At 37.1% G+C, this 120,485-nt stretch overlaps 2 long non-coding RNA genes across 4 annotated transcripts; one reads left to right on the plus strand and one right to left on the minus strand.

Annotated features, from left to right (window-relative positions):
* The first annotated feature begins 49,404 nt into the window (after positions 1-49,404).
* Gm35335 lies at positions 49,405-83,868 on the plus strand. 2 transcript variants are annotated; one of them, XR_869139.1, is made up of 6 exons: positions 49,405-49,463; positions 53,291-53,425; positions 54,640-54,741; positions 66,947-67,154; positions 72,180-72,355; positions 82,336-83,868. It is a non-coding gene; the product is annotated as a predicted gene, 35335 (long non-coding RNA). The 2 variants fall into 2 exon arrangements; XR_377725.2 differs by lacking the exon at positions 49,405-49,463 and having other exon boundaries at positions 51,887-53,425.
* Positions 83,869-106,765: 22,897 nt separating this feature from the next.
* A530053G22Rik (RIKEN cDNA A530053G22 gene) lies at positions 106,766-113,307 on the minus strand. Of its 2 annotated transcripts, NR_160794.1 has the most exons (5): positions 113,148-113,307; positions 111,638-111,777; positions 111,216-111,286; positions 107,159-107,260; positions 106,766-107,010 (listed from the first exon to the last, which is right to left on the minus strand). It is a non-coding gene; the product is annotated as an RIKEN cDNA A530053G22 gene (long non-coding RNA). The 2 variants fall into 2 exon arrangements; NR_160795.1 differs by lacking the exon at positions 111,638-111,777.
* Positions 113,308-120,485: the final 7,178 nt, after the last annotated feature.

The following is a 120,485-nucleotide window of genomic DNA, read 5'->3' on the forward strand; positions in this document are numbered from 1 at the left end:
TTATTTATCTGTTCATTTCCTTGTGTTTGTGCCATCTAGAAATATTCATTCACAAGTGCATTTTCTAACGTACAGGTAGAGAACCAATAGTGAAGATTTTATTTACATGTCTATTTGTCCCTCAGGAAAACACATCTTGTTGACAGTGAGACATTTTCCTGGCTTTGATCCTTTTTGCTATAATGCTATTTTTTCTGGTTTATAAATACCTTCATTAATCATCCTCACTGTCTATTATCCTGTCAGGAATGGACCAACTTCCTGTGGGCATCAAGATTGTGGATGGAAATGGGGCCCAGATCCTTAATGGATAACAAGCAATTACCTCATTGATGCAATGCTAGGTACCTAATTATCATGTTCATTTTCACAAATAGGATCGTTCTTTACAGTGAGGTTATAAACATTGTTTTGTTATATTTAATATCAGATTTTCCTTTACTTGTATTCACATGTATTAATATTTTACCTTTAGCAAACAGATTTCATAACATGAAGTAATTTTTACTGTGTTGGTATTTTCATGATTTTAGTATAAAGAAAGATTAAAACATCAAGATGTGAACACCCAGGTTTAACATATTTTAGATGCAGTCACTCCCAATTTCAGCTTTCCTCAAATTACTATTAAATCCCAATCATCTTAATTTCCAGAAACATATTGCAATGCCCTGATCCACATTTCAATAACTTTCTAAATAATTTTCTTATCTTACATCGAACATCATGTCCATGTCTCTGTATTGGTTAAAATAATTAAGCTCACACATCATCATAATTGCTTGATGATTTTCTGCCATTATAAACACATACTGCTAGGTAGATGGTATCAAATATCCCTATAAACTAAATATTAATATTAATTGAATACATTATCCAGAGCATATGAGTTTGTGTCCCCACATCCACGTGTTTGAACATATTCTTTTGTAACTTCATTTCTGAGGAATATCTTATGGCTTTTCTGGGTATTATATAAACATAGTGCACCATGCAGACTAATCACCCAAAAATACAATGATAAAATGAAAATAGTGAAAAGTTATGGTAAAATGAGTTTTAGATAAAGCAAGTTACAGATTTTCTTTTTTTTAAAGATTTATTTATTATTCTACACTGTACACTGTAGCTGTCTTCATATGCACTAGAAGAGGGCATCAGATCTCATTATGGGTAGTTGTGAGCCACCATGTGGTTGCTGGGAATTGAACTCAGGACCTTTGGAAGAGCAGTCAGTGCTCTTACCCGCTGAGCCATCTCACCAGCCCACAGATTTTCAAGGAAAGAAATCTAAAGTGATTTTATTGTGATATGAAAATTTATCAAACAGCATTACTGTGTATTTTCATTTCTCTTATAATTGTTAGCAAAAGATAACAAACAATCTTATTTGAAAACACACACAAACATATATATATATATATATGATAATGGTTTATATCATGCAAAATATGATTAAGAAAAGTTATTAAATCTAATTATAGGTTCATATGAAGCTATAAACAGCATCAACATGCAAAATTAATCTTTAAAAATGTAATAAAAATCCAAAAACAAGGTTTGCAACTTTGACTGGGAGTAGACCCTGTGATCTGGCTCTCCACTTACTCTTCCCTCACCAAGAGACAGCTTGCTTCCTAAGAGCTCTCTCCACATATTGCAGGGAACCCAATTCTTCATTACAATGTTTGTTTGAGATTCAAGTAGAACCTGCTCTCCTTGTGTTTTTATTTTCAAATGCTAGCATTTCTGTATAAAAGGCAAGCAGATAGAGAATTTAAATCTAAAGAGTGGTGATACATTCTTTCAGATTGCCCAGATTAGAGACTGTCTAGTTCCTTCTTTCTTAAACTTGATCAACTAAGTATTTCTGCTCATTGAAGAAAGGTCTGATTATGCTTATTCACACAGTGGTTACAGTCTACTAATGTGTAAAAGGAATATTGTTGACTGTCACCCTAGTCAGGCTCAACTGATAGCATGTTAAAGACCCAATTCAAGCAGTTCTTTCAAGCTCTGAATCCAACCACAGCCTTGCTCCCACATCATCAAAACCCTGTCTGTATTCATGTCCTCCATTGATTTCTCAGGCTTCTCTTGCAGTTCTACTTGGAGAGAATGGGCAATATCAGATTAACATATCAAACACTGTAATACATTCACATTTTCACCCCTAGTAAAGGGTATGAGATGGTACTTAGCAGGGACTTTTGTCTATAATTTACCTGTGAATTTCATTTCTTAGCACAGATTTAATAAGCATATACCACAAGTCTCAATTTTGGGACATATTAATTTGACCCAGTGCCTGTTTCTATAAAGAGGAATCACCTCTTGTCCTCTCAACAGGACACACTTGGGCTTCTGTTTGGTAAATGCTCAGATATTTGTGCCCATTGGGGCATCCTTACTTGTCTTCACACCTTAAATAGCTGAGGTAGGAAAATGTAAACTGAGGTGGCTCCAGAATGCAAATAGGTTATCATAGACTACTGACAGAACTCTCATGTGAAAAACAACTAGCTCATAAGGTAACAGTGGGCAGGGGATTGTCTTCTTCAATTTTTTAAACACATACTATCTTTAAAAAATAAATAAATAAAATAAAATAAAATAAAATAAAATAAAATAAAATAAAATAAAATAAAAAGTCTACCTAGAGAAAAGACAATACATTTCCAATTAAGAAAAACAATTTGGAAATGTATACAACCTGTGTATCACAGTAAACATGATTCATAATAATAGCCAATAATTAGGTGCAATTCCTCATGTTGAAAGTAGTAAATATCAACAGTTAAATATCTACAACTACTTCTACACAATCACAGAGATTGCTGAGGCCTCGAATGTATCATATAGCAGGGGAAAGTGATTTGCTTAAATAAAACAGAGATAAGTACAGACAAAAAGCTTATTCTGTTGATAGAGAGTGTGCTATCGTAGAAAGTATGGTAAAGTGAATCATTCGATGTTCAGTAACGTAAGATTAAAAGAGAAACTGACATGCACGTGAATGAGGCACAGTCTTAGAAAGAGTGAAGGATTGAAATTGCTATGTAGTCTAGAATATGTGATATTTGTAAACATTTGCACACCAAGGCATTAATGATGTGAAATAGATACTATAGCACATACAGGCATGAAGAAATTTGCCTAAGTGATATATGTAGTCCAATGAACATTTTGGTAGAATGTGGGTTTGGCATAATTCAGGATGGTGATCTGATTTATACATAAACATTTAATATAAAGCAACTTCTTTGTTTTAATATTGTTGATGGTTTATTTCTCAAAAAAAAAAAAAAAAAAAAGACCTGGTGGTCACAATGGACACACAAAAACATACTCAGAGCATTTCTGTAGAAATCCAAAATCACATTCAATTATTTGCTTTGTCATTTATAAAATAACATTTAAGACATGAATATGATAAAAAAAATTGTATTTATTATTTTTAAACACAAAGTTTAATTTTATTTTTCATTGTTGGTAGATGAAGGTAAACACATGCCAGCTATTAGGTAGAGGCCATTTGCATTGGTAAATAGTCAAGAAGCTTAATTTTCTTTTCTTTATTGATTTATTAGCACTTATTTTATTGTTTCTTTTGTCTTCTGTCATGCATTTCTAACATTTACATGTTTCCTGTTTTCCAGATATGTTACTGTTGTATTTGGCAGAGATGATCCATTCATGTTAATCTATCTGAGCACCACTGAATAATTTTTACATATCTCTAAAAGAGTTACCTCAAGATCAAGCTATTCTACTCCTGGGCATATACCCAAACGATGTTCCAACATATAACATGGACACAGGATCCTCTATGTTCATAGCATATTGTGCTTACTTATGACAGCCAGAAGCTGGAAAGATTGCAGATGTGCTTCAACAAAGGAATAGATACAGAAAACGTGGTACATTTACACAATGGTGTACTTCTAAGCTATTAAAAGGCAATGTCATCATGAAATTCAGAGGCAAATGGATGGAACTAGAAAATATCATCCTGAGTGAGGTAACCCAATCACAAAAAGAACACATCGGGTGTGTCCTCACTGATAAGTAGATATTAACCCCAAAGCTCGGAATACCCAAGATAAAAATTCACAGAACACATAAAGCTCAAGAGAAGAATGTCCAGTGTGGATAATTCAGTCGTTATTAGAAGGGGAAACAAAATAACCAGGGAATTAGATGCAAAGACAATATGTGGAGTAAAGACTAAAGGAAAGGCCAATCAGAGACGGCCCCACCTGGGCATCCATCCCATATACAGTTACCTTGACACTATTTAGGTTGTCAAGAAGTGTCAAGAACTGAATATATATGTAAAGACCAATAACATTAGTTGATAAGCTTATAGTTTGGCCCATACAGCTATATTATATTATATTGTGTTATGTTGTATTGTATTATATTATATTATACTATATTATACTATACTATATTATATTATTTTATATTATATTATATTGTACATATATTAATAATCGCAAACAGTTTAAGGAATTTCCCAATATATCAATTGAGATATATCTACCAAATGATCCCATCAGGTTGTATATAAACATATACAAGAAACATTATTCTCAAAATACTGTATTATATTTGTTTATCAAAAATGGAAAAATCATCTTGGAAGATGAAATTACTGTTACTCATTAAAAATCAATGGTCCTGTGACCTATCACAGTGTTCAGTCTTGACATAACCAGCTGTCTGTAGGGGCCCTGGAAGGTATCATAGAAATTATATTGCTTCATTCATGGAATGCTGATAAATCTGGTTTCAGTGTACTGCCAGAAATTTCTATAATGGCTGCCAGAAATATACAAAATTCTGCTAGAAATATAGGAAATGGTATGCATGACTACTGCAAAATGATGAAAACAGTGTGCTTCTCTAAGACACCAGCATGCTTCCTCTGAAGTTCCCTATTCCTTATGTGCTTAACTTTCTATATTAAAGTTTTATTGTTGTTGTTGTTGTTTGTTTGTTTTTGTTTTGTTTTTTTTTAAATAAACTCTATCTCACATCCTGGATCATCAAGAAACTCCTGGCAAGATGAATTCAAAGAACTGGGTTTAACAGATTGTGTGTCAAGAAGAGATTAGGGATACTGGAAGTTTCTGTTGAACACATTAGCTTCACTAATTAATTGAAATTTATTTGAAGAATTTTAAGTGTGATTTTTTCTCTGCCTTCTCATTTGTCTCAGCATTGTGTTGCATGATTCCTATTTGCTTTGTGTCTTGATCCTGGAATATTTTTAAATGGATTATTATACTTGAATTAATTAGGTAAGTAATTTATTTTATGTTTATGGATGTATGCTCAGATATATAAACATATTGACAATGTGTATGTTCTTGAGCCCTTACAAGACAGAAGAGCACTTTGAAGATCCTGGAACCAGATTCCTAGGTAGTTATTTATTGTCATTTTTGTGCTGTGAATTAAACTCAGATCACAGTGTCATTTTGAAAGCTGGCTTTTTGGACCTCAAATTTTGGACTGGTGAGGACCTGATTCCTGTTTTGAAACTGGATACTTAAAGTAGAGTGATGAACTGCAAAAGCTAACAAACAATAAACAACCACAAAAACCCCAATCAAACAAAGAAAAAATTCCATAACAAATCTATGGTGGTAAAAATGGAAATGGCCTCCATAAGCTTATATATATATATATATATATATATATATATATATATATATATATATATATATATATATATATATATATATATGAATGCTTACGTATTAAGGAAAGGCACTATTTGAGAAGAGTTAGTAAGTGTGACCTTATTAAAGGAGGTGTGTCCTTGATTTAGAAAATGTTTAATTGGAGGGTGGATTTTGGGGTTTCAGAAGCCGAAATCAGGCCCAGCAGCTATCTCTTCCTATCATTTTTGTTGTGAAAGTTAAACATTTATCTACCTATTCAGCACCGTGTCTTACTGTATGCCACCCTGTTTCCTGCCAAGATGATCAGGGATTAAAGACCTAAAGTCATAAACAAGCTCCTGGTTAATTGTTTACTACCATAAGAGTTGCAGTAGTCATGTCTCTTCATAGTAATAGAACAGTGACTAAGACACATTCTCAGTGTATGTGAACAAATTTATACTCCTGGTATTTCAGTTTTCTTTTCTTTTTTTGGTTTTTTGAGACAGGGTTTCTCTGTATAGCCCTGGCTGAACTGGAACTCACTTTGTAGACCAGGCTGGCCTTGAACTCAGACTCCCGAGTCTGCCTGCCTCTGCCTCCCGAGTGCTGGGATTAAAGGCATGTGCCTCCAAGCCTGGCAGTATTTCTGTTTCCAAGGGCACTAAATACTAAGTAAATATCTTACATGCACAGGTATGTCTACTTTGGGAATTTACTCTTAGACTCTTAAGAGAAATGGTTCTCAGACATCCTAATATTGTGACCCTTCATGATAGTTCCTCATGTTGTGGAAGATTACAATCATAAAATTACTTTAATTGCTACTTCATAACTGTAAATTTGCTACTCTTACAAATCATAATATATAATTTTTTTGGAGACAGAAGTTTTCTAAATAGGTCACAACCTATAGGTTTGAATCCGTGGTTTAAGAATGACGAGATCACTGTGGATATTCACAAACTGGAGGCTAAATGCAGACTCTACTGTATTTCTTTTCATGAATCAAGTATAAGCACAGTCTGTTCCAGTGAAGGATTTAAGAAAGATTTGCTGAGAACACTCTGCTGTTCACTCTCTATTTCACTAATTGGGGTAGAAGTTTAAAAAAATATTCTTCAGACACATCATGGAATTTTGCCACTTACACTGACTATAATAAGTCAATTTTCAGTTGAGATTGTCTTCCAACTGACTTCATCTGTTAATGTCACATATCTAACCTCAGCACTTCATTGCCAACAAGGATATCCTATGTAGACAATGTACTAGCTAGTTGATACAGTGTGCAATTGCTTTTTTTTTAATGACAAGTGATAGCAAAATAAAAAATATAGTAACGAAAGATTTACCCATCTGGAATGGTTCCTTGATATGACCTATTCTCACCCTCAAGTAAGTAGGAAACACCAGGAAGATGGAAGTACTGTGAGTGGTGTAATGTTTAAGAGAAGTGGAAAGCACGGAGTGTTGTCTCTGTGGGGAAGATTTCACAGAGTTGAGTGCACTGTGGAGTTCAAGGGAACAACACTAAGGGCCAAAAAATCTTGAAAATCCCACAATCACTACTTTAGGTCCATTAAAATTTACACATTGTTACAAAAGGGGAATGAGGTTATGGGGTTACTGAAATGTTCTCTGGTTGTTGCTGATGCATGTTCCAAAATAATAATTTAAACCTGGTTCTCTAAACATACTAAAATTCCATGCTCAAGAAAATCTTAGATCTCAATGAGAAATGTGTTTAAGGAAACTGATATAGCACCAACCTGTCTTCTAAACAGTTATGTTAAAAGCACTTCACAAATGATGCTGTAAGTCTCATGCATAGCTGTCCACCATAATGAGAATAAGTGACAGAAGTTCTGAATCAGAACAGAGCATGAGAGTTCTGCATCACTTTGCAAGATATATGATGATGGGAATGTGAGTGTTCCTACAGAATCTGATAGTCACATGGTCCAAAGTATCTGGCCCTTTTGGGAATAGGTAAAGCTCAATTCCAGGAACTCTTTGGAAATGCCAATAAATGCCATGTAAATTGTTTTAGGGTTATAACGTGTCTTATTCTTGAGGGAGTAAAGCAATGAATGTGAGTTTTGGGGCTCACACTTTGCCCATCACCAAAGATATTTCAGCTGGGTTCCAAGCTATTCCGTAATATGGTCATCAGAGGATGTGGTCAGGATAATTTCTGAACATATGTTCAGAAGTTTTTTTGTTTGGTTGGTTTTCTTTTTTGTTTTTGTCTTTCTCTGCTATCTCAGTGACACTTAAGTTCACCAAAAGGGTGAATGATAGTGATGCTGACAGAGATCTCATGCTTAACCTGCCCCACTGAAAATTTTATAACACAAAACATAGCTATTGAGCAGAGATCTTTAAACCAGTGTTCACAGGAAAACCCAGCTCCTACACTAAATATTATACAAAAGATGACTGAATGTTTGTTGCAGGTTTAAAGTTGCCCAATTATTTTGGGCTACATTTGGCCCACATTGTAGCCATTTTTTATCAGTGGATTTCTTTCGAATTTATGAAGAGAACTTTACCTTGATCTTCCAAAGGATAACTAAAATATATGCATGTCTCACATAGAAAAATAACAACTAAAATACATTAAATTTCACTTAGATAAATTTAAAACTTTACCTAAATTTTATATGTATTTTCTTTCAATGAAATCTTATAGATTTATTAGTGAAAGAACTGATAGAATAAATAAAGGACAAGGGAAAACAATAAAGAGAAAGTGGAAACAATTAAACAAACACCAAAACAAGCAAACAAACAAACAAACAAAACTAATGGACACATGTGCTTGCCTGAATGGGCTTGGCTCCCTAAATTCCTGTTTCAATACTTGAATCAGAGAGACAGTGGCGCTATGTGTAGATGTGGCCCTGTTAAATCATATGAGTCCTTATTCAAACATGTATGTCCTTGTTGAGGTAGACTTTGAGGTCTCCTATATGCACTCAAGCTTCTCACAGTACAGGAGATACTCTTCACTGGCTACCTTCAAATCAAGATGTGGCAATCTCATCTCCTTTTCAAACACAATGTCTGACTGCATGCTGCCATGCGGTACATAGGGAAGCAGGCTACCCGGGCCTGATCTGGGGCACAAGTCCCTTCCGCTCGACTCGAGACTCGAGCCCCGGGCTACCTTGCCAGCAGAGTCTTGCCCAACACCCGCAAGGGCCCACACGGGACTCCCCACGGGACCCTAAGACCTCTGGTGAGTGGAACACAGCGCCTACCCCAATCCAATCGCGTGGAACTTGAGACTGCGGTACATAGGGAAGCAGGCTACCCGGGCTTGATCTGGGGCACAAACCCCTTCCACTCCACTCGAGCCCCGGCTACCTTGCCAGCTGAGTCGCCTGACACCCGCAAGGGCCCACACAGGATTCCACACGTGATCCTAAGACCTCTAGTGAGTGGAACACAACTTCTGCCAGGAGTCTGGTTCGAACACCAGATATCTGGGTACCTGCCTTGCAAGAAGAGAGCTTGCCTGCAGAGAATACTCTGCCCACTGAAACTAAGGAGAGTGCAACCCTCCAGGTCTGCTCATAGAGGCTAACAGAGTCACCTGAAGAACAAGCTCTTAACAGTGACAACTAAAACAGCTAGCTTCAGAGATTACCAGATGGCGAAAGGCAAACGTAAGAATCCTACTAACAGAAATCAAGACCACTCACCATCATCAGAACGCAGCACTCCCACCCCACCTAGTCCTGGGCACCCCAACACAACCGAAAATCTAGACCCAGATTTAAAAACATTTCTCATGATGATGATAGAGGACATCAAGAAGGACTTTCATAAGTCACTTAAAGATTTACAGGAGAGCACTGCTAAAGAGTTACAGGCTCTTAAAGAAAAGCAGGAAAACACAGCCAAACAGGTGATGGAAATGAACAAAACCATACTAGAACTAAAAGGGGAAGTAGACACAATAAAGAAAACCCAAAGCGAGGCAACGCTGGAGATAGAAACCCTAGGAAAGAGATCTGGAACCATAGATGCGAGCATCAGCAACAGAATACAAGAAATGGAAGAGAGAATCTCAGGTGCAGAAGATTCCATAGAGAACATCGACACAACAGTCAAAGAAAATACAAAATGCAAAAGGATCCTAACTCAAAACATCCAGGTAATCCAGGACACAATGAGAAGACCAAACCTACGGATAATAGGAATTGATGAGAATGAAGATTTTCAACTTAAAGGGCCAGCTAATATCTTCAACAAAATAATAGAAGAAAACTTCCCAAACATAAAAAAAGAGATGCCCATGATCATACAAGAAGCATACAGAACTCCAAATAGACTGGACCAGAAAAGAAATTCCTCCCGACACATAATAATCAGAACAACAAATGCACTAAATAAAGATAGAATATTAAAAGCAGTAAGGGAGAAAGGCCAAGTAACATATAAAGGAAGGCCTATCAGAATTACACCAGACTTTTCACCAGAGACTATGAAAGCCAGAAGAGCCTGGACAGATGTTATACAGACACTAAGAGAACACAAATGCCAGCCCAGGCTACTATACCCGGCCAAACTCTCAATTACCATAGATGGAGAAACCAAAGTATTCCACGACAAAACCAAGTTCACACAATATCTTTCCACGAATCCAGCCCTTCAAAGGATAATAACAGAAAAGAAGCAATACAAGGACGGAAATCACGCCCTAGAACAACCAAGAAAGTAATCATTCAACAAACCAAAAAGAAGACAGCCACAAGAACAGAATGCCAACTCTAACAACAAAAATAAAAGGGAGCAACAATTACTTTTCCTTAATATCTCTTAATATCAATGGACTCAATTCCCCAATAAAAAGACATAGACTAACAGACTGGCTACACAAACAGGACCCAACATTCTGCTGCTTACAGGAAACCCATCTCAGGGAAAAAGACAGACACTACCTCAGAGTGAAAGGCTGGAAAACAATTTTCCAAGCAAATGGACTGAAGAAACAAGCTGGAGTAGCCATTTTAATATCGGATAAAATCGACTTCCAACCCAAAGTTATCAAAAAAGACAAGGAGGGACACTTCATACTCATCAAAGGTAAAATCCTCCAAGAGGAACTCTCAATTCTGAATATCTACGCACCAAATGCAAGGGCAGCCACATTCATTAGAGACACTTTAGTAAAGCTCAAAGCATACATTGCACCTCACACAATAATAGTGGGAGACTTCAACACACCACTTTCTTCAAAGGACAGATCGTGGAAACAGAAACTAAACAGGGACACAGTGAAACTAACAGAAGTTATGAAACAAATGGACCTGACAGATATCTACAGAACATTTTATCCTAAAACAAAAGGATATACCTTCTTCTCAGCACCTCACGGGACCTTCTCCAAAATTGACCATATAATTGGTCACAAAACAGGCCTCAATAGATACAAAAATATTGAAATTGTCCCATGTATCCTATCAGACCACCATGGCCTAAGACTGATCTTCAATAACAACATAAATAATGGAAAGCCAACATTCACGTGGAAACTGAATAACACTCTTCTCAATGATACCTTGGTCAAGGAAGGAATAAAGAAAGAAATTAAAGACTTTTTAGAGTTTAATGAAAATGAAGCCACAACGTACCCAAACCTATGGGACACAATGAAAGCATTTCTAAGAGGGAAACTCATAGCGCTGAGTGCCTCCAAGAAGAAACGGGAGACAGCACATACTAGCAGCTTGACAACACATCTAAAAGCCCTAGAAAAAAAGGAAGCAAATTCACCCAAGAGGAGTAGACGGCAGGAAATAATCAAACTCAGGGGTGAAATCAACCAAGTGGAAACAAGAAGAACTATTCAAAGAATTAACCAAACGAGGAGTTGGTTCTTTGAGAAAATCAACAAGATAGATAAACCCTTAGCTACACTCACTAAAGGGCACAGGGACAAAATCCTAATTAACAAAATCAGAAATGAAAAGGGAGACATAACAACAGATCCTGAAGAAATCCAAAACACCATCAGATCCTTCTACAAAAGGCTATACTCAACAAAACTGGAAAACCTGGACGAAATGGACAAATTTCTGGACAGATACCAGGTACCAAAGTTGAATCAGGATCAAGTTGACCATCTAAACAGTCCCATATCACCTAAAGAAATAGAAGCAGTTATTAATAGTCTCCCAACCAAAAAAAGCCCAGGACCAGATGGGTTTAGTGCAGAGTTCTATCAGACCTTCAAAGAAGATCTAATTCCAATTCTGCACAAACTATTTCACAAAATAGAAGTAGAAGGTACTCTACCCAACTCATTTTATGAAGCCACTATTACTCTGATACCTAAACCACAGAAAGATCCAACAAAGATAGAGAACTTCAGACCAATTTCTCTTATGAATATCGATGCAAAAATCCTCAATAAAATTCTCGCTAACCGAATCCAAGAACACATTAAAGCAATCATCCATCCTGACCAAGTAGGTTTTATTCCAGGGATGCAGGGATGGTTTAATATACGAAAATCCATCAATGTAATCCATTATATAAACAAACTCAAAGACAAAAACCACATGATCATCTCGTTAGATGCAGAAAAAGCATTTGACAAGATCCAACACCCATTCATGATAAAAGTTTTGGAAAGATCAGGAATTCAAGGCCCATACCTAAACATGATAAAAGCAATCTACAGCAAACCAGTAGCCAACATCAAAGTAAATGGAGAGAAGCTGGAAGCAATCCCACTAAAATCAGGGACTAGACAAGGCTGCCCACTTTCTCCCTACCTTTTCAACATAGTACTTGAAGTATTAGCCAGAGCAATTCGACAACAAAAGGAGATCAAGGGGATACAAATTGGAAAAGAGGAAGTCAAAATATCACTTTTTGCAGATGATATGATAGTATATATAAGTGACCCTAAAAATTCTACCAGAGAACTCCTAAACCTGATAAACAGCTTCGGTGAAGTAGCTGGATATAAAATAAACTCAAACAAGTCAATGGCCTTTCTCTATACAAAGAATAAACAGGCTGAGAAAGAAATTAGGGAAACAACACCCTTCTCAATAGTCACAAATAATATAAAATATCTTGGCGTGACTCTAACTAAGGAGGTGAAAGATCTGTATGATAAAAACTTCAAATCTCTGAAGAAAGAAATTAAAGAAGATCTCAGAAGATGGAAAGATCTCCCATGCTCATGGATTGGCAGGATCAACATTGTAAAAATGGCTATCTTGCCAAAAGCAATCTACAGATTCAATGCAATCCCCATCAAAATTCCAACTCAATTCTTCAACGAATTGGAAGGAGCAATTTGCAAATTTGTCTGGAATAACAAAAAACCTAGGATAGCAAAAAGTCTTCTCAAGGATAAAAGAACTTCTGGCGGAATCACCATGCCAGACCTAAAGCTTTACTACAGAGCAATTGTGATAAAAACTGCATGGTACTGGTATAGAGACAGACAAGTAGACCAATGGAATAGAATTGAAGATCCAGAAATGAACCCACACACCTATGGTCACTTGATCTTCGACAAGGGAGCTAAAACCATCCAGTGGAAGAAAGACAGCATTTTCAACAATTGGTGCTGGCACAACTGGTTGTTATCATGTAGAAGAATGCGAATCGATCCATACTTATCTCCTTGTACTAAGGTCAAATCTAAGTGGATCAAGGAACTTCACATAAAACCAGAGACACTGAAACTTATAGAGGAGAAAGTGGGGAAAAGCCTTGAAGATATGGGCACAGGGGAAAAATTCCTGAACAGAACAGCAATGGCTTGTGCTGTAAGATCGAGAATCGACAAATGGGACCTAATGAAACTCCAAAGTTTCTGTAAGGCAAAAGACACCGTCAATAAGACAAAAAGACCACCAACAGATTGGGAAAGGATCTTTACCTATCCTAAATCAGATAGGGGACTAATATCCAACATATATAAAGAACTCAAGAAGGTGGACTTCAGAAAATCAAATAACCCCATTAAAAAATGGGGCTCAGAACTGAACAAAGAATTCTCACCTGAGGAATACCGAATGGCAGAGAAGCACTTGAAAAAATGTTCAACATCCTTAATCATCAGGGAAATGCAAATCAAAACAACCCTGAGATTCCACCTCACACCAGTCAGAATGGCTAAGATCAAAAATTCAGGTGACAGCAGATGCTGGCGAGGATGTGGAGAAAGAGGAACACTCCTCCATTGTTGGTGGGAGTGCAGGCTTGTACAACCACTCTGGAAATCAGTCTGGCGGTTCCTCAGAAAACTGGACATAGTACTACCGGAGGATCCAGCAATACCTCTCCTGGGCATATATCCAGAAGATGCCCCAACAGGTAAGAAGGACACATGCTCTACTATGTTCATAGCAGCCTTATTTATAATAGCCAGAAGCTGGAAAGAACCTAGATGCCCCTCAACAGAGGAATGGATACAGAAAATGTGGTACATCTACACAATGGAGTACTACTCAGCTATTAAAAAGAATGAATTTATGAAATTCCTAGCCAAATGGATGGACCTGGAGGGCATCATCCTGAGTGAGGTAACACATTCACAAAGAAACTCACACAATATGTATTCACTGATAAGTGGATATTAGCCCCAAACCTAGGATACCCAAGATATAAGATATAATTTGCTAAACACATGAAACTCAAGGAGAATGAAGACTGAAGTGTGGACACTATGCCCCTCCTTAGATTTGGGAACAAAACACCCATGGAAGGAGTTACAGAGACGGAGTTTGGAGCTGAGATGAAAGGATGGACCATGTAGAGACTGCCATAGCCAGGGATCCACCCCATAATCAGCATCCAAACGCTGACACCATTGCATACACTAGCAAGATTTTATTGAAAGGACGCAGATGTAGCTGACCCTTGTGAGACTATGCCGGGGCCCAGCAAACACAGAAGTGGATGCTCACAGTCAGCTAATGGATGGATCATAGGGCTCCCAATGGAGGAGCTAGAGAAAGTAGCCAAGGAGCTAAAGGGATCTGCAACCCTATAGGTGGAACAACATTATGAGCTAACCAGTACCCCGGAGCTCTTGACTCTAGCTGCATATATATCAAAAGATGGCCTAGTCGGCCATCACTGGAAAGAGAGGCCCATTGGACTTGCAAACTTTATATGCCCCAGTACAGGGGAATACCAGGGCCAAAAAGGGGGAGTGGGTGGGCAGGGGAGTGGGGGTGGGTGGATATGGGGGACTTTTGGTATAGCATTGGAAATGTAAATGAGTTAAATACCTAATAAAAAATGGAAAAAAAAAATGTGGCAATCTCCTCTCCTTTTCAAACACGGTGTCTGACTGCATGCTGCCATGCTTCCTGACATGACAATAATGGAGTTAATCTCTAAAACTGTAAGATAGCCAAATTAAATGTTAGCATTTAAACATTTTTATCAATGAAAACCCCAACTAAGATAGAAGTTGGTAGCAGTGACTGGAGTGTTGCTTTGATAGGCTTGGAAGTTTTATTCGAAGGAATGTGAGATTGAGTATTTTTGATGATGAAGGCAGTAGAATGCTTTAAGTATAGATTAATGGGCCATAGAAATAGAAGCATGGAGGACAGCATTCCTGAGGGTGATTTGAATTGGGGGGGGGGGGCACTGGTTAAAGAGTTCTTAGAGGGAAAATATTTTAATCTATTTCCTAGTGATCAGTCTTGTAATATTTTGGTGAAGAATATGGCTGCTTTTTGCCATTATTTGAGGAGTCTCCCAGATGCTAAGGTGAAGAAATTTAGACTAACTGCATTGTCAAAGGAAATCTAAAAACAACATATTTTAGATTCTGTCCTGCAGTTCACATTTATGAAGAACATTTTGAGCAAGAGTAGCAAACTTTTGGAGGAATAATGCAAATTTTGTGGTTCATATATGAAAGGGGCATCAGAAATCAGAATGGAGTGAAATCTGTGTTTAAGGATACTAAATAGAATTATCAGAGTAAGGATATCAAGACAAGATCCCACCCAGGTATCATCACTGTTTTTGCTTAGGCAGTTTTACAAGGTAAGGCTATATCATGTTGTCATGATCATGACCTGGTTATTGTTTTCATTTGGACATAAAGTGATATTAGTTTGTGTCAAATTGATAAAGGATGGATTGTTTACCAAGTCTTGGTTGTCAGATTGACTCTTATCCAGAATGAACTACATTAGCAAACATAAGGTCCAGGTGTGGTGGAACATGCCTTTAATCCCAGAAGACAGAGGCGTGCAGATCTGTGAGTTAAAGGCCAGCTGAATATTCATCAAGTTACCAGAAAGCTAGACTTAAAGAGTTAAAAAAAGCATTGAAAACCAAATGCTGGAGAGTATGTAATAGAACAAGTGGGCCATGTTATAGGCATAGCAAGCAATAAAACTTGAGAGCCTCTGGCATATAGCTCTGGATTTTGAGACAAGAATAAAAGGATACAATCATGTTTGTTAGCTGAAACTAAGAAATTAGCCATGATTAAGAAGAGTCCATCATAACTGAAGTGAAAACTTGGAAGTGGTTTCTGAGAGCATAAGGCTGTGTTCTAGAGCTAGACCTATGTTGGCAGGTAGAGTTTATAGTGTGTATGTATCAACCATTGGACTCAGCACAGGGTCCCCAAAGGAGGAACTAGAGAAAGGACTCAAGGAGCTGAAGGGTTTTGCAGCCCCATAAGAGGAACAACAATATGGCCAACCAGTAATCCAAAAGCCCCCAGGCTAAACCACCAACCAAAGATTACACATGGAAGGACCCATGGATCCAGCCACATATATAGCCTTGTTGGTCATCAATGGAAAGAGAGGCCCTTGGTTCTGTGAATGCTCGATGCCCCAGTGTAGTAGAATTCCAGGGACAAGAAGCAGTAGTGGGTGGGTTGGTAAGCAGGGTGAGGGAAGGTGTGATACAGAGTATTTAGAGGGAAACAAGGTAAGAAGATAACATGAAATGTAAATAAAGAAAATATCCAATAAAAAAGAAACAAAAAAAAGAAAGAAAAGAAAAAAAGAAGTCATCCCATGCCTCTCTCAATGAAGAGAAGATGAGTGAAGATTGAAGTCCAAGAACAATGAATCATTGCAAAGCTAGCTATGCTAGCTCATAATCATTGTGTATTGAGACATATTTATATTCTTTTCAAACACTATATGACTTATCTTAGGAAAACTCACGTGAGTCTGTTGGCAAAACAAGACCTGAGTGGGCATCACCTGACATATCCAGAAATTGCCCTTTCATATTCCCTGTTTTGTTTAAAAATTCTCATTTTCCCTAACATTAACAATTAACATATAGTAAAAATAATTATAAGAATCTAAAATTAGAACTTTGTATCATATGTTAAATGTACAGCCTAGGAACAATATGATCAAACAAAACAACCTTAAATTTTTTTTTAGTATACAATAAGTTTAATAAAACAATCTTCAATTCTCTTTTTTTTTAAATATTTATTTATTTATATATTTATTTATTATATGTAAGTACACTGTAGCTGTCTTCAGACGCACCAGAAGAGGGCATCAGATCTCATTACAGGTGGTTGTGAGCCACCATGTGGTTGCTGGGATTTGAACTTCGGACCTTCGGAAGAGCAGTCGGGTGCTCTTACCCACTGAGCCATCTCACCAGCCCCAATCTTCAATTCTTATAAGTAAACTACAATTCAGACACAACAACCTTAAATTTCTTTTGTTCTTTTATTAATATTAATCATTCCATTTTTTACATCGCAAATGATATCCCTCTTCCTTCCAGTTACCCCCTCCTCAGACCCTCCATCCATTTCTCTACTATTGTGCATATCTGATAAGGTCATCCTCATTGAGTCCTGGGAGCTTCTTATATCCCAGGTGTCTGGTACTATCTAGAGGTTCCTATTATCCCCATTCCAGAGCACCTTCACATTTTTATTCAACCACCTGGCCCACTGGGATTCTCTCCTGACCTCCATAAGTGATTCTGTCACCATATTCTCCTCCTCATACTCTTCACAACACAAGTCCCTCCATACCTCTGCCTACCATGATTATTTTCTTCCCCTTCTAAGTGGCACTGAAGTATCCAAACTTGGTGTGGTGCTGTGGGTGTGTGGGAAGAGGGGGAAGGGAGAGAACACCGGTGTCCCATCAGAGTTCCTATGTTCTGGGGAGGTAGATGTGGGAGGACTGCTGGACACTTTGGACAAAGCCCTGGGTGGGCATATGGCTGTGTGAAGCCACTGACCCCACATGGCAGGGGATGGACAGCAGGCAGCCCCAGGTACTAGGTTTTCAGTCTCTGGCATCCCATGTTGAATATGGCAGAGGAGCTGAGAGCAGAATAACTACTCAGGGTGACACTCTCTGTCCCAGAGATAGGAGAAGAGGGCAGAGGAAGAGAGATTCCCATGTAGGTGAGTGTGGCCTTCCTTTGGAGGTTAGAAGTGGTTCTTTACAAGAAAGCCTATACCATCTTCCAAGCACACTGGGCCTTGATGAACAGAGACAGTCTATGGTTTTAGCGTTTTATTGTAGAAATGCAGCGGGAATTAGAGAAGATAAAATGAGAGAGAGAGAGAGAGAGAGAGAGAGAGAGAGAGAGAGAGAGAGAGAGAGAGAGAGAGACCATGGCCAGGAGGAGAGAAGGGGGAAGGAAAAGAGAGAAAGAGAGTTAGAGAGTAAGAAAGGTGAAGGCTTAGAGAGAGAGGGGTAAAAGCTTAGAGAGAGAGTAAGGAAAGTAAAAGCTTAAGAGAGTGAGGGCTTAGAGAGTGATGAAGGGCCAGACAGTCCCTCTTATAGTGGGTTTGTTATCATGCTGTTGCTAGATAACTGTGGAGGACTCTAGCCTGAAGCCCGCCAGCTTGGGACATTGTCAACATGACTGAAAGCCACATGCCTCTCTTGTGGGGCCTGTGGGGGCAGTAACTTCGACAGGAGCCAGGGGTCCAGGAGACATGAGTGAACACCTTCCATCTCATGTAGTTGGAAATTGCCATCACTGGGTTTCACTGGGGTTCAAGACCTCAACTCAACTGGAAACTAGGCTGTCTGTGCATAGCCCATTGCCCCACAACTTGGGCCTTCCTTCCTGCTAAGTTTCATACACTCTGTGAATTGTATCATGGATATTTTGTATGCTTTTGGCTAATATACACTAATCAGTTAATATATACCATGCATGTACTTTTGTGTCTGGGTTACCTTGCTCATAATGATATTTTGTAGTTCCATTCCATTCATTTCGTTTCAGAATTCATGATGTTCTTGTGTATAATATCTGAATACTATTGCATTGTGTAAATGAGATACATTTTCTGTATCCATTCTTTGGTTGAGGGACATCTGGATTGCTTCCAGCTACTGGCTATCAAAAATAAATGTACTATGAACATAAACGAGAATATATTGTTGTGGTATGGTTGTACACTTTTTGGTTATATGTCCAGAAAGCACATAGTTGGGTTTCATGTAGGAATTTTTCAAATTTTCTGAGGATTTCCCCCATGACTAAGAATTTGAACATTTTGGTAAGTTCTTCTGGGCCATTTGAGATTCCTCTGTTGAGAATCCTTCATTTTGCTCTGCACCCCATTTTTAATATGGTTATTTGGTGTTTTAGAGTCTAACTTCTTGAGCTCTTCATATATTTTGGTTATTAGCCCTCTATGGGATGTAGTGTTAGTAAATTCCTTTTCCCAGTCTGTAGGTTGCCAATTCTTCCTATTGACAGTGTTTTTTGTTTTGTTTTGTTTTGTTTTTTTGTTGTTGTTGTTGTTTTAAGTGTGCCCTTTCAGTTTCAATTGGTCCAATTTCTCAATTGTTGATCTTAGAGGCTGAGCCATTGGTGTTCTCTGTTCAAATTTCCCCTGTGCCAATGTGTTCAAGGTTCTTTCCAACTTTCTTTTCTATTAGATTCAGTATATCTGGATTTATGTGGAGGTCCTTAATCCACTTTGACTTTAGCTTTGTGTAAGGTGATAAATATGGATCCATTTGCATTTTACTACATGCAGACCACAAGTTAGACCAGCACCATTTGTTGAAGATGCTTTGTTTTTTCCACTGTGTCATTTTTGCTCTTTGTCAAAGAAGAAGTGTCCATAGGTGTGCTGTTTTGTCTCTTGGTCTTCAATTCTATCCCATTGATCAACCTGGCTGTCAATGCACCAAAGCCATGTGGCCTTCATCATTTTTGTTCTGTAGTATATTTTGAGGTGAGGGATGGTAACTCCTTCAGATTTTCCTTTATTGAAAGAAAACATATGAGAGAGAGAGAAAGAGAGAGAGAGAGAGAGAGAGAGAGAGAGAGAGAGAGAGAGAGAGAGAGAGAGAGAGAGAGAATGGAGACTGGTATGGCTCTCAAAGGTGGTGATTGTAAGTTTACTGGAACAAAATAACAAAATGAGATTGTACACATGGAAGTTTAGAAAGTAGAATTCATGGATCTGAGGATCACTTATATTCAAATTGTAGAATTTATGATTTCTCAAGGATTAAATAAATTATCTCCATATCTGAGTGTTTTAGTGCTCAGAGTTAAATGAATATAAACTTGGGAATTATTTTAACTTGAAGCTGTGCTATAGATACATAGTTTATACATTGGATAACTAAGAAATTACTTTGTCTGACTTGGGATATCTTAATGTGATCCATGTATAGATTTTACATAGAAAGCTGAGAATGATCGATAGCACTTACATCTTGGTCATATGTGAACCTGAAAAATAATACCAGTCCACATTAATATTCTCAACCATTTTCATGACATCTATGCTCTTTTGCATGTACTATGTCAATAAGTAAGCTTGATCTTCTTGATCTTGTTCATGAATGTCAACAATCCAGGAATATTTTTAATTATACTCAAATGTAGGCTAATCCCATGGGTTAAAATAAAACAATGGCAGACATTTACAAATACTGCCGCCAAGTCTGCCATACTGTTATGAATTTGTTTTTTTTAAGTGAATTAACAGTTTCATTGTAAATTATGCAAACTGAGATGCTTTGTGAGCCTCTTAATTTCATCATTTCACCAGCAGTTGAACAATTCTACTCTTCTGTTTCAAAAAAAGGAGAAGATTCTGGAAGATGAAAGTTCTTCTACTTACTCTAGTCTGTTTGGTTTCTGCTACTGAGAAACACTTACTGGTGTAAGGATGGATTCTCAGGGAGTTATGCAGGAAGAAATACGGCTGTAATGAATTCATTATGGTTTTACATAACAATCAGTGTGATTCAATGACTGTATTGGTTCCTTTTTGGTTTTTATACTTGTAATATGTCCCATGTGAGAAAAATTATGTATTTTAGTGTAAGGTTATAATTTTCTCATTTCAGCTTCTTATATTGCCCAATTTTATTTTAACTACATGAAGGGTATGAAAATGAACCTCTAGTTATTGCCATTTTTTAGCTTTTGCATAGTTAACTTTATTTTTTTATTTAAAATTCAATACACATTTGCATTAACTGTTTCACCATTCCACACAAATTCAGGGATGACTCTTGATCAGTATAATAGAAAGTTAAAATCAATATGGTATCTACAGGACAAACACATTGTATATTGTATACTAGAGGAATAGATTTCTCTCTTTTAGAGTCATTGTACTATAGTCAATATGATAGAACATATTGATATTAATTATAATCCAGTAATACCTGAAAAACATGGTCTATTTTTTTGAAGTTTGATTTTGCATGTTTGTGTGGGTGTGTTTGTCTGTGTAGCTGTGTGCCTGTGACTACAGGTTTTGAATGGAATGTTACAGCAAAATTGTAGAAATCAGAGACAAAGCCATACAATGTGTACAATTGTGACTCTTTCCATTTCTTATATGAGTGATTTCTAAAAGGAAAATTGGTTCTAATACCTTGTCAAGCTATGATTGCTTCTTTTTTATTTGCTTTGAATGCATTTAGTATACAGATTTTTATTACATGTTTTTATTATTTCTTTTTATATTGATGCAGCTTCCAAACAGGAATGAACACTCTATATTTTGCACCTTTTTCTTAATCATATTTTGAATGATATAAAACTATTATACAGAGGCGCTGAGGCAGCACCCTTTGTGGGCCGGGGACAGCCAGCCACCGTCCGGACCGGAGGACAGGTGCCCGCCCGGCTGGGGAGGCGACCTAAGCCACAGCAGCAGCGGTCGCCATCTTGGTCCGGGACCCGCCGAACTTAGGAAATTAGTCTGAACAGGTGAGAGGGTGCGCCAGAGAACCTGACAGCCTCTGGAACAGGCAGAAGCACAGAGGGGCTGAGGCAGCACCCTGTGTGGGCCAGGGACAGCCGGCCACCTTCCGGACCGGAGGACAGGTGCCCGCCCGGCTGGGGAGGCGACCTAAGCCACAGCAGCAGCGGTCGCCATCTTGGTCCGGGACCTGCCGAACTTAGGAAATTAGTCTGAACAGGTGAGAGGGTGCGCCAGAGAACCTGACAGCTTCTGGAACAGGCGGAAGCACAGAGGCGCTGAGGCAGCACCCTGTGTGGGCCGGGGACAGCCGGCCACCTTCCGGACCAGAGGACAGGTGCCCGCCCGGCTGGGGAGGCGACCTAAGCCACAGCAGCAGCGGTCGCCATCTTGGTCCGGGACCCGCCGAACTTAGGAAATTAGTCTGAACAGGTGAGAGGGTGCGCCAGAGAACCTGAGAGCCTCTGGAACAGGCGGAAGCACAGAGGGGCTGAGGCAGCACCCTGTGTGGGCCGGGGACAGCCGGCCACCTTCCGGACCGGAGGACAGGTGCCCGCCCGGCTGGGGAGGCGACCTAAGCCACAGCAGCAGCGGTCGCCATCTTGGTCCGGGACCTGCCGAACTTAGGAAATTAGTCTGAACAGGTGAGAGGGTGCGCCAGAGAACCTGACAGCCTCTGGAACAGGCAGAAGCACAGAGGGGCTGAGGCAGCACCCTGTGTGGGCCGGGGACAGCCGGCCACCTTCCGGACCGGAGGACAGGTGCCCGCCCGGCTGGGGAGGCGACCTAAGCCACAGCAGCAGCGGTCGCCATCTTGGTCCGGGACCCGCCGAACTTAGGAAATTAGTCTGAACAGGTGAGAGGGTGCGCCAGAGAACCTGAGAGCCTCTGGAACAGGCGGAAGCACAGAGGGGCTGAGGCAGCACCCTGTGTGGGCCGGGGACAGCCGGCCACCTTCCGGACCGGAGGACAGGTGCCCGCCCGGCTGGGGAGGCGACCTAAGCCACAGCAGCAGCGGTCGCCATCTTGGTCCGGGACCTGCCGAACTTAGGAAATTAGTCTGAACAGGTGAGAGGGTGCGCCAGAGAACCTGACAGCCTCTGGAACAGGCAGAAGCACAGAGGGGCTGAGGCAGCACCCTGTGTGGGCCGGGGACAGCCGGCCACCTTCCGGACCGGAGGACAGGTGCCCGCCCGGCTGGGGAGGCGACCTAAGCCACAGCAGCAGCGGTCGCCATCTTGGTCCGGGACCCGCCGAACTTAGGAAATTAGTCTGAACAGGTGAGAGGGTGCGCCAGAGAACCTGACAGCTTCTGGAACAGGCGGAAGCACAGAGGCGCTGAGGCAGCACCCTGCGTGGGCCGGGGAGAGCCGGCCACCTTCCGGACCAGAGGACAGGTGCCCGCCCGGCTGGGGAGGCGACCTAAGCCACAGCAGCAGCGGTCGCCATCTTGGTCCCGGGACTCCAAGGAACTTAGGAATTTAGTCTGCTTAGGTGAGAGTCTGTACCACCTGGGAACTGCCAAAGCAACACAGTGTCTGAGAAAGGTCCTGTTTTGGGCCTTCTTCTTCGGCCAGGAGGAGGTCCAAATACAAGATATCTGCGCACCTTCCCTGTAAGAGAGCTTGCCAGCAGAGAGTGCTCTGAGCACTGAAACTCAGAGGAGAGAATCTGTCTCCCAGGTCTGCTGATAGACGGTAACAGAATCACCAGAAGAACAATCTCTAAACAGAGTCAACTATAACTACTAACTCCAGAGATTACCAGATGGCGAAAGGTAAACGGAGGAATCTTACTAACAGGAACCAAGACCACTCACCATCACCAGACCCCAGCACACCCACTTCGCCCAGTCCAGGGAACCCCAACACACCTGAGAACCTAGACCTAGATTTAAAAGCATATCTCATGATGATGGTAGAGGACATCAAGAAGGACTTTAATAAATCACTTAAAGAAATACAGGAGAACACTGCTAAAGAGTTACAAGTCCTTAAAGAAAAACAGGAAAACACAATCAAACAGGTAGAAGTCCTTACAGAAAAAGAGGAAAAAACATACAAACAGGTGATGGAAATGAACAAAACCATACTAGACCTAAAAAGGGAAGTAGACACAATAAAGAAAACTCAAAGCGAGGCAACACTAGAGATAGAAACCCTAGGAAAGAAATCTGGAACCATAGATTTGAGCATCAGCAACAGAATACAAGAGATGGAAGAGAGAATCTCAGGTGCAGAAGATTCCATAGAGAACATCGGCACAACAATCAAAGAAAATGGAAAATGCAAAAAGATCCTAACTCAAAATATCCAGGAAATCCAGGACACAATAAGAAGACCAAACGTACGGATAATAGGAGTGGATGAGAATGAAGATTTTCAACTCAAAGGTCCAGCAAACATCTTCAACAAAATTATTGAAGAAAACTTCCCAAATCTAAAGAATGAGATGCATATGAACATACAAGAAGCCTACAGAACTCCAAATAGACTGGACCAGAAAAGAAATTCCTCCCGACACATAATAATCAGAACATCAAATGCACTAAATAAAGATAGAATACTAAAAGCAGTAAGGGAAAAAGGTCAAGTAACATATAAAGGCAAGCCTATCAGAATTACACCAGATTTTTCACCAGAGACTATGAAAGCCAGAAGAGCCTGGACAGATGTTATACAGACACTAAGAGAACACAAACTGCAGCCCAGGCTACTATACCCAGCCAAACTCTCAATTATCATAGAGGGAGAAACCAAAGTATTCCACGACAAAACCAAATTCACACATTATCTCTCCACGAATCCAGCCCTTCAAAGGATAATAACAGAAAAAAACCAATACAAGAACGGGAACAACGCCCTAGAAAAAACAAGAAGGTAATCCCTCAACAAACCTAAAAGAAGACAGCCACAAGAACAGAATGCCACCTTTAACAACTAAAATAACAGGAAGCAACAATTACTTTTCCTTAATATCTCTTAACATCAATGGTCTCAACTCACCAATAAAAAGACATAGACTAACAAACTGGCTACACAAACAAGACCCAACATTTTGCTGCTTACAGGAAACTCATCTCAGAGAAAAAGATAGACACTACCTCAGAATGAAAGGCTGGAAAACAATTTTCCAAGCAAATGGTATGAAGAAACAAGCAGGAGTAGCCATCCTAATATCTGATAAGATTGACTTCCAACCCAAAGTCATCAAAAAAGACAAGGAGGGACACTTCATTCTCATCAAAGGTAAAATCCTCCAAGAGGAACTCTCAATTCTGAATATCTATGCTCCAAATACAAGAGCAGCCACATTCACTAAAGAAACTTTAGTAAAGCTCAAAGCACACATTGCGCCTCACACAATAATAGTGGGAGACTTCAACACACCACTTTCACCAATGGACAGATCATGGAAACAGAAACTAAACAGGGACACACTGAAACTAACAGAAGTGATGAAACAAATGGATCTGACAGATATCTACAGAACATTTTACCCTAAAACAAAAGGATATACCTACTTCTCAGCACCTCATGGTACCTTCTCCAAAATTGACCACATAATAGGTCACAAATCAGGCCTCAACAGATTCAAAAATATTGAAATTGTCCCATGTATCCTATCAGATCACCATGCACTAAGGCTGATCTTCAATAACAAAATAAATAACAGAAAGCCAACATTCACATGGAAACTGAACAACACTCTTCTCAATGATACCTTGGTCAAGGAAGGAATAAAGAAAGAAATTAAAGACTTTTTAGAGTTTAATGAAAATGAAGCCACAACGTACCCAAACCTTTGGGACACAATGAAAGCATTTCTAAGAGGGAAACTCATAGCTATGAGTGCCTTCAAGAAAAAACGGGAGAGAGCACATACTAGCAGCTTGACAACACATCTAAAAGCTCTAGAAAAAAAGGAAGCAAATTCACCCAAGAGGAGTAGACGGCAGGAAATAATCAAACTCAGGGGTGAAATCAACCAAGTGGAAACAAGAAGAACTATTCAAAGAATTAACCAAACGAGGAGTTGGTTCTTTGAGAAAATCAACAAGATAGATAAACCCTTAGCTACACTCACTAAAGGGCACAGGGACAAAATCCTAATTAACAAAATCAGAAATGAAAAGGGAGACATAACAACAGATCCTGAAGAAATCCAAAACACCATCAGATCCTTCTACAAAAGGCTATACTCAACAAAACTGGAAAACCTGGACGAAATGGACAAATTTCTGGACAGATACCAGGTACCAAAGTTGAATCAGGATCAAGTTGACCTTCTAAACAGTCCCATATCCCCTAAAGAAATAGAAGCAGTTATTAATAGTCTCCCAGCCAAAAAAAGCCCAGGACCAGACGGGTTTAGTGCAGAGTTCTATCAGACCTTCAAAGAAGATCTAACTCCACTTCTGCACAAACTTTTTCACAAGATAGAAGTAGAAGGTATTCTACCCAACTCATTTTATGAAGCCACTATTACTCTGATACCTAAACCACAGAAAGATCCAACAAAGATAGAGAACTTCAGACCAATTTCTCTTATGAACATCGATGCAAAAATCCTTAATAAAATTCTCGCTAACCGAATCCAAGAACACATTAAAGCAATCATCCATCCTGACCAAGTAGGTTTTATTCCAGGGATGCAGGGATGGTTTAATATACGAAAATCCATCAATGTAATCCATTATATAAACAAACTCAAAGACAAAAACCACATGATCATCTCGTTAGATGCAGAAAAAGCATTTGACAAGATCCAACACCCATTCATGATAAAAGTTCTGGAAAGATCAGGAATTCAAGGCCAATACCTAAACATGATAAAAGCAATCTACAGCAAACCAGTAGCCAACATCAAAGTAAATGGAGAGAAGCTGGAAGCAATCCCACTAAAATCAGGGACTAGACAAGGCTGCCCACTTTCTCCCTACCTTTTCAACATAGTACTTGAAGTATTAGCCAGAGCAATTCGACAACAAAAGGAGATCAAGGGGATACAAATTGGAAAAGAGGAAGTCAAAATATCACTTTTTGCAGATGATATGATAGTATATATAAGTGACCCTAAAAATTCCAACAGAGAACACCTAAACCTGATAAACAGCTTCGGTGAAGTAGCTGGATATAAAATTAACTCAAACAAGTCAATGGTCTTTCTCTACACAAAGAATAAACAGGCTGAGAAAGAAATTAGGGAAACAACACCCTTCTCAATAGCCACAAATAATATAAAATATCTCGGCGTGACTCTAACGAAGGAAGTGAAAGATCTGTATGATAAAAACTTCAAGTCCCTGAAGAAAGAAATTAAAGAAGATCTCAGAAGATGGAAAGATCTCCCATGCTCATGGATTGGCAGGACCAACATTGTAAAAATGGCTATCTTGCCAAAAGCAATCTACAGATTCAATGCAATCCCCATTAAAATTCCAACTCAATTCTTCAACGAATTAGAAGGAGCAATTTGCAAATTCATCTGGAATAACAAAAAACCGAGGATAGCAAAAACTCTTCTCAAGGATAAAAGAACCTCTGGTGGAATCACCATGCCTGACCTAAAGCTTTACTACAGAGCAATTGTGATAAAAACTGCATGGTACTGGTATAGAGACAGACAAGTGGACCAATGGAATAGAATTGAAGACCCAGAAATGAACCCACACACCTATGGTCACTTGATCTTCGACAAGGGAGCCAAAACCATCCAGTGGAAGAAAGACAGCATTTTCAACAATTGGTGCTGGCACAACTGGTTGTTATCATGTAGAAGAATGCGAATCGATCCATACTTATCTCCTTGTACTAAGGTCAAATCTAAGTGGATCAAGGAACTTCACATAAAACCAGAGACACTGAAACTTATAGAGGAGAAAGTGGGGAAAAGCCTTGAAGATATGGGCACAGGGGAAAAATTCCTGAACAGAACAGCAATGGCTTGTGCTGTAAGATCGAGAATTGACAAATGGGACCTAATGAAACTCCAAAGTTTCTGCAAGGCAAAAGACAGTGTCTATAAGACAAAAAGACCACCAACAGACTGGGAAAGGATCTTTACCTATCCTAAATCAGATAGGGGACTAATATCCAACATATATAAAGAACTCAAGAAGGTGGACCTCAGAAAATCAAATAACCCCCTTAAAAAATGGGGCTCAGAACTGAACAAAGAATTCTCACCTGAGGAATACCGAATGGCAGAGAAGCACCTGAAAAAATGTTCAACATCCTTAATCATCAGGGAAATGCAAATCAAAACAACCCTGAGATTCCACCTCACACCAGTGAGAATGGCTAAGATCAAAAATTCAGGTGACAGCAGATGCTGGCGAGGATGTGGAGAAAGAGGAACACTCCTCCATTGTTGGTGGGATTGCAGGCTTGTACAACCACTCTGGAAATCAGTCTGGCGGTTCCTCAGAAAATTGGACATAGTACTACCGGAGGATCCAGCAATACCTCTCCTGGGCATATATCCAGAAGAAGCCCCAACTGGTAAGAAGGACACATGCTCCACTATGTTCATAGCAGCCTTATTTATAATAGCCAGAAACTGGAAAGAACCCAGATGCCCCTCAACAGAGGAATGGATACAGAAAATGTGGTACATCTACACAATGGAGTACTACTCAGCTATTAAAAAGAATGAATTTATGAAATTCCTAGCCAAATGGATGGACCTGGAGAGCATCATCCTGAGTGAGGTAACACAATCACAAAGGAACTCACACAATATGTACTCACTGATAAGTGGATACTAGCCCAAAACCTAGGATACCCACGATATAAGATACAATTTCCTAAACACATGAAACTCAAGAAAAATGAAGACTGAAGTGTGGACACTATGCCCCTCCTTAGAAGTGGGAACAAAACACCCAGGGAAGGAGTTACAGAAACAAAGTTTGGAGCTGAGATGAAAGGATGGACCATGTAGAGACTGCCATATCCAGGGATCCACCCCATAATCAGCATCCAAACGCTGACACCATTGCATATACTAGCAAGATTTTATCGAAAGGACCCAGATGTAGCTGTCTCTTGTGAGACTATGCCGGGGCCTAGCAAACACAGAAGTGGATGCTCACAGTCAGCTAATGGATGGATCACAGGGCTCCCAATGGAGGAGCTAGAGAAAGTACCCAAGGAGCTAAAGGGATCTTCAACCCTATAGGTGGAACAACATTATGAACTAACCAGTACCCCTGAGCTCTTGACTCTAGCTGCATATGTATCAAAAGATGGCCTAGTCGGCCATCACTGGAAAGAGAGGCCCATTGGACACGCAGACTTTGTGTGCCCCGGTACAGGGGAACGCCAGGGCCAAAGGGGGGGAGTGGGTGGGTAGGGGAGTGGGGGTGGGTGGGTAAGGGGGACTTTTGGTATAGCATTGGAAATGTAAAGGAGCTAAATACCTAATAAAAAATGGAAAAAAAATCTATTATAATAATTATATATATATATATACATATATATTTAAATAAGATGTTAACCAATAATAAGATATACAGAAGTAAACAATAATGCTGTCAGCAAATTATATGTAATCTTTTTTCTCTAAAATATTAATTACTTTCTATTTCTTTACTTAAATACCTATTACGTACTTTTCTAATCATTGATTTTTTTTCATACATTTTCACTCATTTAATTTTAACACTTTGTAGGTCTGGGTGTTTGGTCTTCATGGATCATTGTGCATGTGTATGTGTAGTACCCACTAAGCCATAAAATATCCATCAGAAATGAAGTTACAGGAGATTATGCACCAACACGCGAGTATGGGAACTCAAAATCATAAGCTCTGACTCATGATTTGAATTCATATTAACTTCTAGTTTTCACGGAAATTTTATACCATCTACCTAGCAGGCAAATCTGTGAGAAAAACAGCAGAAAATAGTCAAGAGAGGATGGTAATGTGTGAGGTTAAGTATTTTAACCAATACAGATTCGTTGAGCATTACCTTCTATGTCAGGTAAGAAAAGTTATTTGGATAGAAGAAACAATTTGTTGACATGGAAATCAAGGCATTACAATACTTTTCAGGAAATTAGAAGATGATTTGGATCATGACCTCATTTGAAATATATTAAACCGGAGTTTTCATATCTTGAGTTTTTCTTTATAATAAAATCCTAAAAACACTACCACAATAAAAATGCATTAGGTAATGAAAACTATGTTAGCTAAAAGTAAAATATTAGTAAATGTGAATATGAGTAAAGGAAAATCTGATGTCAAATATGACAAAAACAATGTTTATAACCTCACTGTGAGGAATATGAATGCTTCTTCTCTTGAAATCCATCCAGAAAACTGGATAGTTAGCACTGCATCTATGAGGTCATTTCCTTTGCTTTAGTAACTTGAGAAATCCTGGCAATTAAGTGTCGAACCCCATTCCCATTCACATGTCTTGATTCATACAGGATGTTGTCCATTCTTGACAGGAATCATAGACTGAAATGATTTATTTTTTTTACACTCCATATTTTATTCTCCCCTTCCACCTAACCTCCAAATATTCCACATCCTATACCTCCTCCCACTGCCCCCCAGGTCTCCATGTGGATGTCACCCTTCTCCACCCCACCTGGCCTGTAATTTGCCTTTCATCTTTTGAGGGTTAGGGGCATCATCTCTGAATGAATACAGATACTCCAGTCCTCTGATTAATATGTGTTGGGGGCCTTATATCAGCTAGTGTATGCCGCCTGTTTGGTGATCCATTGTTTGAAAGATCTCAGGGGTTCAGATTAATTGAGTCTTCTGATCTTCTTAATGGATGGCCCTTCACAGCTTCTTTCAACTTTCACTAATTCAACAACAGTGGTCAGCTGCTCTGTCCATTGGTTGGGTATAAATATCTGGATCTGACTCTTTCAGCTTGTCGGTTTTCCAGAGTGTGGTCATGCTAGGTCCTTTTTTTGTGAGTGCTCCATAACCTCAGTAATAGTGTCCCCTTAAGGTGGAGCCCACGTTGAGACTATCACTGGACCTTCTTTTCTTAAGGTTCCACTCCATTTCCATCCCTGTAATTCTTTCAGACAGGGACATTTCTGGGTCAGAGGATGTAATTAGAAAATATCATTCTGATCGAGGTAACTCAGACCCAAAATGACACGCATAGTGTGTACCCCCTAATAAGTGGATATTAGCCAAAACAAGGGTACAAAATACCCAAGGAACAGTCCACAGAACTTAAAAAGGACAATAAGCTTAAGTGCCCTAGGGAGCATGCCTCATTCCCACTGTGTGGAGAGCCGTGCAGGGAGCAATCGCATGCGTGCCATGAGCAATCACCATTATAAGATGACACTGGCTTCCACTGCGCCTAACTAGTAAACAAGCCTTATGCACAAGTGCAAGAGTGAACTCACGCCTAGTCACTGCCCATCTCGCAGTGTAGTAATGGGGTGATGGGCGAGCAATGAATCAGGAGCTGTCACGCCACATCAGGTGCTGAAACGTCACGCTGCGGGCTATATAAGCAGCTCCATTTTCCCGGTTCTGGGTCTTCCCTCCTGATAAGTAAGTAATAAAAGCTTTGCCACAGAAGATTCCTATTGTCCTGAGTGTGTTCTTGCTGGCAGGGACAAAAGCTCGGGATATCACTGGACCTTCTTTTCTTCGGGTTCCACACCATTCCCATCCCTGTAATTCTTTCAGACAGGAATATTTCTGGGTCAGAGGATGGAACTAGAAAATATCATTCTTATTGAGGTAACTCAGACCAAAACGGACATGCATTGTGTGTACTCCCTAATAAGTAGATATTAGCAAAAAAAAAAAAAAAAAAAAAAAAAGAAAGAAAAGAAAAGAAGAACAAAATACCCAAGAAACAGTGGAACCAGTCCACAGAACTTAAAAAGGACAATAAGCTTAAGTGTCCTAGTGAGGATGCCTCATTCCCACTTGAGAGAGAGAAGAAAGACATCACAAGTGGGGAGGTACGGAGGGACCTGGGCGATATAGTGGACAGGGGAGTGGAGTGGGAGGGGAGAGGGGAACTTGATCTTGTATTGGGTGAGGGAAAAGGACTGCAGCCCTGAGGGCCAGCAGAAAGAATGATAATAGCCAATCTCAGGAAATAGGAGGTTGGGGGTAACCTCCAGAATGCACCAGAGACCTAGGAGGTGAGAGACCCTCAGGACTCAAAGTAACAGATCTTAGATGAAATGCTGGATCATAGGGAGAGTGAACTTATATAGCCCAACTCCAGCAGGATGTCAGAACTGAGATGATTATTAATGAAGATATTTACCAAAGATTAGCATCACATAATACAGGGTCAGGGCCATGAATATGTCTCATTTTCTGACAGATATGTTGAGGGACAAATAGATATATGATGATAAGTGTAAAATAAGGAGTGTTTATTGTTTAATATGTATTGTTTAGGATAAATGGAAAAATCCAGCTACACACGGTTTGGGCTGATTGATAGTTGAGTGTCACTGATTCAGGACTGACTGAATTTCTTTACATATTCTATAATGCAAATGATCAATATTAAGAGTGTCTTTGTCTCTAGTGAATAAATGCTGTATCATACTGCATTTTACAGTGTATTTCTTCATAGTAGAATGTCTGAAAACCAATAGGACTGATTCCATCCCTGGGACCTAGATATTGCCTTATGTATTTTACCATTTTGCAAAAATTTTTTATCCAGAGCATCTGTCTCTGTATTTGTAGGACTCTGGTAGGGCCTCTGAGAAGACAGTCACATCAGGCTCCTTTTTGCAAGCACTTCTTGGCATCCACGATAGTGTCTGGATTTGGAAACTGTATATGGGATGAATCCTCAGGTGGGACAGTCACTAGATGGCCTTTCCTTCAGTCTCTGCTCCACACTTTATCTCCATATTTGCTTCTGTGAGTGTTTTGCTCTGCTAAGAAGTACCAAAGCACCCACACTTTGTCTCTCTTCTTCTTGAGCTTCATGTGGTTTGTGAATTGTATATTGGTTATTTGGAGCTTTGGGACTAATATCCACTTATAAGTGAGTGCATACCATGTGTATTCCTTTGTGATTGTGTTACCTCACTCAGAATGATATTTTATAGTTCCATCCATTTGCCGAAGAATTTCATGAATTCATCACTTTTAATAGCATAATAGTAAATCTTATATGGGAGAAAACAATTTTTCTTTCTTTAATTGCACTGTAACTATATCCAAGGTGTTTAATTTCATTACACACTTGAGCAGTAATGTGTTTTTAATTATATACTAGTGCAGTAATATGTCTATTAACATGTTTCAATTATAATCATGATTGTGTGAAATTTAAGTTGAATTGTGCAGGGTAATAATTTTAATAATAATTCAATGATAATCTTAAAATTCCTGATTTTCAATTAGTGTGTTAGATATGATGTAATAGGGACTTATTATCTTATCTCTTGTAAGAATGTCTGAGCTGACTTCAGAATATTTCCCTCATTGGAATCACCTTTCTGGTAGGGAAAGTGGTACAAAGTAGCAGAAAATTATAAATTGATGTAAATAATTGAAGAACTTAGACTAATTTGTGTGATTTTAGTGGCTGCCTCTTTGGACTTTTCTTCCATGAAATTCAGTAAGAAACAAATATCACTAAAGAAATGTGGGAAGAATATGTGAAGCTGACTCAAGTACTTAGAATTCCTACTAAAACTTCTGAACATGTATATGAAACAGGTAACTTGGTTTCTGTGAAAGTGACTTGAAATTAGATCAAATGATAAAGATCCTTGTTTTCCATCTCAGCAATATAAAATCCTTACATGAAAATATTAAGAAAATACAATAGTATTTGAAAATGTCTCCCCCTTTATCTTACCTCAAAGATGTGTGACTTAAATGATGTCAGGTGCAGAAAAGTTGTATTAATCACTATTCTATAGTGACTGGAATTGAAATTTGAGATCAATTCAAGGTTGTAAATACAAAGTTTTCACAGTTGTCACTTAGGAATTTCAGCAAGTCCAAATATTACTGAAAATCATTAATGGCTTTATGTCTGATTAATTGCATTAAATTCAATATTGCAAAAGTGTTTTCAATAAAGTATCCAACACAAATCATGCAGTGGAACTTATCAGGAGTCAATATCAAAATCACATTCATCACCGTCATGAATGGGAATATTTTGTGCATTTCAAATTGTAGGAGCTACAATTATGTAAAACTCCTATGGATATTATGTAACTTTTATTTTCTGTTGTTTTATGGTTTCCTTCAGGAAATTTCCAAAAATATCTTACAGGGACATTGTAAAGGCCATACTTGTCAATTAAGGAGAAATTGAAGTGAGGGTATAAAGTTGGTAATTTATCACTCAGAGGACTATTTTCTGACATAATAAAGCTTGAATCTGTAAGGCCAACACTTCCTGTGACCTACAAGATTTTACTAGAATATTTTGAGGACAGAGTGAAAGCAAAATAAACAAAACAACACAAAAAAAAAAACACAAAAAACATACAACAAAACTAAAACCAAAACCAAAACCAAAACAAAATAAAACAAACAAACCAACAAACAAAAAACAACAGGGAAAATAATCATACAAACACATAAGCAGATACACACAGAGACAGACAGAGAGAAAGATATATACACACACACACACACACACACAGAATAAGTAAATGTAATATGGCAAGCTTCAAAGAAATTTACTTCCTCTTCCACTGGTTATATATCCCAGCAATATCTCTCAATTACTAAACATTAATATGTGATTACATTCAATTTTACTTTTAATGAGTGATTATTCTTTAAAATCATGTTCCCAAATATCTTTACATGAAAAGCAATTTACATGTCACAGTGAAGGAGAAAATAATTCTTTTCCAAAAAGCCACCTACATTCATAAGTAAGGAACATTTTATAGATTAAGAAAGTATAAGAAAGCCATGTAATTTTTTCAGCCATTTTCTTTTTACTGACAGATTGCAACTTGTGATTAATAAAGAAAGCTTTAATTATTTTATTATTTATTGTAAAAGTAATGTTATATAAATCCTACATGAATCACAAATCAAAATTTTTACTCTATAATAGATGATTGTTTTGATTGTTTCTTTATTGTGTCTACTTCCCTCTTTACATCTAATATGTTTTTTTTTTTTCATTTCCATCACCTCTTTGGATGTGTTTCCCTGTTTTTCTTTAAGGACTTGTAACTCTTTAGCAGTGTTCTCCTGTATTTCTTTAAGTGAGTTATTAAAGTCCTTCTTGATGTCCTCTACCATCATCATGAGATATGCTTTTAAATCCGGGTCTAGCTTTTTGGGTGTGTTGGGTGCCCAGGACTGGGCGATGTGGGAGTGCTTTGTTCTGATGATGGTGACTGATCTTGGTTTCTGTTAATAAGATTCTTGCAATTGCCTTTTGCCATCCGGTAATCTCTGCAGTTATTTGGTTTAGTTGTCTCTGGTTAGAGCTTGTTCCTCTCATGATTCTGTTAGCCTCTATCAGCAGACCTGGGAGACTAGATCTCTCCTCTGAGTTTCAGTGGTCAGAGCACTCTCTGAAGGCAAGCTCTCCTCTTACAGGGAAGGTACACAGATATCTGGCATTCAGACCTGCCTCCTGGCAGAAGATGAAGGCCTGAAACTGGGCCTGTCCCAGAAGCTGTGTTGCTTTGGCCTGTCCCAGAATCTGTTAGTCTCTGTAGTCCACACTGTCACCTGTGCAGACTAGTTTCAGAGGGATCCATGAACCAAGATGTCAACCTCAGGTGCTCCTGCAAAGCCCTCCTGGGCGTGGCTGACACTTCTCCTCTGGCAGAGAAGGTGCCTGGATGTCTGGAACCTGAAACAGGATCTGCCTCAGAAGCTGTCCTCTAGATTCTGCATCCAGATGACCTGGTGCTGACGCTGACTGGAAGGGATTTGTGACTCTTACCTAATGCTGTATCAGGTCCCGCATGATTGGATTGGAACAGAAGTTCTGTTCAACTCACTGGTGGTCCTAAGATTGCATGGAGAGTCTTATAGGGGTCCTTGGGGGGTGTCTGCAGACTCAACACCCAAGTTGACCTGGTTCTGGCGCCAACTGGAAGGGATTTGCCTTCTTTATTTCTACTTCCATTTTTAGATCATGGATTGTTTTGCTCAATTCCTTCACTTGTTTATTTGTGTTTTCCTATAATTCTTTAAGGGATTTTTGTGTTTCCTCTTTAAGGACTTCTACCTGTTAAACTGTGTTCTCCTGTATTTCTTTGTGTTCTTAGTGTTCTTTTATAAAACATCTCCAGCATCATGAGTTATGATATAAATCTTAATATTGCTTTTCCTGTGTGTTGGGGTATCCATGACTCACTGTGGTGGGAGTACTGGGGTCTGATGATGCAGAGCAGTCTTGATTTCGATAGTAAGATTCTTACAGTGATCTGGTAATCTCTGGTGTTAGATATCCTAGCTGTCTCTGGCTGGAGTTTGTTCCTCCTGAGAGTCTGTTAGCCTCTGTCTGCATTCCTGGGAGAGCACCTCTCCTGACTCCTGGGGGTCAGAGCACTCCCTGTAGGCAATCTCTCCTCTGGCAGGGAAGATGCAAAATGGTCCTTGTCCAAGAAGCTCTGTTGCTTCTGAGGCCCATACCTCTCCTTCAGGAACAAGCCTCAGAAAAACCCCAGAGAGAAAATGGTGATCTCACCTGGGTCCTGCGGTCAGAGATCTAGGTTTAGATCTTTTAAAGTTTACTTTTAATAAGGATTCTCAAATACTTCAACCTCTCCTCTAGCCCACCATACAAATGTTGGAAGAAAGTATAGTACAAGCTAATGGGCACCTATTCAGAATTAGTTTTTTGGGGCAATTCTAATTTCAGTTTATTATAAAACCAATTGTCCACCTCAGAGGCCTTATGGCACCTAACATGAATCACCAGCTATGGCTGGATCTATGAGAAACCACCAGTCCTCCACTGAATCTGCACAAGTCAGTGGCAGAAGCTAACATGAGCTGAGAAAACAGGAAAAATACTGTTCTGCCTCTCTCAATGAAGTGAAGATCAGTGAAGTTTAAGATGCAAGACCAATGGATAATTGCAAAGCTTGCAATGCAAGCTCACAATCATTGTCAGATGAGTCCTATTTATACTCTCTCTAAACATAACATGTTTCACCATGGGTCTTGCCTTAGAAAAACCCATGTGTGTCTCTATTAGCAAACATCACCTAAGCAGGCATATTGTGACATATTGATATTTCCACTTTTTTAAAAACTTGCCTATTTTCTACCATTAAAAATGTATAGGCAATACAAATAATTATAAGAAACAAAAATTAGAACTTTACATCATATTTTAAACTAGCAGCTTATGAATGAATTGTTCTAATAAATTAGTCTCCCAAAACCATCTTAAATTTCTATTAGTATATAATAAGTTTAACAGAACAACTTTAATTACTATCAGTATACTATAACGCACACTATACAACCTTAACATTTCTATTAAATACAATAAACACTAAAAACCTTAAATTTCTATTGGTATAAAATAATATTTAAAGCCATAAATTTCTATTAATATTATTTAAAAGCAAGATATGGTACCTTCTTTTGAATTCTTGACCCTATCTGCATTTGTTTCTGAGATGGTGCTCCTCCATCCACCCACTTATGCCCACCTCCCTGCTACCAGTATCTTCCTTCCCTCGAGCCTCAAGTTTCTAGATGTTTAAGCATATCCTCTCTCACTGAGTCCAGACAAAGAAGCCCACTGCTACATATGTGCTGGAGGTCACGGATACGCATATGTGTGCTCTTTGGTCTATGTTTTAAACTCTGGGATCTTCCATGCATAATAGTGAGTTGATGCTATTCTTCCTATGGGATTATAATCACCTTCCCCTCCTTCAGTCCTTCCCCTAACTCTTCCACAGGTATCATGGCCTCAGTCCAGTAGTTTGCTGTAAGTATCTGGACCTGTTTCAGTCAGCTGCTAAAAGATCCACTCAGAAGACACCCATGCTAGGCGCCTGCCTGTAAATACAATATGGCAGCAGCAATAATTTCAGATTATGGTGCCTATGCATTGAATGGATCCCAAGTTCGACCTGTCATTGTATGGCCTTTCTTTCAGTCTCTGCTCCATTTTCAACCATGTTTTTCCTTTACACAGGAACATTTCTGGGTCAAACATTTTGAAGATGGATTGTTAACCCCATCCATATCCTGTGGGCCCTGTGAATCTGTTGGAGGTGATCTCTCCAAGTTCCATTTTCCCACTGTTGGGCTTTTTGTTTTGGGAGCCTCTGTCATCCAAGGACTCTGGTATCATTTAGAGGGTCTCGCTATCACAATACCCCAGAAGCTGCTTATTTTCATTCATCTCCTGCCCCTTATACTCAATTATTCCTCCCTTTCCCCTCCCTCTCCTTTTTCCCACCAAGTTCCCTCCCTGTGGGGCATTGGGCTATGCACAGACAGTCTGGTCTCCAGTCTAGCTGAGTTCTGAACACGAGAAGGGTGATAGTTCACCTACATTACATGGTAGGTGTTCCCTCATGCTCCTGGACCTCTGGATCCTGCCTAAGCTACAACTCCTAGCAGCCCCCACAAGAGAAGCATGGCTAAAAGTCAATTAGGCAATGTGCCAAGTTTCTGACCTTCAGGCTAAACTCCTTCTGAGTTACCTAGCAACAAAAAAGGTAGCAGCATACTTTAAAAGGTGCAGTTAGATCCCTCCTTGCTCTCTTATTCCTCACTCTCTTACTCTCTCACTTCTCTCATTCATTTGTTCTCTTACCTCCATTTCTCTCACTCCTCTCTCCCCTTTCTTTGTCTTCTCCTCTCTTCTCTCCTCTCACTCTCTCCCTCTTACTCTCTCTTTCTCACTAGCCTTTCCTCTCTCTCTCTCTCTTTCTCTCTCTCTCTCTCTCTCTCTCTCTCTCTCTTCTACATTCTCTTTCCCCATCTCTCTATAATAAAGCTCTAAAACCATAGACAGTCTCTGCTCATCAAGATCTGCTGTGCTTACTCTTGCCACTGTGGGAACCTCTCTTCCCTCTGTCCCATAATGATGGCTGTTTTGGGAGTTGCCCCAAGGCCCCAGGTTGGGCTTCCCCTTGTCCACCCCCTGAAGAATGGTTCAGAGGCTTGGATGTGAACCCAGGGCTGAGTGGAAAGTACGTGGCAGCCCTCCCATGTATGCCTGTCCAGAGCATAGGTGGAATTCTGGTTGGACATGGGTCTTCCTTCACCTCTTTCCCCAGGGCCCCTTAGAGTTCACATACCTCCCTACCTCTGCTCTCATGATTATTTTGTTTCACATCTATTTGCAGGATCCTTCCTTCCTTTTAATCTTCATAAGGTCTGTGAGTTGTCTCATAGGTATTCTATACTTTTGGTGGATATCTCACTTAACAGTGAGTATATATGTACTGGCTAGTTTTGTGTCAACTTGACACAGCTGTAGTTATCACAGAGAAAGGAGCTTCAGTTGAGGAAATGCCTCCATGAGATCCAACTGTAAGGCATTTTCTCAATTAGTGATCAAGGGGGAAAGGCCCCTTGTGGGTGGTGGCATCTCTGGGCTGGTAATCTTGGTTCTATAAGAGAGCAGGCTGAGCAAGCCAGAAAAGAACATCCCTCCATGGCCTCTGCATCAGCTCCTGCTCCCTGACCTGCTTGAGTTCCAGTCCTGACTTCCTTTGGTGATGAACAGTAGCAAGGAAGTGAAAGCTGAATAAACCCTTTCCTCCCCAACTTGCTTCTTGGTCATGATGTTTGTGCAGGAAGAGAAACCCTAAGACAATATGCTATGCATGTCTTTTTGGGTCTGTGCTGCATCACTTAGGATAATCTTTTCTCATTCAATCATTTCCTGCAAAATTTGTGATGTTCTAGTTTTTAATAGCTGAATAGTATTCCATAGGTACATTTTCTGTACCTATGTTATGATTGAGGGATATCTGGGTTGTTTCTAGCTTCCTACTACTACAAATAAGACTGCTATGGACAAAGTATAGTATGTGTCCTGCTGTTTTTTTCAGACATCTTTTAGTTATTTGCACAGGAGTTGTATAGCTGTTTATTCATGTAGAAGGATTTAAATTTTCTGATGGCTTAGATTTATGTGGTAACTAAGAATTTAAACATTTCTGTAAGGGTTTCTAAGACCTTCAACTTTCCTCTGTTTTGAATTTTGTTTTAGATATGTACCCCGCTTTTTTTCTTTTTTGTAAGATATTTTCTTCATTTACATGTTAAATGCTATCCCAAAAGTCCCCTATACCCTCCCCACTGCCCTGCTCCCCTAACCACTCACTCCTACTTCTTGGCCCTGGATTTCCCCTGTACTGGGGCATATAAAGTTTCCTAGACCAAGGGTCCTCTATTTCCAACGATGGCCAATTAGGCAATCTTCTGCTACATATGCAGATAGAAACACAAGTTCTGGGGATACTGATTAGTTCATATAGTTGTCCCACCTATAGGGTTGCAGACCCCTTCAGCTCTTGGGTACTTTCTCTAGCTCCTACATTGTGGGCTCTGTGCTCCATCCTATAGATGACTGTGAGCATCCACTTCTGTATTTGCCAGGCACTGGCAAAGCCTCACAGGAGACAGCTATATCAGGGTCCTTTCAGCATAATTTTGCTGGTGTATACAATAGTGCCTGCATTTGGTGACTGATTATGGGATGGACCCACAGGTGGGGTAGTCTCTGGATGTTCCACCTTAGCTAGAGTCACGCCAAAGTATAAAGAACCTTGGTATAAAGGAAGTGAAAGATGTGTATGACAAGAACTTTAAATCTCTGAAGAAAGAAACTGAAGAAGATCTCAGAAGATGGAAAGATCTCCCATGCTCATGGATTGGAGGGATTAATATAGTAAAAATGGCTATCCTGCTGAAAGCAATCTAGATTCAATGCAATCCCCATCAAAATTCCAACTCAATTCTTCAGAGTTAGGGCAATTTTCAAGTTCATCTGGATTATTAAAAACATCTAGGCTAGCAAAAACTATTCTCAACAATAAAAAGAACCTCTGGGGGAATCACCATGCCTGACATCAAGCTGTACTACAGAGCAATTGTGATAAAACTGCATAGTACTGGTACAATGGTAGACAGTAGATCAATAGAATAGAATTGAAGACCCAGAAATGAACCCACACACCTATGGTCACCTGATCTTTGACAAGCGAGCTAAAAATCATCCAGTGGAAAAAAAGACCGCATTTTCAAAAAATGGTGCTGGTACAACTGGCAGTTATCATGATACATTCTTACCTCCTTGTACGAACTTCAAATAGAAGTGGATCAAAGACCTCCACATAAAACCAGAGACACTGAATTTCATAGAGGAGAAAGTGGGGGAAAACCTTAAATATATGGGCACAGGGGAAAAAATTCCTAAACAGAACAGCAATGGCCTGTGCTGTAAGATCAAGAATCGACAAATGGGATCTTATAAAATTGCCAAGCTTCTGTAGGGCAAAAGATACTGTCAATAAGACAAAAAGGCCACCAACAGATTGGGAAAGAATTTTTACCAATCCTAAATATGATAGGGGACTAATATCCAAAATATGCAAAGAGCTCAAGAAGCTGAACTCCAGAAATTCACATAACCCCATTAAAAATGGGGTGCAGAGCTAAACAAAGAATTCTCAACTGAGGAATACCCAAGGGCTGAGAGGCACTTGAAAAAAATGTTCAACATTCTTAATCATTAAGGAAATGCAAATCAAAACCACCCTGAAATTCCACCTCACACAAGTCAGAATGGCTAAGATCAAAAAGTCAGGTGACAGCAGATGCTGGCAAGGATGTGGAGAAAGAGGAACACTCCTCCATTGCTGGTGGAATTGCAAGCTTGTACAACCACTCTGGAAATCAGTCTGGTGGTTCCTCAGAAAACTGGACACAGTACTACTAGTAGATCCAGCAATACCTCTCCTGGACATATACCAGAAGTTGTTCCAACTGGTAATAAGAACACATGCTCCTCTATGTCCATAGCCGCCCTATTTATAATAGACAAAAGTTGGAAAGAACCCAGATGTCCCTCAACAGAGGAATGGATACAGAAAAAGGTGGCACATTTATACAAAGGAGTATTACTCAGCTCTTAAAAACAATGATGGCAAATGGATGTATCTGCAGGATATCATGCTGAGTGAGGTAACCCAATCACAAAAGTAGTCACTTGATATGCACTCACTGATAAGTGGATATTAGCCCAGAAACTTAGAATACCCAAGATACAACTTCCAAAACACAAGAAAATCAAGAAGGAATAACAACTTCATTCCCCCTTAGAATAGGGAATAAAATATCCATGGAATAAGTTGCAGAGACAAAGTGTAGATCTAAGACAAAAGAATGTACCCCATTTTTAAATTGGGTAATATGATGTTTTGGAGTCTAACTCATTGAGTTCTTTACGTATTTAGTTTATTAGCTCTGTGTTGGATATAGGATTTGTAAAGAACTTTTCCCAATCTGCATGTTGCCAATTTGTCCTATTGACTGTATCCTTTGCTTAACAAAGGATTTTGAGTTTCATGAAGTCCCATTTGTCAATTGATTATCTTAGAGCCTGAGCCATTGGTGTACTATCTCTGTTATTAGAATTAGTGTGTCTGGATTTATGTGGAGGAACTTGATTCACTTGGGCGTGAGCTTTGTAGAAGATGATAAATATGCATCAATTTGTAGTCTTCTACACACAGACCCTAGTTTTAACATTTGTTAAACTAAACAAATGTTTTTTCCATTAGTTGATTAGTCTGTTTTTATATAGTCTATGTTTAGTTGGTTTACTCTATTTGTTTTAGGTGCAGTCTATGTGTCTATGTGTTTTATGTCAAGACTATGTATTGTCAACTCTCAATGTGGATGATGATTTGGGCTAGCACTTTTGAAAGGTGATTTGCATGCATATGGTGGAGGAATCAGTCTTAGACTGTGAGGGTAAATCCTCTAGGCTTTGTTTTTTGACGATATTCATGTCCTAGATAATAGGAGGTTTTCCCTGATCAGATCTAATCTTTATAAGTTTTGTTGTTAACTATTTTCTCATTCTTAGTACATACATAAGTATAACACAGTGCCATCTAAATCTATTACAGATTTGCATTCTAAGGTCAACACATCCTCATAGTGTATTGGTTGGCCTATTTCCTTAGATTTTGAATAACCCAGTGTCTCTCAGCTGTTGTTCCTTTTTCACCAATGTTAAGAACAATTAGACTTAACAAGGCATTATTTATTCTGTCCCTGGTGGTTTTTACTCTCCCTTTCTGATTAATAGGCATATCATTTAAGGTATGTTTGGATATTTGAATATCTGATTGTCCTTTGGAATTGTATGATACTCTAGTAACATGCATTATATTGCAACATGTACCTAAGTGTTTACTTTTATTAGATATGTATGCAGGAGCATTATCCAATATCCCCATAATTGCAATTTTTTCCCAACAAGTGTCTAATAATATTATCAGCCTATTCAAAACTTTAAGAGGTTACCTATTGAAATCCTGAGTACATGTCAATGGTATTTTCTTGTCAAACTTCTTCAAAATGGGAAATATCCATGTGTTACACGTCATTTGGTTTTGTATAACCAGGTTCAAGCATGTAAAGGAATTTCTTTGTTTTGATAATATGTAGGACAGTTTTTTTTTATTATTATTATTTCCTTGGGTATTTGCAAGTGAAGGAATTTCGTTTTTCTTTAAACCTCTCCCGTTCCTATGATATTCAAAAGAAATTTTCAGTTATTTAACACATTTCCTTTTAGTAATGCATCAATCAATTTCATCATTTCTTTGAAGTAATCAACCTGGCAAACCTGTCTGACACATAATAGGATATATATGTATATCATGGTTTCTACTTCAAATGGCAAATAGTATGTTCTAATTGTATAAATAATAAGGATAATTTTAAGATATCAGGAACAAATTTATCAGTTTCTATATGCCAAACAGCTCTTCCTGCATATAATGAATCAGTGATTCTTTTAATAGATTGAAGATAATGTGATGAAACCATAAGGCCTGCATATGTTTCTGTCTTTTGGACTGAGCTATATGGATGTTTTGGCACCTTACTTATTTGATCTGATTCATACCCTGTCATACTCATCTTTTCTGTAACTGTATAGAATGTTGATGTCTCTGGAATTGATGTTCTATTTTAGATATGTTAAAGTATACAATTCCTTCTTTTTTAATGTGATTATGTTTGCTTCTGGTATTTGTGATTATTAATTTAACTCAAATGATTACAACAAGATCTTTGCCAATCTTCAGTGATCCCCAGTAATGATGTAATTTCAGCACATGTAAGAGTTATTACAATTTCGGTTTGATTTGTACCTGATAATTGGCATAATTTTACTCTCCCTTTTTAAAATAACTTAAAAGTTTTTTCTATAGATAACTTCAATTTTTTACTTTGTTTATGATCTATGAAAATCCATTCCATAGTACAATCTTCTCTTTGCATAAAGAGCCAAGGAGGAGAATGAATTGAAGGCATTGGGACCAAAACACAATCAAGTTCAGGATTGATTTGATGCACATATGCCTCTTTCTCTTCTTGTTATACATGAATTAACATATTTTTGCCTCTGCTGGACTGTTTAAATGTGAATCTTCTTGTAATTTTTAAAATAAATTATGTAACTAATATGTACTTCACTGCCGGGCATGGTGGCACATACTTTTAATCCCAGAACTCAGGGGGCAGAGGCAGGTGGATTTCTGAGTTCGAGGACAGCCTGGTCTACAAAGTGAGTTTAAGGTCAGCCAGGGCTATACAGAGAAACCCTGTCACCCTGTCTCTAAAAGCAACCCCCCCCCCAAAAAAAAAGGTACTTCATTAAATTTTAGGCCTCAGCCAGTTAATATTTCCCATTAATTTTTGAAAATCATTAAGTCTTTTCAAGAAATCTCTACAGGACTGATTGAATTTTCTATTGATTGATTGTCTAATCCAAAGTTACTAAGTGAATCACTCTTTGTACTTTTATCTGGAGCAAACTTTAATGCCCAATATTGAGGATTTTTTGTATTACTTTTAGTATATTTTTCTTAAACTTCTTTGCCTGAGTCACCTAACAAATGTCATTTACACAATAATAAATGATAGGCTGATGAAATTGCTTTCAAAGTATTTCTAATGATTGCTTCACAAAATACTGACAGAATGTTGGGCTATTTAATATTCTCTGTGGAAGTACCTTCCAGAGGTATCTTTTTAGTGGATGGCTGTTATTCAATGTAGGTACTGAGAAAGCAAACCTTTCCATATCCTTCTCATGCAAGTGTATTGACAAAAAACAATCATTCATGTCATATTCATATTCAAAAACAATCATTCATATTTATAGGCCATGATGTCAGTCACAAAGATGCTAAAAGAATTCCAGATTGTAAAGGACTCATTGCTTGAATTGCCTAATTAACTGCTGTTAAATCAGTTATCATCTTCCACTTTCCTGATTTGTTCTTTACAACAAACACAGGAATTTCAAGGACTTGTAGAGTCTTCTATATTTTGATCCTCCAACTCTGCTTTTACTAGCTGTTCAATTATCTGTAATGCTTCTTCTGTTATGGTCTACTACTATTGCTATTTTAGAGTATGCCAGCAGATGTCCCTCTTGTAAATTTGTAAACTGGATCCTTTGGTTGTCCTGTTTTAGATCATGGGCACATCTTGTGAACTTTTTTCCTTTCCTGTATCAATAACTTACCCAGAAGCAGTCATCATATCACTCTTAATTTCCTCATTTGCTCTTCTTGGAATTTCAGGAATATTAATTGTCATAACTTATTGTTATTAGCAATGCTTTCCCAAAATTTATAGGTATGTCAGCCACATAATGTTTTAACTTCCCTGCTTTCCCCTTTGGCACCACACAGTTATTCTACTGGATACTTTGTCTTATTTCTGGTAATTTACCAATTCCTATCAACTATGTGTAAACCTTCTGAAGTAGCCAATCTGGATTCAAGACTTTCGGGAAAGTACATTAATATCAGTTCCTGTATCTAGCAAACATTCACTGTCAACATCATTCATTTGCACCATTCCTTTGGGTCTCTGATCAGTAACCACTTTTTGCTAGAACATAGGTTTTACAATATTCCCAATAGCTCCTGTCTTTTCTACTGTAGCATTCTTTCTCTCTCTTTTTTTAATTAGGTATTTTCTTCATTTACATTTCAAATGCTATCCCAAAAGTCCCCCATAGACCTCCCTACTTTCCTACCTACCACTCCCACTTCTTGACCCTGGAGTTCCCCTGTACAGAGGCATATAACGTTTACAAGACCAAGGGGCCTCTCTTGCCAATGATGGCCAACTAGGCCATCTTCTGCTACATATACAGCTAGAGACACGAGCTCTGGGGGTACTGGTTAGTTCATATTGTTCTTCCACTTATAGGGTTGCAGACCCTTTAGCTCCTTGTGTAATTTCTCTAGCTCCTCCATTGGGGGCCCTGTGTTCCATCCAATAGCTGACTGTGAGCATCCACAGTCATAGCCTCACAAGAGACAACTATATCAGGGTCCTTTCAGCTACATCTTGCTGCCTTATGCAATGGTGTCAGCGTTTGGAGGCTGATTATATGATGTCGGTGTGTGGCTCTCTCTAGATGGTCCATCCTTTTGTCTCAGGTCCAAACTTTGTCTCTGTAACACTTTCCATGGGTGTTTTGGTCCAATTCTAAGAAGGGGCAAAGTGTCCACAATTTGGTCTTCATTCTTGTTGAGTTTCATGTGCCTTGCAAAACCCAGATATCCCTCAACAGAGGAAAGGATACAGAAAATGTGGTACATTTACGCAATGGAGTACTACTCAGCTATTAAAAATAATGAATTTATGAAATTCCTAGGCAAATGGATGGGCCTGGAGGGTATCATCGTGTGTGAGGTAACCCAATCATAAAATAACTCACATGATATGTACTCACTGATAAGTGGATATTAGCCCAGAAACTTAGAATACCCACAATACAATATACAATTTGCAAAACACATGAAACTCATTCTTTCTCTTAATGTAAGGAAAAACAGTTAAGAAATTATACTGCCTGCATCAATTTGAATCTCCTTTCTCAAATATGCCAAGATGTGGAAACTACATGTTGCAGTATGCTAAGAATAATGGGATTATTATGAAAGAATTTTTAATGTTTAAAAAATTATAAAAATAGAACCAGATATGATATACTACTAAGTTACAGTATATTGATGTAAAGTGTTATATTTATGAATGAATATATCATATTTCATAAATTGTCATTTTATATAAAAGAATACATAAATTGTATATTATAAAATATGACATAAATATAATATTATGATAAATATAAGCATATGATTATAATCAGTGACAAAAATATGTCAAGGATTAGATGGATAGTGTGGAAGTTCACAAACTCATATTTTTATGGGGAAAGGGAAGATTCAAAATGGTGTAACTATATTAAAATCTCAAGTAAATTATTCATATTTCAAAGTATCTGGATATAAAATTAACTCTATCAAATCAGTAGCCTTTCTCTACTCAAAGAATAAGAGTACCGTGAAAGAAGTAAGGGGAATGACACCCTACACAATTGTCACAAATAATATAAAATATCGTGGTGTGAGTCTTAAAGCAAGTGAAAGACCTGTATGATTAGAACTTCAAGCCTCTAACAAATTAATTTATGAAGAGCTCAGAATATGGAAGTATCTCCCATGCTCATGGATCAGCACGATTAATATAGTAAAATGGCCATCTTAGCAAAAGCAATCATCATAAAAATTCCAAATCAATTCCTCACAGAAATAGAAAGAACAATTCTCAAATTCATCTGGAATAACTAAAAATTCAGGATAGCAAAATCCATTCTGAACAATAAAAAAAAAAAAACTTGCAGTGGGTAGTGATAAAAACTTCATCGTATTGGTTCAGGATAGGTAGGTAGATCAATGAAATACAATCGAAGAGCCAGAAATAAATTCACACACCTATGGTCACTTGATATTTAATAAAGACTCCAAAATGATCCAGTGGAAAAAGGACAGCATTTTCAACAAATGATGCTGGTTCACTTGGCTGTAGTCAAGTAGAAGAATGCAAATTGATCTATTGTCTCCTTGTATGTAGCTCAAGGCCAAGTGCATTAAATACTTCTACATAAAAGCAGATATTCTGAATCAAATAGAAAACAAAGTGTGAAAGAAGTTTGAACACATTTGCACAAAGGAAAATTTCCTAGACAGGAAACCAATTGCTCATTCTCTAAGATCAACAACTGACAAATGCACCCTCATAAAATTAAAAAGCTTCTGTAAGGCAAAGGAAACTGACAATAGGACAAAAGAAGTGAGAGTGGATAGATGGGTATGGGAAAACCCTCAAGGAGACAGGTGGAGGGGGAGCAGAATAGGTGTTTTTGGAGGAGAATCTGTGAAGGTGGATAACATTGAAATGTCAATAAATAAAATAAAAAACTAAAATAAGAAAGGGCTGCTTAAGTAGATCATCCTATATAGGTTAAAACTTCAGAATTGAAAGAAGGAAATATGCTACACTGGAGCAGATGTTTATATTTGTTCCAGTGGATAAGAAAAACTATGGATTCATTTAAATTTAACAAAAATCAGATTTGTTGGGGGTGCTCATGAAGATCTTGACTACAGACCTGTAAGAAACCAGAAGACTAACAAAATAGGTAACACATATTGCTGATAACTCTGCATGGGAACAACCTTGAGAAATATTGAAACCAGTAAAATTCTCTAAACAGGTCTTCAGTTAATCATAGTCAATACATTATGTTGGGTACAGAATCCTCAAGACTTATCATGCCATCCTTTCAAATGGTATAGATACTAATTTATGTTAGTATTTGTTTTTACAGTCCAAACTAACTTATAAAAGAATGACAAGCGTCTTACTTGCTCAATGCAGAGAATCATCATTTGCTGTTATACAAACTGCATATTCCATACATACGCTATTGAAGAAAGGACTAATATCTATGAAAGTTTACATGTTTATAGATAAGCATGAAGGTTAAAAGATCCTGAGAAGATTTACCTTGGGGATGCTAAAGTGATGCTGAGATGCTGAGATATATTTATTATGATTCACACAACCTCTGACTCATGCCCTAGCTGTTTGATCAAAAGTTGTATCCTGTACAGCTTTAAAGCTGCTGAATCCTGTGTGTCCAGTCTCTCAGACTGTTCCAGTTAGGACTTCTTTAATCTTTGAACATTCTTACCAAACAAAGACTAGACAACACATGTTACAGCAAATAGCTTCCTTCCATCCATCCTTCCTTCCTTCCTTCCTTCCTTCCTTCCTTCCTTCCTTCCTGCCTGCCTGCCTTCTTCCCTCCCTCCCTCCCTCCCTCCCTCCCTCCCTCCCTTCTTTCCTTCCTTCCTCCTTCTCTTTCTTTCTTTGTTTCTTTCTTTCTTTTTTAAATATTCATTAATCTTTTTTATTTTTTTTACAATCCAGTGAATATCTATAATTTTTGAAGATGCTTGCATTTCCTGCATACTCAGGTAATATTTATTCTCAGTCAGAATGGAGTTGAAGACTGGGTAAGTATAGTCTCACAATCAAACATAAACTATTTAGGATTGAATAAATGGTCTTAGGTTTATGAACATATTCCTAGGTTATAAATACACCTTTTGATAGAAAAGGATTTAAGAACTCTAACCTCATTAAGATGGTACCATTACACATGATGCTGAATTAAAATGAACTGGACATCGAGAATGTAAGTTTTACTTGATAAGATTTCATAATTGTTATCATTGTGTATTGTTTATTAATAATTGAGAAAGAACCTTTTATTTGATTTAAAATATGAAATGTTGGAGATGATGTTGTGTACTTTGGAATGGCATACCCATTACCAGGTGGATAAGCCCACATATGCACACATATGGGCATCAGGAATTAGATATGATGGCGAAGAAAAGAAATGTAGCTGATTTTTGATGCTCTATACATCCTTCTATCTTCTACCCTTGTCCATTTTTTTTTACACATTCAACCCTCTAACAGTAGATAAGAGAAAAGAATAATTGAGGGGGAGAAAGAGACAGAGAGAGAAACAGACCAAGAGACAGAGAGACAAAGATATAGAGCAACACAAAGGACACTGAATCTTTTCTTGTTTCATGTTTGAGAAATACAATTAATAAACAACAATCAGTTCCACTGAATGACCAAGACTCAGGACCAACAAGTAATAACCAACAGCCAACCCAGCCTCTCAAAAACCTACAATTTATTCAATCCCTGAAAATGTCCATATATTCCAAATGCCAGACAACTACAAAACTATCTGCAGCTGGCAGAATCACAACCATGCTAAATGATGAAGGAAATACTAATCAGTTGTTGTGGACAATCTGAAGCAGCCCCACATGTGGCATTAACTGAAAGCACATTCTTATAATATTAATATATGTTTTGAAGAAACTAAAATTCCAACATTCTAATTACAATGAAGTTGAAAGCAAGATACCAGATATTTGGGAGAGAATATTTGGAATCTGAAAGGACAATGTGATGGAAGCTATGAACAAGATATACTATATATCTATATAAATTATTTTAAAAATATGAATAATATGAATAATATCCCCCATAAAAAAATTTATCCAACAAAACAACAAATTCTTCAATTTATTGTGATGAGGTTTTCAAATTTGTTTTTAATCATCTTTTGACATTCAATGGCTTTCTTAGTTACTCTTGTATTGTCCTGACAAGGTCAGCAAACCAGCTTGCTCTTCTCAACTTTGTTTCTGAATGTCAATAATTCAGGAACATTTATTATTACACTCCACTGAGTTCTACTCCCATGGCTTAAAATGGAGCAGTGCCAGATACTTTACAAATACTGCAACTCAGTCTCCCAAGGTATTTTGAAAATTAAAATAAAAGAGTGAATTGACAGGTTCATCCGACATTGTGCAAATGGAAATACTTTGTAAACCTCTTCGATTCATCATTTCATGAGCAGCTAAACACGCCTACTCTTCTGTTTCAATAGAAAGATATTATTCTGGAAGATAAAGTTTCTTCTTCCTCATATGCTAGCATGTTTGCTGTCTGCTGCTGAGGAACACTTACCAGTATGTGGATGGGCTCTCAGGGAGTTATGTAGGAAGATAGGTGGCTGTGTTGAATTTATCAATGTTTGAGCTGACTATCAGGGTTATTCTGTAAATATATTTGTTCCTTTTTAGGTTTAACTCTTGGAAAATGTTCTATGTCTGGAAAAATTATTTGTTTTAGTTTAAGGCAATAATTACCTCATTTGAGATTCTTACATTGTCTAATCTTATTTTACCTGTGTAAAGGGTATGAAAAATAACCCCTTTTAAATGCCACATATTTTTTAAACTTTTGCACAACTGACATTATTTACATCATTGAATGTCAACATATATTTGCATTAAATGTTTCACTATTCTACATGAATTCAGGGATGGCTCTTAATAAAGTAAAAACAAAATCAATTTGATATCTGCAGAGCAAACATACATATATTTATATATCATATATTTGAGGAATAGATGTCTCTCTTTTTGAGTCACTATACTATGGTCAATATATGAGGAAATATTAATTATAATCCAGAAATATCTCCAAAACAGGGACTTGATTTTTAAGTCTGATTTGCCACATTTGTGTGTGTGTGTGTGTGTGTGTGTGTGTGTGTGTGTGTGTGTGTTTCTTCGTGTGAGTGTGGGCTAGTGACTACAGGTTCTGAATGAAATGTTGCAGGAAATATGTTGAAATCGGGGATAAAGCCACAAAAGTATAAATAGCACTTTCCTTCTTGTGTCAGAGTGATTTCTAACAGGAAAATTGTTCCTAATGCTTTGCCATACAAAGTGTTTTGATATCAAAATATGAGTGCACTTTTTATCATTTACTTGGAATGAATTTCATATGTGGATTTTTATTACATATTTTTCAAATTACATTTTTATGTTGATGCAGCCCTAATAGGAACCTATAATCTATTTTTTGTTCTTTATTCTTCATCATATTTAGTAGGATATGAGACTATTGTCATGTATATATATTTTCAAATAAGATATTAAGTAATTATAAAGTATGCACAGGAGTACACAAGAGTGCAGTTAGCACATTATATATAAATTGTTCTATCACAGTATTAAATAGTTTCTATTTCTTTACTTGAAAATCTATAACTTAGTATTCTAACTATTGATGTACCTAAAATTTACTAAATTTATTTTATCATTTTATATATGAGAGTGTTGAACTGCATTGTGCACTGTAAGTGTGCATTCCCCATCAATATCATAAGATATCTCTCAGAATTTAAGGTACAGGTGATTATGTGCAAACATTTGGGTGTCAGGCCTCAAATGAATTTGCTCTGACTGATGAACTTAATTCATATTATTTTTTAGTATTCAGGAAAATTTAATACTATCTACCTAGCAATCAAATATGTAGGTATAACGGTAGAAAATAGTCCAAAGCAGATGCTGATGCATGAGGTTAAGTGTTTTAACAAATACAGAGTCATGATCATGACATTCTATTTCAGGTAAGAAAAGATATTTGTGTAGAACTAACAATGTGTTGAAATTAGAACCAAGGCATTATAATATATTTCTGGAAATAAGAACATGATTTTGATCTTATAATAATCTGAGGAAAGTTGGAGTTGAGAGTGACTTCATCTAAAATGCATTAAATTTGAGTTTTCACATCTTGATATTTTAATCTTTCTTTATATTAAAAGAGTTAAGGGCCAACACGATAAAAAATACCTTGTATAATGAAACCTATGTTGGCTAAAAGTAAAACATGAAGAAATGTGAATATGAGTAAAGGCAAGTCTGACAAAAGCAGTGTTTTTAACTTCACTGTGAAGAATGTGCTTATTCTTGAAAATCATCCCAATGACTCGAACCTAGCATTGCATCAATGAGGTCACTTGTGTGGCTTCAGTGAGTTGGAAATTGCCTTCTTTAAAGGTCTGAGTCCCATTCCCATGCACAAGTCTTGGGGTACACAGGAATCCATTCCCTACTGGAATCCTAGACTGAAAAGTTGATTAATGAAGATACTAACAAACCAAAAATAGCATCATAGAAAACAGAAGCCATGATTGTGTCTAGATTTAATCAAGATGTGAATTCTTTGGGTACAAATATTGTGTAATAAGTTTTGTTTAGGAAAAATGGGAAGTGTGAACAACACACAGTTTGGGCTGATAAATTTTGGAGGAAGTATTGTCCACTTAGTAATGAGTATCACTGGTTCAGGATTGATTGGCTGCATTATTTACATGTTCTGTAAGGAATGTGATCTTTTTCAAGAGTGTCTTTAGTGGATAGATCTTCCATTGTGTCTCATTTTACAGGGTATTTTTTCCTAACCAAATTTCCCAAAAGAAATGGAACTGATTCAATCCCTGGGACGTGGAATTTGTGTGATGCAGTTCACCATTTTCCAAATATCTACCTTTATCCAGCATCTGAGGGTAGATTATATCGAAGTGAGTAAAATCACCATTATCTGTTCCCCTGCAGTGTAGAAGTAGGAAATGCACTAATTAATGAATCATGTTAGGTGGCACAAAACAACCTAAAATCAAATAAATAAGTAAATAAATACATAAATACATGTATACTAAAGATGGTCAAATATAGGCATACACTTGAATTTCATTTTCAATTTAAAAGATAAGAAAATGTTTCCCTGATTCAGTAATTTAATGTGGAAAATATATGTTGCAGTATGCTAGGAATAATGGGATTATTATGAAAGAATTTTTAATGTTTAAAAAATAATAAAATAAAACTAGATGTGATATACTACTAAGTTACAGTATATTGATGTAAAGTGTTATATGTATGAATGAATATATCATATTTCATACATTATCATTTTATATAAAGAATACATAAATTGTATATTATAAAATATAACTTAAATATTATAATATTATGATAAATATAAGCATATGCTTATAATCAGTGACAAAAATATGTCAAGGATTAGATGGATAGTGTGGAAGTTCACAAACTCATATTTTTATGGGGAAAAGGAAGATTAAAAATGGTGTAACTATATTAAAATCTCAAAAGTAAATTATTCATGAGTAAATAAATGATTAGTATAATTTATAACATGTGTTTATGTTGAAAAAAATATTTATTACAGTCCCAAATGGGTTTATAATTTGATACATATTGCCTCAAACACTGCGATCCTATTGGAAGCCCAGTTTTTTTTGTTTGTTTGTTTGTTTTTGTTTTTTATCAAAGCAGTGATGTCCTGAAGATGATAGGAACATTAGGTATGTAAGTGTATATGGAAGAAAAGATTTTTTGTTAATTGCAACAGAGCGGTGTCCCCTGTAATTAGTTTCATGACATACTGTTGAATGAATGTGTTTGCTAATACATTTCAAGTATAATTATTATTCAAGGTGAGTAATACAGGATAATTTATATAACAATAAGATAATAATATTAATATTTATGATTATAGATCAGTAATGTAGATTTGATTGTAAGGAGAGATATTATCTAACCCCTAGAAAGGATGTCCGACTTTAGAATGTGTCTCTGACTGACATCACAATTCTGCTAGAGTGGGTGAGGTGAAGTAGTTTGATTTAAAACCTGGTGACAAATTTGACAAACTTAAACTATTAGGTGTAATTATAGTGGCTGTCTCTTCTGAATTATCTTCCATGAAATGCAGCAACTGGAACAAATATCACTGAGGAGATATGGGAAGAACTCAAGAAGCTGACTCAGCAATCTAAAATCGTTACTGAAAATATGGAAAACGTCTATGAAACAGGTGAGTCGGGCCATGTAAAAGTGACTTGAAATTAGAGAAAATGATAAAGATTCTTGTTTTGCATCTCAGCAGTAAAAAAACTTACAAAAATATGAAGTCTATCTAATAGTATTTTACAGTGTCTTCCTCTTTGTCTCACCTCACAGATGCATGCCCTAAGTGGGAGCCTTGATCTCACAAGCAGAAACATATGAATCACTATTCTTGGTTCTCTGGAATTAAATTTTGAGATTGATTCATGTAGTAGTAAGCCGCCTGCGGCCTACATACATGAACCAGGTACTCCTGAAAGGCAGGCTGGGGCTGAAAAAGATTTAGACTGTGAGAAAAGAATGAGGCCAAGGCAAATTTTCTCTGATCAAGGCCTCCAAGTTTACTAAGAGTCTGTGCTTATAAAGAGGGAAGGCCCATCCCCCACCAATCCATTCTTGGTGCCTGGAGCCAGCCAGAAGATACCTAACAATTTGGATTGTCTCAAAGGTGTCTCAGCAGGCAGCAGAATCTCAGAGAAGAGCAGAGGCAGTTGACACATCAAAAGAAGCTATCCAAGTCAGAAAGCTGCACTGCAGGTGGCCCCACCTCCGTGGTGACAAGGTCTGCACAAGCCTGCTTCCAGGTCGGGGAGGCTACAATTCCTCCCTGATTATATAATAAAAATAGCTGGACCAAGACATAAAATTTAATTATGCTCTTTAGTCCTGCCTGAGAGTTATGGTGGCTGATCGCTGCACCTGGCTTAGGAAATCTCAGATTTTCCTGACCTATTCTTATCTGTCAAGGAGTATACATGCAACTTGTTTGTGTTTATTTTACACAAACATGGCTCTGTTGTGTATTATTAACAAACCATGGCCTATTGGCATGTACCCCTGTCTTAGATTGATATACTTCCAAAATCTGGTTGTGCTTCATTGGCTGACAGGCTCTCATAGCACAATTTATTCCCAAATAAGACCAAAGCCACAACATATACTCAATATGCTTTTCATATAGATGAATTTCTGCCACCTGTGCTTGCTGGAGGTGAGGTTACATGCTTGCTAAAATCAGGCTATAAGGAGAGACTGACCTGCTTGAAAAACAAAGTTGAGATAGTTGAAAAGCAACAGGATAAAAGCTGCTTTGGAGAAGTCCAGGAAATTTATTCAGTTGCAAATTAGCAATGATCAAGCTCTGACTCTGACTTCCAAGTGTGGGGGAGCTGGCTTTGCCGATTAGCAGAAAGGCCGAAAATTCTCTGAGAGTGGAGGCTGTGATCCACATTAATTTTTTTTTTTTTTTTTTTTTTTTTTTTTTGCTAAAAAGGATTTTTAGCCATCAACAGACTAGAATCATACTTACTAGAAGGTTCAGGATCTGTGTCCACTTGACTAACCAGTCTTTCAGGCAGCCATCATGCTCTGTCTTCTTTTTGTAAAAAAACTCTGACAGAACCTCTTCCCCAGATTAAAACGGGGAATTAATGGGTCTCACCATTTAACCATGGCATAAGAACTGGAAGCAACTGGATGCCAGTGGCTCTCCGCTGCAGACTGATCTTTAACATCAGTTTGCAAAAAATTTAAAACAAACAAGACAAAAGCAAGATGTGCTTTTGGTGACCTTGGGGGATATAACTGTTCCTGTTTTGTTTTTAAAAGCCAATCATTCAGAGTGCAATGAGCACATTCAACAAGTCCTTGTCCCATAGGGTTATAAGTAATTCCAGTTTTATGTTTGATACCAAATTCCTTACAAAAAGAAGTAAAATTGTTGCCAGTATAGAATGACATTATCTGTCTTAATGAGTTCAATCCCATAGCATTAAAGGCTTGTAAACAATGATCAAGTACATTTCTAGAGGCCTTTCCCGTATGTAGAGAAGCAAAAAGAAATCTCTTGAAAAAGTATTAATAGTCATATGTGCATAAATTACTTATTAATCAGAAATAAGAGTATCCTTTTGCAGCAATTGATTAAGTATAAGTTCTCAAGAATTAACACCATTATGTGGAAACAGGTAGAATCTGAGAGCACTAAGAACAATATATATATATATATATATATATATATATATATATATATATATACAAATTGACATGCACATTCTCTAAAAATACCAAAATATTATCTTAAGCCATTGTTGTTTTGATTTTATAAAGTGCAAGATTATATGGCCAATTATTTTTGTGTAAGGCCTGTAATCTACCTGAGATATAAATCTAGCATGGCATTGCCTTAAGGTCTTATCCAAGCAATCTAGGACAAATTTTTAAATGTCCAAAAAAGAACAGCATTTTTTCTTATGAGTTGTATATGCATAAACCATTGCAAATTTAAGAATTTATAGTATCTGATGGATGAACAATTTTTAGCAATTGTAAGCTTTGAGATTATATATTGATAAATATACAAATTAAAGCTTGATTATTCAACATTTTAAAACACTGTCTATAGCACACAATTTAATTATCTGTGATGAAACAGGACGAAACTAAAAAGAATAAGCATGTGATCCAATTCACATACACTTTTCTCCCATAGAAGGGTTGTTTTTAAAAAGAGTAAATGGGATATATGCATGCATGAAATTATAGAAGGCACAAAAGCATGCATAAAAACAATTTTTAACTTATATTTTGGGTGGTGATTATCAATTTTATTTAAAATGATGGTATGCAATAGTCCAAATATAAATATTCTGCAATAGACAATTTAATTGCCATTTGGAACAAGGAACAAACACTTTGTCAGGTTTTTAAGAAACAAGTTTTTGTTATAGGTTTTCTAAAATATATGAATTTATCTTACAGTTCTTAATTAGCACCACAGCAGTCTTAATAGGATGTTAAAACTTTACTTTGAGGTGAAGAAAGATGATTTTACATTAATGTTTTCTCTTGCCAAAGAATTTCTTTGGGCACATTTGATAACTATAACTAAAATAAGCAGCTAATATTTAATTACCTTTGATTATAATTGATAAAAATTATAAAAGGTTCCTTTATTTTCTGCATAGACTTTTGTTCTTTACTAGTTAATCTGTATCTCTCAAGATAATATCCAACAAAGTTTTAAGTCACTTTAAGACCTTAAGGTGAGGTCTTAGCCAATTAACATCTCCTGGAAGCTTTTGAAAATAAAATTTTGAAGCAAATCAATTTTTCGTTCTTAGATTTTCTGTACCACAATTTTCTAGTATAACTAAAACCCTAAATATTAAAAAGATATTGCCTCTGAATGTTATGGAGCAGCAACTACTCCCCAGAACTTTAAAGCTCATTGTGAGAGAGCAAAGATTTGAAGTAAACTTCCCATGAGAGGCATTAGCTAATAAAATACTTTCCACTTAGGAAACAATATACACTGAAAGATTCAAACTCTTAGCTTCTTATATAGAATCTGAGACAATAAAATTTTTTTTCTTTCATAATGTAAAGCTATATTAGCCATGCCTAGAGGCAAAATTTTCCAGTGATTATAAGCTCACTAGAAGCAAACACTTTGCAATTATCAGGATGCAAAGGAAAAAACAAACTTTTCAGTCTATAATAATTTTATATGAATGTAAATGAAGAAAATACCTAATTTTAAAAAATAATAATTTTATATGAAGTAGGCAAGCCAGATTGTAATGCCTTTATAAATTCTACAGCCTGATTGACCTTTTATAAATTCTGAATTTAAACTTTATTTAAAACAACATCTGGATAGATCTGCAACAATGTTCTTTTAGCTAAAGAGAAATTCCCTGAAGGAAGGGAGGGGTGAGGTCCCAAGAACTTCCCTAGTCACCGTTTGCAAAACAAAAGAAACATTGCACAAGCTTCTCTGAGGCTGTTGTGAGGTTTGTTCCTCTTGCAGTGTGGACAGATTTTAGAAATTTTAAGTTTCTTTTGCAATATTAGACTATAACTACAACTCTGGGAAAGCAAAACCCAATTTTAAACAATTTATCATCTTTAAAATCAATATTAGAAAATCACTATCATGTTACGAATTTGGTTGCCAATTCAACTATGAATGCATGACAGTGCAATTTTTAATGCTTCATTAAAGAGACATTGTTTTAAATCTTATCTTTATAAGTATACTTTCTAGGATAAGAATCACATTAAATATTATCTCAACTACAAGTATCCTTAGAGGTCTAGCTTTTTGGCCTGCTTTGTGCCACGTGTTTGAAAGATTCCAACCCTGAGTTACCAATTTAAACTGTCTTGCTACCAATGTTACACTGTTTTAATCATACCCAATAACGTATAAGCTAATACTCTATAATGAAGAAATGTAGAGCATATTACACCTTTAAGACCAGTTTAAAAAAAAAAAAAAAAAAAAGAATGAAACAGCTACACGAATCTTATAAATTTAGACCAATCAAAGAATTTAACTTTTTCTAGCTATAATTATAAGATAAAAAAAAACACTTTGTCACTTGCTAAACACAATAATTATGATTTCAGAGAATTTTCTAGGAAAAAAACTATCAGTTTATTTGCCTAGAACTAAGAGGTTGCAGACTCCCTTAAAAAAAAAAAAAGATAGTTTTTCAGCAGTGGCTCTCTTGCTGTGATTGATTCTTGGCTAAAGTTTGGGCCACTCTCGGGCTTTGCTGAATCAGCAGATAAAGATTTAGCAATTTTTATTTTCCAACACGAAACACAGAACATTCAGTCATTCAGACAATGAAACAAAACAAAACAGACATGAATTGACATTTGGACAGATTGGTGCACCAAACCTAGACAATACAAAGAGGGTAGAGTACTTCTCCTATAGAGGCCAGAGAGAAGTCCAGGCATCTTCGGATTTTCCTGTGTCCCTGGGAGATTTTTGAAATCCATTTTCCTTTATTTTATTTTATTTTATTTTATTTTATTTTATTTTATTATTTTAAGCCCTACTTCTCTCGCCTAATGCAGTTCTTGACTGCGGACAACCTCCTGTTTTGAAGTTTCTCATCTTATATTTCACAGCCAAACCCTAAGTGGAATTAGAGCTGGGTCAGCACTGTTCCAACTTAGCCCATATCCTATCCCACCTCCAGCAACACTTCAAAAAACAAAGTTTAAAACCAGTGCTAGCACAAACACGTGTTGCTCATTGTGCCCGATACAATCTTCTTATTCTTTCCTTCTCATGGAGCTCCACATAAGACAGAGGTCCCTCCGTGTATCCCACCATTTTTAGGTCCCAGGTTCAGGCACGAATCTATAGTTACATGGACTGGGTACTCCTGAAAGGCAGGCTGGGGCTGAAAAAGACTTAGACTGCAAGAGAAGAATGAGACCAAGACAAATTTATCTGATCAAGGCCCCCAAGTTTATTAAGAGTCTGTGCTTATAAAGAGGGAAGCTACCCCCCACCACCAACACACCCTGTCTTTCTTCCACTGGATGGTTTTAGCTCCCTTGTCGAAAATCAAGTGACCATAGGTGTGTGGGTTCATTTCTGGGTCTTCAATTCTATTCCATTGGTCTACTTCTCTGTCACTATACCAGTACCATGCAGTGTTTATAACAATTGCTCTGTAGTAAAGCTTTAGGTCAGGCATGGTGATTCCACCAGAGGTACTTTTATCCTTGAGAAGAGTTTTTGCTATCCTAGGTTTTCTGTTATTCCAGATGAATTTGCAGATTGCTCTTTCTAATTCGTTGAAGAATTGAGTTGGAATTTTGCTGGGGATTGCATTGAATCTGTAGATTGCTTTTGGCAAGATAGCCATTTTTACAATGTTGATCCTGCCAATCCATGAGCATGGGAGATCTTTCCATCTTCTGAGATCTTCTTTAATTTCTTTCTTCAGGGACTTGAAGTTCTTATCATACAGATCTTTCACTTCCTTAGTTAGAGTCACGCCAAGATATTTTATATTATTTGTGACTATTGAGAAGGGTGTTGTTTCCCTAATTTCTTTCTCAGCCTGTTTATTCTTTGTGTAGAGAAAGGTCATTGACTTGTTTGAGTTAATTTTATATCCAGCTACTTCACCGAAGGTGTTTATCAGGTTTAGGAGTTCTCTGGTGGAATTTTTAGGGTCACTTATATATACTATCATATCATCTGCAAAAAGTGATATGTTGACTTCATATTTTCCAATTTGTATCCCCTTGATCTCCTTTTGTTGTCGAATTGCTCTGGCTAGGACTTCAAGTACTATGTTGAAGAGGTAGGGAGAAAGTGGGCAGCCTTGTCGAGTCCCTGATTTTAGTGGGATTGCTTCAAGCTTCTCACCATTTACTTTGGTATTGGCTACTGGTTTGCTGTAGATTGCTTTTATCATGTTTAGGTATGGGCCTTGAATTCCTGTTCTTTCCAAGACTTTTATCATGAATGGGTATTGGATCTTGTTGAATACTTTTTCCGCATCTAACGAGATGATCATGTGGTTTTTGTCTTTGAGTTTGTTTATATAATGGATTACATTGATGGATTTTCATATATTAAACCATCCCTGCATCCCTGGAATAAAACCTACTTGGTCAGGATGGATGATTGCTTTAATGTGTTTTTGGATTCGGTTATCAACTTTATGATTTAATGTGATAATTTTAGATTGAGCAATTACTTCATTCCAACCAGATGAATTATTTTCTTCCTTTTCCTTTGCTTTCCATAATTGAGGTTTGAACCCAGTGCAAAAACTATACCATTGAACACAATGCTAACCTCATCTCTACCCCTGTCCATTCTCTTTTTTAAAGCAAATGGTTTGATTAAGTTGCACAAGCTGATATTGAACTCCCTATAAAGCTTAGGAAAGCTATGAAATGTGATAATGTTCCCTGAGTCTCCCAGATTTAAGCATATGCCTTTAGTCCCAGCATTAACTACTTTTGAGATCTATGATTAGCTAACAGCAAAACAATACAAAATGTACACTATGTAGAACTTTTAACAACAACAACACATCTATTTTCTATTTCTCTCTTTATATAGATAGATAGTATATGAAACTAATCAAAATATGAAGTTTTCAAACAGCATGAGATGAGACTTATTTCCTGTTTTTATTTTTTTATTTCTCTGTTTTCTCCCTGTTTGTGTTTCTGTGTCTTTGTGTCTCTCTGTCTCTCTGTCTCTGTCTGTCTGTCTCTCTCTCTGTATGTGTGTGTGTGTGTGTGTGCATTTATGTGATTGTGTAAAAAATAATATGGGAGACAATAGTAGCAATTATCTCCCAACATTTTCCAACAAATTTTTCATATCTACCCCAAGAGACCCATCTCCCATTACTCTTCAGAATGAAAAAAAAATGTTTTTTGATGAATTCCTGCTCTTGAGTATCATGACTAGCACAGCTTTGTTTTTCTTTACCCAAATATCTTCAACCTTCTTTATCAGTTATAACTCTGCAGATACTTGCATGCCATTTGGGTGACATCATTAGGTAACACTCAACAGATAGAAAAAATATTCTTTCTTTTAAATATCCCTAATATGAAGGTGAATGTATATCCTGTGTCTATTGGAGCTAATTTATTGAGTTATTGTTTTACACATACATAGCAGGATGTAATTATTTGTGATTTTCTTAGATGTACCATATTTTACTTGAACGTTATATTTCATGCTATAGTGGCTATAAGCACTTTCTTCACACAGTCATCAAATAACCATAGAAACATACACACACACACACACACACACACACACACACACACACACACACACACATTTTGTGCTAAACCTTCAAGATGTATAATTTATCGGCTATAAAAACAGCAATAGAATTCAAATTATTTTTTTTCTTTTCTTTTTTTTTTGTTTTTTGTTTTTTTGGTTTTTTTCTTTTCCATTTTTTATTAGGTATTTAGCTCATTTACATTTCCAATGCTATACCAAAAGTCCCCCATAGCCACCCACCCCTCCTCCCCTACCCACCCACTCCCCCTTTTTTTTTTTCCTCATTCTCCACACCCCTTAATTTGGAAGGAGGAGTTGTTTAAACCTTGTCTACTAAAGCAAGCAAACAAGCAAGCAGCAAACAAACAAAACCTACAAAAGTTTGAGTATACTTTAACAAAATTGATTTCTAGAAGTTCAAAAAAATCTAAATAGTTTGTAGTGGTATGATCTGTGTCAAATTTTTTGTTATTGTTGTCTTTAAATAGAATAAACACATTTATTTAAAAAAAAAGAATTCAAATTATTTTCTGTGTGAATCATGCTTGAAAATGAAAGAAGTCAGTGCAGTAGAAAATGAATAACGTGCCCAGAGGAAGTGTAACAACGACATAGAGAAGCACAGATGGATAAAGCAGCAAAACAGCCTATCCCTGCAGAGATGCAACAAACAAGTCTACACGCCTGAGAAAGAGAGCCCATGGCAGAAAACACTGCACCACTGTCCAATTTGAAGAAAGAATGACATTTTTATTGGGGTTACTAACAGTACTATGGATGCATGCCTGCTTTCAATGAACAGCTATAACTCTAAAGCACCTATTTTGCCAGAAAACTTACCTTACACTCTCAAGATCTCTACACAGCTTGCAGGCAGATTTACAGAAAGAACATCTCTCTTTCTTCAGTTTTCTGCTTAGATCCATTCCCACCCCCAGTGGCTATTTACTCCCTTTTACACCATCACAAGGAGCACTTAAGAGCAGTTTAGAATTATTTTTGTGTTTTTTCACCTCTACATGTGATCTTTTCCCACCTTAGATTGTTCCTTGAGCTTCTCAAGTATCCCATTCCCTCCTATATAAATTTAGAGGGAATGTTGAAAGTTGGAGGGACATCTAGTGGTGGCAGGCAGCCTCCTGTAGAATATAAAGCTTGAGACAATTGAACAAGCAGTTCAGAGACACAAAAGCCTATACCTCAGAGATATATAGAAAAGAACCTTGTAGACAATGGGAACCAAAAATTCAGGAAGCTAGTGTCACACATATGTATGCAGGCAAGACATTGTCTCACCTGAATTAAAAATAAGTAAACCTTTAAAATAAATAAATTTGAAAGAAAGAATCATTGAATTGTATGAGTTGGCCTAGAATTTATGATATAACTTTCTCTACCCTAGTGTAGCTGGAATTTCAGGACTATGCTACTTACTCTACAGGATTCAATTTAAATATTGATATAATGTCCAATGATGCTGAAAAACTATCCTCCATTCCCTTTCTATAGGTATACTTATATGCAAATACAAATTAAATAAAGTACTACTCCATGAACATAAATGACACTTCACAGCCAGCTCCAAAAGTCAACCAATTTGTGTATCCCACAATCTACACTAATATTGTACATTCACCAGGTTTGCATGAGTTCAACTACATAAAACACATGGATGTAACGTATACCATCATAATATTTTATGCAGACACTAAAACATACACATTCTCCTCAAATGCCCCATAGAAATTGCCTCTAAATAACCTCATATTAGGTCACAAAATAGTACTCAACAAACTTAAATAATTAGAAATCACATCCTCCTTTATGTTTGACCACCATAAATTCAAGCTAAACTTCAACATTAAGGGAAACAACAGATTATATGCAAACTCATTAAATTACAACATAATATTAATAGATTAAAAACTGTGTATGGGAGAAATCAAGAGAAAAGAAATTTTATTTTTAGAACTGGATGAAAATAAAAACACAAAATATTGAAAACTATGGGACACAAGGAAGCAATGCTGACATTTTATGGGAAAGTAAAGGAATATATAGGAAAAATTTATAGATCTAAATGATTTAGAATTTTAAAAAATCAAGAAAGATACTTCTGCAGACGGGCCTCAGTCCCCCTCAATCCATGGGAGAACTTGGGGTTCCAGGTGGGCAGGAGTTGGCATGTATGACAGACAAATTCAAACACAAGGAAGTGGGCTGTATCTGAATGTAATTTGTCAAATTGAGCATCAAACTTTTAATACAGTAAAAAATAGGGAAATCAGGTGGCACATCGGCAAGGTACAATGAGGTTAATTGATGCTTAATGACTCTTACACAAAACAGAGGGATGCAAACACAAAGACTGGCAGCAACTGGGCAATAAAATTACTGAGACAAAGTCAGCTCTATCTAAGGTCAGCTATATTCTTAGAAGCCAGATGTGAGGTCTTTACACTCCCAGGGCAAGGGTTTTCATGCCCAAGCCATAATTCTAATTAGGGAGTCTTGTTCTAGCTAACCTTCTCATGAATAATGCAATACTCTAAAGCCACAACCTGATCTACTTCCTAAACCACTGTAAATTCCTGTAAATGGGAGCAACTTGGCTTTTATTCTAAGTGATAGTGTGGGGTGAATTTCTACTAATACGTAGTGTAGTTTGCCATACATAACTATAATAAGAATTATAAAGTTACTTTGCTAAGCATTCCCTGAGATTTCTAACTCTATGTAGTAGATAGTAATGCCTGATTTCTTTCACTATCTCTCTTACAATATTAGAGGCAATTCTGAATGTCACAGAATAGGCAACATTCTTACTGAATTCCAATCCCAGGGTCGACTCAAGGACCATATGTGGCATTGGTGAAGGCCAGGAACAAAGTTTGATTTTGCTTAGGTGTTTGGCAAGTAATTGCTTGGAGGCACCTATTATAAAACAATACTGAATGAAAGCACACAGATCCATTCCCAAAGACAAGTTTTGAGCATTTGTTATGTGGGATGCCAAGGTTTCAGGAGACTAAGTTTCCGTGAAACTCTTTGCCTCAGGAAGCTTCCAGGATTCTAAGCCTGTCAAGCCAGTAACAACTGGAGTGGGTGTAGCAAGATACCATACTAATAACATAATAATGAACGTGAAGGCATTGGTATAAAAGGAAAGAACAAGACACCAAAACAGTAGAGAGGGAGAAAGAATCAAAATTACAGATGAAATAAGAGAACTAAGATTTTCAACTGTCTTGCTAATTCCAGAAAAGATGTCTGCTCTCTACATTTTCTGCTTCTGGCTCATAGTCCCTTTCCATCTCCTTTCACAATGATAATTGAGCTATGTGAGGAGATGGTGTGACTGAGATATTTCATTTAAGGATGGGAACTCCAGAATCTCTTATTTTCTATATCTTGACCAGTTACGTGTTTCTATGTTTATCATTGTCTAGTACAAGAAGAAACTTTTCTCATAGGGTTTGAAAAACATACAAATCTACAGGAATAATGATCCTACTGACAGTCTGTTTAATATCAGGTCAATTTAGCACAATGGCAGTCATAGGTTTTATGAGCTTATGACCTGTAGTCGCAAATCTTTTTGTCCTTCATAGCTGTTTTAAGTATAGGTATCATCGTGTGTCTATGGATTTATAAGATTTATATACCTTATATACATTCATATTATTTTTACAACGATTTCATCTTAATGAGTATATACAGTAAAGAAACTATGATATATAAATATTGATATGAATAGTGTAGGGAACGTCAATATTATATAGTGAAAGTTAGTACCTTAATACTTGAGAAGTCTGATTACTGTGTTACAAATACCAGTATATGTATGTGTATGTATATATATATATATATATATATATATATATATATATATATACATACATACATATATACATATATATATACATATGCATATATATGTATATATATATATATATCAATCAGATAGATTCCTATATATATTTCATGATATATACCCAATGCTAAAATGACACCACTGTAGAAAAACAATCTTAAGAATAAATAAAAAAGAATACAAATCAAACAATCATGGCTATGACAATCCAAAATGATTAAATACACATCATGCCTGTTAGAGACCAAACTGTGGGAAACTAGGTCCCGCCAGTAACACTCACCCTAAAGATCCAGCTGACCCTTTGAAGGGAATTATGTCACCCACCCCTTCATTGTCTCCACCTGGTGCCTGAGACTTCCAGCTTCACCCCCATCCTTCACTTGGTGTCTAGAACTGCTTAGATTAAGGCAGCTACACCTCATCCTCCATATCTCCATTTGGTGCCTGGGACTGTTTATGGCATTCCAAGATAAACTACAGAATGTTTGAAGGCCTCTCAGGACTGTTTCAGGGCCTACATTCCAAGACAAGCTGCAAGAAGCCTGTAATCGGCATCCGCCCCAGATGTCCGTCAATTTCTCTGTATTTTATTATGCCCCTCGACCCCTCCCTATTTTCTCTCACTGTGTGCTTATAACCTGGCTCTTAGCCTTCATTAAACAGACCTTGATAACTCTTTGCTTGGTCTCTTTCCCCTTTCTCTGCCTGCTTCTCTTGCAGGCCTCAGTCCTCCTTGACCCACGGAATAACTAAGTACTGCTAGACAGGACATGTGGCGCTGACAACGTGGGGCTTGAGGCACAGACCTTTGCCCAGCGGAGACTATGGAGACTAGCTCCAAGAGAAGTTCATTGTGACTAGAAGAATAAGAAGCATACGTTGTTTGAGGAATGAATGCTCCTACTGCTCATAGGAGAAAGTGTCCTCGGTGAGTAATTCCTCTCTGCTAAGAAACAGGAACTAAGCTGTGGAAGGAAGTGGTCTTCATCAGAGACCTGAAAACTTCACTCAGGGAAAGGGGAGTTAGAGGTAAGAAAAACGATTTGATAAACTTTTTTTATTTTTATAGATCAAGCATGCCCCTAGTTTAACATTGACAGGGCAGAGATACACCGTAAAAAATGGTGAAAGGTAGGCAGAGATTTAAATGATAAATTAGCTAATGAGGGTCCCGATGCAGTCCCTGCAACCATCTTTTCTTATTGGGGAGTAACAATCAGAAGCTACCACTGTGCCTCCTCTCCCTTCTCTGGCAGAATTCCCGGAAGAAGGAGATAAATAATTAGAGTTTGAACATGAGAGGGAGAGAATAATATTCAGAAAAGCAGTTATCCCCTGTTTGGGACCTTTTAACAAAAAAGAGAGAAAATGAAAATAACCTTTTTCAGAGCTCTCCTAGGGACAGAAGGAAATTGGCAGACGTCCTGCTTCCTCTCTGGATCCTATGGAGATATTCTTAGTTCTGGTTAGGACATCTGGGTCCCTTTGAGACATCAAGTTCTATTCCCTCTCTGTCTATTGTCTGTCCTTGGTGCACCATTTGTCCATATGTCTGTCTATTATATTTGTTTTGGTTTTGTTGTTTGAATGATTGTTGTTCTGTGTTTCGTGTTGACAAATAAATGGTTAAAACTTTATCTGCTGGCTGTCCATCCTTTGATTATTTTAACTTGTTAAAAGGCAGTCTCAATTTGCATAGCAGAAACTGATAAGTTACAACTGTACTGTGGCTGGGAGTCAAGTACAGCTGGAAAAGCTCGGCTAGAGGCTGATTATCTACACAAGCAGCTCTTAAAGGTGCACGCAGCCTTTTGCTTGTAACAGAAAGTTAACTTAAAATCGGGAACTCAGGGTTGGAGGTATTCTAAACAACATGTGGCCTGAATGAACCCAGAAAAACAGGTCTTTAAAGATACTTCAATATAGGGATAAAGACATGTTTGGGTTGACACTGAGCGTGGAGGGGAGCAGCCTCAGTGAGGCTTGTGTGGCACTTCTTTTGTTTCACAAACCTTGACTAGGGAAGTTCCTGGGACCTCAACTCTCCCTCTCTTCCTTTTAGCAAAAAAGAGCCTTGTTGCAGACCAAGCCAGATGTTGTTCTAAATAAAGTTTAAGTTCAAAGTTTATAAAAGGTCAATCAGGCTGTGGAATTTATCAGGACATTGCAATTTGACTTTCCTACTTTATATAAAGTTATAGAGTACAGAGTTTGCTTATTTGTGTATGGATATCGTTTCCTAAGTGAAAAGTATTTTAGTTACTAATGCTTTTTAGCTCTCACACAATGAGCTTTTAAGTTTTGGGGAGTAGCTCTTGCTCCAGGTAAGATTCAGAGGCAATATCTTTTAATACTTAGGGTTTTTAGCTATATTAGAAAATTGTGTTACAGAAAATCTAAGACAGAAAAATTAATTTGCTTCAAAATTTTATATTCAAAAGCTTCCAGGAGATGTTAATTGGCTAAGACCTCATCTTGAGGCCTTAAAGCGACTTAAACCTTTGCTAGGTGTTATCCAGTGAGATTCAAAATCACTGGTGAGAAACAAGAAAGTTTCACAGAAAGCAGAGGAAACTTATGTGATCAATTGTTATCAATTATAATCATTGGTAATTAAATATCACCTGCTCATTTTATTTATGTGCCCACAACAGATCTTTGGCAAGAGAAAACATTGTTGTAAAAATCATCCTTCTTCACCTCAAAGTAAAGTTTTAACATCCTATTAAGACCAAGGCCGCTGCCGTGCTAACAAAGAGTTATAAGATAAATTAATATATTTTAGAAAAACTATAACAAAAATTGTGTCTTAAGAACCTAAGTGTCTGTTCCAAACAGCCATTAATTTGGTTATTACAGAATATTGATGTTCGATCTATTGCATACCATCATTTTAAGTAAAATTGATAATTATCCTAAGATAGTAAAAAATTGTTTTTATGCATGCTTCTATATCTTCTATAAATTCATGCATGCATGCATCCCATTTACTGTGTTTAAAAACAGCCCTTCTATGGGAGAAAAGTATATGTGAATTGGATCACACACTTATTCTTTTGAGTTTCTTCCTGTTTCAGCACAGATAATTAAATTGTGTGTTGTAGATGATGTTTTAAAATGTTGAAAAATCAAACTTTAAGTTGTATATTAATAGTCAATATTATATCTCAGAGCTTACAATTGCTTAAAATTGTTCATCCCTCAGATGCTATTAATTCTCAAGCTTGCATCTTCTTAAAAACAAAGAAGGGGAGAAATTATACCCCCGTGCACATTATATAAATCATACTTTTATTTTTAAGAATTTTGAAATTTGGATGTCAAAGAACTTAATAAATGCCTTATAGTATCTTAAAACTAGATATAATTATGTCTAGGTGAGATGAAAAGGATCTACTTATTGACACATGGCATGATCCTGAACAGAGAGTTAATATGGGGGAGAGGGGGCAGTGTCTCTGTTTTTTCCACAGAATGCTGCAGAAGCATGCTAGCTTCCAGAATGATTCATGTGATAGGCTGGCCTGTGAGTTCCTGAGTGCCCTGACAGTGGTGACAGGAAAGCTGTGTTGAACATACAGAGAAAGAGAAATCAGGGAGAGCAGCCACTTGCAAACAAGATGAAGAAACTTCCTTTCTCTGCCATGGGCTACAGCAAGGAGAGCCAACCTTGTGTCAACTTGGGGACAATTAAAATTGATGACCCATGAGGCAGAGGGACTGCTACAGTGTATTTGACAAGATTTCAGCAGAGACACTGTTTTTGGCCATTCAGGCCAACTCCCCTATAGCTGTGAAAGCTTGTGTAACTTATTTATATGCTATATTGTTAGATAATTTTAAGAGTTAAGATCACCAATCTTGACAAATCTTTTCATATTCATTGTAATTGTTGTCAATTAACTAATTGTGTATATCCTAATGTAGATAAGGAATCTGCTGTCATGATTTTGTTAAAGACACCTGTTTATGTTTTGCTGCCTGTTAGAGTTAGGAAATGATCCTTGGTTTAAAAATCCGGGAATGCAAACAGAAAAAGGTCAAATGAGCAATTTTAGGATCTACTGCTTTAATTGCAATTTTAATTTCAATATCTACCACAGCTTCAGATCATCAGCTACATACTGCTTAATTTGTTAATGATATGCATAAGAAAGTTTCCATAGCTTTGTTAGAGCAACTTATTGTAGATAAAAAATTGGAGGCAAAGGTTAATGCCTTAGAACTAGTAGTCTCATAAATAAAGCAGGATATAGCAAATATTAAGTCTACAAAGGCAGAGATTTCAGATATTAGAAGAATGTTGCCTACTCAGTGACATTCAGAATTGCCTCTAGTATTGTAAGATAGATATTGAAAGAAATCAGGCTTTACTATCCACTACATAGAGTTAGAAATCTCAGGGCAAGCTTAACAATGTAAGTTTAGAATTCTTATTATAGTTATGTATGGTAGAACTTATTGTTACCATGGTTAATGCCTCAATACAAGCCATTCATGAGATCAATTCTACCCTTGCTAGGGATTGTTGGATTTGTTATTCATGCCAGCCTCCTTTATATGAAGGAATAGACCTTTTTGGAGAGGTGATTGCCACCAATGGTACTTCCTTTCTGAGATGACATCTGAAGTCTAAAGAAGGGCTGACTCTTGGTCAAATATCTGGTATTGTTCTCGGTCTTTTAGCACCCCAGATGCTTCCCCGCTCACCCCTATTTGAAGTGTGTAATCAAACCCTGGCTCACAACCTTGCTTCCTAGCCTTTTGGGACCCTTCGTGGACATTCTGTTGCTTTTTTTCATTTGGCCCTTGGGTTTTCAACAGATTAACCAGTTTTCTTAAGTTACAGATTAATTCTGCTTTAAACAAAACAGTTGCAGTCAACTACCATCAACAAGACTTCAGAGACTCAGCTGAAGACCTCTCATCCGACGATGCAGAGGGAGCAGCCATTGGCCTTCATTTCTCCACCCTTGCTCCAGAAATGGAGCCTTCTTGGTTCCATAAGCTGTGGGAAACAGCAATGATGGATGGGGTGACATCCGGATCTTATAGTGGCTGAGGGCCATAAGCTGTGGAGTTACCAATGAAGGGATCTCATGGTGCCACGAGCCAGATGCACTCCACCTATTGGCTGCAAGGTTGCCCAATGACAGGATTATTGTGGGTCCACTGTGTGGGTGACCATCATGGCTACCAGTGGCCTGATCAAGTCATTGGAATAATTCATGGTGCCAGGAGTTGGGGGCAGCTCACATAGGCTAAAACAGGGACCTTGTCCACCTAGGACCTGAAAAGGCCTAGCTATCTCGGTATTGGACATGGACCATGGAAGAGATCAAAGACATATGCTTCACCGACCCTCTTTTCATGGCCACCCCCTAACTTAAATAAAGAAAAAAGGAGGAGATGTAAGAGACCAAACTGTGGGAAACTAGGTCCCGCCAGTAACTCTCACCTAAAGATCCGGCTAACCCTTTGAAGGGAATTATGTCATCCCCTCCTTCATTGTCTCCACCTGGTGCCTGAGACTGCCAGCTTCGTCTGCCTTCAATTGACACCTAGAACTGCTTAGTTTAAGGCAGCTTCACCTTCTCCTCCATGTCTCCGTTTGGAGCCTGGGTCTGTTTATGGCACTCCAAAATAGCTAAAAGATGTTTGATGGCTTCCCGGGACTGTTTAGCCAGGACAGGCACTCCAAGATAAACTGCACAATGTTTGAAGGCCACTCGGGACAATTTCAAGGCCCACATTCCAAGATAAACTCCGAGAAACCTGTAATCAGCATCAGCCCCAGATGTCCATCCCTTTCTCTGTATTTTATTATGCCCCTCGACCCATCCCTATTTTCTCTCACTGTGTGCTTATAACCTGGCTCTTAGCCTTCATTAAACAGACCTTGACAACTCTTTGCTTGGTCTTACTCCCCTTTCTCTGCCCAATTCTCTTGCAGGCGTCAGTCTTCCTCGACCCATGGAATAGCTAGGACGTGTTGGACGAGACACATGCCAGAATATGTAATATATTATATATAAGGGCTCAAGGATATAATATGGTCACCTCATAAGAAAGACCTTTCAAGAGTCCTGGAGAGATGAATGATATAAATGACCTATCAACATGATGAAGGTAATATACAAACCCATGGCTAACATTATGATAAACAGGAAGTAACTGAAAGCATATTCACTAAAATCCAAAATAATACAAGGATGTCCACTCGTTACTCTTCTGTTCAAAGTAGTGTTTAGAGTATTAAACACGGCAATAAAAAGTTAGGATATAGACAAAGTAGAAAGCAACCTTATATGCAGAAAGGATAATTCTATATATAAAACAAGTTAAGACTCTACAAGAAGAGCCATATAAATAATAAACCAAACTGGTAGTATAGCAAAATATAAAATTACCATAAATAATCAATAGTCTTCTTATATACAAGTGACACAGAGAGAAAGAAATCAGGAACACAATGGTATTTACAATATTCTCAAAATAAATATTGAACTAAATAAAAGGAAGTGAAAATTTGTGAGGAATTTCAGGCTGGTATCAAGTCAAGCTGAGGTATAAACCCCAATGGTCATAGTTCACCTACATGACAGGGTAGGCATTCTTTCCCACTCCTGGATCTCTGGCCCCTGCCTAAGGTACTACCTCCCACAGCCCCCACAACAGAAGCATGGTCACTAGTCATGTAAGCAATGCCCCAAGCTTCTGGACTTGAGTCTAAACTCCTCCCCAGTTATCTAGCAAGAGTGAAGACTATGAAAAGGGGTACTCAGCCTCCACCCCACTCTCTTATTCCTTTGTTCCTTTACCTCTCACTTCTCTCTCCTCTTCCCTTTCTCTTTGTCTTCTTCTTTCCTTTCCTCTCTCCCTCTTTATCTCTCCTTCTCTCTAGCCTTTCCCTCCCATCCCTCTATATCTCCCTTCTCTCTTTCCCCCTGCATTTCTATAATAAAACTCTTAAACCATAGAGAGTCTCTGCTCCTTCTATTTCCACTGTGCACTCTGGTCGATGTTGGGAACTTCTTCCCCCATTCCCTCTCTCCCACCTGCTGCAGACCCTGTTGGCCTCTTGTCTGCATAGAATGGGATCTCTGGTTGCAGATGGGCAAGGGGTCGGTGAAAATGACAGACAAATTCAACACTAAAGGTTGTGTAGAATCTGAATGCAATTTGTCAAGTCGAGCATTGAACTTTTTATATAGAAGAATAACAAGAAACCAGGCAAGATACATCCACTGAGTTACAGTGACACAACACAAAAGGATTGTATACATCAAAAGAAGGTGGGGACAAGGCAGCTGCCACTAAGAAGGGAGCCAGGTGTAAAGCTAGCCTATTGTTAAGCCCACCACCAAGGGTTCTTAGTAAATGCCTGATTTATGCTGTTTCTTTGGGCCAAGTGAAGAAACCTGTCTCAGGGGGATTCCCTAACTCTTTCATGGTGAAAGAGTTCCCTAAGCCATTGTGAATTCCCTTGTCTGGATAACACTGGCTATTGTCTCAAGTAAACACTCTGCAGACCAGCCCTGAGCTATTCCAACTTGGTTCTTTGTAATGCCTAATTAGTTTCACTGTCTCTACTAGAAGTAAATTACAATGTTACTGAATAGGTAACCTTCTCACTGAATTCCTACTGAATTCCCAATTTGTCATCTTCAAGAATTTTCTGGGACATTGAAACACTGACAAAGGCTTAGCTATGCCAGAATTCAATCTTAAAAGGCACTTATAATAAGATAGTACTAAAAGAAAGCACGTGAATCCATACACCAGACTAATGCGGGGATAGGGTATGAGTATACGGGTCATGAGAATGACAAAGTTTCAGGAGATGAGTTTCCATGAAACTCTTTGGCTTGTGAGTGCTCACAGAGTGTGTGTAGCATCCTAGAACCCTGGTGGCTTTAGCAAAGTATCTCCCAGGTGGGTCCCCAGGCAGGGCTGCCTCTTGCCCACCCCCTAAAGAGTGGGATAGAGGAATGCCCACCCAGGGGTGAGTGGATAGGATAGGTAGCAGCCCTCCCATGCCTGACTGACAAGATAAGGGGAAATTCTGTTGGGGGTGTGGGCATCTTTTTCCTATCCCACTTCTCCCCATGCCCCTCCAGGGCCCCCCTTTTGTTTTGCTCCCAACAGAAATGTTTCACTAACAATGTAAAATACTGCTATAATTAAAAATGTTTAAGCCATTGAATAAAGAACAAAAGCGACCCATATTCAAGGGTCTTTAGGATTAATATTATAAAAATGGACAGAGAAGCAGAAGACACAAACAGATTCAACACAATCTCCATCAAAATTACAATGCAATTCTAAATATTACTTTCTTAAATGTATACAGTATTGATTTGGTCCTAGCATCTTATCAGTATACCCAGAGATTCATGCTTCTCTTAGCATTATTTAGAGAGTCTTCTATTTGCAGTCAATGGCAGTTAATGGAGACAGCCACAACTAGTCAGAGTGTAGAGAATTAGAGACTGTAAGAATGATAAGCCATGATTGGAGCACAGAAATTACATACATACTCCTGAAGCTCAGGCATCACTACTGAAGACGGTAGAAAGCAGAAAGATTGTACAAGGTAAAGACAGGTAATGACTTAAGAAAACAGTGTTTTCTGTACCCAACAAAATGGGAAGCTAAAAGTGAACTAATAACAGTTGAGTTGTCATACACAAAACCTGTAAAAATCCCAACATGTTGAGAGAATGTGTTCAGAAATCAATGGAAAGAAAGTCCCTTGGTCCTAGAAAGATCCAATGTCCCAGTGTCGGAGAATGCCAATCAGGAGAGGTCAAAGTAGGTGGGTGGGTGAAGGAGCACCCTCAGAGAAGCAGGGAAAGAGGGAATCTTATAGAGGGGTTGCAGAAGGTAAACCAGAAGAGAATTACATTTTAAATGTAGATAAATAAAATATCTAATAAAAAATAAAAGGTTTCTTCAAAGAAATAGAAGAGAAAAGGATAGAAGTTAATCAGAGTCCACCTGTTAGCTGAAGAGTTTTTTGTAATGTATAGCTGCTAGCAGAGAAAGTACATATTTAATTTTAGTATTTTGCCTCTGGTGTGACAACCACTGCTTAATTAACATGGATGTCCATGTACTCAAAAGTATATGTACAGCACAAATTAAACTCAATAGATAATTTTATAAAGGAGGATACAAAGTTGAGTATCTAGGCAAAGTTGGGATGGATCTGGAAGAAGCTAGGGAAGGACTTGAATAAGTTCAGAATATATTGTATAAAATTCCCAGAGATAATAAAAATACTGTTTTTACAAAGTAATAATTTACTTCTAAGATAAGCAATGTATCATGTGTCCAATCACCTTTCTTAATCATTATTCAAATTTAACAAAATATTTAGTCAAAATCACTATAGTTTTCACAGAACCATCACAAATGATTCTTTGGAATAAATGAAACATTAATTATGCTTCTTTTTCCTTGTAAAGTCTAAAAAAAAATATATAGCATAATTAGTTTCTAGTCACAGATTGATATAAACAACCAAATATAAGCAAAAAAGGGGGGAAGGGGTTGTTTTCTCTAGTTTATGATAGCCCAGATGCCAACTCCATGAAGCATTGCCTTTTGTCTACTTCCATTTTTTTCTTGAAATAGCATCCCATATCCATTTATTAGTAGCCCACACTAGCACCCTTGGAAGCAAATAGTAAAGCAACTCCCTCAGTGTGGAGAGGAGTGGAGATAATTTGCAGCATGTAGTTTGGTCTTCCTCATTCAGATTATTTTTGTTTTATTTCCATTACATATTGTAACAAAATGAGGAAAGGAGGTTTTGAAAATCAATAAGAAGTGTAAACAAATCATATGGACACTGGTTGCCTCTGTACTGTGTTATGTGTCTTTACTTTACAGATGTAATATTTTCAAGCATTGGCCAATTCTGGCAAGATAAGTGAGATTATCTTTAGAGTATGATGTTACCACATGTTGCATAAAGATCAAAAGGTACACCCAGTGTCCATTTATTTTGAAGGGTGAGGAAACAGGCATTTAAATAATGCCACCAAGAACTGTTGTACACAGATTACCAATTTTCCAAGATATTGAGTAAAACTAGGACATGCTGAAGCTATAGTGAGCACAAGTTATCCCATCCAATTTAGCACAGTCTTTGTGCCCACTAATAGCCATCGTTATCAATTGTGCTAACTTACCAGTGGGAGGAAACACTAGATGCTAACTGGAACTGATTCCAATTTTCTAATTTGATCTCATAACTATAGATTTACTTAAAATTTTGCTATATTACATCCTTATTGTATAATCATTACTATTTGTTCTTTCTCATAAAAGGCATATAGTAACACACTTTTCTGTAGAATTTATAAGTATTTTGTGGAGGAATATATGTTGTCTTTAATTAGGTTTTATTGCTATGAACAGATACTATGTCCAAGACAACTCTTATAAAAGACATTTAATTGGGACTGGCATGCAGGTTCACAGTTTCATTACATTATTATTGTAGGAAGCATACCAGTGTCCACTCAGGCATGGTTCTAGAGGAACTGATAGTTCTATATCTTCATCCAAAGGAAGTCAAGAACAGACCGTCCTAAAGCAGCTAGGAAGATGGTTGTAAAGTACACTCCCACAGTGACACACTTCCTCCAAAAGAACCATACCTCCTCCAGCAAGGCCATACCTCCAAATAGTGCTACTCCCCTGGCCAAGCATATTGAAACCATCCCATATGTGTAATACTTATTTTGTTGGTTCTGTGCCAGATATGAGTGTTCATCATGTCTATGTTCAGTGGAAAGTTATACTCTGCTAATCCTGTTGTCTAATAATTGATTTCAGGTCAGGTAGGAGAACTGATGAGATTAGTCCTACAGAAAGTTACTGTTGATTATTGATTAGGGAGACCAAAGTGACTCCATTCACTTGTAACTGGTATGATGCAGGGATTTTAAGAATGAAGTGAGATTTTTATGAGTGAAACCCCAGATGCCTTTGGGTCTGGAAAGGTAGCACTGGCCAGTGAAAGATGCAGACTTTCTCAAAAAGCAAAGGAGAATGTAGCTTTAATTTGGTCCTAAGCCTTCAGGGCAACATAGGGCAAGATACTTGCAAGAGACTCAACAAGAAACTTGTGTATAGTCATAAGACAAGAGACCTTCTGTATGTGGTTTCTGCCTTGGGCCTAAAAAAAATGCTACAAGTATGGGCATTAGGGTCCTTGGTAACTTGGCAAGAGAGCCTATGGATATGACTTCCATTTAGATCTGTTCCCAGAAGGGTGGAATGAGGGTTTTTCCATTGCTTAGATAAATTTTTAATACCTCCCTGCTTTTAAAGATTTTAGTGCTAACAGATTTACATCTAATAATTAAAAATGAATGAACCACAAAATATTTTAGAAAATGTTGAAAGAGGAGATTAGGTGAAAATGGAGTAGAAGGAAAAAATATGCAAAGAGATTAAGAGTACTCAAAGGAAGAGTAGAAAGGAAATGTATACACATGTTATATTTATTAAGAGTTCATGGTACTCTTAATAAATAAAAAATTCTAGGTGCATGAGTAGTAGTGGAGGGAAATGGCTTTAAATACAAATATGCAAATACTTTATTACCCTCACCTACCTGGTATGGTACTTTGCCAGGTTATAATCACATTCAATTGTTAAAAGCAAAGACCTGACAATATGGCCAATATGGCTTTTTTATTTATTTGATATTTTATAACATATCAAATGCTATCCCCTTTCTTAGTTTTCCCTCTGAAAACCCGCTATCCCCTCCTCCTCCCCCTGCTCACCAATCCACTTACTCCCAGTTCCTGATCCTGGAATTTCCCTGTACTGGGACATAGAACCTTCACAGGACGAAGGGCCTCTTCTCCCATTGATGACCTACTAGACTATCTTCTGCTACAGATGCAGCTATAGCCTTGAGTCCCACCATTTATTTTCTTTGGTTGGCAGTTGAGTCCTAGGGACCTCTGAAGGTACCAGTTAATTCATATTGTTCCTTCTATGGGGCTGCAAAACCCTTCAGCTCCTTTGGTACTTTCTCTACCTCCTTAATTGACAACCCAGTGCTCCATGCAGTGGATGTCTGTGAGCACCCACTTCTGTATTTGTCAGGCAATGGCAAAGCCTCCTAGTAGACAGCCATATCAGGCTCCTATCAGAAAGCTCTTGTTGTCATCCACAATAGTGTCTGTGTTTGGTGGTTGCATAAGGATGGATCCTTATCAGGTGGGCCAGTCTCTGGATGGTCATTCCTTCAGTTTCTGCTCCACACTTTGTCTCTGGAGCTCCTTCTATGTGTTTTTGTTTTGTTGTTTGATTGATTGTTTGTTCTTTTGTGTTTCATGTTCAAAAGAAAAAAACTGAAATGTTTAAAACTTCATCTGCTGGTTGTTTAGCACTTGATTTAGTTTTAACTCATTTCTGAGAGAGAGAGAGAGAGATTGAAAGAGAGAAAGAAAGAAAGAAAGAAAGAAAGAAAGAAAGAAAGAAAGAAAGAAAGAAAGAAAGAAAGAAAGAAAGAAAGATAGGCAGACAGAAAGACAGACAGACAGACAGACAGAAAGACAGACAGACAGAAAAAAATAAAAGCAGTCTCAATTGTTCTTTGGAGCCCTGCACCTGTAGTTAGGAGTCTAACATAGATGGAGAAGTCCTGCCAGGAGTTTCTCTACAAAAGCTTCTCTTAAAAGGACAAGCAGCTTCTCAAGTTTATGAGATGTGGTATTGTTGGAGAAAGTGAGTCACTTATGATGAGCTTTGAGGTTTCAAAAGCCCATAATAAACCAAGATTTTATCTTTCAATCTTTTTTTCCACATTTTTTATTAGATATTTTCTTTATTTGAATTTCCAATGTTTTGCATTTCATGGATTCCTTTCTGAAAACTCACTTCCTCTGTTCAAAAACTCACCCACTCCTACTATCCTGTTCTGGCATTCCCCTACCTTGGGGCATTCAGCCTTCTGAGGACAAAGGACCTTGACTCCCAGTGATATCCAACAAGGCCATCCTTTGCTTCATACATGACTAGAGCCACGAGTCCCTCCATGTGTATTCTTTGGTTGAGGATTTAGTCCTTGGGAGCTCTGGGGATACTGGTTGGTTCATATTGTTTTTCCTTCTATGAGGCTGCCAATTTCTTCAGCTCCTTTAGTCCTTTCGCTAGCTCCTCCTTTTGAGGGCATTGTGATCAGTAAAGTGGTTGGCTGAGAACATTCAACTCTGTATTTGTCAGGAAGAACATCTCAGGAGACAGCTATATCAGGTTTCTGTCAGCAAGCACTGGTTAGCATCAACAATAGTATCTGGGTTTTATGACAGCATATGCAATCGATACCCAGGTGGCCACACTATCCAATAGTATGATTATCAGAGTACGTATATCAGAATGATTTTGAACATGTGGTCAGAAGAAAGTTTTTGTCTCTCTATGATATCTCAGAGTAATCAAAGTTCACCAGAAGGATGAAGAACACTGATGCTAGCAAAGGTCTCATGATTCACCTGCCCCACACAAAATATTATAACATAAAAGATAGAAATTGAGCAGAGATTTTTGAACCTGTATTCAGGGGAAAATGTAGCACCTACACAAAAATTCTTCAAAAGATGATTGATTATCAGGAAGTTGGAAAGTTTGTTGCAGGTCTAAAATTTCTCAATTATCTTGGACTATCTTTGGCACATATTGTGAGCAACTTTTATGACTACTAGATAATTTTTTTAGAATGTATGAAGAGAACTCCACCCTCATCTTTTAGAGGATAATTCATATATATGCATGTCTCATATGAAAATCTGACTGAAAAAAAAAAACACCTAAAATATATTAAATTTATCTTAAATAAAATTTAAAACTTCTCTTCAATTTTATATCTATTTTCTTTCAAGGAAAATGGTATTCAGTGAAAAAAAAGATAGAATAAATAATGGATATGTGAAAAAGAATAAAGATAAAGTGGAAATAATTAAACACACATACAAACTAACATACAAACAAACAAAAAACCTACTTCGTACATGTGGTTGGTTGAATAGGGTTGGCCCCAGAGACTCATGTGTTTGAATGCTTGGCTCATAGAGAGTGGCACTATTTGTACAAGTGGCCTTACTGAAATATATGAATCCTTGTTGGAAGAACTATGTTACAGTGCAATTAGACTTTGAGGTCTCCTAAATAAGCTATATCTACACACAGTACAGGAGATAGTTTTCTCTGTCTGCCTTCAAATGAAAATGTAGCACTCTCAGATCCTTCTGAGAAACATTGGCTACGTGGATCAAAAATTTTCAGAGGGAGTTTTAATCTGTTGCTTAGAGATCAGTTTTGTGATATTTTGGTGGAGAATATAGCTGCTGTTTATCTTTGTCTTAAGAGTCTTCCTAATGCTAAGGTAAATAGATAAAGATTAATTGCATTGTTAAAGGAAAACTCAAAATAACATTGTTTAGATTTTGTAGTACAGTTCACACTTATTAAGAGCATATTGGTCAAGAGTAGCAAACTTAGGAAAGAAAATATAAAATATGTGGTTCAAATATTAAAAGGCACCAGAAAGTGGAATGGAGATACATCCTGTATTTAAGGGTAGTAAATAGAATTAACAGATCGAGGATCACAAGGCACGAACCCACCCAGGTGTCCTCATTGTTATGTCATTGGCACCTTTATAAGGGATTACTTTATGATCAGGACATGTTTATTGTTATTATTTGGCCATAAAGGGATATTATTGTGTGCAAATTGACAAGGCATGAAGTGTCCATATTCCCAGTAGACAATATGGCTCTTATCCAGAATGAACTACAATCAAGAACATAAACATCTCTGTTGAAAATGAATCAAAGAAAGGTCAAGGTGTGGTGGAACATACCTTTAATACCAGAAGACAGAGGCAAGCAGATCTTTGAGTTTAAGGCCAACCTGGTACACACCAAGTTCCAGGACAGCTGGGCTTAAACAGTGAAGGAAAGCATTGAAAACAGAATGCTGGTAATAATGCAATAGAAAAAGTAGGCCCTGCATACTAGTCATAGCAGGCAACAAAAATTAGCAGCACCAGGCATATAGCTCTGGATGTTGAGTCAAGAATAGAAGGGGGCAATTGATGTTGGCTCACTGAAACTAAGAAAATGGCAGTGATTAAGGAGACAAGCATCACTGATGTGATATCTTGGAATTCTTTTATGAAAGCACAAAGATGTGTTCCAGAGATAGATGCCATGCTGGCAGAAGGACATTGTATTTTATAAGAGTCACACAGGTGATACTGCTTTAAAAAAAATAAGGTGGTCATGGGGAGCAACTAAGCTTTGGCATCATAAGAGGTCAGAGAAGGCCATTGCTGTAGGTAAAGGCTCAGTGGCAGTTAAAGGTCCAGGGCTGAAGAAGTAGACATGCAAAGACATTAAGGCATGGCACCATAAAGAAAGCCTATGAGAGGCTATTAGAAAAGTGCAAACTAATTGCAGTAGAAGACCCAGCATATTGGAGATGCTTATACCATAGAATGACTACAAAGAAAAACAATAGCAAAGGAATGTAGTGGGCCAGAGACCAGAGTGCTACAGAGGGCAGAGTTATAGAAGTCACCCAAGACCTATGACAGAACCCAGAGCATCGGGTATCGACTTCATATATTAGAATAAGGTCCTGTGAAGTTTAATTACCCTTGAAAAATCCAAGATTTTAGAAATGACAGAGTAATGAAATATCAACAGAAGGATGACGCTAACAGGAAGTAGAAACAAAGCCAAGAGAAAAAATATATTGCAGTCAACAAGGATAGAAACAAAGCCAAGAGAAAGAATTATATTGCAGTCAACAAGGCTGTAAAAAGGTGGACATCGGACATGGAAATGCTGAGTTTGGAGTTTTCCCATTTGTTTTTTTGTTTTTTTGTTTTTTTGGGTTTTTTTTTTTTTTTGGTTTGTTTGTTTGTTTTTTGGTTGTTGTTGTTGTTGTTGTTTGTTTTGTTTTTTGTCTTGTTATGATCCAGTATTTCCTCAATATGATATTTAGGAAGAATGATGTATATCCAGTGATGTTGGAAGTATATGATCTGCTTTTTTATTTCAATTTTATAGGTACCTACACTTAAGTGATTGCAAGAATCTCAGAAGAAACATTGAACTTTGGATTTTAAACATTATTGAGACTATTATAGACTATGTGGACTTTTAAAGTTGGACTAAATGCATTTTTCCTTTTGTTATGGCTACTAAACTATGGTGGCCAGTGTGTGTTGTTTGAATAGCTTTGCCCCTCATAGCCTCATGTGATGAAATTTTTGAGCCATAGAGAGTGGCATTATTTGGAGGTGTAGCCTTGTTGCTTTCTTGCATGATGAAATGTGGTAGTGTGAAGATGAATGTTGAAGTCCCAAATATAAACTCAAGTTATACTCAGTACAAAATGTATTGTCCTTTTGTCTGTCTTATGATCAAAATGTAAAACTCTTGGTTTTTTTCCAGTGCCATGTCTGTCTCCAAGTTGCCACTCTTCTGGTTACGAAGATAATGAGTTAAATCTCTAAAATTATAATCCAGCCACAGTTAAATATTAGTCTTTATAAAATTTGCTCTGGTCATGGTTTATCTTCACAGCAATGGACACACTAAGACAACAGCTTTCATCCAAACATTCCAGAGACAGTGCTATGCAGATCTCTGAATTTAAGGTCAATCTATAGAGCAAGGTCTAGGACAGTCAAGGTTAGGAAGTAAAAGCGCTAGAAAACAGGAAGCTGGTGATAATATAATACAATAAGTGTGGCCATGTTCCAGTCCCAGTACAGCAAACAGTAGAACATGGCACCAGGAAGAAAGCCTATGAGAAGCTATTGATGAAGCATAGATATAGCAGAAAACTTTACCCATTTGTGCTAACACTGTATTTGTAGCTCATAAGAGATACAGATTGAAAATATCATAAGGAAAATGACAGTTTCTTCCTGAAATATAGATATAGCCATATTTTAAGACTTTAAATGGACTTAATCTGTGTAGGAAAACAATATCATGATTTCACAGAATGAGTGAACAAATTTAAAGTGGAGTGACCGAAGAGAACACTTTGCCCACAGATGACTAGTTCCTCCCATAGCAATACATTCTGAAAAAGTAAACCAATCCATACAACCATTCACCAATACTCATCAAGAAAATTCTGGGTTGTGTAAAATTGAGAGTTGCATTGTCTCTCTGTTAGCTATATCTATATGCCAGCTATCATCCTTCTATCATTTATCAGTAAATCATATGCTGAACATTGACTTCTTTCTATCTAAATATCAATCTATGTATCTATGTGTTTATGTATCTATGTATCTATATATCTATGTATCTATAATATAAGCATCTAGCAGACTTACCCACTGATCTTCTAAATCTATCTATCATCTATGATTTGTATTTTATTCATATACACACAGACACATGATTAAATGTATAAATACAATATGGTAAATTCATTTAGTATTCTGCATACATCTGTTTTTAAGGCTAACACCATTATATTGGACAAACAGGGGTTTATTTCTGAGGACAAGTAATTCTCCCCATCTCCCCCTCTTCCCTCTCATGAATAAATAATTGGTTGTCACTCCTCATTTAAGGTGGAGTCTTGCAAATTTTTTCCCATGTGTGTTGATATGTCATTCAAGGACTACATTAAGAAGGTATTGTTTAAGCAACCATAGTATTGAGATTTCAAAAGTGCATTCAAGTGTAGAATTTCACAGTCATTTGTAGAAGGTGTATCCTCAGAGAAGGTGTCCTGGTTCTCTGTCTCCATGATCTTATTGCTCTCTTTTCTGTGTGTTTACCTGAGCTTTAGTAGTAGGGACTGTGGTTGCTCATTAGATTTACAGCTAAGTAGGACAATAGACTGTGTTTCTTCCTTTAACACTTGCATAGAAATTTAGAAGACTATGGCAGGTGGTCCTCAGGGAAGAAGTTTATGAGTTAAATTGCAGCTCAATAATTCATTGTCCTATATTTAAAAAATACTATCGGGAAGACTTTTACCTTCCAAGTAAGAAAGATAACTAAATACAATGTCAATTTCTCTATAGTCTATATTGTTTAGGAAAGTATAAGATCCTTCTGAACAAAAATTTGTATAACAGCATCTCTAGCTTGGCAATGGAGTTTTTGTTAGGTAGCCTATCACTATTTGGGGAAGAGATTATTACTCTAACTTAATATTTATATTATTGATAAACAACCAAATGTCAAACTCAACATATCTTAGCCAATCAAGACATGGTAGAGAGGACTTGGGACGTGACACACTACATGTTTGTCATTTTCCTTGAAAACATTTGAATAGAACAAAAACCCTCAACACTTCAGACTCTCCAACAACTGACCTACAGTGAACTCTGTCAGAGGAAAAGGAATGAAATGAATGAATGTCACCAAAGTGAAAAACGTACTTTGAGTTTTAACATTCAGTGTGATTTGTGTTGAGCAGAGATTGTGGTTATTTATTGCCAGAGACACAAAACATGGTTTAGATAAAGCAAGTTATAGATTTTTAAGTAAAGCAAGAGAAATTGATTTTATTGTGATATGAAAATGTATCTAACAGCATTATTGTGTATTTCTGTTTATCATATAATGGTTAGCAAACGATAACAAATAATCTTATTTGAAAACATGTACTATATTCATGATAATGGTTTTATATCATGCAAAATATTAAGAAAATGTGTTAAATATAGATTATAGGCTCATAAGAAGCTATGAACAGTATTAACATACAAGGAATCTTAATGAAAATTTAATAAAAATCCAAAGACAAGGATTGCAAATTTAACTGGGAATAGACCCTGGGCTCTGGCTCCCCATTCACTCTGCCCTGACCAAGAGGCAGCTTGACTCCCAGGATCTCTGACAATCCCAGGAACTCAGTTGAGGGCCATGTCCTTTGCCCCTGTAATTACTCAGGCTAACTTGGACACCCTGGGACACACGAGATGCAGGATAAATGATGGAAAACACCAATACAAGGAGGAAAACTACACCCCAGAAAAAAGCAAGAAAGTAGTCTTTCAACAAATCCAAAAGAAGATAGCTACACAAACATAATTCCACATCTACTGACAAAGTAACAGGAAATAACAATCACTTTTCCTTAATATCTCTTAACATCAATATACTCAATTCCCCCCAAAAGCCATAGACTAATGGACTGGACACTTTAACAGGACCCAGAATTTTTATGTATACAGGAAACACATCTCAGTGACAAGGGCAAACACTACTTCAGAGTAAAAGGTTAGTAAACAATTTTTGAGAAATGGTACCAAGAAACAAGCTGGAGTAACCATTCTAACATTAAATAAAAATCAACATTCAACCAAAAGTTATCAAAAAAAATAATAATAGGGAAGGACACTTTATACTGGTCAAAGAAAAAAATCTACCAAGATGAACTGAGCATTTATGTTCCAAATGCAAGGGAACCCATATTCATAAATGAAACTTTACTAAAACTCAAATCTCACGTACCCACACAAAAATTGTGGGAGACTTCAACACCCCACTCTCAGCATTGGAGAGATCATGGGAACATAAACTATAGAGAGACTTAGTGAAACTAGCACAAGTTATGAACCAAATGAATTTAACAAATTCTTATAGAACATTTCATCCTAAAGCAGAAGAATGTACCTTCTTCTCAGCACCTCACATTAACTTCTCCAAACTGACCATATAATTGGTCACAAAACAGGACTAACAGATACAAGAATATTGAAATAATCCCATTTACCCTATCAGATCTCCAAGAACTAAGACTGACAAAACAACAGAATGCACACCCATGCACACACACACACACACACACACACACACACACACACACACACACACATATACATGGAAGGTGAACAAAGCTCTACTCAGTGATAGATTTTTCAAGGAAGAAAGAAAGAAAGAAATTAAAGGCTTTTTAGAATATAATGAAAATGAAGACACATCATACCAAAACTTATGAAAGCAGTGGTAAGAGGAAAATTCATACATCAAAATGCCTCCCAAAAGAAACTGAAGAGAGCTTACACTAGCAGCTTCACAGCACACATGAAAGCTCTAGAACAAAAAGAAGCAAATACTAACAAGATTAATAGACTGCAGGAAATTATCAACCTCAGAACTGTAATCAACCAAACGGAAACAACAAGAACTATACAAAAAAATCAACAAAATCACGAGTTCGTTCTTTGAGAAAATCAACAAGATAGATAAACTATTAGTCAGACTAAACAGAAGACACAGAGACAGTATTTAAATTAATAAAATTAGAAATGAAAAAGGAGACATAGCAATGAAATATATCTAAAATAAATATTCCATTTCCTGAATAATAATAGTTTAAAATATTAAAGTCATGTTCTACAAAAACAAATAAATAGATAATACACTAAACAAACAAACAAATAAATAAATAAATAAACAAACAAATAAATGGAGTGTAAATGTTGTTAAATTTTATATTAGTCTGTGGATTTAGAGAAGTCTGTACAGAATATTGCAAATCATATTTTCCAATAATTGAAAAATAAAATTTTAATAAAATTCTTGAACTCAGAAATTATAATTCTTCATCTTTCTTGGGACGTATATTATTTTAATCATAGGAAAGTCAAGTTAAAATTTGTAAAACTCATTCCAGATGCTAGACATGATTACAAAGCAAATGTGTATTCAGTTTTGGTTAGACAACATAAAGATCACAAACTAATAAAATAGTTGGCATTTGAAGAGAATTTTGAAGGGTCAAAAGAAATTTAATGGAGAGGTTGAATATTCAGGGTGTGTGCCTAATAAAACTAAGAAATATAGAAACACTGAGTCACTCTACCATGAGAAGTAACAGGTCTGGGGTGATGGGGAAGAAATATAATAGCTCCAGGAAATATAGCAGGTGTCAATATCCTGAACAGGAACAAAAATATAGGCTATTCCATAGGCAATTTGGAAAATAGAACATAATATGGGGATATAACCACTACAATATAATATAGTAGGAAAAATTGGAGGGCGTGAAATTACTTAGTGAGTGAAGAGCAATACTGTGCAACTCTTGAAAATTGGATGTAATCCCCTAAACCAATGTATAATGAGAGAAACAACTCCACAAAACTGTTCACTATTCTCCAGATACAAGCCACTATGATACATAAGAAGCCCTGGAAAGGCTATGGGAAGAGCATCAACAAAAGACTTCACTGGTCTAGTTGCTCTTGTGGAAGAGAGAAACTCTGATAATTTACTAGTAGTTTTGAACATTGTACAGTTTTCATGAATTTTATTTCAGTACATGGGCACTTTCCAAACATAGAGTAAGATTAAACCCGATGAGGCAGAAAGACATCAGGATTCCCATTTTGTTAGGAGAATATTAGATACATGTTAATAATGATGAAGACCAGCTTCGCAAATGCCTTAAAGAGACAGATGGACTACAGCTCTGGTGGCAAGTAGCAAAACTTTACTGATTTCTTTAGCTTATAAACATGGGGTATGACTTTGCAATTTTTTCTCAAAAAAAAAAAAAAAAACATTTTTACTTAGTTACACCTGGCACATAATATTATCATTTTTGGAGTCATTTGTTATAACAAGAACATTCTTCAGAAGAAGAAACTGTTTATCAGCAGACCCAAGGACATCCTCCTCTACAGATAACTATCAACTCTTGACTAAGAACAAGGAAAAACTCTGGCCCACAGAAAGTTATGTTAGGACATCCCTCCCTCCCAGGAGGGACAGCCCCTGAACTTTCCCCCAATTAACTGCTCTGATGCTTTCAGGCCAGAACCAAAGGGAAGCCATTGTTCTCCTCAACATCAGAGTAAGGAAAGATGTTTTATCAGAGTGAATCAAGACATAGAACTTAACCATTTTTGATCAAAATAGAGTCAGGTTATTGTTTGTTGCATGGACTGTCTTTACTATTTTCCTTCTGAAGGAGAATGCATCTTCTGCAATGCAATAAAAGAAAATATCTTCAAAGGAGTATCTAATATTTGATTTATCTATTCCTAATGGCACTAAATTAGCTTCTGAGGTACTATAATATCAATCTTCTTAACTGCAGTGATTTTAGAGAAGAGAAAGCTTACTGTAGTATAGTTTTGTGTTCATGCATGTTAAACCAAACAAATTCATTCAATGAGTTTTCCAGTAAGCTTATGTTTATAAGCACATATTTCAAAAACACTTAGTGTTTCCTCAGCAGCATGTATATTAAAGTAGAAACAATAAAGGACAGATTTAATGGATCTTGAACAAGGGTGATATAGAAATATATGGAGCACTCCACAAAAAAAATGAAACAGTCACAAGTAGGATTTTTAGAACAATTGTAAATCACATTTCTAATGCTGTAGTCAGAGAAATTTTGTGCATAAAATGCCCAGATGAATTGAAGTATCTATCTACATCAGAAATTAGATTTTATTTCTTTAATAAATTATGTAATAGATCTAAGTAGCAAGATGAATTTAAAGCTCATTTTGTTTTCTTATTAAAATTTTCAGAGCTTTTATTTTATGTGTGTGAGTATTTTACCTGTGTTCATGTTGATGTACCATGTGTATATTAAGTGGCTGTATAAATCAAAAGAGAACATCATATGATCCACAGGTACTGAAGTTACAGATGGATATGAACATGCTGGGGATTCTGTGCAATGAACCAATGTCATCTACAAGTACAGCAATCACTCTTAACGTTTGAACTATCTCTCTAGCCCCTAAATACCATGTCTTCATTCATCAAGTGAAAATTTATATGGCTAGAGGAATGGTTATGCACAGGTGCTCTTCTTGAAGTAGACCTAGGTCACCCACATATTGATTCTGTATCTGTAATTTACAACACTGAATTTTTTTATTAAAAATTAGAGGTTTTCCCCAAATAGTATTCACAAGTCAAATGGAATACATCCAGGATATTTTTGTTTCCACATTGAATTTGCTCATATACTAATTTGGTCAGAAGTTTCGAGCTATTTTGTAAGTGTATGACATCAATGTTTAGCTCAAACATTTCTTGCAATTTGAAACATGAGTTTTCGTTAAATCAAGATTCTTACATAGAGTATACCATTAATAAATAGAAGTGACTTGAAGAAAACATGTGCCTCTTTCTATTTTTTTCACATACGAGAAGCACCACTTCACTGATTGTTCCGAACAAGTATTTAAAAAGCTAAATTATAAGATCTACAGAAAAGTGTGTTATTATATGTATTTTATAAGAAAGGAAAAATAATAATAATGATTATATAATAAGTATGTCATGTAGCAAAAATTTATTTAAATCTATGCTCATCAGGTCAAATTCCAAAGCTGGAATCAGATCCAGTTACCAGCCAGTGTTACGCCACACTGGTAAGATAGCATGATTGATGCTGATGGCTATTAGTCAACACAGAGACTGCTAAATTGCATGGCTTAAATTGTACTCCCTACAGTTTCAGCATGCTCTATCTATCCTCAATTTCTTGGAAAACTGGTAATCTATGTACAAAAGTTCTTGGTGCCATTATTTAAATGTCTGTTTACCCATTCTTCTGCATAAATGAGAACTAGGTATACCTTTTGTCCTTTGTGCACTGTTTGTGGTAACATCTTACTCTAATTTCAAAGATAATCTTACTTATTCCAACAGATTTGGCCAATGCTTGTAAAGGTTATATCTTTAAAATAAACATGCCGGGCAGTGGTGGCAAATGCCTTTAATCCCAGCACTTGGGAGGCAGAGGCAGGCAGATTTCTGAGTTCAAGGCCAGCCTGGTCTACAGAGTGAGTTCCAGGACAGCCAGGGCTACACAGAGAAACCCTGTCTTGAAAAACAAACAAACAAACAAACAAACAATATAAACATACCACAGTACAGAGGCAAATGGATTCCAGATGACCTGTTTACATTTATCATTGACTTTTTTTCAAAACCTCATTTCCTGGTTTTGTTACATCTGGTAATGGAAATAAAACAATAGAATCTGAGTAAGAAAGACTAGACTACATGCTGCAAATGCACTTCCTCTCCACTCCTCCACTCGCTGAGAGAGTTGCCTTGCTTCTTTTGCTTCTAGGGGTGGTAGTGCACTTAGAGCTGTAAATGTTCCTTATATTTGTCTTTATTTTCCCATAAAATTTCAGCACAGCTTTCATTGTGTCTCATAGTTTCTAATATTTTGGGTTTTCATTTTCATCAATTCTAAAAACATAATCCTTTCTCTTGATTTCTCCCTTACCCAATTTTAACCTACTAATATTTTGTTTTCCTTTTATTATTTTGTATATACTCTGTTATTTCTATTATTGTTGAAATTTAGCTTTAATTTATAGTCAAACAGAAAGCTGGATGTGATTTCTACTTTTTTTTAACATTGATGAGTATTACTTTCTGTGCTAATATGTGGCTGTTTGGGTGAAAATTCTATGAGGCATTTGAGAAGACAATATATATTATAGTGTGTGCATAAAATGTTATGTAGATATCTTTTACATCCATTTGCTTTATTCTGGTGAACTCAAGAAAAGTGGTGCATGTGTAATATGAGTGGAGAGAGTGGAATATACAAATTGGTTGACTTTAGGACTTTGCTGTGAAATTTCATTTGAGATTATGGAGTGATGCTTTACTTATTTTTTTTAAATAAATGTTTATTTGTAGAAAAGGAATAGTGGATTTTCTCAGCATATTTCAATAATATATCAAGATTTAAATTGAACCCTGGACATTAAGTAGCATAATCCTGCAATGCCAGCTACTCTAGGGCAGAGATAAGAACACCATAAATTCTAAGCCAAAAGAGATATTTTAATGAGTCTTTGTCTCAAAATTATTTATTTATTTATTTATTTATTTATTTATTTAATTTTTTAAAATATTTTTATTAGGTGTTTCCTCGTTTACTTTTCCAATGCTATCCCAAAAGTCGCCCATACCCTCCACCCCCCCCACTCCCCTACCCACCCACTCCCACTTTTTGGCCCTGACGTTCCCCTGTACTGAGGCATATAAAGTTTGCAAGTCCATAGGGCCTCTCTTTCCAGTGATGGCCGACTAGGCCATCTTTTGATACACATGCAGCTAGAGTCAAGAGATCCGGGGTACTGGTTAGTTCATAATGTTGTCCCACCTATACAGTTCCAGATACCTTTAGCTTCTTGGGTACTTTCTCTAGCTCCTCCAATGGGGGCCATGTGATCCATCCAATAGCTGACTGTGCGCATCAACTTCTGAGTTTGCTAGGCCCCGGCATAGTCTCACAAGAGAAAGCTATATCAGGGTCCTTTCAGCAAATCTGTTGGTGACACTTTTGTCTTATTGATGGTGTCTTTTGCCTTACAGAAGCTTTGCAGTTTCATGAGGTCCCATTTGTCAATTCTCAATCTTACAGCACAAGCTATTGCTATTCTATCCTATTTTCCCCCTCTGCCCATATCTTCGAGGCTTTTCCCCACTTTCTCCTCTATAAGTTTCAGTGTCTCTGGTTTTATGTGGAGCTCCTTGATCCATTTAGATTTGACCTTAGTACAAGGATATCAGAATGGATCAATTTGCATTATTCTAAATGATAACCACCAGTTGTGCCAGCACCATTTGTTGAAAATGCTATCTTTTTTTCCACGGGATGGTTTTAGCTCCCTTGTCAAAGATCAAGTTACCATAGGTGTGTGTGTTCATTTCTGGGTCTTCAATTCTATTCCATTGGTCTACTTGTCAGTCGCTATACCAGTACCATGCAGTTTTTATCACAATTGCTCTGTAGTAAAACTTAGGTCAGGCATGGTGATTCCACCAGAGGTAGTTTTATCACAGAGAAGAGTTTTTGCTATCCTAGGTTTTTTGTTATTCCAGATGAATTTGCAGATTCCTCTTTCTAATTCGTTGAAGAATTGAGTTGGAATTTTGATGGGGATTGCAATGAATCTGTAGATTGCTTTTGGAAAGATAGCCACTTTTACAATGTTGATTCTGCCAATGCATGAGCATGGGAGATCATTCCATCTTCTGAAATCTTCTTTAATTTCTTTCTTCAGAGACTTGAAGTTTTTATCATACAGATCTTTCACTTCCTTAGTTAGAGTCAAGCCAAGATATTTTATATTATTTGTGATTATTGAGAAGTGTGTTGTTTCCCTAATTTCTTTCTCAGCCTGTTATTCTTTGTGTAGAGAAAGGCCATTGACTTGTTTGAATTAATATTATATCCAGCTACTTCACTGAAGCTGTTTATCAGGTTTAGGAGTTCTCTAGTGGCATTTTTAGGGTCACTTACATATACTATCATATCATCTGCAAAAAGTGTATTTTGACTTCTTCCTTTCCAATTTGTAACCCCTTGATCTCCATTTGTTGTCAAATTGCTCTGGCTAGGACTTCAAGTACAATGTTGAATAGGTAGGTAGAAAGTGGGCAGCCTTGTCTAGTCCCTGATTTTAGTGAGATTGCTTCCTGTTTCTCACCATTTATTTTGATGTTGGCTACTGGTTTGCTGTAGATTACTTTTATCATGTTTAGGTATGGGCCTTGAATTCCTGATCTTTCCAAGACTTTTATCATGAATGGGTGTTGGATTTTGTCAAATGCTTTCTCTGCATGTAATGAGATGATCATGTGGTGTTTGTCTTTAAGTTTGTTTATATAATGGATTACGCTGATTGATTTCCGTATATTGAACCATCCCTACAACCCTGGGACGAAACCTACTTGGTCAGGATGGATGACTGTTTTGGTGTTATCTTGGATTTGGTTATTGAGAAATTAATTGAGGATTTTTGCATCAATATTAATAAGGGAAATTAGTCTGAGGTTCTCTATCTTTCTTGGATCTTTCTGTGGTTTAGGTATCAGAGTAATTGTGGCTTCATAGAATAAGTTGGGTAGAGTACCTTCTACTTCTATTTTGTGGAATAGTTTCTGCAAAACTGGAATTTGATCTTCTTTGAAGGTCTAATAGAACTCTGCACTAATCCCATCTGGTCCTGGGCTTTGTTTGGTTGGGATACTATTAATGACTGCTTCTATTCCTTTAGGGGATATGGGACTGTTTAGATCATTAACTTGATCCTGATTTAACTTTGATACCTGGTATCTGTCTAGAAATTTGTACATTACATCCAGGTTTTCCATTTTTGTTCAGTATAGACTTTTGTAGAAGGATCTGATGTTGTTTTGGATTTCTTCAGGATCTGTTTTTATGTCTCCCTTTTTATTTCTGATTTTATTAATTAGGATGTTGTCCCTGTGCCCTCTAGTTTGTTTGTCTATGTGTTTATCTATTTTCTTGATGTTCTCAAAGAACCAGCTCCTCCTTTGGTTGATTCTTTGAATAGTTCTTCTTGTTTCCACTTGGTTGATTTCACCCCTGAGTTTGATTATTTCCTGCTGTCTACTCCTCTTAGGTGAATTTGCTTCCTTTTGTTCTAGAGCTTTTAGGTGTGTTTTCAAGCTGCTAGGGTGTGCTCTCACTAGTTTCTTTTTAGAGGCACTCAGAGCTATGAGTTTCGCTCTTAGAAATACTTTCATTGTGTCCCGTAAGTTTGGGTATGGTGTGGCTTCATTTTCATTAAACTCTAAAAAGTCTTTAATTTCTTTCTTTATTCCTTCCTTGACCAAGGTATCATTGAGAAAAGTGTTGTTCCTTTTCCACGTGAATGTTGGCTTTCCATTATTCATGTTGTTATTGAAGATCAGCCTTAGTCCATGGTGTTCTAATAGGATGCAAGGAACGATTTCAATATTTTTGTATCTGTTGAGGCCTGTTTTGTGACCAATTATATGGTCAGTTTTGGAGAAGGTAACATGAGGTGCTGAGAAGAGGTATATCCTTTTTTTTTAGGATAAAATGTTCTGTACATATCTGTTAAGTCCATTTGTTTCATAACTTCTATTAGTTTCACTGTGTCCCTGTTTAGTTTCTGTTTCCACGATCTGTCCATTGATGAAAGTGGTGTGTTGACGTCTCCCACTATTATTGTGTGAGGTACAATGTGTGCTTTGAGCTTTACTAAAGTTTTTTAATGAATGTGGTTGCCCCTGCATTTGGAGAATAGATATTCAGAATTGAGTGTTCCTCTTGGAGGATTTTACCATTGATGAGTATAAAGTGTCCTTCCTTGTCCTTTTTTGATAACTTTGGGTTGGAAATCAATTTTATTCGATATTAGAATGGCTATTCCAGCTTGTTTCTGCAGACCATTTGCTTGGAAAATAGTTTTAAAGGCTTTCACTCTGAGGTACTGTCTTTCTTTTTCCCTGAGATGGGTTTCCTGTAAGCAGCAGAATGTTGGGTCCTGTTTGTGTAGCCACTCTGTTAGTCTATGTCTTTTTATTGAGGAATTGAGTCCATTGATATTAAGAGATATTAAATAAAAGTAATTGTTGTTTCCTGGTTTGTTTCTTTTTTTTTTTTTTTTTTGTTAGAGTTGACATTCTGTTCTTGTGGCTGTCTTCTTTTTGGTTTGTAGAGGTATTATTTTCTTTCTTTTCCTAGGGCCTGGTTTCCATCCTTGTATTTTTTTTTCCTCTTATTATCCTTTGAAGGGCTGGATTTGTGGAAAGATAATGTGCGAATTTGGTTTTGTTGTGGAATACTTTGGTTTCTCCATATATGGTAATTGAGAGTTTGGCTGGGTATAGTAGCCTGGACTGGCATTTGTGTTCTCTTAGTGTCTGAATAACATCTGTCCAGGATTTTCTGACTTTCATAGTCTCTGGTGAAAAGTCTGATGTAATTCTGATAGGCCTGCCTTTATATGTTACTTGACCTTTTCCCCTACTGCTTTTAATATTCTATCTTTATTTAGTGCATTTGTTGTTCTGATTATTATGTGTCGGGAGGAATTTCTTTTCTGGTCCTGTCTATTTGGAGTTCTGTGGGCTTCTTGTATGTTCATGGGCATCTCTTTCGTTAGGTTTGGGAAGTTTTCTTCTATAATTTTGTTGAAGATATTTGCTAGCCCTTTAAGTTGAAAATTTTCATTCTCTTCTATTCCTATTATCCGTAGGTTTGGTCTTCTCATTGTGTCCTGGATTTACTGGATATTTTGAGTTAGGATCTTTTTTGCATTTTACATTTTCTTTGATGGTTGTTTCCATGTTCTCTATGGAATCTTCTGCACCTGAGATTCTCTCTTCCATCTCTTGTAATCTGTTGCTGATGCTTGCATGAATGGTTCCAGATTTCTTTCCTAGGTTTTCTATCTCCAGCGTTGCCTCACTTTGGGTTTTCTTTATTGTGTCTACTTCCCTTTTTAGGTCTTGGATGGTTTTATTCAATTCCATCACCTGTTTGGTCATGTTTTCCTGCAATTCTTTAAGGGATTTTTGTGCTTCCTCTTTAAGGTCTTCTACCTGTTTAGCAGTGTTCTCCTGTATTTCTTTAAGTGAGTAATTAAAGTCCTTCTTTGTGTCCTCTACCATCATCATGAGATATGCTTTTAAATCAGGGACTATCTTTTCAGGTGTGTTGGGGTGCCCAGGACTGGTTGGGGTGGGAGTGCTGCATTCTGTTAGTGATGAGTAGTCTTGGTTTCTGTTAGTAAGATTCTTATGTTTGCCTTTCACCATCTGGTAATCTCTAGAGTTAGTTGTTGTAGTTGTCTCTGCTTAGAGCTTGTTTCTCAGGTGATTATGTTAGTCTCTATCGGCAGACCTGGGATACTAGCTCTTTCCTGAGTTTCAGTATTCAGAGTATTCTTTGCAGGCAAGCTCTCCTCTTGCAGGGAAGATGACCAGGTATCTGGTGTTCGAACCTGCATCCTGGCAGAAGTTGTGATTCACTCACCAGAGGTCTTAAGATCCCGTGGAGGGTTTTGTGGGTACCTTGCTGGTATCCGCACACTCCGCCCCCAAGGTACCCCTGTACTGGCGTGAACCAGAAGGGACTTGTGACCCTGATCAGACCGGGTTTTCTGCTTCCCTAATTAATACAGTCTCAGGTCCTGCGCAATTGGATTGGAGCAGAAGCTGTGTTCCACTCACCAGAGGTCTTAAGATCCTGTGGAGGTTCTTGTGGGTACCCTGTGGGTATCCTCAGACTCTGCCCCCAAGGTACTCCGGTGCTGGCGTGGACCAGAAGGGACTTGTGACCCTGATCAGCCTGGGTTTTCTGCTTCCCTAATTAATGCTGTCTCAGGTCCTGTGTGATTGGATTGGATTAGAAGCTGTGTTCCACTCATCAGAGGTCTTAAGATCCCGTGGAGGGTGCTGTGGGTACCTTGCAGTGTCTGCAGACTCCATGCCCAAGGTACACTGGTGTTAGCATGGAACGGAAGGGCTCAAACTTATTTATTTTAAAGGTTTATTTTTATACCAGGTGAGACAATGTCTTGCCTGCACGCATATGTGTGCCACTGGCTTCCTGAATTTTTGGCTTCCTTTGTCTTCAAGTTTTTTTCTCCATATCTCTGAGGTCTAGACTTTTGTGTCTCAGTACTGCTTCCTCAATTGTCTCAAACTTTATATTTCACAGGAGACTGCCTGCCATCTCCAAATATCCTTCCTATAGTCATCATTCGATCTAAATTCATATAGGAGGGTACAGGATACTTGAGAACCTCAAGAAACAAATCCAAAAGTTTACATGTAGAGGTAAACAACAACATAAATATACCTGAAATACTCTTAACTGTTTCTTTCAACAGTATAATAGGGAATAAAAAGTCATGCGGGGTGACTATGGGTAGTCAACTGAAGAGAGGTAGATTTTTTTGATCTGTAAATCTTCCTGGAGCCTTTGTGGAGAGCTTGAGGGAGTGAGGTAAGTTTTCTGGCAATATAGGTGCTTTAGAGTTATCACTGTTCTTTGTATACATCCATAGTTTTCTTAGTATCCCCAATAAAAATGTCATTGCTTCATCAAATTGGACATTATTGAATGTGATCTTCTATGTATTCTCTTTCACAGGTGTGTAGACATGTGTTGCATTTCCCCAGGAAATGGCTGTTGTGCAGCTTCATGCATCTGTGCCTCTTCATATCATTGCTTCACCTCCTCTATGCACTTTTACTCATCTGGTATTGCCCTGTCCTCTTTCATTTTCTAGCACACAGATAAAACATTGAATTTGATTGCTGTTTTAATGGCTGTTCAGTTATATACCTTGAAGGTTTTCAGCACAGTACAGATGCTGAATACATATTATTTTTGTGAGTCTATGGTTATTTTGTGGTTCTGTGCAGAAAGTGCTTGTGGCCCCTATTGAATGAACTACATCATTCAAGTGAAATATGCTATATCTGAGAAAAGGCAGAAACCATTGCATCTTGCTGAAAGTATGTGTAAAACAAGAAGTAAATAAATTAGTTTCACTACACACAGGAGATGCAGTCACCTTCACATGAGAGATATTTCAAAGAAAAAATATTTTTCTGTCTTTTCACTGTTGCCTAATGCTGATGCCCAAATAGCACACACATATCTACAGAGTCCTAGGCTATAATGGATAAAGTAGGTTGAAAATAGTTAGATAAAAAAAGAAACAAAGCTGTGTTAGTCATGACTTTCCATAGCAGGTATGCATCAAGAAATATTTTTCCATTCAGGAGAGTAAATAGGAGATGGGTTGCTTAGGATAGAGATGGATAAGTTTGTGGGAGAATGTTGGGAGATGATTGCTACTACTGCCATCCAAAATATTTTAGTACACAGAGAGAAAGAGAGAGAGAGAGAGAGGGAGAGAGAGATAGCAAACAAATAAAATAATAGAAGTATGAACCAGTTTCATCTCCTGATGCTGTTTATAAATTTCTTCTTTTGAAATATTATATATTTGCTTTTGGTACATAAGGGGTTGCAATTAAGAGATTGGTTTAAATCTCAGAATAAATTCTGAAGCTTGAACTCTTAACCATTAGTGAGACTGTGAAAAATTATGGAGATTTTTGAAGTTAGATGAAATGTATTTTGCTTTATTTTATAACCATGAACCTATTGTGGCCAAGGAGAAAGTGATTATTCGCATAAATATGCACCTCACTGGCTCAGACATTTTAACATACAGTCTTCATTTGTCAGAATTTGTTTATTGCAGAATTTAAGCCTTGGTGGAGAAAGTATGTCTCTGAGTGTTGGGTTTTGAAATGAAAGCCCAACACCCCCTCTATTTCGTGTTTCTTTCTGAAGATACATGATTAGATCTATTGGTTTCTGCCACCATGTTGACCAGTTGCAACTGTGCCTACTTTCAAAGATGCAATCTTGTCCCTCTGAAATATTAAGCCAAAATCAAATGTACCATATCTCAGTTTTCCTGGTCATAGTGTATTACCCAGCAACATAAAAGTATTTAATAAAGCTGGGCATGGTGGTGCACGCGTTTAATCCCAGCACTTGGGAGGCAGTGGCAGGTGGATTTCTGAGTTTGAGGCCAGCCTGGTCTACAGAGTGAGTTCCAGGGCAGCCAAGGCTACACAGAGAAACCCTGTCCCGAAAAACAAAAAACAAAACCAAACAAAAAACAAACAAAAAAAACAACAACAAAACAACAAACAAACAAACAAACAAACAAAAAAGTGTTTAAAACATATACTTGGAGGCATATTAAAGAGTAAATATTGCCACATATTAGGACACTGAGTAGAGTTCTGGTCTTTAAAGGACACACTGAGAAATAACTCTAAAGGAAGGTGGAATGAAATGGAGCATCAACAACATTAGAAAGTATTTGCTTTAAGGCTGAATATGGGTAACTCTCTGAATGGTTTAGTTCAAAACAGGAGAGTTTAAAACAGGAGAAATAAAACAGCAAATAATTAAAATATAATACAGCATACATCATGTCTTGGCCTGTATAAAGAAAGATAACCTAATCACCTTTCAAAGAAAAAAAAATATTTGTTTAAACAACACAGTAGACATCTGGGTAAAACAGAAAATGGACTTGAAGATAGATATAAGGTTCCTCACTCCAAATCAGGGTGAAAGATAAACAATAAGATTAAATAAATGGCAGATCTGCACCTCTAACTGAACCTGTGGCAGAATAACACCCTTGCATCCATCTCCAGTATGCTCAGCCTGACTGTCTCTCAGGAGGTCTGCTCTAACTAGAGACACAAAATTTGTGCTCAATACAGTGACACAGGAGCCTCCCCACTTCACAAGAGAAAGCAGTGCATGCCTTCTAGTAGAAATACAGGAAAACAAATCACAGAGGTAGAAGCTTTTATAAAGGAAAAAAACAAACAAACAAACAAACAAAAACAAAAAAAAAAAACAAAAAACAAAAAACCCTTAAAGGAAAATACAATCAAACAAGTAAAGGAAAGGAACAAAATGATCAAAGACCTAAAAATGGAAAAAAAACAATTTAAAAAGTAATCCCAAATGGAGACAACATTGAGGATAGAAGACCTAGGAAAGAGAAGAGGAACTACAGATTCAAGTACCACCAGTATAATAGAAGAGATGGGAGAAAAAATATCAGGTGAGTAAGATAACATCATAGACATTTACACATTTGTCAAGGAAAATGCAAAGTATAAAATGTTCCTAACTAGCCATCCAGGAAATTTTGGACACAATGAAAAGACCACACCTAAGATTAATAGGAATAGAAGACGATGAAGATTCCCAGGTTGAATGGCCAAAATATATCTTCAACAAAAATCACAGAATGGAACTTCCCTAAAAAAAGAAAGTGATGGCCATGAACATGCAAGAAGCCCAGAGAACAGCAAATAGAATCTGAAAAGAAATTCCTCACTTCACATAAGTATAATAAACAGGTCAGACAGTGGTGGTGCATGCCTTTAATCCCAGCACTTGGGAGGCAGAGACAGACAGATTTCTGAGTTTGAGGCTAGCCTGGTCTACAGAGTGAGTTCCAGCACAGCCAGGGATATGCAGAGAAACCCTGTCTCAAAAAACTGAAAAACAAAACAAAACAAGACTGTTCAATCTTAATGTTGGATAGGAAAAGCATTTAACAGATACATCCTAGATCTATAGCTGGATTAGCGGCTGCTTTAGTTTAAAATTTGAATCTCCCCAAGGAATAGATCCAACATTGTTGTTGCTTTTTTATTGTTTGTTTGTTTGTTTGATTTTTGGATAATATCGGCATATCAGTGAGTAATTACCAAGCATATCCTTTTGGATCTGGGTTACCTAACTCGGGCTAATATTTTCATGTCCCATCTATTTGCCTGTAAAACTCAGCATGTCCTCATTCTTAATAACAGAATCATATTCCATAGTGTAAATTAACCACATTTTCTGTATCCGTTCTTCTATTGTGGAACATCTAGGTTGTTTCCAACTTCTGACTACCACAAACAAGGCAACTGTGAACACAATGGGATTGAAGCATTCTTATTTGGGCCCTGTGGCATGCTGATCTTTATGAGTTCCAAGAATTGTATCATGGGTAATGTGTGATTTTTTTTTTTTTTTTGCTAATATCTACTTATTAGTGAATACGTACCATGTATGCCATTTTGCGTCTGAGATACCTCAATCAGGATGATATTTTCACATTCCACCCTTTTGTATTCAAAACTTATAACGAACCACATTTTCGTATCCATTCTCTGTTGTGGAACTTCTGGATTGTTTCCAGATTCTGGCTATGAAAAATAAGGCCATTAAGGACACAGTGGAGCATGTGTGCATAAGGCATGGTGGGACATTTTGGGGTTTTAGGCCCTGGAGTGGTATAGCTTAGACTTCAGGGAAATTTATATCCAATTTTCTGAGGAACCTCCAGATTGATTTCAAAAGTGATCATACCAGTTTTCAATCCCACCAGCATGGGTTTTTTGGTTTGATTGATTTTTGGTTTTGTATCCCCACCCCAGCAATAGATAGCTTGCCATATTTGAACCAAACACCTAGTAAGGTTTTTCAAAGCTCAACATCTTAGCAGTACAATGGTGGTGCACCTAGGATCAGACATACCCTTGTCATAAAAAGCTGTTTATTACTAACACTTTATGGTCCATAGGCTGTAGATCTCTGAAGTTTCTAAAGTCCATGTTTGATTCAGTCTTCAGCATATCTGATTTGCTTGTCTCCAGCTCTCCCATATTTACTTAACTTGGAAAGCATTCAAGGAAGCTAAATGAACCTTAACTTCTATTTTTAACTAAACTCGTATTTAACATGACAAATAAATTTGATTTACTAATTACTGCCTTGCATTTCAAATTTATCCTAGTTTATAAAGAATCTTTCAAAAGAACTAGAATTTAACATATATTTTTAAGAATCAGGTATTTACAGTATATATATATATATATATATATTAGAATTAAAGAGTTTCACGATTAAGAAAAAGAATAATAGATTTTCAAGTAAAAAGAAGGTATAAATATGTAACTTATAGTCAAAGATGGATGTGGACATAGCCAAGTCAACACTGTCTTATATAACAACCATGTACTCTGAGAAGCCTGCTGGGGTGGGGGGGGGGGGTCAGTGGCCAGTGTTACTATAGGCCTATTCTCATAGGTATCCTGCTCATAAATGAGATAAAGATTTAAGAGTTAATTGTAAGAAGGAAAGTAGGTGAAGTTATCACATGCTTAGATTTTAAGGAGAGAGAAACCAACAAAACTTAGATACATTAAAGATTTACCCATGTGTTAAAGTATATTGTAAGATAGAGCCTACATAGTAGGCAGCAATATTTTACAGAAACTGACAAGTTAATTGTGAGTCAAAATCAATGTGAGGCAACAATGAACGTTTGCAGTGCATGGATACCTAATCTATAAGATCTTTGGATTGAAACCGTGATTTCTAAAAGGCTTTAAATGTGCATGCTTAATATTTTGTAACAAAATAAATCCTTAAGTATTTATCAATATAGAAAATCCATACTATATAAAAAAAGTGGCTTTTTGATACTCTTTAGCCTAAAAGTAGACTCAACATTCTAACCATCAACATATTTTTACATCCTTGCTTTTCTCTTTCATTCCCCCTTTCTTCTAATGTTAGATAGGAGAGAAAGAAGGAAAGATGAAAGGAAAAGAAAGATACAAAGATATCTCTGAATATAACCTCCCTTACCTTGTTTCCATTCTGACCAATAATATTAACATCTCTGCAAACAAAGGACCAAAAAACAACTATCAGGAGTTTTGGGAATGGAGCATTGTTGTGTCCGACCAGCAGATCACAACATGGGTTCTAGCCTGGAAAGGCATTTTGGAAACCTGGAAGAGAAGAGGGGCTAGGCGGCGAGATAAAGAAATGCAGCTAAGACAGGCATTCTGACCAAAGCTCAATTTTACTGTTCCGCACACAGTTATGAAGGAAGGGGGAGGGGACCCGATTCCTGCCAAATAATCTCGAGGTCCAGAAGCAGGGTGAGCACGTGTGTGGCTCCAAACAGCAAAACGTCATGGTCCAGCAGTGGGCATGGCAGAACTAATGAGCAGGAAGCTCCACCCCTGAGCAAGCACGTTTCAGGCTGGGGGAGGGGAGACTACACAGCATCATTCTCTTGAAATTCTTTCCTGATATCAGACTTGTGTATGGGTATTTGGGTATGGGAATAGTTTTCATATGGGGGCCCAAAAAAAATTAAAAATGGAATGTTGACCAGACTTAGAAGCTGTTCGTAATGTTTGTTTTCCAGGCTTTATGTGGTAAGAAGGTTCAGAGGTTTTAAAAGTTCTTATTGAAACAGTCTGAGAGGCAGGACCAACTGGGTCAACACCTTTTTTTTTATTATTAGGTATTTATTTCATTTACATTTCCAATGCTATCCCAAAAGTCTCCCACAACCTCCCTCACCCACTCTCCCACCCACCCACTCCCACCTCTTAGCCCTGGCGTTCCCCTGTACTGAGGCATATAAGGTCTGCATGACCAATGGGCCTTTCTTTCCACTGATGGCCGACCAGGCCATCTTCTGATACATATGCAGCTAGAGACATGAATGCAGCTAGAGACATGAGCTCTGGGGGGGGGGGGTACTGGGGGGAGGTACTGGTTACTTCATATTGTTGTTCCACCTTTAGGGTTGCAGATCCCCCCAGCTCCCAGGGTACTTCCACCAGCTCCTCCATTGGGGGCCCTTGGATCCATCCAATAGCTGACTGTGAGCATCCACTTCTGTGTTTGCTAGGCCCCGGCATAGTCTCACAAGAGACACCAGGGTCCTTTCACCAAAATCTTGCTAGTGTATGCAATGGTGTCAGCGTTTGGAGGCTAATTATGGGATGGATCCCCGGGTATGACAGTGTCTAGATGATCCATCATTTCGTATCAGCTCCAAACTCTGTCTCTGTAGCTCCTACCATGGGTGCCTTGCTTCCAATTCCAAGAAGGGGCAAAGTATCCACACCTTGATCTTCTTTCTTCCTGAGCTTCATGTGTTTTGCAAATTGTATATCTTAGGTATTCTAAGTTTCTGGGCTAATATCCACTTATCAGTGAGTACATATCATGTGAGTTCTTTTGTGATTGAGTTACCTCACTCAGGATGATGCCCTCCAGGTCCATCCATTTGCCTAGAAATTTCATAAATTCATTCTTTTTAATAGCTGACTAGCACTCCATTGTTTAAATGTACCACATTTTCTGTATCCATTCCTCTGTTGAGGGGCATCTGGGTTCTTTCCAGCTTCTGGCTATTATAAATAAGGCTGCTATGAACATAGTGGAGCATGTGTCCTTCTTACCAGTTGGAACATCTTCTGGATATACGCCCAGGAGAGGTTTTGTGGGATCCTCCAGTAGTACTATGTCCAATTTTCTGAGGAACCGCCAGACTGATTTCCAGCGTGGTTGTACAAGCTTGCAATCCCACCAACAATGGAGGAGTGTTCCTCTTTTTCCATATATTCACCAGCATCTGCTGTCACCTGAATTTTTTATCTTAGCCACTCTGACTGGTGTAAGGTGGAATCTCAGGGTTGTTTTGATTTGCATTTCCCTGATGATTAAGGATGCTGAACATTTTTTCCAGGTGCTTCCCAGCCATTCGGTATTCCTCAGGTGAGAATTCTTTGTTTAGCTCTGAGCCCCAACCACCAACAGATCCTTCTACAAAAGGCTATACTCAACAAAACTGGAGAACCTGCGTGAATTAGACAAATTTCTATACAGATACCAGGTATCAAAGTTAAATCAGGATCAGGTTAATGATCTAAACAGTCCTATATTCAGTAAAGAAATAGAAGCAGTCATTAATAGTCCCCCACCAAAAAAAAAAAAAAAAAAAAAAAAAAAAAAAAAAAAAGCCCAGGCCAGATGGGTTTAGTGCAGAGTTCTATCAGACCTTCAAAGAAGATCTAATTCCAGTTCTTCACAAACTATTCCACAAAATAGAAGGAGAAGGTACTCTACCCAACTCATTCTATGGAGCCACAATTACTCTGATACCTAAACCACAGAAAGACCCAACAAAGATAGAGAATTTCAGACCAATTTCCCTTATGAATATCAATGCAAAAATACTCAATAAAATTTTCCACTAACCGAATCCAAGAACACATCAAAACAATCGTTCATCCTGACCAAGTAGGTTTCATTCCAGGGATGCAGGGATGGTTTAATATATGGGTTAGCACCTTTGAAGATGTACTTGATGCAAATTTTGATGAAACAACTAAGGTAGGTATCTGAGGTTGGGTTAGTCAGAATAGATATATGTCAACATATCAGCATCCTTTTATCATCCCCAAAGGTGAACTTTGTCAGGGCTTCTTTAACTTCATTTGGTTTCTGTAATCATGTAAATATCCATAGATAATATGTATATATATATATATATATATATATATATATATGGAAAGTTTGTTAAACAATTCTTCAATGAAATTTAACAGAACAATATTTCAAAATTTATTGTAAGATGCGTAATTATACACACACATACACACAAACACACATAATTTATTTACTCTTTCCTTTACTTTTTTTTTAATGAAGCAATTATGCCATGATTTGATATATTTCCAGACACATACATTTGAGCATCTTCCATTAAGTGGATACTAAATGATCTGTATCCTTGTAGAGGTCCATTTGAGAGGAGCAACAAACTGCTTTAGAACTCAGGGACTGTGGCCCACTGAGTAACACTACTATGTTGGTCATGCCCCAGAGAGGCAGATCCCTGAGGACTAAGTGTCTGAGGAATTAAAGCTGTCATGGAACATAGCTTAGCTGGTTGTACTCTCTGTCATCACATTCTTCCTAATCTAAGTGTTGTGTGAAAACTCAGAGGGGGTTTCTAGCCAGTGAGTGGGCAGTATTATTAACACAGTAATAATATTGATCTCTGTTAAGCATTGCTGCTGGAGCAGATTAATGATACAATCACCACTATTGAAAAGAATTTAGAGATAATGACTGTCAGCAATGACCAAAATTTTTAGAAAGAATTTGGAGATGTAGCTTGTTAGTACATTTAGTTTAAGATTTTTTTCCCATGGCTCTATTGACAAAATCTTAGGTATTAATTTGAAGTTCTTAACTGTTGACCTAAGGAGATTTTGTTGTCAGTAAACAAGAGCAATGGCAGCCCTACCAGCACTACCTTTCAGGGATTCCCTTCTAGAACTGGGCATTGTGATCAAGGTGATGATTAATTTCTTGTAGCTGTTATTGCCCAGATCTTCAAGATATGATTCAATAAAAACAATGGTGATCGGTAGATGAGCACACTAAGGATTTAACGTTCTAATGACTGATAGATTTTTTTATATAAATGTTTAGATTTTTTATTATTTTAAGATTTATATGAGGTTACATTTTATGATAAACCATAAATAATTAATCCTATCTTTATTAACCACAAATTGCAAACTATCTAGTAAAAAGAAAATGGCTGAGAAAATTACATGTCATTCACATACTTTCCTAATCTATAACAAGTGGCTTATTTGGGAATGTGTGTGGGTTTGTAGGAATGATTTGTTTTATTTTTCATATATGTAATATATATGTTGTTTTTTCAAGTAGAGGTATTAGAGAAAATACTTTTTAAAATAATCATTCATAAAAAGAAACTATAATACAATCACATTGTAATGTTTATGCTACCTGAGAGATTTTTCTGAAATATATATGTAATGGAAGGAAAATTAGAATTTTTGTAGATTGCTTGCTTCATTCACTGACTCTGTGTGTGTGTGTGTGTGTGTATGTGTTATTATTTTCCCTGTTAACTTCCTTCTGCCTTCTTTATAGCCCTCAAAGTATTCAAGTAGACTCTTGTAAGTCAAAGGAAGTTCTGGTTTTCTCCCTCAGAGCTAGTCTGCTGAGTGGTAAAATGCTAGCTCCAAGGCCTCAATTCAGTTTATCCCAAACAGACATATCTAGCCTTCAACAAGCCTCATTAAGGTATTTTTGGAAATGTCCTGAAAGAAACATTACAACAAAAGAAAAGTAATTGAAATACCTGATATCTTTAAGAGTTTTATACAATTGTAGCTATTAAATTTTGAAATACAAAAAATATTCCCATGTATGATCAGGTGAAGAATGTGACTTTGATAATGTCTCCTGATGAATTCCACAGCATGATGTGCATTGGGTACTTTATTGAAAACTCTTTTACAAAGTTGAAATCAATGCAATTAATCTTACATAAAGCCAGTAATGATATTCCTTAACAATAGGGTGTGCAGAAATCCCTGAATAACAATTGTGAATACCTTTGTTTACAGGCTTGAATCAACATCAAAATTTAATTCCAAGGAATCAAGTATAGTGACTAATACAATTTTTCTCCTCCTGAGATCAAGGCTCCTATTTAGGGCATACATCTGTGAGGTAAGAAAAAGATGGAGACATTTGAAATTAATATTGGATTTCATTCATGTTTTCATGTAAGAGTTTGATAATGTTGAGATGAAAATCAAAAATCTTTGTCATTAACTCTAATTTCATGTCATTTTACAGGAATCAACTTACCTGTTTCATATACATTTTCAATATTTTTAGTAGGAATTTTGACGAACTTAGTTAGGGTCACATATTCTTCTCACATTTCTTGAGTGATATTTGTCCCAGTTGCTGCATTACATGTGAAAAAGTAAGAAGAGAGAGCCACTATAATCATACCAAAGTGTCTATGTTCATCAAGTCTTGTTACTAGTTGGTAAATCATGCTAATTTACCAAACGTCCCTACAAGAATGGGGATGCCATTCAGGGAAACATTCTGAAGTCAGGTCAGATATTTTTACTGTGGATAAGATAATTTCTCTCCATCCTGTATATCTGAGATACCGATTTACAATGGGGAATATTAAAATTAGCATTGAATTATTATTAAACTTATCATCATGTACAATTCACCTTGAATTTTACATGATATAATTATACTTGAAGTATGTTAGTAAACACATTCCTGCTCCTGTGAATCATGAAACTAAAGTCAGGGGGCACAGTTATATTGTAAATCACAGAAAAGAAAAAAATTGTTTTCTCCCATAAAATAATAACATACTCATAAAACCAGATACATTGAAATTAATAGAAAGTAGTGTGGAAATGCCTTGAACACATGGGCACAGGAGAAATTTTCCTGAACAGAAACCAATGGCTTATGCTTTATGATCAACAATCAACAAATGGGACATCATAAAATTGCAAAGCTTCTGTTAGGCATATGAAACTTTCAATAGGACAAAATGGCAACCAACAGATTAGAAAAAGATCTTTACCAACCCTACATAGGATAGAGGGCTAATATACAATATATACAAAACTCAAGAATTTATACTCCAGAGAACCAAATAACCCTTTTAAAACAGGGAACGGAGCTAAACAAAGAATTGTCAACTAAGGAATACTGAATGAATGGCTGAGAAACACCTAAAGAAATGTTCAACATCTTGAGTCATCAAAACAACCCTGAGATTCCACCTCTCACCAGTCAGAGTGGCTAAGATCAAAAACTCAGGTGACAGCAGATATAGAAGAGGATGTGGAGAAAGACTCCTCCATTGCTGGTGGGATGGCAAACTAGTACTATCACTGTGAAAATCAATTTGGCAGTTCCTCAGAAAATTAGACACAGTACTACCTGACCTGATAACCCAGCTATACCAATCCTGGTCATATACCCAAAAGAAGTTTCAACATATAAGAAGCACACATGATCCACTATGTTTATAGTAGACTTATTTATACTAGCCAGAAGCTGGAAAGAACCCACATGTTCTTCAACTGAGGAATGGATACAGAAAATGTGGTATATTTTTCACAATGGATTACTAATTAGGCATTAAATACAATGACTTCATGAAGTTCTTAGGCAAATGGATGGAATTAGAAAATAGCATCCCTTCATTTAAATTTCAAATGCTCTCCCCAAAGCCCCCTATGCCTTTCCCCTGCCCTGCTCTGCAACCAACCCACTGGACTTCCTGGCCTTGACATTCCCCTGTACTGGGACATATGATCTTCGCAATGCCAAATATCTAATAAAAAAAAAAAAAAGAATTTGCAGAAACATAACCACTGCCTTTCAATAAAATCACAGGTTAATTCAGTCTATTATTCCTTCAGTGAAATTCACTTTGAATTTGCCAAAGATGCCTGTTTTTATTCAAACCTTAGTAAAGTTTTATTGACCAAGAGATACAAAAAAAATGAAAGAAAGAAAAAAATAAAAATAAAATAGCATCCTGAGCAAGGTAATTCAGTTGTGCTAGAACACATATAGTACACACTTACTGATAAGTGGAAGTTAGCCCAAAATTTTGGAGTAACCAAGATACAATTCACAGACAACGTGAAACTTTTGAAGAAGGAAGACCAAAGTGTGGATGTTTCAGTCTTTCTTATGAGGAAGAATGAAATACTCAAGGGAGGAAATATGGAGACAAATTATGGAGCAGAGACTTAAGGAAAGTCCATCCAGAGACTGCCCCAACTGGGGATCTATCCTACATACAGACATCACACTCAGACACTAATATATATGCCAAGAAGGACTTGCTGACAGGAACCTGGTATAGCTTTTTTCTTGAGATGAATTGCCAGAGCCTGACAAATACAGAGGCAGATCCTCATAGCCAGCCATTAGACTGAGCATGGGATCCCCAAAGAAGGAGTTAGAGAAAGGACTGAAGGAGCTGAAGAGATTTACAACCCATAGGACGAACATCAATATCGGTCAACCAGACCCCTGCCCCAAAGCTCCCAACAACTAAATCACCAACCAATGAGGTCACATGGAGGTACCCATGGTTCAAGCTGCATTTGTTGGACATCAATGGAAGAAGAGGTCTTTGACCCTGTGAATGCAGATGCCAATACGCGCTTTCTGACAGAAGCCTGATACTGCTGACTCTTGAAAGGATCTGCCAGATCCTGCCAAATACATAGGTGGAGGCTCAAGCCAAATATTGGACTAAGCATAGGGTTCCCAGATGAAGGAGTTAGAGACAGAATTGAAGGAGCTGCAGGGATTTGCGACAGTCATAAAAAGAACATTATCAACCAACCAAACACCCCCCAGAACTCCCAGGGACTAAATCACCAACCAAAGTGGGACTCATGGATCCAGCCACATATGAAGCAGAGGATGTCCTTATAGGACATCAATTGGAAAAGAGACCTTTGACTCTGTGAAGGCTCAATGCCCTAGTGTATGGGAAGGGCAGGGTGGTTATGTGGCAGTAGGTGGTTGGGATAGGGGGAGAGAGGATGGGATATGTAGTTTCCACAGGAGAAACAGGGAAAGGGGACAACATTTGACATGAAAATAAAGAAACTATCCAATAAAAAATTTTACATACCCAGTGCTCCTGTCATATTCTGCAAGTAAATCAAATCATTAACAAACCGCGCTTGGAATATGATGGTGGTGTTTGAGAAAATATGTAGCTCAATAAGAAAGACACTTGGTCCTGTTAATACATAAATTTTCTTTCATCATATCATGACATAGAGTTTCCTATTTATTTATTTACTTATTGTTTAGTTTTGAGATTTTAATATAGTTATAACATTTGAAACATCCCTTTACACCATAAAAGACTGAGTGTGTGACCATCCACATTCTGCTTCAAGTTCATGACACTGTTTAATACTGATTATAACCATATGCTTATATTTATCACATCATTATAAAAGCTATCCTGTATTTTATATTATACCAGTTATATATTATTTTATTAAAATAATAATTTATGTAATATGAAGTATTTATTTATAAACATAGCCCTTTAAGTTCATATAATATAAACTAGATATAACTCATAATTTTAAATTATATTGTTTTCAAAGCAGTATAACTTTTTCATAATAATCCCATTATTCCTAGAATATTTCAGCATATATTATCATTTATGCATTAAATTATTGAATCAGGAAAATGTTTCCTCATCTTCTAAAATGAAACTAAAAAATCAATTGTATATCTGAACAACTATAGTAAAACCTGTATTTATTTATTTGGTTGGGTTTTTTTTTTTTTGGTTTGTTTTGTTTTTGTTGTTTTGTTTTGCTTTGTTTTGTTTTGTTTTGTTTTCGAGACAGGGTTTCTCTATTTAGTCCTGGCTGTCCTGGAACTCACTTTGTAGACCAGGCTGGTCTCGAACTCAGAAAACTGCCTGCCTCTGCATCCTGAGTGCTGGGATTAAAGGTGTGCACCACCACACCTGGCTATTTGTTTGATTTTTGTTTCCTTTTTTGCCACCTAGAAATTTTCATTCATAAGTGCAATACACTCACTCCTACTGGTGGAGAATAAATAATGGCTATTAAGCTCACTTTTTTTTTAACCCTCCTTCATATGATAAATAGTAGATATTTGGAAAATGACGAACTGGATCATGCACTTTCCAGGTCCCACAGAGATCATGGGTCCCTTTGCTTTTGAGACATTCTCGGCGGATTTAAAACTCTGTAAAATTAGACATAATAGACCATTTCTCCACTAAAGACAGTCTTGATGAAGTTCAAATCCTTAAATAACATGTAAACAATGCAGTCAATCCTGAATCAGTAATACTCACCTTTCTTTGTGCAATAATTCCATGGGAGTTTATCAGCCCAAACTGTGTGTAGTTGGCAGATCCCGTTTTTCCTAAACAATGCATATTAAACTATAAACTCTCCTTATTTCACATTTATAATCAAATGTCTATTTCTCCCTCCAAAAAGTCACATCTTTCTGAAAGTAAACCAAATTCCTGGCCTTGAATCTGTTTTCTATGATGCTAGGTTTTGGTTTGTAAATATCTTATTAAACATCTTTTGAGTTTGTGATTCCTATTGGAAATGGACAGTCTTCCTTTGTGCACCAAGATTTAGTGATGGAAATGGGGCTCAATCCTAAATTGACAGGATTTCCCACATCACCAAAGTGAGGAGAGTGACCTCAAGGATGATTCCCATTTCAACAAATTGTTCCTTTTAATGAAAGACCTTTTCTTACCTCACATAGAACGTCATGCTCATGACACTGTGTTCATTAAAAAACTGAACTTCACGCATCAGCATACGCTCTGGACTATTTTCTGCTATTGCACCCACAGATTTACTTGCTAGGTAGACAGTATGAAATTTCCCTGAAAACTAAAAATTAATATAAATTAAAACCATCAGTGGCAGCATATGAGTTTGAGTTCCCACACCCACATGTTTGCTCAAAATCTCCTGTAAGTTCGTTTCTGAGGTATATCTTAAGGCCTTGGTAGGTACTACGTATATATAGTGCAACCTGCAGACAAATTACGCACACACATAAAACAATAAAATCAACTAAGTGAAACTTTAAGGTAAATCAATATTTAGAAAAGTAAGTTAAGTAAATGCCAGTGTCGGGAGGCAGGAGTGGGTGTTTGGGGCAATACCTTCATAGAAGCAGCAGTAGGGATGTTGAAATAGTGAGGTTCGGGGGGGGGGAATTAAAAGGAGATAAAAATTGAAATATAAATAAAGACTATATCTAATTAAAAAGAATAAAAAGAAAAAGAAAAGTAAATTATAGTTGTTCAAGCAAAACAATAGAAATTATTTAATATTGTGATAGAAAAAAATTAAATATGTGCTAAATGCATTATAGTGTATTTCTGCTTTTACCTTATAATTAAATAACATCTTATTTAGAAACATATATACATGATAATAATTTTATATCATGCAAAATATCATGAAGAAAAAAGTGCAAATATAAATTATAAGTTTCTTTTAGGAAGCTGAATCCACACTAAAAAGTAATCTTAATAATGTAATGGAATCCACATACTAAATGACTTCAATGTAAATAAAAAAGAAGCAACCATTTTGTTGTCAAAATTCTTTGTATTCCAAAAATTTAGGACCAATTTTCCTCTTTGAAATCACATGCATATACACAAACATACAAACATACACACACAAATGCACACACACACACACACACACACACACACACATGAACAAACATGCTAAATCAAACTTCACAGAATTAGTCCTTGTTTTGGAAAAATTTCTGTTTTACAATTAATATTATCTCACATATTTATCATAGTGCAGTGACTCAAAAGGAGAAAAATCTATTCTTCAAACATATGATATATAATGTGTTTGCCCTGCAGATATCAAACTGATTTTGTTTTTATTATACTGATTAAAAGTCATCACTGAATTCATGTAGAATAATAATACTCTAAATACAAATAAAATTAAGTATGCAAAGTTAAAACATACCATTAATAAGATGTTCCTTTTAATACCCTTTACCCAGGTAAAATAATATTAGGTACCATATGAAGCTGAAATGAAGTAATTATAATGTTAAACTAATATAATAATATTTTAACAAATGGGATATATTCCAAGTACAAAAAACAAATAGGAACCAATATATTCATAGAATCACACTGATTGTCAGTTCCAACTGTGATAAGTTCACTAAACCATAGTTTCTTCCCACATAACTCCCGGATAGCCCATCCTTGTACCTGTAAGGGTTCCTCAGCAGCAGAAACCAAAAAGGCTAGAGCAAGAAGAAGAAAATTCATTTTCCAGATTCTTCTCTTTCTAATTGAACAGAAGAGTAACGTTGTTCAGCTGCGGTGAAATGATGGACTGAAGAGGCTCATAAAGCATTTCAGTTTGTACAATGTGCAATGAAACTATTTATGCTTTTAAATGAACCTCATTTCATTTTTCAGAATATTTGGCAGAAAAGGTGGTCCTATTTGTGTCTAGCATTGCTTCATTTTACCTCATGGGATTAGGTTTCATCACATGCCTTACTTAGGATCCAGGCCAAAGGTCCTTTATTCAACAACATTAATTTCCAACTGAACATCCTATCCCTAGCTTGAAACAGCTGAGAACTCCAAGAGACAAAGAATAGTGTGTTGCTTTTGTCTTACTGTTTGCTTTGGGTACAATGCTGCTCATTTACAAAAACAAACATAATGGTGCTTCCATTATTTTAGATAACAAATCAATTCACTTACCTTCTTAAGCTCATGTTTTGGATGACCTTCATTTAGGTATTATTGTTTTTACCTAAAGAACTGATTTTTTGTACATTCTGGTAGGCCCACAGATTCACGGTGTATTCTGGTTGGTTGATATATTAAATTACTGGCTATTTATCATGATTTATTCCTTTTAAATAACAGAAAACTGGGCATTGGTCCACTGAACAGTGACTATAAATCCAGGTCTAAGCACATTGGTCAATTTCAAGGAAGCCGACAGCATTTATACAAAGATAAACAAACAAGTGAACAAATGACATAACAACTTTTAAAAACTATTTTAATGTATTCTTGCAGTCGGTTTTCTAGAATTTTATTGTGTATTTGCATTGATATTCATATGCAATTCTGAATCTGAAGTTCTCTTTCAATGTTGGATCTTAGTGTGACTTAGGTATATATATATATATATATATATATATATATATATATATATGTGTGTGTGTGTGTGTGTGTGTGTGTTTGTGTGTGTGTTTGTGTGTGTGTGTGTGTGTGTGTGTTTCATAAAACAAATTAGGTGGTGTCCCTTCTGTTTCTATTTTGTGGAATAGTTTGAAGAGTATTGATATTAAGTCTTCATTGTAGGTTTGATAGTATTGTGCACTAAAACCAACTGGTCCTAGGTTGTTTTTTTTTGTTTGTTTGTTTGTTTGTTTTGTTTTTTCTTTTGTTTCTTTTTTCTTGTTTTTGGTTGGTAACGCATAATGAATGCTTCTATTTCTTAACAGGTTATGGAACTGTTTAGATGGTTTATCTGATCCTGATTTAGCTTTGGTAACTGATATCTTTCTAGAAAATTGCCCCTTTCATCCAGGTTTTTAGTTTTGTTGAGTATTGGCTTTTCCAATAGGACCTGATGATGATTTTTGAGTTTCTTTGCTTTCTGTTGTTATGTCTCTCTTTTCATTTCTGAAATTGTAACTTGGATACTGTCTCTGGGCCCTGTGGTTAGTCTGGCTAAGGGTTTATTTATCTTGTTGATTTCAAAGAACCACTTCCTGGTTTTGTTGATTCTTTGTAAAACTATTTTAGTTTCTACTTGGTTGATTTCAGCCCTGAATTTATTTCCTGCCCTCTCCCCCTCCTGGGTGTATTTGCTTCTTTATTTTCTAGAGCTTCAGCTATGCTGTCAAGATGCTAGTGTATGTTCTCTCCAGTTTCTTTTGGGAGGCACATAGAGATATGAGTTTTCCTCTTTGTACTACTTTCATTGTATGCCATAAGTTTGGGTATATTGTGCCTTAATTTTCATTGAAGTTTAAAAACTCTTTAGTTTCTTTCTTTCTTTCTTTCTTTCTTTCTTTCTTTCTTTCTTTCTTTCTTTCTTTCTTCCTTCCTTCCTTCCTTCCTTCCTTCCTTCCTTCCTTTCTTTCTTTCTTTCTTTCTTTCTTTCTTTCTTTCTTTCTTTCTTCATTTCTTGACCAAGTTATCACTGAGTACAGCACTGTTCAGCTTTGATGTGTATGTGGGCTTTCTGTTATTTTTATTATTATTATTGAAGACCAGCCTTAGACAGTGGTGATCTGATAAAATGCATGAAGTTATTACATTCTGCTTGTATCCATTCAGTCCTGTTTTGTGACCAATTATATTTTCAGTTTTTGAGAGGGTAACATGAGGTGCTGAGAAGACAGTATGTTCTTTTGTTTTAGATGAAATGTTCTATAGATATCTGTTCATAACTTCTGTTAGTTTCACTGTGTCTCTATTTAGTTTCTGTTTCTCTGATCTGCAAATTGATGAGAGTGGGGTTTTGAAGTCTTCCACTATTATTATATGAGTTTCAGTGTACACCTTGAACTTTAGTATAGTTTCTTTTATGAATGTGTGTACCCTTGCATCTAAAGCATAGATGTTCATAATTCAGAGATCATCATAGTTAATATTTTATTTGACAAGTATTAAGTGTTATCTAAATAAAATTTGGTTGAAATTTGATTTTATTCAATATTAGAACAGCAACTCCAGCTTGTTTCTTGGGTCCATTTGTTTGGAAATATTTTTTATCCTTTTAATCTGTGGTAGTCTCTGTTTTTGTCGCTGAGGTACATTTCCTTTATGTAGAAAAATTCTGCATGCTGTTTATGTATCAAATCTGTTAGTCTATGTCATTTTAATTGGGAATAATGTCCATTTTTTAACAGATATTAAGGAAAAGTGATTGTAGCTTTCTGTTATTTTTGTTAGAGGTGGAATTATATTTGTGGGGCTATTTTCCTTCGGGTTTGTTGAAAGATTACTTTGTTGCTTTTTTTCTAGTGTGTAGTTTCCCTCTGTTGGAGTTTTCCATCTCTCATTGTTTGTAGTGATAAATTTGTGGAAAGAGATTGTGTAATTTTTTTAGTCATAGAGTATCTTAATTTCTCCATCTACGGTAATTGAGTGTTTGGCTGGGTATAGTAGCCTGGGCTGCCATTTGTGCTCTCTTAGTGTTTGTATGACATCTTCCCAGGACCATTTGGCATTTATAGTCTCTGGAGAGAAGTTTGTTGTGATTCTTATAGGTCGGTCTTTATATGTTATTTGATCATCCCTTACTGCATTTAACTTTCTTTCTTTGTTTTGTGCATTTTGTGTTTTGAGTATTATTTGACAGGAGGAATATATTTTCTGATACATTATACTGGGTATTCTATTGGCTTCGTTTGTGTTCACTGGCATCTCTGTTCTAGGTTATGAAAATTTTCTTCTATAATTTTGGTGAAGATATTTACTGGCCCTGTAAGTTTTTTACTTAGGTTTGGTCTTCTCATTGTGTTCTGGATTTCCTGAAATTTTTGGATTAAGAACTTTTGCAGTTTGTATTTTGTTTGAATTTTATGTCAATGTTTTCTATGGTATCTTCTGCACATGAGATTCTCTTGTAACCTTCCCCCTAACCTGAAGGTGGCTGAAAAAGACCTCGACTTTGCTGCCACTAAGTAAATTACCTAGGGTGGAGCCTGCCTCCCTAGATTACTCTATTGTTCCATCGCTGTCGCTGTTTCAACCTGCTAGGAGTAGGCCTAGCTATTCTGCAGACTACATTCTATCCTTCATGTGGTCACCTGCAGCTGGGCTCCAAGGATGAATTGGTGGGAATGAGCCTCCGCCATCCTTTATAAAGTGTGTCCGTCATTAAACATTAGAACCTTGAGCAGGCTAGTTTCTTGGTTCCATTATTTCTCGACCCGCCTAGGTCCCCTCTCCTCTTTTAGCTTGAGGCTACCTCCCAGGCTTGAACCTGGACATGAGAGCTGCAGGCCGGCCCCAACAATTTGGCGAACCAACACAGGACCAGAGAATGGCAGAAGACGCTGGAATAAACACTGCTGCTATGAAGCTCCACAGATAGAAAATTTGTACGGGAACACGGAGAAGCAATAGGCAAAAGGTTGCTAAGGTGCGGTACGGTCTGAGCTGGAACAGCAGTGACCCACGCTGGATCCACACAGGTTCAGCAGTGATATCAGGATCTAGGAACGTAACAGGCAGTTGGCCACAGCTTCCAGAAACTGCTTTTTAGGTGAGAGAAGTAAAAGGGTTTTGATTTAATGATCAGGTGGATTGGCCACAGTCAGAAACTGCCTCAGGTAGGAGAAAAATGTCCCAGAGGCAGAGAGAAATGTTAGGGGATGCCCTGCCTTTTTCTCTCTAGCCCTTACAGCAGAAGTTCTCTGCTATCTTTGTGTTGTCTAACTTCTAATATCTGATGCACTGGCCTGTTCACATGTTCAATTCATGTGTGTTCATGTCTAGTCCTCTGAAAGACTGAATGTTCTGTGATTCATGTTGGAAATAAGTAGATGTTAATTGGATCACACACTTATTCTTTTGAGCTTCCCCCTGCTTCAGCTCAGATAATTAAGTTGTGTGCTGTGGATGGTGTTTTAAAATGCTGAACAGTCAAGCTTTAATTTGCATATTAATAGTCAATATTATATCTCAGAGCTCACAATTGCTTAAAATTGTTTGCCCCTCGGATGCTATTAATTCTCAAATTTGCATTTGCTTATGCATATACAAACACTGGATTTATACTCAGGCAGTCTATAGGTTCTACATATTAGATGGTTTGGATATATAATCTCGATCTTTATATATTCAAAACAAATATGGTTTATGATAATATTTTGGTATTCTTGGAAAATATGCATGTCAAATTGTAAAAGAAAAAAAATTGCTCTTAGTGTCCTCAATTACTACTTGTTTCCACATAGTAGTGTTAATTCTTGAGGACTTAAACTTAATAAATTGCTGCAAATAAATGCTATTTTTTATGAGTAAATAAATTATACACATGTGAGTATTAATAACTTTTCAAGCTTTCTAGTTACAACCACTCTTCAAGAGAAACAAAAATGAAAGTGCAATTATTCACTGCCCATGTTATATTAATAACTATATGTTGATTATAACAGTCAAGTATTTGAGATATTTTGTCAACAAATTATTAATTCTCATGACAAGGTATTGTGGAACTTTAAAACTCTAGCTTCTTAAAAGTCAAAGAAGGGGGATATTATATCCCTGTGATATTATTTAATGTATTCCCTTGCACATTTTTTAAATCATAGTTTTATTTTAGAATTTTAAAATTTGGGTGTCAAAGAACTTAATAAATGCCTTATAGTATCTTAAAAGAATCTATTTATTGGCATATGGCTTGATCGTGAATAGCTACCTTATTAGGCAAGGGAAAAGCATAGGTTTTCTTCACAAAATGCTGCAGAAGCATGATGGCTAATTCGTGTGACAAGCTGACAGGTAAGTTTGCTCAGTTCCCTGACTTTAGTGACAAGGAAGCTGAATTGTGTACATGTTTCGACCCATTCTTGCTTGCCATTTTTCCAGTTTGGACAAGTGAAGCTGCCTTACTTCAAGCTTTTATTCTTTTGGTAAAAATAACATCACAGACTGTGTAATCTGACTTAGAAAGATTAGTCATACAAAAGAGTTATAGTGATCCTTCTCTTTCCCTCATTATGACCAGTTATTCTAACTCAATCTTGGACTGGTCTAGTAATAATTCCAGTATTTGAGATCCCAGGAAAGATAGCAAAATATTCTTAATTATTTAACAAATTTAAATTGGAGCACAGCCACCTCTTCCAGAAAGATTGCAGTCTTTCTGTGATTCTCAAGGCCAACTCCCCCACACTGGGAGCTCTAAATCTAAGCTTGATTGTTGCTAATTTGCAATTGAATGGAGTACCTGGACTTCCCCAAAAGAAACTTTTGTTTGGTTGCTTTTCACTGTCTTTACTTTGTTTTTCAAGCAGGTCAGTCAATGTCCTTCAGCCTGACTGCAGCAGGGGTGCATCCCTGACTCCAACTGTGCAGGTGGCAGTTATTAATCTTCATTCAAGAAGCATTCTAGTACATATGTTGGCTTTTGGTCTGATTTGGGATTAAGGTTTGCTATGAGGGCCAGACAGTCTAAGACAGACACCCAGATCTTGGAATCATATCAATCTAGACAGTGGTACATGCCAAGAGGCCGTGGTTTATTAATAATACACCACAGAGCCATGTAAAGAATTGGAGGCAAAGGTTAATGTGTTAGAAGTAGTAGCCTTAAATATAGGGCAGGACATAGCATATATTAAGGCTAGAAAGGCAGAAATTTCAGATATTAGCAATAGTCACTTGGAGACTTGGAACACTGATGAATTGGCCAGAAATTCAGTAGATAACCTAAGTGCATTGAATCCCCTGGATTGGGTTCAATATATATTCCTACTCGCTATTATTATTGACACTATTAGTAAATTGTGTTTCTGCTCATCTTTAGAGCACTCCTGAGATCTAAAGAGGCGGGACATTCTGGAACTTTGGCAGAAATATAAGAAAAAGAGAGAATGCTATGCACACTCCAGTGAAGTTTGCTTGGCATGCCGAGAGGCTTGGGAGCACTCACGAGGCCAAGAGTTTCACGGAAAATCACCTCCTGGAACTTTGGCGTTCTCATAACCAGTATATTCTTACCCTATCCCCGAGTTAGTCTGGTGTATGGATCCATGTGCTCTCTTTTAGTATTATTTTATTATAAGTGCCCTTTAAGGTTAAATTCTGATATTCTTAGCCTTCACCAGTGTTCCAAAGTCCGAGAAAGACCTTGAAGCTGACAACTTGGAATTCAATAAGAATTCAGTATGGAAGTTACCTATTCAGTAACTAATTAAGCATTACAAAAGATGGAGCAAGCAGCTCAGGGCTGGTCTGCAGAGTGTTCACTAAGGACAGTAGCCAGTCTTAACCAAAGAAGGGTTTACCATGAGAAAATTTAGGGAATCCCACTGAGACAGGTTTCTTCACTAGGCCCAAAGAAATCAGGCAGAACTATAGTGCATAAATAATTTTGTTCCTCAGTCCAGCCTTTTTTAAAATATGAATAACAGGGAGGGAATTGTAACCTCCCCCTAACCTGAATCTGGCTGAACCAGACTTCAACTTTGCTGTCATTAAGGAGATTACCTAGGGTGGAGCCTACCTCCCTAGATCACTCTATTGTTCTAACAGTGTCACTGGTGCTACCTGCTGGGAGTCAGCCTAGCAATTCTGGAGACTAAATCCTATCCTGCAAGTGGTCACCTGCATCCATGGATGCAGGCTCCAAGGATGAATTGGCAGAAATAAGCCTCTGCTCTCCTTTATAAAGTGTGTCCGTCATTAAACATTAGAACCTTGAGTAGACTAGTTGTCTTGGTTCCATTATTTCTCGACCCGCCTAGGTCCCCTCTTCTCTTTCAGCTCCAGGCTGCCTCCCAGGCTTGAACCCAGACATGAGAGCTGGAGGCTGACCCCAACATTCTTTCTTCTCTC

This window comes from Mus musculus, chromosome 6, assembly GCF_000001635.26.
Source record: "Mus musculus strain C57BL/6J chromosome 6, GRCm38.p6 C57BL/6J".
NCBI classification, from domain to species: Eukaryota; Metazoa; Chordata; class Mammalia; order Rodentia; family Muridae; genus Mus; species Mus musculus.